Raw genomic sequence first — 144,179 nt, 5'->3', positions numbered from 1 at the left:
GTATAGTGTGCAGAGTCCAGAGGTTCCCCAGAAATATAGCAGATGTTAAATTAGATAATCACTAACAGCTCTATTTGTGGTAGAGCAATTTGGCCTATCAGGAGTGGGTGTTAAGCACTTATTGCGTTCACTCAATCAAGACTGATGTCACACACTCAGAGACAGAATTCTGACCAATTAAGTAAGTATAAAAAAATGTATGTATGGTTTATTTATGGAACAAAGCAGGACTTGGTACAGTTAGGTAATAAATACTTTCAAATGAATGACTTTTCAAGGAAATGCAGTTGTTCTTGTAATTGTAGCAGTTATAGGTTGATATCACTTTTCAGAATACTTGACATTGCACAGTAAATACTCTTTCATTACTTCCGTATTACGTTACAATAGTGCTCACTTTTTCACAATCATTAGCAGTTCTCTATAGAACATTTTCTAGACCCAAAATCTCATACTAGGAGTCCCCCTGGGGGGGGGAAATGGTGATGGAACTCAGTGGTATGTATTGGACTCATGAGGATGAGGTTTAGGGTTAGGACCAAGATTCCCCATGGTCCAAGTGGATACTCTAGGTACACCACCAGTGGCACTGGGGCGGCCGGGACCAGAGTGCAGGGGCCCAATGCTAGCCAAAGGGCTAAGGGGGCTTTTGGGTGGGGTCTGCTGGCAGGCAGGCCACTTGAGTGTTGGAACAAAGCTTTTTCACAAGGGCAAGTGCCCTTGTGAAAAAAAATATATGTTGGTCAGACTCAACAGAAGGTCAAACAGAGGATCTTACAGCATTGTAGCAGGATACGGTGTGCTGTACCAGGAGCCCCCCTAGTAGAGCATTGTCAAAGAATGGGGCACACTGTTCAGGATTTGACATGGCTAGTCATAGAGAAGATCACTTTGGGTAGAAGGGGTGGTAATCTGGCGACAGTGCTTAATACCCGTGAATTGAAATGGATAGCTACATTTGACTCAATTACAAACGGTCTCAACGAGACCGACAGTAGCTATGCCCAGATGGCAGCATTGGGACATTAATCATAGTGGCTAATGAAAATGTACACATGTAATTGTCCGTGCAAAATAACCTTTGAATTGATTCCAATGATGTCCATTTTTGTGGTTGTTCACATGTGAACTAATTGATAACGTCTACACCCTCATACTTGAGAGGTGCACGTTCTCGAATTGGTTTTCTTATTGATCATTTTAGAGTGTACCTTCTGCTATGTGAGACTGTATCCCACCACAATTATTGATTCTTTATATACTAATTGAACTGTTCCTTGGGTTTGACTTAACGAAATTTCTGATATGTAATAATGAGTAACGTCTACACCCTCGTGTGTGAGAGGTGCACGTGTTGCATATTGGTCACAATAATTTATTTACATTTTTGTATTGACCTTTTATGTAACAACGATCAAGCGATTCTAAACAACTGTTGCTTCTCCTACCCGTTTCGTATACTCACGTTGCGGCTATCCCACTGTTCGAGTAGTATCTTTTCACTTTTTAGTCACCCACGTGAACACGCTACCACTCTTTCAACTGAAACGCGGAAGTGAACTCACTTCGCGCACACAAAGAAGCGAGCACCTTTGAAACGAGAGATCGCTGCTGTGGCTACGTTTTTTTGTAAGTACTATACCCCGGCGGTCTCCTGCCGTTTTTCATGACTCTTGAGCTCGATACGGATTTATTAATACCCGTTCAATTAACTTAACTCTTTCAGAGATTTTGAGAACGGTGTCGAGCATTTATCGCCAAGGGCTACTATTTTGGATTATTGAACGCCACCGCGACCGCCTGATTAATGTAAGTTTTTGATCAGGGATCATAATGACACACACGGTTAGACCTTGTAGAATTATTAGGATGTAACCTCATTCCTCTTCCTCCTTTAGCGGAAGGCTAGGAGAAGAAATCCCGTTCTATTCCAGCAGTCCTCCTGCATTGATGGACTGACTCCAGCCCAAAGTGAAAGATACATGTAAGTGAGACCTCATTGTAATATAGTCAATCCTGGTTTAATTGCTCTGGAGTATTACGCCTGTAATTTACTGATTTATGGCTCTATTCTTGCTCCTCTCTAGTCGGCCCAATTCTTGATCCTTAAGCCCACCTGCAATCGACCACACGGAAGGTGGTCCATCAGATTCCTGACAATCGGAGCCGGCTGGCCCGAATAACCATGGTAAATTTCCTTCTCTCATTATTATATAGCTAATTTTTAAATTCACTTTATGTACAGAATTCACTTAGTCCTCTTTATCTTTTAGAATTGTCTTGCCCCACTACAATACTTCCTGTCCTGATGAAGACCCCGTTTAAGGGCTCAAGTAAACCTCCCATTTAGGGGTCGAAATGTCGACGGCTCTACCAGTCTCGTCATCCGCCACTATCCATGACTAAAATATCTATGATTGGGACCGTAGAATGACTTTTGTACTACTTCAATTGCAATGTTGGCTTGAATAAGTTATAGCCTTTTCTTAATTAATAATGAATGTTTTGTCTTGAATATGAAACTAAGTTCTCTCTTTTGAACCACCCTACCTTCTTTCATTTCACACCTTACACTTCCTCCCCTTTCTGTGCTTGGGGCTCTAATATATTTTTTATGTCAAAAGCTTGAATTGATTGATTAGCACATTGTGATTTAATGACAGTGGTTGTTTTATTAAACGTGATGAATTCTGTATTCGAAAATGTTTCGAATAATTAATTGCGTACTTTTATAATACGCTGTTTCTCTGGGACCCTTATATATGTATTACTTAGCACCCAGGTCGCAGCGACTTTTTGGGTTAAACCCCCCTTTGGTAACATTATCTGAGCAGGTGCTGACCTGCGAGGTTTTTTTCATTTAATTTGCTTATACTACTACCATGGTCGAATCTGAACTACTGTCTTACACAGAGGAGTACATAAATCAATTGATACAGGATCAGTCCAACTCCTTTCTTTCCACCACAGCACCCAGGGTAGACTTTTCACTTAATGATAAAGTCTCCCGTTTGGAAAGGTTAGAGAAAAAGCTGGTTAGAACACATCTACATGGTCATCTTCTAACACGTTACCTTCAAGAAAACATAATTCCTGTGGGTTTACAAATTAAAATAGGACCAGCGATTTTCGTTGATGTCCCAAAATTCAAGGAGGGCTTCAGCTACGTGGTGATGGTGCTGGGAGTAGAGACGGCCGCTGAGCAGGTCCAGTCTTTGACAAAGGAGATAGCAGCATTGAGATCCGAGATCCTTGGGGACAGCACATTAACTAATGCTAAGGGGGCATTGGAAAGTCTGGACGCTACTCTTAAGGACTTCGATATAACGGCTCAAACAAAGAAATTTGAAAAGCTTGCGAAAGATCTGCGCACATTTGATAAGAAAAGCGTTTATCCCTATTTACAAGCTGATTATTTTAAACAGGATAATCAAGGCCGGTTCACTAACCGTGGGCACGGCAATTATCGGGGAGACGTAATTATACTATGTTCTCCGACTCATCCTTCAGTTCGGGAAGTGAAGGAGAACCGGGCCCGAGTACATCCTATAACTACCAACAACAGGATTTTGGATATCAACAATATCCCCCCCAGTTTCCACCTCAATGTCCACCTCATTTTTTAGACCAAGGCCGGGGTCAATGGAGACCGCCCCGCGGCAACAACTGGGCCCGCGGACAGGCGCGGGGACAACAACAGAACCCGAAAAATTGGAGCGGAGGCAGTGGCAAGGTGCAGAAACAAGTAACCTTTCGTCCGGAGACACACGGAGAAATTTCAACTAGGAGGAATACCTACAGATGGTAAACAACCCTCCCACTGACCAAGCAGTTACCAATGACCAGAATGATGACAGTAATATACAATTAGTTACCAACCCTTTCATCAACATTTCCCAACATGAATTAAACGATTAGGAAATACAGGTCCTGAGTAGAGGCCTATTCTATGTCCCGACATCAACACCTAATAAATTCCAACTGAAGACGGAGTTGGCTAGGTTTTTTCGGAAGATCCGTTTGAGATACTACTTCAGAAACCAAACCACTCAGCAACGAACTTCTACCACCGGGCTAAGATCACCTTCAACCTTTTTTCCTCCAACCTATGCCATGAGTCACAAAATGTTGGTGTTTGAGGACATAGTGACTAAAGAAGTTGACAGACTTCTTGGACACCAGAAGTATACGAGATTCAATTTGAGTAAAGCTGAAAAGACTGCATTGGCCACTCTCAATAAGAACAAAAAGGTGGTAATAAAACCATCTGACAAAGGGGGAGCCATTGTGGTTCAAGATCTTACTAAATATAGGGATGAGATATATCGTCAGCTTTCTGATGGAGTAAGCCATCAAAAGTTACGCACGGACCCTTCTCGTGAACTAGCCATGGATATACTTCAAGTGACACAGAGAGGCCTGGATGAAGGTTTCTTGTCGGATCTAGAGTTCAGGCTCCTAAATCAACAACATTCTAGGTTGGCCACTATATACACTTTACCAAAAGTGCATAAGGATGTCAACAATCCGCCGGGCTGACCAATCATCTGGGGCTGCGGCTCAAAGCTGGATCCGCTTTGCAAGTACATAGACTTTTTTCTCAAACCAATAGCCATCAAGACCCAGGCATATCTCCGAGATACCACCCAAACCAATAACCTACTGGATTAGCGCCCATTTGACTGCACTCGACAATTATTATTCACCTGCGACATAGTGTCTTTATACACTAGCATACCACAGTTGGAAGCTCTCGAAGTAATTTGTAAAGTTTTGGCGAACGTCCTGCACCTGTACCAGTACCAAGTGATTTCATCGTGGATTTCCTTTAGTTAGCAATGATGACGTTTTTCTTCATATTCCAAGAAGACTTCTACCTCCAAACAAAGGGAGTCGCTATGGGGGCTACGTTTGCCCCAAATCTAGCGATAATATTTATGGACTCTTTCGAAAAACAATTCATCTTTTCAGAAACTAACCCATTCAATGCCAACTTGGCTTTATGGGTAAGATATATTGATGATGTCCTTTGTGTTTGGGATGGCAACTCGGAAGAATTAAACAACTTTCATGCTTGGTTAAATCTACGTAATGAACATATACAGTTCACCATGCAGTCCAGCAATAATCGGATCCCATTCCTAGACATTACCATCTATGTTGAAAATGATCATCTACAGACGACTTTATATAGAAAACCTATGGAAAGGAATTCATTACTGCAATACGGAAGTCATCACCCGAGGGAACTAAAAGACAATTTGCCTGTGGGACAGTTCCTACGTATCAGAAGGAATTGTTCCAAAAAAGATGACTATATGCGTGAGTCCCAGGATTTATCGGAACGCTTAGTAGCCCAAGGGTACCCGGGACGACTTGTGAAAAAAGCCCATAAACGGGCGTGGTACAATCCACGTGACATTCTTCTTAATGCCGAAAATCGGGACAAAACCGATCCTGAGCGCATCATTTGTGTAACCACTTTCTCAACGAGAAGTAACAAGATCAAAAAGATCATCAATAAGAACTGGCCCCTGGTGGCTGATGACATCAAGCAGGAGGATTTACCATTACATTCTTTCAAAAGAGCTAAAAATATCCATTCTTTCCTAGATTCGCCTGACCAACCCACTATTACTTCATTATGGAATCTATCTCCGATTATTGGACATTACAAGTGTGGAGCATGCATTGCTTGTACCACTACACTACAAACCAAAAAGTTTGTATATCAAAACCGGACCTTTTTTCTAAAATCCTATACTAATTGCAACACAGCCAACGTTATATATATCATCCAGTGCCCTTGTGAAAAAATATATGTTGGTCAGACTCAACAGAAGGTCAAACAGAGGATCTTACAGCATGGTAGCAGGATACGGTGTGCTGTACCAGGAGCCCCCCTAGTAGAGCATTGTCAAAGAATGGGGCACACTGTTCAGGATTTGACATGGCTAGTCATAGAGAAGATCACTTTGGGTAGAAGGGGTGGCAATCTGGCGACAGTGCTTAATACCCGTGAATTGAAATGGATGGCTACATTTGACTCAATTACAAACAGTCTCAACGAGACCGACAGTAGCTATGCCCAGATGGCAGCATTGGGTCATTAATCATAGTGGCTAATGAAAATGTACACATGTAATTGTCCGTGCAAAATAACCTTTGAATTGATTCCAATGATGTCCATTTTTGTGGTTGTTCACATGTGAACTAATTGATAACGTCTACACCCTCATACTTGAGAGGTGCACGTTCTCGAATTGGTTTTCATATTGATCCTTTTAGAGTGTACCTTCTGCTATATGAGACTGTATCCCACCACAATTATTGATTCTTTATATACTAATTGAACTGTTCCTTGGGTTTGTCTTAACGAAATTTCTGATATGTAATAATGAGTAACGTCTACACCCTCGTGTGTGAGAGGTGCACGTGTTGCATATTGGTCACAATAATTTATTTATATTTTTGTATTGACCTTTTATGTAGTAACGATCAAGCGATTCTAAACAACTGTTGCTTCTCCTACCCATTTCGTATACTCACGTTGCGGCTATCCCACAGTTCGAGTAGTATCTTTTCACTTTTTAGTCACCCACGTGACCACGCTACCACTCTTTCAACTGAAACGCGGAAGTGAACTCACTTCGCGCACACGAAGAAGTGAGCACCTTTGAAACGAGAGACCGCTGCTGCGGCTACGTTTTTTTGTAAGTACTATACCCCGGTGGTCTCCTGCCGTTTTTCATGACTCTTGAGCTCGATACGGATTTATTAATACCCGTTTAATTAACTTAACTCTTTCAGAGATTTTGAGAACGGTGACGAGCATTTATCGCCAAGGGCTACTATTTTGGACTGTTGAAAGCCACCGTGACGGCCTGATTAATGTAAGTTTTTGATCAGGGATCATAATGCCACACACGGTTAGACCTCGTAGAATTATTAGGCTGTAACCTCATTCCTCTTCTTCCTTTAGCGGAAGTCTAGGAGAAGAAATCCTGTTCTATTCCAGCAGTCCTCCAGCATTGATGGACTGACTCCAGCCCAAAGTGAAAGATACATGTAAGTGAGACCTCAATGTAATATAGTCCATCCTGGTTTAATTGCTCTGGATTATGACGCCTGTAATTTACTGATTTATGGCTCTATTCTTGCTCCTCTCTAGTCGGCCCAATTCTTGATCCTTAAGCCCACTAGCAATCGACCACACAGAAGGTGGTCCATCAGATTCCTGTCAATCGGAGCCGGCTGGCCCGAATAACCATGGTAAATTTCCTTCTCTCATTATTATATAGCTAATTTTTAAATTCACTTTTTGTTCGGAATTCACTTAGTCCTCTTTATCTTTTAGAATTGTCTTGTCCCACTACAACACTTCCTGTCCTGATGAAGACCCCGTTTAAGGGCTCAAGTAAACCTCCCATGTAGGGGTCGAAACGTCAACGGCTCTACCAGTCTCGTCATCCGGCACTATCCATGACTAAAATATCTATGATTGTGACCGTAGAATGACTTTTATACTAATTCAATTGCAATGTTGGCTTGAATAAGTTATAGCCTTTTCTTAATTAATAATGAATGTTTTGTCTTGAATATGAAACTAATTTCTCTCTTTTGAACCACCCTACCTTCTTTCATTTCACACCTTACACTTCCTCCCCTTTCTGTGATTGGGGCTCTAATATATTTTTTATGTCAAAAGCTTGAATTGATTGATTAGCACATTGTGATGTAATAACAGTGGTTGCTTTATTAAACGTGATGAATTCTGTATTCGAAAATGTTTTGAATAATTAATTGTGTACTTTTATGATACGCTGTTTCTCTGGGACCCTTATATATGTATTCCGAAGGTTGCGCTCAGCACTGCAGGGTCCAACAACCGACACAAGAACTGCACCACCAGCGTCACAGAGAAAGCCGGGTGCAGGAGGTAGAGCGAGTGGTGCAGTCCCTGGGCTTCTCAATTGAGCCCAGCAGATTCGGAAAGCTGCAGGCTTGGCTGGGAGGACTTTTCAGAGGCGACCAACGACTGGAAGGCAACTGAAGATCCGGGAGGATGCTTGGACACCATTGGTTGGGCCACCCACGGCCAGGAAGGCACAGAGAACTGAGTTGTCTTATGCGTTGATTTTCTCAGGCTGAGATTGGTCGTGGTCGGCATCAGCTGAACAGACCAGGTCAGAATTCCTAGACTGCTTTGGTCAAGGGAGCAGTTGTCTTACCTCTTTTGGTTGCGGTCGGGGGACCCTCCTAGTAAAGGCTGCAGGTTTAGTTTCGAAGCTTGTGGGAGGAGAGGGGTCACAAGATCCCAACTTAGGATCACTGCGCAGACCTATTTGGAATATGGGGCCACTCAACCTTGGGATGTGTAGGCCAGGTGCAGAGTGGAGCAAGAATCGTGGAGTCTGGACTTGCTAGTTAGTGTTTGGTTTGAGAAAATCCGGAGCTCACAGGAGAAAGAGTCTGTTTGTTGAGTGTAGGCCACGTCCTCTGGGCTATGGGGATCTGCTGCTTTGGGTTAGGCTGGTTTCTTCCCTGTAGGCAGGTCGTGGTTGGGATAAACCGGTACGGCTGGGGCCAAGTCAGTTGGTGGCCTCAGTTTCTTCCTGTGACAGCACGGCTCTTTGGACCTTCTCCTTTCTTTCACAAATCTGAGGAGGTAAGGTTCAGGGTTGCCCCTAAATACAAAATTTAGGGGCATTAAAGAAGTGTGTAGGTTGGGACCACTGAGTCCCTTCCTTGGGGTGAGTACACCCCCTATTATGCAATCCTCCAATGGGAGGGGGCATGAGCCTCTTCCTAATTGGCTAAGTCCTCGCATATTCAAGATGGAGGGGACTGAAATGTGTGCTTCTCCTCATTTTTCTCTTACCTGAGGGGTGGGGTTGGCAGCGGTGGGCACACCTCTCTTCCTAGCTAGGATTTCCTGCAGATTCTCCCTCCCAAATGGGGGTCAGAACTGGTGGGAGACAGTTGCTGGAGGAGGCAAAAGGCAGGGACGGTCTCCAAAGGTGGCAGGCCTTTGAAGCGCCCCCTTTCAAGGACGCAACCCAGCCTGGGGGGGAGGCATGACACATCTGCACAAGATTGATTTTTTTTCTGGACCCACAGAGCGGAGGCCCTCTACCCAGAGGTCTAGAAACATATCTGGTGGTGGCAATGGCATGTAGCCATTCAAGAACCACACCAGGGCTGGTTGGTTTTCAGGGGGCATCTCCAAGATACTACCAAACTTCCCAGTTTTTAGTAAAGCCACTATGGTGCTGTGGAGTTCATATGGATCAACTCCCAGACCATATACTCCTTATGGTTTCACTACACTTACAATGTCTATTAATAGACATTGTAGGGGTACAGGGATCATGCCTCTGTATCCTCACCTTAGGGCTAGTGCACCCTGCTATAGGGGTGACTTACCTCGGCCTTAGGCAGTGGATTGCAGGGATGGCATGAAGGGGTGTGTGCCATGTCATCCCTTCACTTTTCTCTGCCCCAAAACACGCAGCCTGCAATTTGCAGAGTGTATGTGTTAATGTACAGGACCTCTAAGGGTGGCACAATATGTGCTCCAGCCCTTCCCAGGTCACAGTGGCATCGGTAGCCACGGTACCTTTTACAAGGGATTTACATGTGGCCAGAGAGTTGCTAATTTTGGGTACAAATGTAGTTTTGGGCAAGTATACAGGAACCAGATTGGCAGGGACCCAGGGCACATCAAGTCAAAGTGCATCATAAATCAGGGAACAAGTGGGGGATTACTGCAACAGAAACCCACTTACCTACATAAGGAAAGTGGAATTCAACCACAGAATACCACTGTCTGCCTCGTTATCAAGGATTCAGGCACGTAAGATAGCTACCTCCGAAGTACATCAGCCTTCCTATTTTTTGTTTTTTCTATCCAAATGGGGAAGCATCCTTTGTTTCTTTACTCAAAACTCTCTCTCACACACCACTGTGTGGCATATTTCTTCCTCAAGTTCACGTCTGGTCGTCTAGTACTGCTGGACAGACTCAACCCTTATCCTTTCTCAGACAGGAATGGGAGCTCAGTGGTGTATGGGTGAGAGTTTTATTCTAAGTAATAAACAAGGGATGATTCCCCATTTGGACTGAAAAAACAAACAATGGGAGGGCTGAAGTACTTCAGAGGTACCGCTCAGATTTGTAGGAATCTGTGATTAGCCTCAGAAAGATGAGATGGCGATCAAAAAAAACTTTCCACTCCTTCTTTATTTGGTATGACTTGTTATTAAGTCTTAAATGTCCTAGTGTTATGATTCTACCACTTAACACCGTCCAAACTAAATTCAGTCACCTAATCTCCCTAGGGCCGAATGGGGCCAGAGGCCACAACCCCTACATCCCGGGCATCAGAAAGGAGGAGCTACAGCGCTAGAGAACTTAAAGCATTTAGGGACAAACCCCCCACCTTATGTAACCATACCTAGCATCCGCACGCCCCACAATTAGCCTGTTCCATGTGCGGCTTCCAAGTTAAGCCTATCTCCAACAGTAACACTGCTCTGAACAGGTATAATATGCTCCTTGTAAACTGTAGATCTCTCGTGAAGCACGCCCTGGACATCCACCTCCTCATTCAGGAGCTCGACCTTGATGCCATCTTCCTGACCGAAACGTGGCTCACCGATGAGTCTGAACCTGATTTGGTCCTGTCTTTAACACAGGGATACCAAATTGTACATGAAAATCGTAAGACAGGGAAGGGAGGGGGACTTGCCATCATCTTTAAAGACTCCTACCAGTGTCAGATCTCCCATCCCCCCATCTCGAACTGTGAAAGTATGCCATTTGAAATAGATTTATCCCCCATTAACACATTCTTGGGGATCCTAATATATCGCCCACCGGGAACGGCAACGACTTTTATAAACACTCTCCCCCCATCAGTTGCTGATCTAGCAACTATGCCTGCTAATTTCACCCTGCTGGGGTATCTCAATATCCACCTGGACGATGTCTCCAGCCCATCTGCCCTTCACCTCATCTCTAGCCTAGCGGCGTTACAAATCACCCAGAGAGTGGACAGCCCCACCCACATTAAAGGCTACCTTCTTGACCCAATATTTAGCAACTGCCCGGGCCTAGAAGTACGTAGGCCCACGCCCATCCCGTGGTCTGACCACCATTCAATTTTCTTCACTTGGACCATCCCCAACTCCCAACCACCGCACCCAACGATCTTACCCCTACGGAGGAATTGGTCCAAGCTTCCTGTACATGAATGGCAATCCATTCAGTTCAAAACCAGACCTTTCACTAACACCGACCCCACATCGGCAAATGAGGACTTTAACAGGTGGATTACTAGTTCCCTAGACTCAGTTCTCCTTCTGAGGAGGATGGAGGCAAAGCAGACCACTAAAACTGCCCCCTGGTACTCCCCCGAACTGCGGGAACTCAAGATTAAATGTAGACGTCTGGAAAGGAAGTGGAGACTTGACTTCTCCCCTGCTAGCAAAGTCATTTACAGAGACTCGATTAGTTCCTACAAAAAGGAGATCAAAGCCGCTCAAGCAATTTTCTTTGCGGAGGAAATTAATCTCGCCGCCTCTAAACCCAAAGAAATGTATAGGATTGCAAAGACTCTCCTGAAATGGCGAGAACCGCCCCCCAACCCTCAGAATGCACAATCCCGCTGCAATGACTTAGCTAATTATTTCTCTGAAAAAATTCAACTGAAATATTTCTCCTTCCAGACATACCCCGCTCCTTCTCAGAGAGAGTCCTCATCCATTCCTGAGACTCATCCCACCCATTCCCTGCAGTTCTTTCCTCAGATCAATATGGCCACACTCAATCTCATTGCCCCTCAGGTAAAATCAGGCTCCCCTAAGTACCCGGCTCCGCCGCGAACCATTGTTATAGTAAATGAAAATATTTTCCCAACACTAATGAAACTACTCAACACCTCCATCACTGCAGGCTCAGTTCCACCTCCCTGGAAACAGGCGATGGTCAAGGCTCTTTTAAAAAAACCTAGCCTCGACCATACTGACCCCAAAAATTATCGTCCAATCTCACTCCTCCTCTGGGCAAGCAAGGTGCTAGAAAAACATGTCAACTCTGCACTAATGGAGTATATTAAAGCTAGTCACCTGCTCGATGACTCACAAACAGGCTTTCGGCCCAAACACGGGACCAAAACCGCCTTGTTGGCAGTGACGGAGGAGGCACTGATGATCATGGACAGGGGGGGCTCGGCTGCCATAATCCTCCAGGACCTAAGTGCCGCCTTCGACACTGTGAACCACAGCACACTACTGTCACGACTGACAAACATCGGAGTGTCGGGTAAGGCCAGATCCTGGTTAGAATCTTTCCTTTCCGGCCGCTCATTTCAAGTGTTCGAGGGCGACTTCACCTCATTGAGCAAACCTCTCATTTGCGGTGTGCCTCAGGGTTCCTCATTAAGCCTGACGCTGTTTGATGTTTATATGGAGCCACTAGCGGGTGTCGTCCGACCGTTTGGAGTGCGAATCGTCACTTACGCGGACGACACCCAGCTGGTGGTGTCCCACAATCAGTTGGAATCCAACCCCGGCAATCTGATAACATGCCTGGAGGAGGTCTCCAACTGGATAACCATGTCACATCTCAAACTAAACAGCGACAAGACCGAGCTGATGCTCCTGGGCAACCCCTCCCCCCCGGCTCTCAAGCTGCTTTGGCCCTCCTCATTGGGCTCCCCCCCAGTGCCCAAAGACGAAATCAAGAGCCTGGGCATCTGGCTCGACAAAGCTCTCAATTTCAATGCCCAAGCCTCAAAACCTTCAGCGACCTGCTTTGGTTTGCTAAGGGTACTACAGAAGATTCTCCCTGTGTTACCATTTGGGGCCAGGAAGATCATAATCCAGGGACTTATCATGTCTAGACTGGACTTCGGAAACGCTTTGTATCTGGGTGCCCCCCTGTCGACCCTGAACACATTGCAGATTGTGCAGAACTGTGCGGTCTGCACACTGCTCCAAATTCCCCGCGGAATATCAGTTAGGGATGAACTAAGGAGCCTACACTGGCTGCCAATCAGACGAAGAATCAAATTCAAATCTCTATGCACCATCCACCGAGTAATATGGGAAACCGGCCCGCCCATCAATTGCTCCCTGGCAACTCCATATTCTCCTGCCAGGCAACTCAGATCATCGAACTCATTTCTACTGACGGTCCCTAGGATCAAGAAAGCCAGATGCGGAGGCTGTGCCTTCTCGTACAATGCATCCGGGCTGTGGAACTCCCTCCCCCTCCACCTGCATGCAGAATCTAACCTACTGGCTTTTCGTAAACTACTAAAGACACTTCTTTTCTTAAAACTCAATTAGGTTTCTTGCCCACCTCTTCTGCTCACAGTGTCTGTTAGCGCTAGGACGCCTCAAGGTAACTATTGCGCTCTATAAATCGTCTTTCATTCCATTCATGCTCAGTCACATATATGTAACACAAATTCCCAAGCTATACTTACAATGCCAATGTCTCTTCCAAGTTCAAAATCTGAAATCTTCTTTTCAATATGTACCTAGCCTTAGTCACTGTCCCCTCTAAACTCTGCCATAATCTTCCAATGCCCTGATTTAAAGCTTCCTAGGAAATAGGCCAGTATTCCCTATCCCAAATTTAGTGATACCATTGGTACCAATTTCTCTGGGTAAAAATAATCATAACCTTGGAGACCCTGAGGACCACTTAATTCCAATGCGACCGATAAATTGATATTAATTGGTCATTATTAACAAGGCCTTAAGGCGATCCATCTGTTCTCCCACCTGCACCAAAATGCCATTTTCCTATCCACAACCATCCCCCTTTCTGCTTTTTGGAATCATTTTCCCCATTCAGGTTTTACCAATACTGCACTGAGAACGTTGCCCGACATACAGCGAGTCCCACTCTCCCTGGGACCAAATCAAGCTCTCAATTTTCAAGTTCCCTAATAATGTAGGCAGTAGTGTTGAAACGCCAGGCATTGGAAGTTAGTGCCAACTCCCACTACAGGCTTGCCTGATTTGTTTTTTGTATGGGGGAGGGGGGAGGAGCCAGCCTCTTAGATTCCTCTGCCCTTTCCCCTCAGCAGCCTAACAGCATTTAAGACCATGCCTCCCACCTGCATGGTGGAAGCATAGGATGCACAGGTAGTCAGTTAATTATTTCTCCGTAATCTTAATGGATATTATGTGAACGAATTTGGTGCAGGCACACGTACAGTAGCACATTTTCTACTCCATTGGCTTAGGATAAACCAGGCACCTATTTCCGAGAGGATGCAAAGCTTAAGGGAATTTAGTTGTGACCAAAAACACCAATTAGCGAGCGCAATTTGAATGAAATGTATGAATACGCCATAATTACAAACCAGTTGCGTAAAGTTAAGCTAAGGTAACTAGAGATATGAAAATATGTATCTGCATATACTCACGATTGCTTTGTTAGAAATAGAAAGCACATATAAAGTGTGGGCTAATATAGAAATGTGTGGAAATGCTTAGAAATGTTAGGTGTGTTAATCAGGTTCCATGTTATGTAGCTGCTAAATGAAGAAGGATGTAAAATGCAAAATGAAGGAACGTGCAGACTACATGGCACTGTATAAAAACGAAATGTACCATTGCATCTTTGACGTTACATGGATTCAATATTATTCAATGATTTTGCTTATATGTTAAAGGCTATGTTTTATAGATGTGTTTTGTATAATAAGAGAGTGGTGTGTTAGCATATTATTTTAAGTTAAGAAATAAGGGTTCACAGGATGCAGGCAACTGCACGTAATTTAGTGGGCCTGGAGAGATAAAGTGTCTTCTTTGATCTGCACGTGTTAGTTAAAAGTCAAGCCTCGTTAAAATAAATTGCCAATGCTGGTCGAAGTTTTATGGCCTAGTCTGATAAGGGGAGCTTGGAATTTGGGGCCCTGTTTCGAAGTGTCTGTTTGCAGGTGCGGGGGGGGTACCAATCAAAGAGCTTGATGAATAGAGCTCTGTTTGAGGAGATAGGCTCGAGTCCGGAGGAGTCTACTGGAATGTCATGGGGGTACCAGCACGCTGGAGACGGAGCCTGGGAAGCAAGGTCAACTTAAACAGACGGTCCAAAGAAGCGAAACTATGGAAAAAACCAGAATAGAGACCACGTGAATTGTGTACGTGGTGGGCGTCTCAGATGGGCGTTCCACCCATACTGTGATTTTGTATTAGGGACAGCACCCTGGGGAGGAGGTAGAGCAGATGGCCTGAGGACCCTTAGAGAGCGGATGGGTAGGCAGAAAGGGTACTGCTACAATGCATAGGGTTTCCATCTGAGACTGAGAGAGAAAGATCGAACTTCTTTGGAAGTCAACACGGTTGACACCTTTTTAGGTAAAGAACTTGCTAAGTAGGGATGTCATCTAGTCTAGTGTAGGGTCAGTTTAACCTGATTTGTTTCTCTCCTGTAAATGACGCCTAAGATTCATCTTGTGTCGATGATATTTAACTTATTGATATTTTAATTAGTCTTGGTGGTTTTCTTCTGTCGACTAAGATCTCTCAGGGAGTTCATGTTCATTTTACTGCCTGTGTATCTTTTGAACCTTATATTGAGATGTTTGTACTTGCAACTAATTTTGGCTTTATAATAAATCTTTAAACTTTTCCCGTAGTAAGTGGTTCTTTAGAGTTGTGTCAGTTTTGGGTTGGTCTGACCTACGTAGGGTTTGCCTTTTACTCAATGACAGTCAACAATCGATCCAAAAGACTTAAGTGAGATAAGAGTCAGGGTGATCTGATAATCGATCAAAAATCTCACTTTCCCAGTTGGTAGCAGAGTAAAGATGGTTGGCTTCTTGAGGAAGGCGACCTAGATTAGGTCAAGATTACACCAAGGCCCCTAGTCATCGACGACCAGAAGAAGAGCCACCTGCCGAAGAAGGTGCTGATGGTGCGAGAGAGAAAAGCAGCAGAATCGGTCGAGAGTGAGTATAAGGGTCATGCGTTGTCAGATTGCGGTGTTGTGTTGTACCTGTGTTGTAATGTCAAGCGGAGTTGAATGCCTGTAGTGTGATTGTGAGACGGTTGTGAGCGCGCGCAACCTGGTGAAAATCTTAAGTTCAGAAGAGGAACTTAAGTGGTTCGGGTGTATCGGACATCCAGAGTAATTGTCTACCATTGTGAAGGGGGTCATGAGGTACCATTGATCGCCCGTAGGACCGTGATAGGGGGAACGTAAGAGTGAGTGTATGAGTAACAGACGCTGGTCGGACGTTTACTGTGTGTAAGTAACCTATCAGTTAAAGCGAGCGTCTGAACGTTTACGGAAGACGTTTCGTCAGTTGAGGTGACAATTACAGTTAGACTGTGGACGTACAGTCAAGAAAAGTGATCGCTTGGTCGGAAGTAGTCATTTTTCGGTGTATGAATGGGATGCATGCATGACCGGGAGACGAGCTGAGAAAAGAGGGGAACTGCTGCAAAGGGGACGAGTGACGTCAGAGCGAGCCGCGCTGGGATAGGCTGGTTGACGCAAGCCGCGCTGTGATAGGCCGGTTGGTGTAGAGCCGCGCTGGGATAGGTTGGTTAGCGAGAACCACGCAGGGATTGGTAGATTGTCATCAGGAAGTAAACAAGGAAGAGAATTAAGGGAAATCGTAGAATCTTGAACATGAAGTGTTTTAAATGTCTAAGGCGATCTTTAAGAGAGACAGAGGGAATTCTTATGACGGGGAAGAGGCACCGCCGGAGGGCACACCCGCTCATTATATGGCCGTGAATGTTGGGTTACATACTATACTGTGGATCTCTGAATGGAGCAAGATAACAGAGGGAAATGAGGAACTGACGTTCCCGAGATACGGAACGTTTAGGTTAGAAGCATTGAACCAGCTGAAAGCAGTAATGCTCGCGACGAGACCTCTACCCAGACCAACACAGTTTGAAGCCTTAATGCATGGTTTAGGGCGGCGTACGACCGGAGCTTGAACAGGCGCCAAGAAAGAGTGAAAAGATCGGTAAGAGCAGTGCAGGATGCCAAATGGGATGAAGAAGCTAAAAAGTGGAGAGTGCAGAGAATTGAAGCAGACAAACTGTACCCAGTGATGGAAGTCACAGGAGATAAGAAGCCTCCAGTGGAGGATGATGAGAGCGAGACAGATGACAGCCTGATAGATAGGTTATTGTTGGACAGACCACCTCCGTACAATAGAGAGGCTGAACGTCCCGAACTCCAAAAGGGGGACGGGACCGGAAAAGGGGAATATAGACCGCTCCCCATAACAGATTGGGAACCCAACAAAGGCGAGGAAATACCTCAACCTAGTCCAGTACAGAGAGTAGTCGGAAGGTTTGTGGTACAAAAGGTGCCGGAAACAGAGTGTGCAAGGTCGTACCAACTGCCGGACGCTCTTCAAGTACCTGTTACCATAGGTCCTGTAGTATCGATTTACGATCCAGAAAGAGCGCAAAAGGAGGAACAGGTACGATGGGACAGGGAAAGAACAGAGATGGAAAGCCGGAACAACACGATTAATTCACAAAGGCAGTTGCTAGGACCAAGAGGTCGGAGCACACCGTTGAATTCAGTAGTGGATCCCATAATAGATCAAGGTGGTCAGAGAGGGCAGATGGATCTGAGAGGACCACGGCCGAAATCCTTTAGGGAGTTAAGGGAGTACCTGAAAGAATGGGACGCGGCCGTAGAAACTCAAAACAACAGGTTAGGTGCGGAAACGGAATGGGGAAACTGAGAGAACGGAACCCTGTCTCACTGCGGAGCAGGCGAAAGCGGTCCAGAGTGGAATGGGAAGAGTCAGGATGGTAAAGGAGACACTCGCCATATTGGGAGAGGAAGTAGACAGGAGCATGAGGATAGGAACGCAGGATGTGGAGGGGTGCCTCGCCTCATTCTCAGTGAGGGAGATCGAAGAACGCAGGAGTACAGGGACAGTTACAGGTGCACTCACCACACACCGGGCGAAGATGTACAACATTAGAGTCGCGGGAACATGGAGAGCTGTGAGGGACCTTATCGAGTATTGAGTGACACTAGACAGCAAAGGAATGGCGAAGGCTTAGAGAATAGTGGGGGATCTTATCGTGTGCCTAGAGAGGCTGAACAGAAGAAACAGAATGGGATGGTGGGAAATAGAGCATTGTTTTACCACACACCGAGGGAAGATGGAAGAGCATGGGATTTAGAAAGATGGGAGCAAGGAAGGACTACCCATAACTCACCTGAACCTAGGCGTAGGACTCGGAGTTGGGACGGGAGGAATGTAAATGGCCCATCTAAGAATGAAGTACTAAGAGCTGAGGTAAAGGCAAAGAGACTCGATGTAACCAGTTTAAAATCAGACTTAGACGAAATAATAGATGGCACATTGCCAATGGAGAGGATCGACCTGTACGAACAAGATGAGGTACTGTTTATGGTGAAGGATGTTACTCGGAAGGCGAGGGCAGTACATGAAAGACTATCTGAATTGGCAGACAGATACATGGTAGACCTATCTAGGACTAAAGCATTACAGGGTAACCATAGACTGCATTGCACGGATCAGGATTTAGATGAAAGGAGAACGATCGGGTTGAAAACACACATAAAAGAACTGATCATGGGTATAAGAACGTGGAGAGATTTGGATAAATGGGAGGAAAGATGGTCCAAGAGAGGGACCGTCAGAAGGAGCACAATTGGGGTGTCCCCAGAGGGAGGGACACAGAGAATGGAAGCATACCCTTTGCGAGAAATTGCAAATGGAAGCTATGTGCACGTGCCCTGGAGTAGAGGGGATTTAGCGGCATTTACCAATTCTTTCCCTAAGCTGAGAGAGAACCCAGTGGAGTGGTATAAGCAGGTAAGCTGAGAGAGAACCCAGTGGAGTGGTATAAGCAGGTAGAGAGGTTTGTAAAGATATCTAAGTACTGTGGATTGACCTGAACACTTTGTTTGACATTGTAGTGCCAGGAGATTTGTGGACAGCATGTAAGGTTAGCGTTGAATGGCCAACATCCGAACCGGATAGGTATGCCCAGACAAACGGACCATCAGAAAAAGTCATGGAAAAGTACGAAAGGGTAATGACATGGCTGAAGGATAAGGTGCCGTTGCAGGACATAGACTGGGTTAAGATAGATCGGACCACCCAAGAACCTAAAGAGACAGTCCATGAGTATTATGAGAGATTGCTGAAAGCATTCAAACAGTACAGTGGGTTGGACGTAATGGATCCTAAAGACATAGGACAGTTTGTGTCAAAGTTCGTTCTGGGTTTGAGACCTGATATTAGTTTGATGATCCAGCAACACTTAATTTGTTGGCAAAACAAGCCTTTAGATGAAATTTTGAGATATGCCAGGTACTGCAGTGATGAGATAGACTCCAAAGCAAAGAAACTTAAAGAGAAACTGATGATGGTCCAGATGCAGTCGGCTGGAAAGGGTGGACAGCGGCAACAGGGAACAGGGACATTAGGAAGGAAGCAAAATAATCAGAATAAAGACGATGAGGAAAAACAGAGACCTAGGGTAGATATTGCGACATTGAAAAAGACGACCAGGTGTCACCAGTGCAACGAGGTGGGGCATTGGAAACGCGAGTGCCCCTATAATCTTGAGACTGGAGAACTGGAACCAGAGGAGGACGAGGTCCAGAGCAGTCTGGTCGAAGGGGTCAACGATACACAAGGGAAAGATTATCAAAGGGGGGATCCCGACTCCTCGAGCCCAGTTCCCTCAACCACCCAGAATTGCAACCGGGGGAAAGACCTATAAGCAGATGCCCCTTTTTGTAGGAGGAGAAGAGTGCTATTACGTTGATCCCCTTACGGGACAGCGAGTGAATAGAGAGGAAGATTGTACCCTCTGGGCCGTTTTAGAGGTGGATCAGAGGGGACCATACGTGGAAGCCGAAGTAGCTGGGTGTCCTACAACGTTTTTGGTGGACACGGGGGCCACTCGATCTACTCTGAAATCAGCAGTAGTCCCAGGTCTGCCAATGTCAGGAGAAACAATACAAGTGGTAGGAGTCGCAAATAGGAGAATGACTAATCCTCTGACAGAACCAGTATCAGTGAAAATAGGGAAATACAGTGATGAACATCAGTTTGTAGGATGTGACTCCAGCCCTGTGTGTTTGTTGGGAAGGGATTTGCTGTGCAAACTGAATTGTACGATATACTGCACACCTCAGGGAGTGGAGGTACTGACTAACGATGATGACGCTGATTTCAAAGTTGCAAATTCAAGGGTGTGCGTGGAGCTGTATCCTACCTTGACGGTGGAAGAGCTTCCATGGGACTTAAGAGTAGCCCTGGGCGGAGTTGGCGGAGTGGGGCTTCGCGGAGCTACGCGAAGTGGGCGAGAAACTACGCCCACCTCCGCACTCCGCGTAGCCCCACTCCGCAAAACCACTGGCCGCCAGCCCCGCCACCCTCCTCCCTCCCGCCCTCCCTAAATACTTTCAACTAAAGGAATGCAATAATTTAAAAAGCACTTACCTTGCCGCCGCTGCCCGCCGCGTCCCCGGGGCTCGCTATCTTCCGTCTTCTTTAGTAATGCGCATGCGCGGGCGGCCGCGCATGCGCATTTTCTCGTGAAAATGCGCATGCGCGGCCGCCCGCGCATGCGCATTACTGAAGAAGACGGAAGACGGAAGATAACGAGCCCCGGGGACGCGGCGGGCAGCGGCGGCAAGGTAAGTGCTTTTTAAATTATTGCATTCCTTTATTTGAAAATATTTAGGGAGGGCGGGAGGGAGGCGGGTGGCGGCCAGCTACGCTCCGTCTGCGGAGCGTGCGTAGTGCCGCCTGGCTCCGCCAGCTCCGCAAAATGCGGAGTAGGCGGCACTACGCACACTCCGTGCACGGAGCGTAGCTGGCCGCCCACCCCTACTTAAGAGGTGCGGTGTCATCCGAAGTGTGGGATTTCACTGGGGAAGAAATAGGACTGATCAAAGGGGTAGAGCCAGTGAAGATCATGGTAAAACCAAATGCTGAGTATCCAAGAACACCCCAATACAAGTTGACCCCGGAGACGATTGCCGGAATAAAGTCTGTGATTGAATCCATGATTAAGCAGGGAATACTGAAGGAAATCGTGGGAAGCCCATGTAACTCCCCGATTATGGGTTTGCAGAAGCCTAGTGGGAAATACAGAATAGTGCAGGACCTTCGAAAGATTATTAACATAGTTGTTTCGTGTTGTCCTGTGGTACCGAATCCATCAGTGATATTGTTTCAGATACCATTCCAAGCTGAGTGGTTCACAGTGATAGACCTTTGCCAGGCCTTCTTTTCAATCCCTTTAGATGAGGAGAGCCAGTATCTTTTCGCTTTTAAGCTGGAAAATTGCGTTTTAACATGGTGTCGTATCCCACAGGGTTATGCAGAGAGCCCATCGATTTTTAACCAGCTGTTGAAGAAAAATCTTGAAAGTCTGGTACTGCCACAGAACTCGGTTCTGGTCCAGTACATAGACGACCTACTTGTGGCGTCAGAAACTGAGGAAGCTTGCAAAATAGACACCATCACCTTACTGAATCACTTGGCTGAGAACGGACACAAGGTTTCTCCGAGTAAATTACAGTACTGTTTGACTGAAGTGCAGTATTTGGGTCACCCAGTACCGGAGCACGAGGAAACCATCCTTCGTTTGGAATTGTTGGAATATGCTATTAGAGCCGCTGGAACAAGAATTATCGTAGATACCTAAAGACTTTGTAAGTAAGCCAGAGAGAGAAGATAACCTAGCGCCTAGTGGAAGAAGAACAAATTTAGGAACATTTCATTTAGTGGATGGAGAAGGGCTAGGGTTGTCTGTTGTTGAAATCTAAGAGACTGAATTGCAAAAGGACTTTATCAGCTTCCAAGTGTGGTTAACAGACTGAGAAAGCGAAATGAAAGCAGAGTGAAGAAATCAAAAGAGACTTTTCAGAAAGAAACTACACTGTTTGATAACATGGAGGCCGGTGGTCCGAACCGCAAGGCAAAATGTATAGTAGGCACACTTATAGCAGTAGTGATTTCCCTTATAGTCATAGTAGTTACTGTATCATATATAGTGGGACATGCGAGTATAGCAAAGACAACAGATGTAAAGCCTGTAGCGACATCGAAACCTGCTGTTGCTGGTAAAAAGAAGGAGGATAGTGCAATTCAGGAGAAAGCATTACTAGCAGCAGAAGCCCGTAGGTTACATGTAGATGAGTCACAGGGCAATTTTAAAACCAACGCTTATGCTAAACTATTGTATGAGTACATTGACGTCATGGAGGCCAAGGATTGCTATGTCTGCATGCAATTACCGGCTTCTGTAGATGAAGGCATTCGATATCATCATCTACCATTGACTTATGGGATTACATGTAGTTTATTGCTTAGTATATTTTATGGACGAGATGGGTTCGAGTATTATTTCTCGAACTATGATTCAGTGTTACCAGAAGTCCCGAACTATAAGCAAATGAACAAGTGGGACTATTACAAGAAGGAAGATAGATTGGCCAAATTCTTCCTTCCTTGGGTTACACTGGATACTTCATATGCACGCAGAAACAATCTGACTTGCAAAGTATCAGAGATTGAGAAAAAGTTTATAGGGCAAGTTGATGACCGTTACAGAAGACAGAAGATTCTGAAAATGTCAGGACAGTGGAAAACAGATTGGACCGAGGAGGAGAAGGCCCACAAAAAGAAGGGTAGTAACGGTTCAATAGCTTTAGATAGAACACAGAAAGGGAAGTTATGCCTAACCAGAAGCAAAACCTACTATGAGAGTGTGTTCGTAGGTGAAGTTAGCTGTGAACATGCTTTCCGATTAGAATACTACACAAAGGATTTCTTAAAAGGGATGCAAGTAATTCCTAATGTATATTTTGTATGTGGAAGAAATGCTTATGTGAAACTGCCTGACAATTGGTACGGTTCATGTTATTTGGCAATTGTTTTCCCCAAAATATATCATGCAAAGGATTTAGAGATCATAGAGGGAAAGGCCTCAGTAAGGGGGAGAAGAGATGTAGGTGATACTGAGATAGTTGGAGATGTATTTGGCGCTATGTTCCCTCTTTTAGGATTAATACTTAATGATGTCAAGATCAGGAGATTGGCTACCGTTGTAGACAGATTGTCTGCAAGTACTGCAAGATCATTAATGCTGGTAGAAGGGGAGATGCAATCGATAAGAGCAATGGTTCTTCAGAACCGTCTTGCTTTAGACGTTCTGCTAGCAAAAGAGGGCGGAGTCTGTAAGGCTTTGAAGGTCCAGGAATGCTGCACTTACATTCCAGACAACTCAAAAAACTCTTGAGAAGGGCATACAGAATATTACAAAGATACATGAAGAAATCGAGGACCTAACAAGGGTAAATGTCTGGGAAAAAGTAGGTCATGGAATGGGTAAAGTTGGAGGTTGGTTTGCCAATCTCGGGAAGAGTTTTGTCTGGTATATTCTGAAGCCTATCATCATAATTGTGATTTGTATAATCATATTGTGGGGTTTAGTGAGACTGTACAAATGGTATAGGTCGAACAGATTGCAAAGGTCCATGAGGCAACAGGAGCAGAGGTTAGCTGCTATGCAAGATCATCAGTATAGGAGTCTGAGGGCTCTAGAGACGATAAAAAGAGGGAGCCTTGCAACAAGTTCTGTTTGACCCATTCAAATTGGTGTACTAGTGATGACCCCTAGAGGTCATCAAAGGGGGAACTGAGAGAGCGCAATTTGAATGAAATGTATGAATACGCCATAATTACAAACCAGTTGCGTAAAGTTAAGCTAAGGTAACTAGAGATATGAAAATATGTATCTGCATATACTCACGATTGCTTTGTTAGAAATAGAAAGCACATATAAAGTGTGGGCTAATATAGAAATGTGTGGAAATGCTTAGAAATGTTAGGTGTGTTAATCAGGTTCCATGTTATGTAGCTGCTAAATGAAGAAGGATGTAAAATGCAAAATGAAGGAACGTGCAGACTACATGGCACTGTATAAAAACGAAATGTACCATTGCATCTTTCACGTTACATGGATTCAATATTATTCAATGATTTTGCTTATATGTTAAAGGCTATGTTTTATAGATGTGTTTTGTATAATTAGAGAGTGGTGTGTTAGCATATTATTTTAAGTTAAGAAATAAGGGTTCACAGGATGAAGGCTACTGCACGTAATTTAGTGGGCCTGGAGAGATAAAGTGTCTTCTTTGATCTGCACGTGTTAGTTAAAAGTCAAGCCTCGTTAAAATAAATTGTCAATGCTGGTCGAAGTTTTATGGCCTAGTCTGATAAGGGGAGCTTGGAATTTGGGGCCCTGTTTCGAAGTGTCTGTTTGCAGGTGCGAGGGGGGTACCAATCAACGAGCTTGATGAATAGAGCTCTGTTTGTGGAGATAGGCTCGAGTCCGGAGGAGTCTACTGGAATGTCATGGGGGTACCAGCACGCTGGAGACGGAGCCTGGGAAGCAAGGTCAACTTAAACAGACGGTCCAAAGAAGCGAAACTATGGAAAAAACCAGAATCGATACCACGTGAATTGTGTACGTGGTGGGCGTCTCAGATGGGCGTTCCACCCATACTGTGATTTTGTATTAGGGACAGCACCCTGGGGAGGAGGTAGAGCAGATGGCCTGAGGACCCTTAGAGAGCGGATGGGTAGGCAGAAAGGGTACTGCTACAATGCATAGGGTTTCCATCTGAGACTGAGAGAGAAAGATCGAACTTCTTTGGAAGTCAACACGGCTGACACCTTTTTAGGTAAAGAACTTGCTAAGTAGGGATGTCATCTAGTCTAGTGTAGGGTCAGTTTAACCTGATTTGTTTCTCTCCTGTAAATGACGCCTAAGATTCATCTTGTGTCGATGATATTTAACTTACTGATATTTGAATTAGTCTTGGTGGTTTTCTTCTGTCGACTAAGATCTCTCAGGGAGTTCATGTTCATTTTACTGCCTGTGTATCTTTTGAACCTCATATTGAGATGTTTGTACTTGCAACTAATTTTGGCTTTATAATAAATCTTTAAACTTTTCCCGTAGTAAGTGGTTCTTTAGAGTTGTGTCAGTTTTGGGTTGGTTTGACCTACGTAGGGTTTGCCTTTTACTCAATGACAGTCAACAATCGATCCAAAAGACTTAAGTGAGATAAGAGTCAGGGTGATCTGATAATCGATCAAAAATCTCACTTTCCCACACGCATTTTGTAAAATATTCATTCGCTGAACAAAGATTAGGAAATACAAATTAGATCAAATAGTTTATTGCCATGAATCACAAATAACATTAAAGATGGCTTCCTTGTGTACAAATCAATGAAGTGAAGAAGAAGTCAGTCAGTCAAAATACACTTTAATCGATTTTTGTTAAAATCATAAAAGGCAAGAGAAATACATACATTAAAAACATTTTAAAAATACCCACAATTCATTTTGTTTTTACACAGTGTCCGTAAAAGAGTCACTTAATTAATCACCATGATATATAAAATAGAGTTACAATTAATATATTGGTTTTTAGTTTAAAACAGTACAGTTCTAGGGATTCTTTTGTTTCTTCCTCTGTATGCGGCTGTTAGAAAACTTGCTACACAAAAAGTGACGTGTGCATCCGGTAATCTTTGAAGATAAAGCAAGGCTGGTCTCACTTGTATGAAGCCAAGAATTTTCAGGAGGGGAATTAGATATTTTCTCCTCTCCGTATTATAAAATGCACAAAAAAACAGAAAATGGAGAGTGTCCTGATTAGAAAACTGGTCACACTCACAGGGTGGTGCATGCTCCGGTTTACCCCACGTAGGGAAGGTGCCTAGTGAATAGTGGATCAGATTCATTCTAAATCTGGTTAGCAAAAATCTGTGCAAGGGTTTAGAAACATATTGCAGGTATGGTTCCATCGAGGGGGAAGAGGACAAAACCAAGTGTGCTCTTACTAGTGGTTTGTTAACTTCAGACTCCTCTCTCTCTAAGCGTGTCCTCCCCTGGAATTCCTTCTTAATCCATGCAATGTCCGCTTTCCTAATTATTGACGGTGTTGTATATAGGTCAGGTCTCCCGAGGGCAGTGAATGATGACTTTATATATCTCAACCAGGCTATTTTCATTGCCCCCTCCCTTGCAATCACATCTTTAAGAATTGTGTGGTTTAAAGACAACTCAGTATTTAACCAGGTATTGGCCCAAAAAAGTAAAGGGGCCAATTTCAATCCATCTATAATATAGGGTAGGCCAACTTCTTCATGTATGGAGTAGGTAGGTGTGGAGTTTGGAACCGACAAGATTCTTCTAATAAGCTTGTTCTCTACTCTCTGCATACTGTCCAGGTTGGTATAACCCGACAATGCTGCACCATATGAGGCTATAGAAATGCATTTACTTTTGTAAACTTTTAACACAGCTTCCATTGGTTTAGCCCCTAGTCTTTTAGTGAAATCCATCAGGGCTGCTGTGGACCGGGCTAAAGAAATATGCTTGGCCTTAATTTGCGGAACCCAGGAGCCCTTCTCATCAAACAGGACCCCTAAGTAAGGAAAAACCGGGACCCTGGAGAGAACCTCGCCTTTACAGAAAAAGGTTTTTGTGTGTGATTTATTTTTCTGCGGACCCACGATCATTGTGTGCGATTTGGTCACATTGATTTTTAAGTCTAATTTAGCCATAAAGGAACCAAAAAGCTCCAAAAGGGTCTGTAGACCAATGCCCGTGCGGGCGATGAGAACAGCATCGTCCGCATATAGGAGAGCCGGAATCTGCTTCCCACCTACCCGCGGGACATCAGCGTTGCCTGCTAACAAGGACTTCCCTAGATCATTAATATAAATGGTGAATAAAAGTGGGGCCAAAATGCAGCCTTGGCGAACACCCTTATTTGACCTAAAGCTGTCAGAGCATCGCCCTTCCCTGGTTACCCGGACCTTCGCAGTAAGTCCTTGGTGCAAACTTGCTATAAGGGCCACCAAGGAATCCTCGATACCAAGCTCGCGGAGTATAGCCCAGAGCTTGGCCCTATTAACCAAGTCGAAGGCCGAGGAGAGGTCCATAAAGGCTAAATATAGTGAGCCCTCCCCGGCCACCGTGTACTTAGATATTAGGAGATGTAAATTTGAGCATTGCTCTAAGGTTCCCCGTTTTTCCCTAAAGCCATATTGAATCTCTGCGAGGCCCCCACAAAGCTCCAGGCTTGTTCTCAATTTAGTCAATAGTACTCTGCCCAGGATCTTGAAGGCAGAGTCTATTAAAGAAATTGGGCGGTAGCATCCCGGGTTCTCCCTATCTCCTTTTTTGAAAATGGGTACTATGACAGATGTATTCCAAGTTTCTGGAAAACATCCATCATTTGTTGCCCTAAAAACATTTGTGAGGACTTTAGACCAGGTGGTTGGGGCGTATATAAAAAAGTCTACCGGGACTCCGTCTGGGCCCGGAGCCTTATTCTTCGTGGAGTCCATTATAGCTTTATATACCTCCTCCTCGTTGAATTCTACTGCCGCTTGCCCCCTGGTCAGTCCTATATCGTTTCCGTTCACAGAGTCATTACCGCCGTATATGTTTTTAAAATGATCAACCCATTTCTCATCACTGATAATGCAGTCGGAGATTGTGTTAATCTCCCCAGAGAAGAATTGGTTATTTATAATGTCCCAGAATCTCTTACTATTACGTAGTATATCCACGTCAAGCAAGTCATTCCAGGCATTTTTTTTAATTGTGTTTTTCCTATTTTTGATAGCCAATTTATACTCCCGTCTTAATTTAGAGATTAAGGTTTTATCCCTCGGCTTTGTTTTGAGTGCATTTTTCAGGTCTTTATGGGCTTTAGAACAATTTCTATCAAACCATTTATGAGGCTTGGGTGGCAAATTGGATTTGGGAACTGTGAGTTCTTTAGCTGTTTGTGAGCAAATAAAGTTAAAAGCTAAAACAATCTCTTTGTTAGTGGCATTTTGGTCTAGACAAATACACATGGGTTCCTCTATCTTTGGGCACAGGGAAGCCATGAAGGTTTCCTGGACCACCTTACCCCACTTAAGCCGTCTGCCCTGGTCGCTGGGCACCGTCGATGTGCAAGCCCTAGGAAGACCCAGGTGTTTGCTCCATAAGTCACTCCAGTGAACCTGTGCAGAAACTGGGTTGTGGTCACTATGTGGGGAGGCAGTTACCTCATATATCCCCATCTTAGAGGTTAAACCCTGAGAAACAAAAATGAAATCTATCACAGACCCACTTTCAGACCCTTTTTAAGTGGGCAAAGATTCGTCACTACCAGTGCTGAGGGGTTCAAACATATTAAGGCTAGCAAGGAAAAATTCAAGCGCCTCCCCCGCTTTGGTGTGAGCGAAGTGCAGATTGCCATTATCAGTCTGACCCTCCAGGTTGCCTAAGTTACATTTTAAAACACATTTTTGAATGTTAAAGTCACCTAAAATTATGAAATCGAAATTAGTGCAAGATTTATGACTGTAATCGTTAAGAACATTTTCCAAGTGATCCACATGGGCTGTGTCTGTTTGTCTAACCCAAGAATTATAAAAATTTGAGACCACTAGGACCCGCCCTGGTGAGATAATCCACTCTACCATTAAAATATTTGGGGAGCCAGACTCTAGTTGTTTAAACGTCCCTGCCAGTTTAAGTGAAAAGAGGAGAACTAGTCCACCCTTAGCTCTTCCTGCACTACTTGGGGTTGCAGGTATAGTAAAACTTGTGAACCCATCCAACCAGAAAGTTGGTGAGGTGTCCCATGTTTCTTGGAGGGCAATTACGTGGTTACTGGCTATGAAGTCTATCCATGTGGGATCTAGTCTTTTAGCTCTAGTGCCCGCCACGTTCCAGCTAAGGAACCGACATGGAGTGAGTTCCACCTCCCCTAATGAAGCTAAAGGCGGTGTCTGAGTATATGTTAATTGTTTATTAACTGCAAGCATAGGATCCTCCGCCCTAACTATTTGGGTTTGCAGGGCCGAATGTCTTTGCCCCTCTGGTGTTTCTGCTTGGGCGCCCTTTTCTGTGATCTCCTTAGAGGCCTTATCTGTTTGTCAATCCACCCCCTCTAGGCCATTTAGACAATTAAACCGATTATAAATTGGGAGAAATGGTGCCGGTCTACCCAAAAGTGGCCAGGGATGAGAAGCCTGGTGACGCCCACTTCTTCCGACTCTCTCCCATCTATCATGATTTGGGGGTGGGTGGTGTGGGCCTGGGGTAATAGGGAAGAAGAAAGACACACGGAGGGTATGGATGGTAGATTCCCTTGATATATTTTCCCCTTGACATATATGCGACACCGTACCCTTGTCCCTGAAACTCACCAAAACACAGTCCCCAGTGATGGATTTCTGAGTTCTCCCCAACCATGGGACCCTTCTTACCATTATAATCTCATTGTTAAGGTGTCTCGGGAGGGGTCTATTTCTGTTTAACCACTTAATAACCCTAGTTTTTAGGGCACAAAAATCCTCTACTTCTCCTTCCTCAAGTGGCGGGACCCCTGCCATAACTACTGTAAGGTCATTAGTCTCGGGGGGTAGGTTAGGGCGACGGGGTCTTGCAGGGGGCTTTTTTTGGTGGTCCGGAATGTTATTTTCTATCGTATGTGCCTGAGGTACTGATACAAGGGGGGGGTTAGGCGTGTTAGCATGAGGTAAATTGGTAGCTACAGGATTTGGTTTTAGGGGTTTTTGGGGGACTACCCCATTTACAGCCTGAGGTGGAACTGGCGCTGGGTTAGCTACCCTGTGTTTTGACCCTTGCGAGGCTACAGGGGTGGTGATGGGTGCTAAATCGCTTTCCTGTCGACCACCGCGAGTTTTCAGACTTCCCAATGTGGCCTCCAATATGGTTAGTCTGATCTCGATCTTTTTTACGCTTTCGCTGATCGGGAGTAACAGTGACCTTAAGAGAAATTCCAAGTTTCCCAGCGGCACAACAGAGAGGGGGACATTAACACTACTAGTTCCTACATCTTTGCTCAAGGCGGGAACTATAACTTCCTGCACATTAGATTTAGGGTGTGACTCTGCCAGTGGTTTTACTGTGGATACAGAATGTTTTAGGGATTTGCCAAAGTCTAGGTGTAGAGTCTTGGGTTTACTACCACCCTGCGCTCCCTTTGCCCTTCTCCTGCGTTTTTTTGGGGGGGGTCCCGGGATTACTTGTGTGGTGACTACTTTCAATTTGGGATGCCTATCTTTATGGGCTGTGGGCGGTTGTGAGGTTAAAACTATAGTCCCCCTAACGGGACTGGAGCTAATAGGTAGAGCTGTGCTCATAATTTCAGCTGGGGAGGTGTTCCTACCCTCCCTTAACAGGAGTGGAACATCCTCAATTCGAGTTAACTCCTCCCTTAATGTAATAGATTGTTCTCCCATGGGGGTGTTTTTCAGGTTGTCCACTGATCGTCTCCGTTCCGCCCTTAACCTTGACAAATTTCCCTCTTTGTCCGCCTCCCCCACAGCCCGTGCAAAATAGTTTTCAAGAGTCCCGCTTTTCACTCCACCCGGCTTCTGAGGGGTACTCTCCCTTGTCGGTGAGGGCATGATTAAGCTCCGGGAGGGTCAGTCAGTTATGCCTCCCAAGGCGGGTGCAACAAAATAATAAATCCTGTAAATACCTGCACAATATGGGAAACCAAGAAAGTGGGCCCAGCCCGGCCTACTCCGGCCGATGACGGCCTTGGACGGTCCCGCCCTTGTCCCGGGCTTCTCCCGGCGCCCTCCCGCGCGCTCCCGCGCAGCGGGAGTTCTAGGAGCCTTGTATAGTGTTCTACTACGTAGGTTAAGTGGTGGGAGGGGTCGGGGAGAGCGGCCCAGGTGTGGCGAGTCAGGCAGGCGGGCGCTCCTGGGATATGCAGTCCCAGTAGAGCGCACACACACGCTCGCAGCCCCGATAGTTCAGCTTCCCTCGTTGTCCCCTTTGTTGAAGCTGCAGGCGACACTCCTAGCGCAGCGGGACCCGCGGAGCGGGTTCCGCAAGAAGTGGAATGAGGCAAGGAATTCCAGGTGGGTCCAAATCAAAGGTTCTGCAAGGCGTCCCCGAAGAAGAAGTCAATCAATAGATTCATGTGTTGGGAATCACAGCACATAGCTTGCAACCGACCTTCCTCATGTAGGCATTTCCTCTAAACCATGTCCAATCGTTCCAGCTAACAATAAGCACCTTAATTTTGGCGCTCTCTCTAAACTGTACCTCAATATTAGGGGTGTGCGAAATTTGTATAATTTGTTTTCCCCTAATTAAGCAAAATGTGGGGAAAATTACGCAAAATGAAACATAATTACACAAAATGCACACCCATCATTTAGTGCTGTATTTTAGTGTGAAATGCCTTGTTACGTCAAAAAAATAGATTTGAACACATAAAAGTAGTAAACAATGGCCCCTCTTTTTCAAGTTGTTTGTCTTGCTTCGGCATTCCTATGCTCTATTTTTACTGTGAATGTCGGCGTAATTATATAACTGAGGTAATGATGTAATTTCGGGCACTTTGCATGACAGGCATAATGCTAAATTCCCAAAATTACACAAATTAAGCCTGTGTAATTTACATTTCCCTCAGGCTTATTCAGTACTCTTCCACAAATGCAAACTTGCACCATACCCACTTTGACAATCCTTTAAATTGCTCCTCGATCCTTTTCCACAATGTTAAGTTCACCTACTGCAGTTTCACTCAATATATTCTTTCGACAATAACTATTAAGCAGTCCCAGATTCCAACCTCTGCACAACCCACAATTACACAGTCAGTCTAGTACAACTCTCTATCCCACACCAATCTCTACTCTCTGGAGGAACAGGAAAATCCCTCGTATGATGACAGACGTGCACCCCTTCTTTGAGTGCTCAAGCTGTAATGATTTCTGGATCCCTGGTGCTGATTTTAGGGCATAGATGAACATGGATCATGTGTACGTAAGATACCCTAGGACTGTCTCACAGATTGTAGTTTTGCTTAGAATGAAAGGGGTGCCCAAAATGATACCCTCATAAGTGGTAAATGGCTACCTCATTTACCAGGAGTTAAGTAGTACAAGCACTGTGGTGGTAGAATACAGAGCTTCAGTAATGATGATCAATAGAGTGAGCAGACCATTTGTACCTGTGTCACTAGAGAGTGGCCTACTGGCAGAATCATCTAAGGTTTTGCTGCTGTGTGCTTAACTTTCCATTGCTCTTCATGGTATTATCTTGCAGAGCAGTGCAGCATGCACAGGTGTGCATATGCATGCAATGATGTATGTGTATATGTTAGTGATAAAATCCATGGAGGTCTGTTGGCGCAGTCTGAATTCTATGACCTTGTATGCTAGAGGAAGCCACTGTTACAGAAGCTACTGCTGCAATGATTAAGCTGTTGCCTATATGCCGACAAATGTCAGAGACCCTCGTATGCAAGTGGATGCAGCTGTGAAGAAAGTCTCTGTTGCACCGAGCAGGCTGTTGCCCATATGCAGACTAATACTGATAACCACATAAGCCTGAGTAGGCTGCTATTAAGAAAGTTGCTGTTGCACCAATTGGGCAGTTGCCTTTGTGCAGATTAAAGGTTGTGAAACAACATAAGAATGAACCAAGGAAAAATCAGGTAGATACAGCAAGCCAGAACGACCTGTTAAAGACAAAGCTTGGAAGACAATCATGGGTAGCGAAGGCCAACAATGAAGATGGGTGGAGCGCTTTGACGAACTGCTGAACCAGCCTGTGCGATAGTCTCGAACAGACATATAGCCAGCTCACAAGGAGTTGCCAATCGGCTGCAGCAGACAAACCAAGGAAAAATATGGCAAGCAATCAAACATCTGAGAAATGGGAAGGCAGAAGGACCTGACATTATTCCCACAGAGGCACTGAAGGCAGACATGGAACCATTAGTAGACATGCTCTACCCATGTTTGGAAGGATCTGGGAGAAGTTGCCATCAGACTAGATGGAGGGATATCTCATCAATATCCCCAAGAAAGGTGACTAGAGTAACTGCGTAAACTACAGAGGTATAACTTTACTATCCACCCAAGGTAAAGTGTTCAACAGAGTCATCCTGAACATAATGAAGGAATAAGTCCACACTCATTTGCGACACCAGCAAGCTGGCTTCCACAAAGCTAAATCCTATACAGAACATATTGCAACAGTGCTCATCATAATTGAGCAGTCAATTAAATGGAACTCCCCCTCTATATCAACTTCATCGACAGCATGGACAGAGAGGCCCTTTGGAAACTCCTCTACCACTACGGTGTGGCAGATAAACTGATAAGAGTCATCAGGAACACTTACGAGAGAATGACCTGCAAGATAGTCTATGGGGAACAACTCATGAAAGCCTTCCAAGTGAGGACTGTTGTCTACCAGGGTTGTTGGCTCTTGTCTTTTCCTGTCATACAGTTCCTACAAATTAGGTAGGACTGTATTTCTGGGCAACATTAAAACTAAAATGGCAACTTTGTGCTCAGTCCCTGTTGAACCTTACAACACCATCTTCCTGCTGTCCATAGACTGGATCATGCAGACATCCATAGAAAGGAGAACACATTGGATATAATGGACACCTTGGACACAGCTTGATGGCCTGGAATTATCAGATGACATGGCCCTACAGTCCCATACCTATCTGCAGATGCAAGAGAAGACCAACAATGTGACAGCCACATCAGCACAACTTAGACTCAACATGCACAGGGGAAAAACCAATATCCTGAAACCTAACATGGCCAGCACAACTGCAATTACTCTTGCAGGTGATACACTGGAAGAGGTTGAAGCATTCACTTACCTGGGCAGTGTAACAGCCAAGCAAGATGGCATAGACACCAAAGTCAAGACAAGAATTGGTAACGCAAGGGCTGCCTTCATTCAGCTAAAGAAGATCTTGAGCTCCAAAGAGCTAACGCTGCAACCCAAGAACAATTTAACAAAAACATAAAATCCATCCTTCTGTATGGAGTATAAACTTGGAGGATAACAGTGACCACCACCAACAAAATCCAGACCATCAAAGGGGGTCGCCATGAAGAGCAAGGGCTTTCAGCCAGGTGTACCATATGTCAAGAGAGAGGGCCACCACTGTATACAATTGGTGACTGCAAAGACACAACAGTTTTAGATCCATGCACCCTGAACCCCGATTGAAGCATTGGAAGCTGAATGACTGCCTCCAACCTACCAGTGGGATCAGCAGATCTTACTACATCATCTGAAGAAGCCCCCTGGCCCACAGCAATGAGACTACTACTTATCACTAGCATCCTCTCTAGTCCTTAGTGATGTTACAGTGCTAAAATCTCCTAAGGTCATAGATTTCGCAACATCAGCAGGAGAGGGTAAGTCTGATCGCCGAACTGTAGATCCTAGGTCTGCCTGATAGTGCTACAGAACTGAAACACTTTGACTTCTTCGCAGTTTAAATGGGACTTCGAAGACTTGGACTCATACTGGAGACTAACCTGAATGTTACCTATCGTAAATAGGGAATAACCACTACCAGTAGAGAGTAAGGCATGACTCCAAGCTCTGCCTGGATGATGCCAGAGTGCCGGCCTTGCTATTGTATCTTGTATTTTGCTTTGTGTTTATTTATAAGTACTACTTTTAAGTTAAAAGTAAGTATCTGACAGGACATTCAATTTTGGGGGTTGCAGATGTGTTTAGAGTCTTGAGTCTGTGTTAATCCTAAACCTACCCCTTCTCCCGAAAAACCTTGGACTGTTCAACCCACGCTACCACTGAGAATCAAGTGCTGAAGGGGTACTTGGCCCAGTTGCCCCAGACCCATAGTAGGTGGGACACTGGTACATCAGGGATAAAATGCCTCAACCACCACAGTTGGGACCAGTGAACCCTGCTTGTCCAGTGGCCCTCTGAAAGGGGCACTCTCCATATTGACAATCTATGTCCATCACCTGCTATCAGTCAGAACCTATACAAAGTCCTTATTAACCACCTACTCATAGCCTTTATTTAAACACAATCCTAACCCCAGTCACACTCTTAAGTAGAAAACCAAGCTGGATCGCACATCGCTAGCCCCTCCTCCGGATCGCCCCTATGGACTCTGGTGTTCGTAGTGTGTGAAGTATGAAGAGTTGACACAAAGTTCGTATGTGGTACACCAAGGTTGGTGTTAGTAAGTACTTATTGTTCCCAAGATCTCTAGACCCGAGACATGGCCCGGGTCTCGGGATAGTTTCCCTCATCAGTAGAGAAAGTATTTGGGGTGGATGAGAAGGCCGCCAAGTAACATTCACAGGCCTCGTTGCCTTTTCCGGCGAGCAGGTGCATCTCCAAAAAGCTCGTCAGCTTGGAGGCCCCTAAGTAGAAAACCACGTTGGATCGCACACCGCTAGCCCCTCCTCCGGATCGCCCCTATGGACTCTGGTGTTGGTAGTGCGTGAAGTATAAAGAGTTGACACAAAGTTCGTATGTGGTACACCAAGGTTGGTGTAAGTAAGTACTTATTGTTCACAAGATCTCTAGACCCGAGACATGGCCCGGGTTTCGGGATAGTTTCCCTCATCAGTAGTGAAAGTATTTGGGGTGGATGAGAAGGCCGCCAAGTAACCGTCACAGGCCTCGTTGCCTTTTCCGGCGCGCAGGTGCGTCTCCAAAAAGCTTGTCAGCTTGGAGGCTCATAGGAGCCCTCAAGTAGAAAACCACGCTGGATCGCACACCGCTAGCCCCACCTCCGGATCGCCCCATGGACTCTGGTGTTCGGATTGCATGAAGTATGAAGAGTTGACACAAAGTTCGTATGTGGTACACCAAGGTTGCTGTAAAAACGTACTTTTTGTTCCCAAGATCTCTAGACCCGAGACATGGCCCGGGTTTCGGGATAGTTTCCCTCATCAGTATAGAACGTATTTGGGCTGGATGAGAAGGCCGCCAAGTAACTGTCACAGGACTCGTTGCCTTTTCCGGCGCGCGGGTGCGTCTCCAAAAAGCTTGTCAGCTTGGAGGATCATGGGAGCCCTTAAGTAGAAAACCACGCTGGATCGCACACCGCTAGCCGTTCCTCCGGATCGCCCCTATGGAATCTGGTGTTCGTAGTGCGTGAAGTATGAGGAGTTGACACAAAGTTTGTATGTGGCACACCAAGGTTGGTGTAAGTAAGCACTTATTGTTCCCAAGATCTCTAGACCCGAGACATGGCCCAGGTTTTGGGATAGTTTCCCTCATCAGTAGAGAAAGTATTTGGGGTGGATGAGAAGGCCGCCAAGTAACCGTCACAGGCCTCGTTGCCTTTTCCGGCGCGCAGGTGTGTCTCCAAAGAGCTCGTCAGCTTGGAGGCTCATGGGAGCCCTTAAGTAGAAAACCACGCTGGATCGCACACCGCTAGCTTCTCCTCTGGATCGCCCCTATGGACTCTTGTGTTCGTAGTGCGGGAAGTATGAAGAGTTGACACAAAGTTTGTATGTGGTACACCAAGGTTGGTGTAAGTACTTATTGTTCCCATGATCTCTAGACCCGAGACATGGCCTGGGTTTCGGGATAGTTTCCCTCATCAGTAGAGAAAGTATTTGGGGTGGATGAGAAGGCCGCCAAGTAACCATCACAGGCCTCGTTGCCTTTTCCGCCGCGCAGGTGCGTCTCCAAAAAGCTCGTCAGCTTGGAGGGTCATGGGAGCCCTTCAGTAGAAAACCAAGCTGGATCGCACACCGCTAACCGCTCCTCCGGATCGCCCCTATGGAATCTGGTGTTCGTAGTGCGTGAAGTATGAGGAGTTGACACAAAGTTCGTATGTGGCACACCAAGGTTGGTGTAAGTAAGTACTTATTGTTCCCAAGATCTCTAGACCCGAGACATGGCCCAGGGTTCGGGATAGTTTCCCTCATCAGTAGAGAAAGTATTTGGGGTGGATGAGAAGGCCGCCAAGTAACCGTCACAGGCCTCGTTGCCTTTTCCGGCGCGCAGGTGCGTCTCCAAAAAGCTCATCAGCTTGGAGGCTCATGGGAGCCCTTGAGTAGAAAACCACGCTGGATCGCACACCACTAGCCGCTCCTCCGGATCGCCCCTATGGAATCTGGTGTTCGTAGTGCGTGAAGTATGAGGATTTGACACAAAGTTCGTATGTGGCACACCAAGGTTGGTGTAAGTAAGTACTTATTGTTCCCAAGATCTCTAGACCCGAGACATGGCCCAGGTTTTGGGATAGTTTCCCTCATCAGTAGAGAAAGTATTTGGGGTGGATGAGAAGGCCGCCAAGTAACCGTCACAGGCCTCGTTGCCTTTTCCGGCGCGCAGGTGTGTCTCCAAAGAGCTCGTCAGCTTGGAGGCTCATGGGAGCCCTTAAGTAGAAAACCACGCTGGATCGCACACCGCTAGCCCCTCCTCCGGATCCCCCCTATGGACTCTGGTGTTCGAATTGCGTGAAGTATGAAGAGTTGACACAAAGTTCGTATGTGGTACACCAAGGTTAGTGTAAGTAAGTACTTATTGTTCCCAAGATCTCTAGACCCGAGACATGGCCCGGGTTTTGGGATAGTTTCCCTCATCAGTAGAGAAAGTATTTGGGGTGGATGAGAAGGCCGCCAAGTAACCGTCACAGGCCTTGTTGCCTTTTCCGGCGCACAGGTGCGTCTCTAAAAAGCTTGTCAGCTTGGAGGCTCATGGGAGCCCTTAAGTAGAATACCACTCTGGATCGCACACCGCTAGCCCCTCCTTCGGATCGCCCCTATGGACTCTGGTGTTCGTAGTGCGTGAAGTATGAAGAGTTGACACTAAGTTCGTATGTGGTACACCAAGGTTGGTGTAAGTAAGTACTTATTGTTCCCAAGATCTCTAGACCCGAGACATGGCCCGGGTTTCAGGATAGTTCCCCTCATCAGTAGAGAAAGTATTTGGGGTGGATGAGAAGGCCACCAAGTAACAGTCACAGGCCTCGTTGCCTTTTCTGGCGCTCAGGTGCGTCTCCAAAAAGCTCATCAGCTTGGAGGCTCTTGGGAGCCCTTAAGTAGAAAACCACGCTGGATCGCACACCGCTAGCTTTTCCTCTGGATCGCCCCTATGGACTCTTGTGTTCGTAGTGCGTGAAGTATGAAGAGTTGACACAAGTTTGTATGTGGTACACCAAGGTTGGTGTAAGTACTTATTGTTCCCATGATCTCTAGACCTGAGACATGGCCTGGGTTTCGGGATAGTTTCCCTCATCAGTAGAGAAAGTATTTGGGGTTGATGAGAAGGCCGCCAAGTAACCATCACAGGCCTCGTTGCCTTTTCCGCCGCGCAGGTGCGTCTCCAAAAAGCTCGTCAGCTTGGAGCGTCATGGGAGCCCTTAAGTAGAAAACCAAGCTGGATCGCACACCGCTAGCCGCTCCTCCGGATCGCCCATATGGAATCTGGTGTTTGTAGTGCGTGAAGTATGAGGAGTTGACACAAAGTTCGTATGTGGCACACCAAGGTTGGTGTAAGTAAGTACTTATTGTTCCCAAGATCTCTAGACCCGAGACATGGCCCAGGTTTCGGGATAGTTTCCCTCATCAGTAGAGAAAGTATTTGGGGTGGATGAGAAGGCCGCCAAGTAACCGTCACAGGCCTCGTTGCCTTTTCCGGCGCGCAGGTGCGTCTCTAAAAAGCTCATCAGCTTGGAGGCTCATGGGAGCCCTTAAGTAGAAAACCACGCTGGATCGCACACCCCTAGCCCCTCCTCCGGATCGCCCCTATGGAATCTGGTGTTTGTAGTGCGTGAAGTATGAAGAGTTGACACAAAGTTCGTATGTGGTACACCAAGGTTGGTGTAAGTAAGTACTTATTGTTCCCAAGATCTCTTGACCCGAGACATGGCCCGGGTTTCGCTATAGTTTCCCTCATCAGTAGAAAAATTATTTGGGGTGGATGAGAAGGCCGCCAAGTAACCGTCACAGGCCTCGTTGCCTCTTCCGGCCCGCAGGTGCGTCTTTAAAAAGCTTGTCAGCTTGGAGGCTCATGGGAGCCCTTAAGTAGAAAACCATGCTGGATCGCACACCACTAGCCCTCCTCCGGATCGCCCCTATGGACTCTGGTGTTCGTAGTGCGTGAAGAATAAAGAGTTATCACAAAGTTCGTATGTGGTACACCAAGGTTGGTGTAAGTAAGTACTTATTGTTCCCAAGATCTTTAGACCCAAGACACGGCCCGGGTTTCGGGGTAGTTTCCCTCACCCATAGAGAAAGTATTTAGGGTGGATGAGAAGGCCGCCAAGTAACCGTCACAGGCCTCGTTGCCTTTTCCGGCACGCAGGTGCGTCTCCAAAAAGCTCGTCAGCTTGGAGGCTCATGGGAGCCCTTAAGTAGAAAACCACGCTGAATTGCACACCGCTAGCCCCTCCTCCGGATCGCCCCTATGGACTCTGGTGTTCGTAGTGCGTGAAGTATGAAGAGTTGACACAAAGTTCGTATGTGGTACACCAAGGTAGGTGTAAGTAAGTACTTATTGTTCGGGCAACGAAGCCTTTGACGGTTGTTTGGCGGCCTTCTCTTCCACCCCTAACAATTTTCTCTACTGATGAGGGAAGTTATCCCGAAACCCGAGCCATGTCTCGGGTAATATCTAAAAACCTGGGTCATGTATTGGGTCTAGAGATCATCAGTTTAACAAGTACCTACTTGCACCCACTGGGGTGAACCACTCAAGAACTCCATGTACCAGAGTCCCTAGGGACGATCCGGAGGAGGGGCTAGCGGTGTGCGGTCCATTGCGATTGTTTCTACAAATTGGCTCCCTTGAGCTTTGAGCTGACGAGCTCCTGGACGACGCACCTGCATGCCGGTTCGGGCAACGAAGCCTTTGACGGTTGTTTGGCGGCCTTCTCTTTCACCCCTAACTATTTTCTCTACTGATGAGGGAAGTTATCCCAAAACCCGAGCCATGTCTCGGGCGATATCCAAAAACCCGGGCCATGTATCGGGACTAGAGATCATCAGTTCAACAAGTACCTACTTGCACCCACTGGGGTGAACCACTCAAGAACTCCATGTACCAGAGTCCCTAGGGGCGATCCGGAGGAGGTGCTAGCGGTGTGCGGTCCACTCCGATTGTTTCCAGTCACACTCTTGCTAGCTTTAAATAGTCCTGCTTTTCCACCGATTGGCAATATTATTCCATGCACACACAGCCCTATATTAATTTGCGATCCGTATACACTTTGACTCTATGTAACCTTGCTTGCCTACCTACTACCAAAAATCCCTTTTGACCACTATGCAGTCCAATGTCGAACACAGTCCCATATATACATATCCCTGCTTTACCACAATCTCCTTGCACAAACATGCTTCCAACCTATTCACAGTATAACTCTCAGAGCTTCATATTTTCACCCTCCTTGACTCATTCAATATCACCTTATTACTATGCTGTCTCTCAGTAGTATAGCAAGGATGCAGATATCCTAATGCAAGTAAAGAAAATGGGCCAGTACCCGTATGGCTGAGATACCCGCCACCCCCTCTCAACACAATCCCCAAAAGAAGGGAAACCGGAAACAGTTCTTGAAGTTTTTGGAAGTGGGATGGAGTGACCATCCCGGCCGTATTTATTAAAACAAAATTAAAACATTAAACGTTTCATGTTATGTACAATTTCATTATCACATTGCGAAGTTTGGCTAACCTTAACATATTCTCTAATACAGAGGTTCTCCTAGCCGAACTAGCATCCTACAAAACATTCTCTAGAAATACTGAAATTGTACATCCTAACGTTTAAGGGCCAACGGCAAGGTCATAACCGGTGTCAAGATCCCTAACCAGACTTACCCCTCCCACTTGGGAGGGGCGACAGCACAGAGGCTTACCTCAAGTGCAACTACTAACAATTTCCCTTGACTTGACGGGGGCACTTAAGACTCGACGCCATTTAAAGGTCGTTCGAAGACTCGTGTGAGGTATCTAGAAGGTATCGTGGACCTCCCCCCCACCCCACACAACTTACAGCATCTGCCGTCGCAGATGACACTGGCCCCGGGAAATTCACCAGGAGGGGGCTGTAACCCCTCCTACAAAGGAAGGGGCCTTGACCGCCTTTCCTTTACTTCCGGCGACCCATCCTTAGACGGGACCGCCTCCCCATTGAGGGGCCAATGGCCACCTCTCCCGAGCGCTCCCATCCGTGTTGGGTGACGCCCACTCATAGGGATCTTCTAATTAGTGCTCACCGATCATGACCTTACCGCCTACCAAAAATAAATACGACAATTCTACTCAAACCTATGAAAACATTGGTCGCTACGACCGAAAAAGCATGCTTAAAAATGCAACACTATATCAAATCATTTTAATCGTAAAACATACACCATTCTTTATTATGATCAACATCAACTGATACCATCACAACCTGTAAACGAAACGGAAAACAGACTTATAAAATCACTTTATTATAAAACAACTGGCTGTCCTCAGGGGCTGGTGGGTGGGTCAAAATTGGCTCTTCGTTCTGTCCCGAGCTCACGTGTAGCGAGGAGGTGCAGCTTCGGAGCACAAGAACAAAGAGGACGTCTTCTGGTCTTGCGTCCCTTTTTATCCGTCTTCAGGGCGGGCGTAAACCCGCCCCTGCCTGCCCCGAGGGCGTGGCTGGCTACGTCGGTGTCTAGGCCAGCCCACTCTAGGGCGGGAAAAAAGCGCGCCCCGGCTACGCCGCTTCGGGCATACCAGCCGAGACGCGCCTCCCGCCCAAAAATGGCTTCCCGGGGGGATCGAGGCACTCCGCCATACGTTCGGGGGGACCGAGTGGTCGCCCCTTTCCATATGGCTGAGATACCCGCCACCCCCTCTCAACACAATCCCCAAAAGAAGGGAAACCGGAAACAGTTCTTGAAGTTTTTGGAAGTGGGATGGAGTGACCATCCCGGCCGTATTTATTAAAACAAAATTAAAACATTAAACGTTTCATGTTATGTACAATTTCATTATCACATTGCGAAGTTTGGCTAACCTTAACATATTCTCTAATACAGAGGTTCTCCTAGCCGAACTAGCATCCTACAAAACATTCTCTAGAAATACTGAAATTGTACATCCTAACGTTTAAGGGCCAACGGCAAGGTCATAACCGGTGTCAAGATCCCTAACCAGACTTACCCCTCCCACTTGGGAGGGGCGACAGCACAGAGGCTTACCTCAAGTGCAACTACTAACAATTTCCCTTGACTTGACGGGGGCACTTAAGACTCGACGCCATTTAAAGGTCGTTCGAAGACTCGTGTGAGGTATCTAGAAGGTATCGTGGACCTCCCCCCCACCCCACACAACTTACAGCATCTGCCGTCGCAGATGACACTGGCCCCGGGAAATTCACCAGGAGGGGGCTGTAACCCCTCCTACAAAGGAAGGGGCCTTGACCCCCTTTCCTTTACTTCCGGCGACCCATCCTTAGACGGGACCGCCTCCCCATTGAGGGGCCAATGGCCACCTCTCCCGAGCGCTCCCATCCGTGTTGGGTGACGCCCACTCATAGGGATCTTCTAATTAGTGCTCACCGATCATGACCTTACCGCCACAGGTCCGGATAGTTGACCGGCTATCCGGACCCCCCACAAAACTCCTACCTAAAGGTCATGTTTTAACGTTTTTAACCAAGCCAAGAAGTCTCCTATGAGTAACTCATTTCCCACCCTCGACAAATGCACACCATCCCCCAAATACATACTATCATCGTTAATACAACTATGCGAGATCGAATGCAATGTCTTGGAACGGAACAACCTACTCACTTTGTTATTAAGTTTTCTAACAGAATGATTCAAAGCAGGGATCGAGATAGCCCCCCGCCACACTTTTCGTGGGATCATATGAGACCACGCAATTATGCACCCCGGAACTTTCCTCGCTAACCAACTTACCGTGGAAAGCATTGCCTCTAGGAGAAGTCGTCTACCGGTGGTGACCAAATCATTGCCCCCTAAATGTACTATGACTATAGACGGCGGTGACCTCGTCCGCCCTAACAAACCCTCAACGAATGCTTGAAACTGGTCAATACAGAGACCGCCCCTTCCGTAGAAGGACACTCTGTACCCGTATTCCCCAGGTACGTGAATCATGTCACCTGCTTTGAATACGTCTGCGGCACGTCTCACGTATGAGTGGCCCACGACCCACACCTCCTGTCTCACAGCCGGTGATGTCTGACCGCTGGCCTGGTGTTGGGTCGACTGCATAGTCCGCCCTGCCTCGTAGGCTTGCGTAACTGAAAACAAACAAAAGACAAGAAGCGTGAGTACATCATTACAGCCTCACAACATGTGCAATCGCACATATCTCTTATAACAATTGGAGGACCATCGCCCCACTCGTTTCACTTGTTCTACATTAAGACCCCTGGCTGTAGCTTCAGTGGCAGCCCCTATTCGAAAGGAATGGGTCCCGAATTCGCCCGGGTCCAAGCCCGCTGCGGCAATGGCCATTGCAAGCACCCGCTGAAACTGAAACCTCGTCAGTGGGGTGGCGTCTGCATGCCTCAACAATGTCCCCCCCCATGATGCCACCCTTCGTGCTAGGTAATCTTCTAAACACTGTACCGGGCACATGGAGGACCCGGGGATCCTGCGAATGATCGTGCAGTCCCCCCTCCCATCTTGGTCGGTCTTGGACCTGAGAAAGGAGATAATCATCGCATCACCCCTGATCTGAACGTGTTCCCGGCACAACCCCCCCACCACATCCTGTTTGTTCCTTGCAACCAGCTCACTTATCCTCATAGCCCCGTGAAATGCCAGCGTAAATGCAGTCCGGAACAAACACGTCTCGAAAGGAGACGAGCATGTGCTAGGGAGAGTGGCCAGCAACTGGGACAACCTATCCAGACCTATCGGTCGTCTTTCATCTACTCTGCGACCCTCCAGGCGTTGCCACCCACGCAGCGCCTTCTGTACTGCAAAAGACGCTGTCGGGTCCAGGATGTTATGGGCCCTGGCAACAAAGGAAATGGCGGCACGATGCCTTTGGGCCGTAGCCACCGATTTCCCAGCCCTACGTAAGGACATCAGAAAATGTACTACCCACTCTTCCTGACCCCCAAAGTCCCCCTCTCTCAGTCCCCAAATAGGCTAAATAGGCCCGAAACGCCCCTTCATATGCCTTCCTCGTCCTGGGTGCTAGACTCTCTCCCACGAGGTGACGAAGTTCGGGGCACCGAGAGACCAGAGAGCTTCGGGGAAGGGTGCCGGCTCTGGGTCCGCTGAGGGAAGGAAACCCGAGAAAGCCTGCATGTGAAAACGAGACAGTGCATCAGCCGCCTGATTCATCACCCCTGGGACATGTTTTGCTCTGAATATCACGTTCAGTTGCATACACAGTAAGACAATTTCTTTGAGCAGCCTCAAAATCAGTTTACAACGGGCTGCCTGACTATTGATGCATTCAACAACGGTCATATTGTCAGACCAGAACACGACAGAATGATCTTTGAACCCTTCGGGCCAGGTTCTCAGGGCCACCAGAATGGGAAACAGTTCGAGGAAAGCGATATTACTCGTCAGCCCCTCCTCATGCCACCATGGGGGCCACCTTTGTGCCGACCATTTTGTGCCGAAGATGGCGCCAAAGCCTATGCTTCCCGCTGAATCTGTCCATAGCCCAAGCTCTTCGGAGGACACGGCTGGCTTGTTCCAGACGACTCGACCATTGAAGTCCGCCAAAAATGCTAACCAAATACGCATGTCCTGGCGGACCTCAGCCGATAACCTCGTGCGATGATGACCCTCCTTTAGGCCAACCATCGCTTGGGCAATTGACCGGGAAAAAGGGCGGGCCATTGGGATCACCCTCAAGGCAAAGTTCAACTTCCCCACCAATTGTTGCAACTGATGCAGTGTAACCTTAGATGCATTTAAACATACTTGCAGGGCTGCCCTGAATTTCGACACTTTGCTAGCTGGTAGACGGAAACAACCCTCACTAGAGTCCAACTCGATCCCCAAAAAATCGAGGCAAGTCGTGGGACCCATAGTTTTACCTGGTGCCAATGGCACGCCAAAATGACCCATCAACACACAGAATTCAGCTAAGGCCTGGGCACATTCGGGATTTCCGGCGGGTCCAAGAAACAGAAAGTCATCAAGGTAGTGCATTACATTTCGGAAACCCATTTTCTTAGTGAACACCCATTGCAGGAAAGTACTGAATTTCTCAAAATAAGCACATGATATAGAGCATCCCATTGGCATACACCTATCCATGTAATATGATCCCTGAAACCTGAATCCCAGAAGACGCTGGTCGTCTGGGTGTACCGGGAGCAACCGAAACGCTGACTCGATATCTGATTTCGCCATCAACGTCCCGGGCCCCAGGCGATTCAAGATGGCTACAGCCTCATCAAATGATGCGTACCGCACCGAACAAACCTCTGGATCAATTGCATCGTTCACCGAAAGACCATGCGGAGCAGACAGATTATGGATCAAACGAAACTCACCCGGGTCCTTCTTCGGGACCACCCCTAACGGAGAACAGACAAAACACGGTACCGGGGGTACACTAAACGGGCCGGCGACCCGTCCCCGGCTAACCTCTTTCAGAATCTTCTCTTGCACTACAGATGTATGCTGTAAAACGGAAAGTTGGTTTTTGCACGTCCCTACACCCTGAAAGTCCCCTACCGGGATGCGGAAACCATGTGTAAAACCGTTCCGCAGCACCCCAGCAGAAGTACGATCCGGGTATTCGCTGAGCCAGGGAATCATTGCCAAGGTATCAATCGGGGTTGGTAAAGGCGCCCCTCGGACTATCTTAGACCAGTTTGGCGCCTCCCTTACCCCCATTCTCACTTGTTCTGGCTCTGCACGATGACTCAGGATGGGACGACCCACAAGTACTACATTCATGTTTGAATTTACACGATCCCGGAGGCCTGGTACATTTCCCTTTGTTGAAATTAAAGCAGAAACCCCTTTTCCCTGTACTGCCTGCAGGTCTCGAATAATCGTTGGTGCTCGTAGTTGGCCGAAAGGGCGTCCCCATATTTTGGCGGGAGTAATCAACAACATTGCTCCCAACCAATGGCATTTTTAACATTCCTGATTCTTTCATTTTATCCCATGTCACAGAATCGTAACAATCCCAAGTCAAACTCTTGTTATGCTCCTTTTCTTTCCTGAACAGATTGTCATAACAGAACCAATGGTTACCTTGATACGCTGTCGAGTAACCCATAATTCGTGACTGATAAATGGAAAACTCAGGAAGCAACTCGGGCCTACGTTCCCCCAAAATCGATGTAAAAATACCCCACGCATTGCCCCAGTTGCCAATATTCTCATTTACCTTAAAGGCGGCCATTTTTGCGCGCCAAACACTTGGATGCATTAGGTCCTTCTGACTCTTGACATGCTCTATCTCATAATGATCGACAAGCAAGGAGAATATATTCACGTATTCCCCCGCCCAAATCTTTTCTTTTATTGCTAAAGGAACATGCTGCCCCAATCTTTCTCTACGAGAGGGTGCTGACTCGTCCCTTGCGATCGGCAATGGCCGCTTACCTGAACCGGATGCTGCTTCTGCCACTTGTGGCTTTTCTATCACCGCCACCGGCGCGGTCACCTTGGCTGCTTCTTTCTCCTTACGCAGCTTTTTTATCAGCGCCTGTGCCTCGGCAGCCGTGGCGCCCTCAGTACTATCGCCCAACCACGCTGCTAGCTGTGCTGCCAGCTCGGGGGGTATATCCTCATTGGATGTCGGGGTGATGACAACGGGGATTGGATTCCCCTCCATCGGTAGCGGGGTCGGCACCTCGAGCGGGGCAGAGGGAGCCGGGATATCTCCCCCGGCTGGAACCCTTCTCGGCCTCTTAGGTCTCCCTCCAGCCGGTGGTTGGCCCGATCCCTCCTCCCCGTCTCGCTCCGCCAGCCGCTTCTTTATGTCGGACATATCCTTGAAAAGGGCCCGAACCATCTGCTCAGTCGTCATTCTCTTAGCGCCTTTCTTGGGCATCTCTCCGACGAAGTATCTAGAAGACAAAGAAAAAGATCAAAACGCTCAAAATTGGCTCTTCGTTCTGTCCCGAGCTCACGTGTAGCGAGGAGGTGCAGCTTCGGAGCACAAGAACAAAGAGGACGTCTTCTGGTCTTGCGTCCCTTTTTATCCGTCTTCAGGGCGGGCGTAAACCCGCCCCTGCCTGCCCCGAGGGCGTGGCTGGCTACGTCGGTGTCTAGGCCAGCCCACTCTAGGGCGGGAAAAAAGCGCGCCCCGGCTACGCCGCTTCGGGCATACCAGCCGAGACGCGCCTCCCGCCCAAAAATGGCTTCCCGGGGGGATCGAGGCACTCCGCCATACGTTCGGGGGGACCGAGTGGTCGCCCCTTTCCAATAATTTCTTAGTGAAAAACAATTACAATATGAAGTCAGTGTCCTTTGGTCCCTGGCACGACTGCTCCTGCCGCACCACTTATAGCTGTGACCCTACTCTCTCTCCCACATTTCCACATAACTATTCCACTCCCTTCATGCACCCAGGGAGCAACTGTCAACATCATGTCCCACTTCACTATCCCAGTTGAGAAGCATTCAGACAACCTCAAACCAAGGATTCCTCCCATAATCCACCTTTCACCATAAACTTCTTCTTCTTCCACCATAAGTCTCTTTGCCTCAGAAGGAATTACCACTAAAATATCAGCTTTAAATATATTTTTTAACACTTTCATCTCAGCCTGACAGTTCCTGAAAATACACACATAAATATGTGTTTTTGATAAATAAGTTCTATTATCGCAAACAAACGTTTGCCACAAATACAAAGGCATTTCTGTACTGGAATACAAATTGTAAAATATGTACAATGTTTCGTAAATACAAGTTCATTTCCTGACCTTAAGGAAAGCATGTAAAAGGTTAGAAAGAAAATGGTGAAAGTCATATGATGAGCAGTGTAAATAAAACTATTGCCTGCTATTAGAAATTATCATACAAAAATCAGATCTGCCCAAATCTCTTACTTTGAATCTAACATTACTAGGGCTTCTAAATCTCTTCAGGACATTTTTCGAAAATGGACAATCTACTACCAAAGCCTACCATACCACACAGTAATGAACTGGCAAAGTTCTTTCTCAAACAAAATACAGACATCTATTTTTCATAGCAGAATACCAAAAGTGGGCTTGATTCTACTCCATGTGCGTTTTCCTTATATTACTCCGGGTCTTTTTACAGGACTTTTTGGTAAGGTGAATTCAGGTTCCCCTCTTGATCCTGCCACCTCCCCATATCCTCTTACAGGTAGCAGAATTCATGCTTCCAGCACTGCTGAACCTTTTTAGTCTTTCGTTGTCTAGTGGTTCAGATCCTCCAGCTTGGAAACATGCGGTAGTAAAACATTTGTTATAAAAAGCCTAACCTGGACCCATTTGTCTAGAGGATCATAGGCCTATTTTGCTGCTTCTTGTAGCTGGGCAGATCTGGAGAAACATGTAAATCATCATCTGTCTATGTCTTTGGAGAATAATGCCAACCTGCATTCCGCCCAGACTTGGAAGGCAGTCATGGCCTCGGGCACGCCATCAGTATGGTGGTCACACCAGTACCCTGCATCCGGTGGGAGGCTTAGTGCGCCGCAACACTGCTGTGTCGCAGCGCCCCGACCTCCCCTCACCCTCTGGTGATTGGCCGGGGAAGGCGTGAACTCGAAGCACTCAGTAGCACTTCCGGTTCACGTGTCCAGCCAACGCGGGTAAGCCGGTCAGAACCGGCTTGCCCGACAAGGGGATTTAAAAGTCCGGGGAGTGGCGAGAACAGTCTCTCTTCCTGCTGCTCCCAAGATAACTGCACAACCGCGAGAAAGGGCCTCAATTGGAGGCCCCAACGATTCTTTTTCTTTATTTTGTCTCCCTGCAGGTCCCGCATCGGGGATTTTCACCATCAGGGTTTTTCACCAGTGGACATAAGCGTCGGAAATGGTGTGGTAACAGTGCTTTTCGTCCTTTTGTCTCCCTGTAGGTGCTGCATCTGGAAACAGCTGATCCAGGTGTCGCAAAAGGCAGGGAACAGTACGGGAGCAGTTTTTTCTTCAATTCTTGTCCCACTGCAGGTGCCGCATCTAGGATTTTGAGCAGCTGGTCCTGGAAATAGCGACAGGAGGTGGCAGACATGCTCCAGTCTACTTTCCATGCATTTAAAAGGGTATACAGTCAAAATATCGAGTTAAAAACATAGAATTGCAGTAATATCAAATTAAAAATATAGAATGGAAAAATATTGAATGGATAAAATATAGACAACAAAAATATTGAATAGAATAGCAGTAATATCGAATTCAAAATATAAAATGGAAAAATATCGAATGGATAGAATATAGATAACAAAAATATCGAATTAAGTTAATATCGATTTTTAATAATATCACATTTTTTAAGTGTTTTTTATGTTAGTATATGTTTGAAAAGTGCATATTTATTTTAAGTAATTCATTTGATGGTATTTAATTTTTGCGTAAAATAATTCTGTAGCGGGTTGTGGGTTTATAGGGGAATAGGTTGGGAAGTAATTTAATTATAATAATTAAATATTTTTATTTATTTATTAGTATTTATTTTGAATTAATTGTTAATTAATTTTTAATTGGTAATTGATTAAAATATAATTGGTAATTAATTTTTATTAATTGATTAATTGATAATTATGTTAATTTTATTAATTTATTTTCTGTAGCAGGTTGTGGGTTTATAGGGGGATAGGGTAGGAAGTAATTTAATTCTAATTAATTAAATGTTTTAATTTTATTTATTTGTATTTATCTTGAATTAATTGTTAATTCATTTTATATTTGGTAATTAATAAAAATATAATTGGTAATTAATTTTTGTTAATTAATTAATTGATAATTATGTTAATTTTATTAATTTATTTTCTGTTGCGGGTTGTTGGTTTATAGGGGAATAGGGTGGGAAGTAATATAATTGTAACTAATTAAATTTTTTAATTTATTTATTGGTATTTATTTTGCATTAATTTTGAATTATTTTTTAATTGTTAATTAATTAATTGTTAATTTGTAAATAATTTGTATTAATAGGTAATTACTTTTAATAATTAATTTGTATTTGTATTTTGAATTGATTAATTATTATATTATATTAAATTGTTAATTACTTTTAATTAATTTGTAATTGGTATTAATATTCAATTTATTTACTTTCCGTACTGTTGCACTCACTGGAGTGGGAATAGAAATTTTTACCCCTACGCTATCCAACGCTTTCCCTACTTTTGCACTCTCTGGAGTGGGAATAGTAATTTTTACCCTACCGCTATCCAACGCTTTCCCTACTGTTTCACTAACTAGAGTGGGAATAGTAATTTTTACTCCTACGCTATCCAACACTTTCCCTACTGTTGCACTCTCTGGAGTGGGAATGGTAATTTTTACTCCTATGCTATCCAACGCTTTCCCTACTGTTTCCTATCTTTGGAGTGGGAATAGTAATTTTTACCCTCCCGCTATCCAACGCTTTCCCTACTGTTGCACTCACTGGAGTGGGAATAGTAATTCTAACCCCTATGCTATCCAACGCTTTCCCTACTGTAGCACCCCCTTGGGCGTGAATAGTAATTTATATCCTCCCGCTATCCAATGCTTTCCCTACTGTTGCACTCTCTGGAGTGGGAATAGTAATTTTGACCCCTACAATATCCAACGCTTTCCGTACTGTTGCACTCACTGGAGTGGGAATAGTAATTTTTACCCCTACCCTATCCAACGCTTTCCCTACTTTTGCACTCTCTGGAGTGGGAATAGTAATTTTTACCCTACCGCTATGCAACGCTTTCCCTACTGTTGCACTCACTAGAGTGGGAATAGTAATTTTTACTCCTACGCTATCCAACACTTTTCCTACTGTTGCACTCTCTGGAGTGGTAATAGTAATTTTTACTCCTGTGCTATCCAACGCTTTCCCTACTGTTGCACTCTTTGGAGTGGGAATAGTAATTTTTACCCTCCCGCTATCCAACGCTTTCCCTACTGTTGCACTCACTGGAGTGGGATTAGTAATTCTAACTCCCAGGCTATCCAACGCTTCCCCTACTGTTGCACTCACTGGAGTGGGAATAGAAATGTTTACCCCTACGCTATTCAACGCTTTCCCTACTGTTGCACTCACTGGAGTGGGAATCGTAATTTTTACCCCTACGCTATCCAACGCTTTCCCTACTGTTGCACTCACTGGAGTGGGAATAGTAATTTTTACCCTTACGCTATCCAACGCCTTCCCTACTGTTGCACGCACTGGAGTGGGAATAGTAATTTTTACCCTGGATAGCATAGGAGTAAAAATTACTATACCTACTCCACTGAGTGCCACAGTAGAGAAAGCGTTGGATAGCGTAGGGGTAAAAATTACTATTCCCACTCCAGTGAGTGCAACATTAGGGAAAGTAAATACTTCATATATGAATAAAAATAAATTAAATCTTAACACCAATTACAAATTAATTAACAGAAATTACCATTTTAATATAATATAATAATTAATCAATTAAAAATAAAAATAAAAATAATTATTATAAATAATTACCTATTATTACAAATTAAATACCAATTAACAATTAATTATTTAACAGTTAAAAAATAATTAACAATGAATTTAGAACAAATACCAATAAATAAATTAAACAATTTAATTAATTACATTTGATGAATGGCTTCATTTCAATATATAAAATATCATAAAAGCAGAAATGCAACAATATTTAAGAACAATAAGAACAATCACATTCTATTTACACAGATAAAATCTTATAAAAACAGATAATACAAGCATTAAATAGCCAAAGAAAGCCTTTTCATACGAATTAGCCATGACCATTTAAAAAACTTAGACACACCCCGAACAACCAAGGCGCGTGTGTCGGATTTCAAAATACAAAGCGCCTCTTTATACTGCCGGGTACCTAATTGTCTACATAAGGGTTTGAGCCAAATCTGCCTCAGCAATGCATATGCTGGACATTCGAAAAAGATGTGGGCGACTGACTCTACGCGTGATGGGCAGGTCGCACAGGAGGAAGAGGACCGGTGGGAAAGCTTCCAACGGGCAGTAAATTCACCTACGGGTAGTGTCCCCACTCTAAATTTGAAATACAAAGCCCTATCTATTGGGTTGGAAATAATGTCGAGATAGGGTTCATAGGCCACCACATCCTTCATCTTCACAAAGTCAGTGGATTTTCAATGTTTCACATCAGTGCAGTTGTTACAAAGGATCCAGCTCCAGTAGAGTTTCTTAAGAGCAGCTAGGGGTGGGGGGGGGCAGTTCTGGCTTCCCAAGCATCCCCAGGGCCTAAAGCTCCTAACAGCCATTTCACATCCCTCCGCCACTTGATCTTGGACCAGCCCTCCAATAACATGACCTCTGCCAAGGCCTCTGCATATGAGGCCAACTCGGGCACACGCCACAGTCACGCTAGGTGTGGGCGGAAAATCCGTTCCGCTCGCGGATTTTGCGGATTTTCGGGAAATCCGCAATCCGCGAGATTTGCGAATTTCCCGCAAAATCCGCAAATCCGCGAGCAGCGGATTTTGCTCGCACTGCTCGCACTGTTCGCGTGAGTTCGCGCCCCGCGAATAAGTGCAAAATTGCAGAAATACGATTTTAGCAAAACTGAAAGTAACTACTTACCAGGTTCAAAAGTTCAGGCACATCATTAGTAGCCATTTCCTGTAGTGCTTCCTGAGGGGCCCCTCCAGAGTTCAGTTGCCAGTTGAAACTATTATGTGACCCTGCTCTGAACGTCAGAATAGTTACACATATGCCACAAAGGTCCTGAATTACAGCTAAGGGAGACAAGCAGGAGCCAGGCTGGAAGTTAAAATCCATTAATCAGCCCCTAATTCATTATTGTCAGTTGGGGCAGGGCAGGTGTTGTAACTAATTTTGCAACAATGAAAGCACTTAGCAAGTGCAAAAGATCACTAATCAGGGCGCACTAAGGAAGCAGGTGCCAGCTAAAAAAATATTCTGTGACACATTAATCAGCCCCAAATTAATTCAGGTCACTTGAGGCAGGGAAGGTGTGCTTTGCTTTGCCGAAAATAATGTACACTGGACAACCAGAGGGTGTGATGATGAAACAGAGGGTGGCATGGGTGGGCCAGAGGGTGGCATGAGTAGTCAGAGAGTGGCAGTGGTGACAGAGAGTGGCAGTGATGAAGAAGAGTGTCCCAAACAGGCTGGACACGTAGAAACAACAAGTTCGCAAAACTTGCGACCCGACAGGTAAGTTCGCAACTTGCGAAATTGTAAAAACCCTCGCGAACTGGCAGAAACACGGGCGAACACAAAAAAAAAAAAATTCGCGGGAATTCGCGGATTTTGCGGATTGCGAATCCGCAAATCCGCAAAATTCGCGAACGCGAGATCCGCAAAATTCGCTCATGCTTAAGTCACGCCCAGAGCAGCAAGGGGCAAATTTGGGCTTGATACCTGATCGATCTACAACCCAAATCCATTAACACAGGTACTGTTGGGGTGCTCAGCGGAAGAGCCATCAGGTCTTTCAGAAATTTACTCTCTGATCTGGCTAGCACTTCAAGGTTACACGTGCCCCACAGTTCCACCCCATACAAAGCAGCACTAACCCCTCTAGCATTGTAGATCTCCAAGACCGGGGCAATAGGCTTAGTTGTAGAGGAGCATTGCTCCTTGAGAAGTGCGCCGCTCACCCTATTGTGGCTCAGTAACATCTTTTGAATGTGTGAGTTCCAATGCATTGAATCCGAGAGACGGATGCCTAAACAATCAAATTCCGACACCCTCTCCAGGGGCACAGAATTCAGCACCGGGGGGTGGCCCATTTTTTGGGCGGGTTTAAGACCAGGAACTTTGTTTTGTTAGTGTTGATTATCAAGCCCCTTTGTGAGCAAAACTCCTGATAGCTGTTTAGGAGACTCTGCAAGCCCACGGGGGTCTTTGAAATGAGGAGGGTGTCGTCGGCAAAAAGCAAAGTGGGGATGTGCTTGCCCGCCAGGGTAGGTGCATCTGCAGGATGTTTTAGCACATGCTCCACCACTCCGTTCACGTAAAGAGAGAACAGAATGGGGGCAAGCACACATCCCTGGCGGACACCCCTTTCTACTGGGATCCTACCAGTTTTTTCGCCATGCTTGCCCCACCGCACCTGTGCAAAGTTATCAGCGTGTAGCCTGACCAAAAGGGACAGGATACACGGGGGCAACCCCATCTCAGACAGGACTCTCCAAAACCCCTCCCGCGGTACTAGGTCAAAGGCAGTCTTTAGGTCTATAAAGGCCAAGTAAAGACTGCCCTTGCCCAGCACCACCACCTTCCATTGGAGAAGAATCAGCCTGAAGGCCTGTTCTATGGTCCCTGTTCCAGAACGGAATCCGGCCTGAAGGTCCGATAGGATGTCGTTCTCTTCAATCCACTGGAGGACCCTCCCCAGAATTACTTTCCCCGCAATTTTTGGGTTGAGTCAATTAGGCTTATGGGCCTATAATTGGCGAGGTCGTCCCGACACCCCTTTTTGAATATCGGTACGACCTCCGCCCCTTTCCAAGATTCTGGGACAGGTGCACCATTATTAATAGAATTTAGCAAGGATGAGATCAGCTTCCCCCACTCCTTCATGTTAGAGCGCAACAGATCGCCGGTTATTCCGTCGAGCCCAGCTGCTTTAAGGGGAACCAGCGATTTTATTACAGTTTCAACCTCTCTTGGGGTGAAGGAATCGCCCAATGTGTCCCCCGATGAGTCAACTGGCGAAAGACTACTGTGTGTGGTCGTCTGGGTATGCCCCTCCATAGAAGTATAAAGGGACAGGAAGTAATTGTACCAGCTGTGGACTGGAATATTAAATTTAAATTACTTCCCACCCTATTCCCCTATAAACCCACAATCCGCAACAAAAAATAAATTAATAAAATTAACATAATGATCAATTAATCAATTAATAAAAATTTATTACCAATAATAATTAAATTAATTACCAATTAAAAATTACTTAACAATTAATTCAAGATAAATACCAATAAATAAATTAAAACATTTAATTAATTAGAAATAAATTACTTCCCACCCTATTCCGCTATAAACCCACAACCCGCTACAGAATATAACTTGATAAAATTAACATATTTATCAATGAATCAATTAATAAAAATCAATTACCAATTATATTTTAATTAATTACCAATTAAAAATTAATTACCAATTAATTAAAAAATACCAATAAGTAAATTAAAATATTGAATTAATTGTAATTAAATTACTTCTCACCCTTTTCCCCTATAAAACGACAACCCGCTACAAAATTATATTACACAAAAATTAAATACCATAAAATTAATAAATTATAAAATAAATATACACTTTTCACACATATACTAACATAAAAAACACTTTAAAAAATTCGATATTATTCAAAAATCGATATTAAAATACTTACCTCAAATTCGATATTTTTGTCGTCTATATTCTGTCCATTCGATATTTTGTCCATTCTATATTTTGAATTCGATATTACTGCTATTCTATTCGATAATTTTCTTGTCTATATTCTGTCCATTCGATATTCTGTCTATTCTATATTTTTAATTCGATATTACTGCAATTCTATATTTTTAACCCAATATTTTGATTGTATACCTATTTCAGTGATCCATTTAAAAGGACGCAGGGATTTTGTTTGGGCAGTACTGCCAAGCCTGCATTTTCCACTGCATCCAGGAGCCATGCGAGTTAGATATTACTCACCGACCCACTGGAATAGACAGTGGGCGTGACTCTGGTTGTGTGGGTGCTGGTGGCTGGCAGGGGCTGCTACTTCTGAAGGTAACAGTCTGGGCAGTGGGCTATAGTGTGTGCCAGCTGTTGGAAAAAATTGTGTGGTGGGTCCTTTGCCCTCATTAGCCTGTTTATTTTGTGATACTACATTGTTGTACAGTGCATTGTGGGGCTTCAGTACCAGGTATTACGTTTGTACCCAGTGTACCCGCACAGTTTTTGTAGCAGTGCATTGGAGTGTATAGTGAAATGGCCCCTAAGGTTAAGCAGAACGAGCAGCGTTCAGGCATGGATACTTTAATGGAAGCTACTGTGGAGGACATGGGTCAAGCTTTGTCTGAGTTAAGGGATAAGGTGTATGGGCAAGAGGAAGCAGAGGATAGGCCTAGGCGAGCTGGGATGGCCCCTAAGGCAGTTTTTTCCCCAGTGTTCAAAAGGAGTAGATCTAAGAAAGGTGGGCACCTACACCTAATGGGGGGGATGGGACAGATGGGGTGACAGTACCAGCCCCTGGGGGGGTGGTGCCTCAGGCGGTGGATCCTGTATTGTTCCCACATTCTAATGAAGGGGGTAGTCAACCTAATACAGCTGGGGGGGAATCAGCCAGGAGCAAGTGAGGGGGTACCCAGCCAGGGGCAGGGGGTCCAGCTGGGAGTCAGCTAGGTTCACCGGGTGCCACCCTTCCCACTGGTGGGTGACCTAGAGCAGCAGGAGTCACACCACAGGCCCCATCTGTCCCTACGATGGGGGGCCCATCAGGAATCACACCGGGTTTACTTGACCTGGTATCCAGTCTGGCGGCAGTGCTCCCCTGGCTTGAAAACGTGAGTAACTGGTCCCCAGCAGCAGGAGTGTCGGATAGCGGGGAGGACACACTGGAGAAAGCCAGACAGAAAGTGGCAAATTAGAATGGGGCTAAGCTGGGAGAAGGGTAGGCTGTACCTGCGGGGGGGTGCAATGGCTAGGAGTACAGTATCAATGGGGAGTGGAAAAGAAGAGTCCCGCCCGCAGTAACCACGCCTTCACAAGCAGGAACAAAAAAAACGACGGAGACAATAGCAACAGGTACGCCACACATCTAGCCACCTGTAGGGCAGCATGTGTCTCAAGAAACAAAAGACAAAATTTGGAAGGGCAGATACGTGAATATGTTTTCCCTGCCACTATGATGAGGCAGAAAGGGAGGAGGCCAAAAAGCACAAGGAACGGACACACCCAAGAGAGTGGGCTGATATATTGTTGAAGTATAGGGTCGATGAGACTTTGGTGAACTGGATCAAAGGTTTTACTACTTTTATGTCAATTATGTGTGAGCATTTCCCAGTTCTTGGCTCAGGCATGGCTTGTTATCAGAATAGAATTACTTGTGCGCATGATACATATGGTGGTAATGGATGGAAGGAATATGACAAGGATTTTAGAAGAGCTAAGGCATTGTATCCGGCCCACGGCTGGAACCGGATCCACATGATCATGCACCTAACACATTTCAAAGGCGGGTCCCTGGACACCTCCCAGGGTCAGTCCCAAGATATCTCTCTGGGTCAGTCCTTTCGTTCAGGCCCCTCAAGTAATTTGGGGGCGGAGGAAAAAAGGGTGCTTATTGGGATTTCCAAAGGCGCACGTGTACCTGATCAGCTGGCACATGTAAATTCAAGCATGCATGTTCATTCTGCAGCAACACCTCACACCCAGAGTCCAAATGCTTTAAGAAAATAAAGAACAGGGGGGGCAAGAAACAAGTTTTAGAGTGTTTCCCTTGGTAAGACCAGGTCTCCCATCATAACAAGTGCTCTGATTCCATGGTTAAACAGTTACAATTGCCCCAATTCTGTAAGAATTTTGCTGGAAGGTTTCAGGGACAGTTTCAGGTTCCCGTTCCTGGCTACATTTGGGTGTCACATTGCCAGAATCAGTAATCGGTCAGGTCCAATGAGGGTGTTGCAGCGGAAAAAAACGAGAAAGAAGTTCAGCTGGGCAGAGTAGCAGGTCCATTCGATGATTTCCCAATGCATGATTTTGTCTGCTCACCATTTGGGGTGGTTCTCAAAAAAGAGCAAGGGGAATTCTAATTGATTCATAATCTTTCGGCCCCCAGAGGCCAGTCACTGAAATATGCCATTGACGGGGGCCTATGCAGTGTCAAGTACGCATCTTTTGATTAAGCGGTGGAGATGCTCAAGGCGTTGGGGTCGGACACATTGTTGTCAAAATCGGATATTGAGTCAGCCTTCCGCTTGCTGCTGGTACACCCGCAGAATTTTCATCTGTTGGGTTTCCAATTCAGGGGTTTGAGCATCATTGACCAGTTTGGTGGGAGGACACGGCGCTTACAAGCAACATAAGCTTTCTAGAACTGTTTCTCATATTGGTGGCACTGTCCATCTGGCCAGAACAACTGAGCAACCAATTTGTGGGATTCTGGTCTGACAACATGGCTGTTGTGGAGTGTAAGATGATCCTGCGTCTGTTAAAAGAGATGATACTGCTGTGCATGAAGATGAATCTGCTGTTTAGGGCCAAACATGTGGTGCAGGAGTATTAAATCATGCCGCTGATGTGCTCTCTAGCTTTAAGATGCAGGTATTCAGGTCCCATCACCCAGAAGCGGCAGAGAACCCAATGCCTTTCCCAGAACAACTTTGGTAGCTTGGTGCCCCCAATTATCGTACCTCATGCCAGCTAGCCTAGCACCCAGCACCAGGAGGACATACTTAGGGGCAATTGGGGCTTACTGCTATTTCTTGGGGGAGAGTTGGGTGGAGATGTGGCATGACAGTGGATCATTTGTTTCCTACTTGAGAACAACGCCTTTCTCAGTACAACTTTGCAGCTTGGTGCCCCCAATTATCGGACCTCAAGGCAGCTAGCCTAGCACCCAGGACCAGGAGGGCATATGAAGAGGAGTTTGGGGCTCACTGCTATTTCTTGGGGGAGAGTTGGGAAGAGATGTGGCATGACACATGATCAGTTGTTTCCTGTTTGAGAACATTGAGAGATGAGGGGCGCTCAGTGGCACCAGCGAGGCAACACATTGCAGCCATTTCCTTTTTTGCAAAAGCAAAGGGTAAGGTGGATCCTACTGGCACTTTTATAGTGTGGTGTTAGATCTGGGGGTCTCTAGTTGGCAATGGTATTCACCTTTTTCCAAATAGGGATCCTTACTTTTAAGTCAGAATAAGAGGATTACACTCCTTAATAACCCCTGCACACCCCCTTGGTAGCTTGGCATGAGCAGACAGACGTATCTGAGAGGCAGCGTGTTAAGCATTTGTGAATATACAGAGTAATACAGCGAAAACACTACAGATGGACACAACACAGGTTTTATAAAAATAAGTATTATTTATATAGACTTCCCACAAGACCAAAAACGACAAAAATCCACAATATTACACTTAAGATTGCTTAAAGATGATAAAATGTTGCTTAGTTCAAGTTGATGCTACAAACAAAGTTCTCAACAAAGTACCTGGATGCATAACGCAAAGTAAACAAAAGGCTCGCAAAAGGGGAGATGCGTCGGTTCCGTGATCGGGAGTAGATGTTTTCGTAGTGCCTCAATGCTTGTGCAGAGTAGGGGATGCATCGAGATTCTTACCGGTGCGGAGTGAAGCGTAGATTCTCGGCCTGCGAGCCCGTTGCGGTGCGCAAGATGGCGCCTTGATGCGATGCGATTATCTGGTTGCGATGCGAGAAGTTGGCGCCCTTGACGCTGTAATGCGATGACGATGCATGGACGCCCTGACAGCCTTGCGACAACTCTGTGCTTTGGAGCCGCGACAGGCCCTGTGACACGCTTCTCTGGTGATGCAATGGCAACTCTCTCGATGGCGTCAGGTTTCTCCGGTGATGCGCCAGCAGGCAGCTTTGATGAACACACGCTTCCAGGGAGATGCTGCGAAGGCTCGCTACTCCGGCGATGCGACGATTTCAGCGGCGACACGCTTCCTCTCGATGCGTCGCCTTTCCAGCTCCTAGCGACACACAAGGTTAGCCAATTGACATCCTGTACCTATCAATGTAATGGACTTTCTACATATTGTGTACATAACGTAAATAATATTAATTTTAATGTTTTGTTGATTATTTTATGTAATAAAATAAGGCGAGGTTTACTACCCCTATCCAAACAACTGTGGTGTTTGAATTGTTGCCTTGGGGGAAAGAGGGGAGGCGACCTACATGGGAGCAGAGAGGGTCCCCAGCCCAAGGTTTTTTTCTTGCAAAGAGGAGGGAGATTAGACAGTACTAGACCATATGGGTTGCTTCCTCAACACACAAATGAAACTACATTTCTAGTGGAAGTTGAGGAGCTCAAGAAGCTGCTGGAGAGGGGAGGTTCAGCCACATTCATACTCCTTCACCTCAGTGCTGCGTTCGACACAGTAGTTCACAGAATCCTTGCTTGGAGAATTATTAATGCAGGAATAAAAGGCAATGCTTTAAAATGGCCTACATCATTTTTACAGGACAGGACTTTTCAGGTATGTGACAAAGCCTGTTATTTTGATTTTTTTCTCCTGAAATGCAGAATACCTAAGGGCTCTGCACTTAATCCTATGCTCTTTAATCTTGGTGAAGATTACTCTTGAATTCAGATTGTCAATCATTTCCTACGCATATGCTCCTCAATTATTGTTCTCTATTTCATTCTAGCATTGTCCTCAATCCCAGCAACTTGGCCTTTATCTGGCGAAGGTAGCAAGTTGGATGGCCAGCTGCTACCTTAAGCTCAATGGAGACGAGACTGAGATCATGATTCTTTGCAACAATACAAATATCCAGTCTCCATGAGGATGGGCTGAATGTCTAGGTACTGTACCCTCCCCTAAAACCCCTCTAATAAGTTTGGGGGGATGGCTAGATAACTCCTTTTCACTGAAAGTCAAAGTGAGGAAACTTTCAGCAAGTTGCTATGGCCTTCTTAGGATGTTTCAATTTTTTTTAGATCTGCTTCCCCTCCTTTCTAGAAGCTTATTGTACAGGCCTTGATTCTCTCTCTCCTGGACCATAGGAGCTTAAGCTACCTGAGGGCTCCCTGATATGCGACAAAAAATTTGCAAGTCATACAAAATGAGGTGGCTCACCTTCTGCTCAATGTTCCCAGACATCTATCAGCTCAGAGTATCCTGGATATTCTTCACTGGCTTCCTATTGATCAATGGGTGAAGTTCAAGGTTTCTCTGGGCAAATAAAGCACTTCATGTGAAAGGCCATCTTCTATTAGGGGCTCTTATGTTGCTATACTCTCGAAATAGGATCCTGAAGTCAACCAATGACCGTTTAAATACTCGATTATTGAACTCATTGCCTTATTCAGATGTGGTTAAAGTTGCAGATACAAACATACTTAATAAGTGGCTAACTAATGCTACAGATACGATCATCCCACCAACCAGGAATAAACTAAGGTATTGCCGTCCTCCAGCTCCTTCGTTTTCTGACTCACTTAAAACCGAAAAAAGTAGAAGCAAGGTGCTGGAGAAATGGAGGAAACATTATGATCCGGTTGAAAAAGTGGCAAATAAACAAGCTATTAAGGCCTACCAACTAGCATTCAAGAAGGCGAAAGCAGAATTTACGAAAAATAGCATCTTGGCAGCGCAAAATAACCCTAAACTCCTCTTTAAGGTGGTACAGGATCTGGCGGGTGCAGCACTTCAACCAGAACCCCCCAAATTATCGGTAACTCAATGCAACCATTTGGCGAAATATTTTAATGATAACATTGAAAAAATGTACACTGACTTTAGGACGATTGAAGAAAAGAGCCCTGTCCCCACACTTACAACTTCCAATGACGTCAATGAGCCGGCAGAATCTTCCAGGAATCTACTCACCAGCTGGCAACGGCTTGACCCGACATCCTTTTTGGAGATCTTAAAGAGCATTAAGTAGGGATCCCCGATGGATCCTTTTATGGTACGCATCCTAAAACAACTGGATTCACGCATATTAGACAAAATAAGGGAATTACTTAATGCCTCACTGGAGGAAGCAGTGATACCGGACACATGGAAACATGCCATGGTCATACCATTACTGAAGAAAGCTAATGGGGACCCAGAAGTTTTCTCTAACTTTCGCCCTGTCTCACTATTACCGGCTTTTTCCAAAATCTGCAAAACCGGTCCTTGGATGCTTGATTCCGGTCTAGGAAAGACATGGCTTGGTAGTTCGGGCTGGACTGTTCCCATGAGGCACAGGGTCAAGGCTTATTTGCATATAGCCATTGTCTGACCTAGGGTGGTGTGGAGTGCAAAAAAACGATGAATTTAGGCCCAGATCTTTGTACTGGGGTGAATGTAAGACATTGTTTTGCATTCTGACCATCAACAGTGTTTTTTGCAATTTTCACCCAGAGTGGGCTGGGTATGCTCAGATGTGAGTCCCAGGCTCTCCACATCACTGGAGTCAAGCTATCCAGGCTGAAGAAGACTGATAGCAAGAAACCGGCCCTTGAATGCTTGATTCCGGTCGGGGAATGACATGGCTTGGTAGTTCGGGCTGGACTGTTCCCGTGAGGCACAGGGTCAAGGCTGATTTGCATATAGCCAATGTCTGACCTAGGGTGGCGTGGAGTGCAAGAAAACAATGGATTTAGGCCCAGATCTTTGTACTGGGGTGAATGTAAGACATTGTTCTGCATTCTGTCCATCAACTGTGTTTTTTTGCAATTTTCACCCCGAGTGGGCTGGGTATGCTCAGACGAAAGTCCCATGCTCTCCACATCACTGGAGTCAAGCTATCCAGGCTGAAGAAGACTGATAGCCAGAAACCGGTCCTTGGATGCTTGATTCCGGTCTAAGAAAGACATGGCTTGGTAGTTCGGGCTGGACTGTTCCCATGAGGCACAGGGTCAAGGCTGATTTGCATATAGCCATTGTCTGACCTAGGGGAGTGTGGAGTGCAAAAAAAAATGGATTTAGGCCCAGATCTTTGTACTGGGGTGAATGTAAGACATTGTTCTGCATTCTGTCCATTAACTGTGTTTTTTGCAATTTTCATCCCGAGTGGGCTGGGTATGCTCAGACGTGAGTCCCAGGCTCTCCACATCACTGGAGTCAAGCTATCCAGGCTGAAGAAGGCTGATAGCCAGAAACCGGTCCTTGGAAGCTTGCTTCCGGTCTGGGAAAGACATGGCTTGGTAGTTCGGGCTGGACTGTTCCCATGAGGCACAGGGTCAAGGCTGATTTGCATATAGCCATTGTCTGACCTAGGGTGGTGTGGAGTGCAAAAAAACGATGGATTTAGGCCCAAATCTTTGTACTGGGGTGAATGTAAGACATTGTTATGCATTCTGTCCATCAACTGTGTTTTTTGCAATTTTCCCCCGAGTGGGCTGGATGTGCTCAGACGTGAGTCCCAGGCTCTCCACATCACTGGAGTCAAGCTATCCAGGCTGAAGAAGGCTGATAGCCAGTAACCGGTCCTTGGATGCTTGATTCCGGTCTGGGAAAGACATGGCTTGGTAGTTCGGGCTGGACTGTTCCAATGAGGCACAGGGTCAAGGCTGATTTGCATATAGCCATTGTCTGACCTAGGGTGGTGTGGGGTGCAGAAAAACGATGGATTTAGGTCAAGATCTTTGTACTGGGGTGAACGTAAGACATTGTTCTGCATTCTGTCCATCAACTGTTTTTTGCAATTTTCACCCGAGTGGGCTGGGTATGCTCAGATGTGAGTCCCAGGCTCTCCACATCACTGGAGTCAAGCTATCCAGGCTGAAGAAGGCTGATAGCCAGAAACCGGCCCTTGGATGCTTGATTCCGGTCTGGGAAAGACATGGCTTGGTAGTTCGGGCTGGACTGTTCCCGTGAGGCACAGGGTCAAGGCCGATTTGCATATAGCCATTGTCTGACCTAGGGTGTCGTGGAGTGCAAAAAAACGATGGATTTAGGCCCAGATCTTTGTAATGGGGTGAATGTAAGACATTGTTCTGTATTCTGTCCATCAACTGTGTTTTTTTGCAATTTTCACCCCGAGTGGGCTGGGTATGCTCAGATGTGAGTCCCAGGCTCTCCACATCACTGGAGTCAAGCTATCCAGGCTGAAGAAGGCTGATAGCCAGAAACCGGTCCTTTGATGCTTGATTCCGGTCTGGGAAAGACATGGCTTGCTAGTTTGGGCTGGACTGTTCCCGTGAGGCACAGGGTCAAGGCTGATTTTCATATAGCCATTGTCTGAACTAGGGTGGTGTGGAGTGCAAAAAACACGATGGATTTGGGCCCATATCTTTGTACTGGGGTGAATGTAAGACATTGTTCTGCATTCTGTCCATCAACTGTGTTTTTTGCAATTTTTTCTCCGAGTGGGCTGGGTATGCTCAGAAGTGAGTCCCAGGCTCTTCACATCACTGGAGTCAAGCTATCCAGGCTGAAGAAGACTGATAGCCAGAAACCGGTCTTCGGATGCTTGATTCCGGTCTGGGAAAGACATGGCTTGGTAGTTCGGGCTGGACTGTTCCCGTGAGGCACAGGGTCAAGGCTGATTTGCATATAGCCATTGTCTGACCTAGGGTGGTGTGGAGTGCAATAAAAATTATGGATTTAGGCCCAGATCTTTGTACTGGGGTGAATGTAAGACATTGTTATGCATTCTGTCCATCAACTGTGTTTTTTGCAATTTTCACCCCGAGTGGGCTGGGTATGCTCAGAAGTGAGTCCCAGGCTCTCCACATCACTGGAGTCAAGCTATCCAGGCCAAAGAAGGCTGATAGCCAGAAACCGGTCCTTGGATGCTTCATTCCGGTCTGGGAAAGACATGGCTTGGTAGTTCGGGCCGGACTGTTCCCATGAGGCACAGGGTCAAGGCTGATTTACATATAGCCATTGTCTGACCTAGGGTGGTGTGGAGTGCAAAAAAAACGATGGATTTAGGCCCAGATCTTTGTACTGGGGTGAATGTAAGACTTGTTCTGCATTCTGTCCATCAACTGTGTTTTTTGCAATTTTCACCCCGAGTGGGCTGGGTATGCTCAGACGTGAGTCCCAGGCTCTCCACATCACTGGAGTCAAGCTATCCAGGCTGGAGAAGGCTGATAGCAGAAACCGGTCCTTGGATGCTTGATTCCGGTCTGGGAAAGACATGGCTTGATAGTTTGGGCTGGACTGTTAGAATGAGGCACAGGGTCAAGGCTGATTTGCATATAGCCGTTGTCTGACCTAGGGTGGTGTGGAGTGCAGAAAAACGATGGATTTAGGCCCAGATCTTTGTACTGGGGTGAATGTAAGACATTGTTCTGCATTCTGTCCATCAACTGTGTTTTTTGCAATTTTCACCCCGAGTGGGCTGGGTATGCTCAGAAGTGAGTCCCAGGCTCTCCACGTCACTGGAGTCAAGCTATCCAGGCTGAAGAAGGCTGATAGCCAGAAACCGGTCCTTGGATGCTTGATTCCGGTCTAGGATAGACATGGCTTGGTAGTTTGGGCTGGACTGTTCCCGTGAGGCACAGGGTCAAGGCTGATTTGCATATAGCCATTGACTGACCTAGGGTGGTGTGGAGTGCATAAAAATGATGGATTTAGGGCCGAATCTTTGTACTGGGGTGAATGTAAGACATTGTTCTGCATTCTGTCCATCAACTGTGTTTTTTGCAATTTTCACCCCGAATGGGCTGGGTATGCTCAGGTGTGAGTCCCAGGCTCTCCACATCACTGGAGTCAAGCTATCCAGGCTGATGAAGGCTGATAGCCAGAAACCGGTCATTGGATGCTTGATTCCGGTCTGGGAAAGTCATGGCTTGGTAGTTCGGGCTGGACTGTTCCCATGAGGCAAAGGGTCAAGATGATTTGCATGTAGCCATAGTCTGACCTAGGGTGGTGTGGAGCGCACAAAAATGATGGATTTAGGCCCATATCTTTGTACTGGGGTGAATGTAAGACATTGTTCTGCATTCTGTCCATTAACTGTGTTTTTTGCAATTTTTACCCTGAGTGGGCTGGGTATGCTCAGACGTGAGTCCCAGGCTCTCCACATCACTGGAGTCAAGCTATCCAGGCTGAAGAAGGCTGATAGCCAGAAACCGGTCCTTGAATGCTTGATTCCGGTCTGGGAAAGACATGGCTTGGTAGTTCAGGCTGGACTGTTCCCATGAGGCACAGGGTCAAGGCTGATTTGCATATAGCCATTGTCTGACCTAGGGTGTGTGGAGTGCAAAAAAACGATGGATTTAGGTCCAGATCTTTGTACTGGGGTGAATGTAAGACATTGCTCTGCATTCTGTAAATCAACTGTGTTTTTTGCACCCTCCAAATGTATGAGCAGTTGATTACAGACTTTGTAGCCATCCCTATTCATGCTCACATCCCCACATCTACTAAAGAGACATTTGGTTGGGGTGGTATGTGAGTGCATTACAGCTGTTAAGCTGAGGGACGGTGCTGAAACTCAAGCATGTCCTAGGCAATGTGTCCCTAAATTGCAAACAAACACAAATTAAATAAATGTTATTTCAAGGAAATATCCCTTCTGGAGTTGGTAGAAAATAATTAACCATGAAGGTTTATTAAAATAATTAAAGATAAAATACTGAAGGCAAACATATCAGTCACAATGCATAATAATAAATTATAGCCAATTAGCAATAAATACAGAAATCAGTTACCATAAAGACCAGCCGCATTTAGGAAAATTAATGTAGCATGAGCAAAATCTGCAAAATAGTGCAGGTTCAAAACTTTGCAGCACATCAATATGCTGAGAAATGGAGCAGCATCCCTAGAGGCACTAGACCAAAGTCTGGCTTACCCACCATTATAGATGCTTTTACAGGGAAATTCGCAATAGAAGTCAATGAAAATTACATAGTCAGCATGAGGTGAGCAAAGCTAGACGCATAACAATACAGAATTATACAATGTCATCTGCTGCCACTATCCTAGCATTATCCCCAATATGAATATTCAGGTCAAGTCAAAATAGTCTTTATTTTGATATTACATCATAAAAGACATGCTACACAAATCAGCTATAAAACAGTCCCAATCCATACAAAGGGAACATTAAAAAGGGATTCAATATCCTTGTTGTGCAAATTCGCAATTTTAAGTGACAAAGTGTACCATGATAAAACAATAAATTAATAAATAGTAAAAACTTGATAAAATAGTATTAAATCACATATACAAGACTAGACGTATAATAAAAACCAGTGAAATTATAATATTAATTTGTCCTACTTTGACCTAATGTCATAGATTTGGCAGTACAAATCTAGTTACACAAAACAGAGTATCATAAATTAATCGGCCACAGTAATGCAAGCAGGAGGACCATTGAAAGTAGCAAAAGGCTTCCTCATTAATTCTTTGAGAACAGCATGTCAATACGGAGCATTTCACAGTGAATATTTTGGTTACGTGTGGTGAACAGAGAAGTGAAAACACACATCACGGCTGCACTGAAATCCAGCATGGAACTTAGGCCTAATTCGGGCCTTGTTGTTGCCAAGCACAGTAATTCTACAAAGCAGAGTTTTTATTTTCTTACAGAAATGTTCATTACGTAATGTACACTTGTTTTATTAAATCAATATTAGTTTTTACACCTATGCTTTGAAAATGTCTACTGATGTCATGTTTCTAAGAATATTTTCTCGTAAACAGCTCTGGGAGTTACTGTTCAGGTGTGGAGGTGTTAGGAGCTTGGGCACCATTTGAAAGCTGATCACTTTGTAGCCATAATGGTGCAGCAAATGGTTATCTGTTACGCAGATAAGTCACTATCTAATCATTCTTTGTTGAAGGTGCTTTAGTCTAGTTCCAAGCTGGCACCGTATCAGAAAAGACATCGGGGCATATTACCAACAACTAGCAATAATTTTTGTCTCTAACTTGTTTAGAGACAAAAATTATCGCCGCACATCGGCGATTTTTATCGCAGATAAACCTTGCTATTAACAAGGTTTATCGCAAATGCGATAAAAAACGGCCGAAATGCATGAATATCGCTGAAAAGTCAGCGATATTCATGCATTATCGAGCAAATGCTTTTTAGCCATGTTATCCACCTCCCATTGGATAACATGGCTAAGAACTGCTCAGGGCAGGTGTTAGCTTTTGGAGATATTCCCGCTTAGCGCGAATATCTCCAAAAGTTGGTAATAGGAGGTAGCGATGTTAGCGACTGTTTTCAGTCTCTAACATCTTGGCACGCCCACTTTGCATCTCATTAGTGATAAATATCACTGACATGCAAAGTGGGGCCCAAGATGGTCGCTATCTCCTACTAGCTGTCGCTAACTGGTGTTAGCGACAGCTTGGTAATAGGGAGATAATTTTATCTCCGCTTTCTTGGCTTTTAAAGCCAAAAAAGCGGAGATAAACCCCCTTGATAATATGCCCCATCATTTTTAGTGGTCCGCCTTAAGTTCCAGTTTGGTTTTGACACCTCTTTGGCCGCATAAAACAGTCATGCGCACTTACCTGTTCTCCATGCCCTCAGCCTGCATGGAGAACATGCCCACCCCTCCAGCCCCAGGCTGAGCGCTGTGTCACGGCACTCAGACCAATCACAATTCTGCCTTGGAGCATTGTGATTGGCTGAGAGGAACCCTGGTGCTCCTGCTTCGTTAGGTCAGTAATTCTTTTTTACCCGATTCCACCTCGACCCTTCACCTCCACCCGCCCCACTGCTGCTTCTATGCAGCATTCGCAACTGTTCTTATGTGTGTTCTTCCAGTGAAGGTATCTGATCCCTTGAAGCCCTTCCTGGCTATGGCATTCAGCCTTGCACCTAGTGCAGGATTTCAAGATCATAAACAGTTTAAGCCCGAAGGCAAAGCCTGGGCCAGGGATAGTGTTCAAAGTAATCCTCTAAGGGGAATTGGCACCAGTAGCTACGTAATCAGTATTGTCCTGCACAGAGATTTTGATGCCAAAAATTAAGGCTTTGAAAGGAGCTATATGATGAGACACATGGCTTTGAAGAATCCTTGCTTGCAGCATTGTACTTTGCCTCACAGGAGGACTTTGCACACCCGAGTACCATATATGTCCATGTTGGACCTAACCCTTTTCTCAGGTACAACCCAGAATGTTGCCTTTACTAAACCTGTTTTAGTTGGCTTTTGGGAATCTGCACACTTTACTGTTGCTAATCAGCAGTAAAGTGCTTGTGTTCTATCTTTTGAGCATGGTAAAAATGGGATACACCTAACTGGCAAATTTAATTTACTGTTAACTCCCAAGTAAATTGTACTACATTTACCCATGGCCTGTAAAGTAAATTCTATTGGTGCTTTTTTATTTATCGTAACTTTTGCCTTATATCTCCAATTCTCCTTAACCCATTTTTTTCATTTTTATGCCTTTTTACCAAATTCATGTTTTTTTAATTTTTCTAAATTGGTTTGAAACGTTATCGTGCTGTTTTCCTACCTTTTATGAGGCCTGGCATCTCAGCATAGATTCGCTTTCAACAATATTGTGACCTACCCATAACGTGTATATTAAGTTGGTAGATACATCCCCTCTCACATTCATAACCAAATATATCACATATCCACTCTTTTGGGAGTACCACACATTAAAACAAGCATTGGCATAGCCAATAGTTCTCGCTTTTGGGACATTATAAGTGTTTAGCCATGCAACAGTTGATGTTGTTGCACCAAGGATATTGTGCTGCCTAACTAAATACTTATAAGGTCCCAAAAGCGAGACCTATTGGCTATGCCAATGCTTGTTAAATCTTTACGTCTCAGTCGTCCAGTGAGCTGTATCCAATTCACAGTCCGTCCATGCAAGTTAAAAGGTATATCAGTAATGATAGGACAATTCACAGATGATTCAACACTTTTGCCCCAAACCGGAATAGGTTAAAACACGTACTAAAGGATCTACGCTATTACTGCCTTCACAACCAAAAAGAAAAAAATGACAAAAACACCAAAGTACTACTATCCTTTGGTTCAATCAAGGATAAAGGCCCAACTTGGAACATACTGGGGCAAAATATCAACTCAGTAAACAACTACATATACCTTGATGTCACCTACCAAAAAAAACAGCAAGGAGTGAGTCCCAGTGGATAGTCTCAGAGTTCACCTGCGGTGGCGAGTGACAGCTCCATCGACCAGTCGGTAAGTACCCTTGAACGAGGGAGCACCCCCACTGGAGCATGAAACAGGTCCAGTGATAAACCAGTGAGCTTGTTTGAGTATAACTGAGGGTGCCCCTCCAGTGGCGGGTGAGTAGCAAGTCCAGAGAAGACTGAGTTTAGTTAGCTATAACTGAGGGAGCTCCCCCAGTGGTGGGTGATGAAGAAGTCCAAAGATGAGTGCGTGACCTTAGTTTTAACTGAGGGAGCTCCCAGGGTGGGGAGCAACAGGTCCAGCGAGCAACTACTGAGCACCTCTAGCTATGACTGAGGTAGCTCCTCCTGTGGTCAGTAAATGGCAGATCTTTGTACTGGGGTGAATGGCGTCGAGTGGGTACCTCTAGATATGACTAAGGGAACTTCTTATGTGGCGAGTGAGAAACAGATCCAGCCATGAGTGTGTGGCGACGCCTGCAATGAGTGAGTTCCTCTAGCTATGAGTGAGTGAGCTTCTAGGGCCTCAGAGAGGGACTCGTTTCTTACAGGCTCTTTGTGGCATATTAAAGGTGGGCATCTTTTATTCCCACATATATACAACAGTTCAAGCATTAAACGAGTGCTGGGAAGATACACGCTGGACTCTATCAAGACCAGAGGATATTTGAAGCCAAGAAAAGGGTGCTCTTTAAGGGGTTAAATACTTCCATTTTAAAGCAGTTTTAAGGCGAATCTCATGGGGACAGAAATCGAACGTGTTTTAGCTGGTAAAGGTAGATGGGACGGGATCTAATTTGTATAGATATTATTCCTTAAACAATGCAACCATATGTTTGAAAGACAATAAAGAAAATAAATCATACTTTCAAGTTTCAACCTACAAGTATTCAGTGACCTCGGAACGGTTTGTGGTATAAGCAGAAGGGTAGATCAGAGGGCTAGTGCAGTTGCGGCGGAGACGTGCGCAGACCCCAGAAAGGGTACCTCTGGCAGCCGTTTCTATCACACCTGTGATGCGGAGTTTTCCTGCCCATCCGTGGTCTCGGCTTGAAACTTGAACTCAGCGTGTACTGGAAATGACGAGGAACACAATGAACCTGCCTGCGGCCTTAAACATGGAGTAATATAGTGAGGTGTGAACAGCGACCCTCCCTAAAGTGCGGCTCAGAGTGAAGTCAGACGCACCTGCGCTGCAGGGTGTTGTAATCGTTATGTCTTATTCCGGGGGGTTAGTTAGATGTATCCTCAGTACGTCTTCTATTTCTATTAGGTAGCGTCACTTGGAATGTTCTCATGTTATTTATATGACGTCACTGTCATCTGCATGACAGATGACAGCTGACTCCCGATGAGATTGATGTTATTCCTGCTCCCTGCGGGCCCTTGTGTTTATTGAATAAATCTTCTTATGACAACACATCTGCTTCTGTCGTGTTGTCGCACTACAATTGGCGACGAGGACTGGTGTACAAGGGCCTGCGGCGTAAATTAATGGAAGCAAGTTCGATTGAAGGAATTTGAGAAAATAAAAAGGAGCACTTCAAAAAATGTGAGTACTCAGCGGGACACGGCGAGTGCAGCATGAATTGAAACGTGAGCATTTTGAAGCCTGTAAGCGCGATCGGAATGAGAGAATCCGAAGATATTAATATAAGCTGAGAAAAAGGCGTTGAAATGCGACTGTGCAGTTCGCTTGAAAAATTGAAAGTTGATATACGGTAAAACTGCTTCGCCTGGAAAGAACGATTACGTGAGGCTTCGGCGCTTCGCTAACAGGGCAACAGCTGAGGCGTCAAAAAATTACCTCAGCTGTGCCGCGTGAAGCATGCCGGGTGTATAACCGTATTGGCCAGTAGCAGCACACGTCACTGAACGTGCGTGGCGTGCGGCCATTTTGAAAAAAAAAAATATACTGAAACTGACTGAAATAATAAGAGCGCAGAGGAGTCACTGCTCGAGAATAAAACATCGCGCATGAGGAGAAATAAATGAGCATAATTCACGCAGTAAAACGCATGTAAGCACTGAGCAATAAAGAAAAAGGAAGATAAGAAATATAAGCTTAGAAAAGAGAATAGTATTACGGAAAGAAAATAAAGGTCAAAGATATAGTAAAGCAAAATATGGCCGAGTGTAACAACATATGTGCCCCTCCTCGTTTTTTAGACGAACCTGGTAAGCCCACAATGAAATGGAAAAAGTGGGTGAGGGCTTTTGAGAATTACATTGTATCAATAGATGGCAAGGGATTTGATGCAGAAAGAAAATGTTCTTTGTTGTTTGGGCTATTGGGAAAAGCAGGTCAAGATATTTTTGATAGCCTGCCTGAGTATGAGAGTCCACCAGGAACATTTGTGCCTTTAAATGAATATCAGGAAGCGCTGAAGAGGTTAGAAAGGCAGTTCGATGAGGAGAATAATATCATGGTGGCCAGACATAAATTTGCTCAAAGGAAACAACAAGAAGGAGAAAGTGTGGAGGATTATGTGGCATGTCTAAGAGTTTTGGCAGTGGAATGTGAATATGAGGAGATGACAGACGTGTACATAAGGGACCAAATAGTTTTCTACTGCTATACCAAAAAGGTGCAAGAAAGGCTGTTGGCATGCAAAAGACCAACACTGCAAGAAGTCATAGACATTGCTAGGGGTATCGAAAGATCTCTAATTTCCACTAAAGAATTGTCATCAACAACAAGTAACACTAATGTATTTTATTTGCAGGACAAGCGGAAAAATGAAGGAAAAGCTAGTGAAAGGAATGTAAGTGAAAGAAAGGTGGGAGGTAAGCAGTTATGCTGTTTTAGGTGCGGATCAAATGAGCACTTAGCTGATTCTAAAAACTGTCCTGCTATAGGGAAAAAATGCCTAAAATGTAAAAGATATGGTCATTATACCACCTTATGTAAAACAAAAAGAATGAATAATAACATGAGTATAAGCGCAGTAGGAACTTTTGATGAAGAAATGTGTCAGAATATTGTTCTATATGTGGAAATGGAAGAAGGTAAGATAAAAGGTCCAATAAGTGATGTAAAGATTGGTGAGGTTGAACTAAAGTTCACAGCAGATTCAGGTGCGCCCATAACAACAATTTCTGATACTCTCTTTGAAGAAAAGTGGAATGATGTACAATTAATAGAATCAGATGTAAACCGAAAAGCGTTCGGGGAGAAAGAAATAAATATGCTTGGGTATTTCTTTGACACGGTGAGTTTCAGGGGAAGAGTAATTGAAACAAAGATTTATGTAGCAGAAAAAGGGAAGATATTGGTAGGATGGAGAGATTTAGCGCAACTAGGGGTGGTATTGGTGCCAGGGGCAAAAGACCCGGTGATGTTAAGAGAAGAATGGGTGAATAGCATATGTATAGAAAATTGTGAGGATGACTTAGAATCTGTTTTTGATAAACATAAAGAAGTGTTTAAAAATGAAATAGGTTGTGTAATAGGGTTCAGCCATGACATCAAATTAAAGGAGAATGCCATACCGAGTAAGCACAAAGTGAGGTCAATACCCTTGTCAATAAGAAATGAATTGAGGGAAGTACTTGAGAAGTTGAAGGGGGAAGGTGTAATAGAAGAAGCAGAAGAATCAGAGTGGATTTCTGCTATTGTTGTATCGAAAAAGAAAAAGACAGGAGACATCAGGTTATGTGTAGACCTGAGGTCGCTCAATAAAAACATTATTGTGAATTGCCATCCCCTACCAAAAATACAGGACATCCTTCAGTCAACGTCAGGTTCAAAATATTTTTCACTGATTGATTTAAGGGCCGCGTATCATCAAGTGTGCCTGTCAGAAAGATCAAAGAAACTAACGACTTTCATCACACCTTTCGGTGCATTCAGATATGTTAGGCTTCCATTTGGACTAGCGTCATCATCAGGAGTTTTCCAGAGACTCATGGATGTTCTATTTGGTAAGATGGAAGGGGTGGAAGCCTTCCAAGATGACATTCTTTTGCATTCCAAAACAGAACAAAAGCACATAAAATTGATTGAGACGGTTCTAGATGTACTGGAGAAGAAAGGGATGACGGTCTCGAAAGACAAATGCAAATTTATGGCTAAGGAGATTGAGTATTTAGGGCATGTCCTGACGGCAGAAGGTATATTGCCTAAAGAGCATTTAATACAAGCAATAAAGGAGGCCCCGGAACCAAGAAACAAGGAAACACTAAAATCGTTCCTTGGCCTCAGTGAGTATTATGCTAAATTCATTGAAAAATATGCAGAGTAAGTGGAACCACTCAGGAAACTTTTGAAGAAGAATGTGGCATATAACTGGAACGATGAACAAGTCGAAGCATTCAAAAATGTAAAAGAGGAAATAGCAAAGGCACCTGCACTGAAGCCTTATGATCCACAACTGGACAATGTAGTGACTGTGGATGCGAGTAATGAGGGTATAGGTGCTGTTTTTTGCCAAAAGAAGGGAAGTGTGGAGAACACAATAGCATTCATTTCTAGGAAGCTAAATGAAACAGAGGTCCATTACAGCACCATCGAGCGTGAAACGTTAGCTTGTGTGTGGGCTGTGCATAAACTCAAAGACTATCTATGGGGAAAAAGCTTCACCCTAGTGACAGACCACAAACCATTAGTTTACTTGATGGGGGGCGAAGGTCGAGGAAACGGAAGCGCAAGCTCAAGATTGATTAGATTAATGTCAAAACTCCAGGAGTTTAATTTCAAGATTGAGCACATTAAAGGAGGAAAGAACAGTCGAGCTGACTGTTTATATAGATTACCAATAAAGGGGCAAGAAGCCGAGGAACAAGACGACAATGAGTGTGTGGTTGCACATATTGATGCCACGTATATGTGTGAAGGATCCATAACTGAAAAGGAATGGGAGGAAACTATGGAAAATGATAACGTCATGTCCAAAGTAAAAATGTATGTGCAATCTAAATGGCCACATATCAGGAACCTTCCTAGTGAACTGAGATCTTACCAACAGGTAAATGATGAACTTACCATAGAGAACGGATACTTAAAAAGGGGTGAGGTTTTTGTTCCACCGTTTGAACTTAGACAAAGAATCATCAAGATGGCTCACAGGTGGCATCCTGGCACCACGGCAACAAAAAAGATACTGAGGATGCATTACTGGTGGCCAGGTGTGGACAGCGAAATCAGGAGCTATGTTGACAAGTGTGAAAAGTGCTTAAAATCTGATAAGCATTGGAGAGTTGAAAAGAATGAATTGCAAAAAGTGGAAATTCCTGATGGGCCTTGGGCCAAAATAGCAATAGACTTTGCTGGACCGTTCAATATCTTACCTGAAGAATGCAAGTACTTGATAGTTTTGACAGAATACTATACCAAGTGGGTGTGCTATAAGTTTGTAAAGATGGTGACAACAGAAATAGTCATTAAATTCCTTGAAAAAGTGTTTGAGAGTGAAGGACAACCCAAGGTCATGGTGTCAGATAATGGATCTCAACTGATATCAAGAGTAATGGTTGAGGTTTTGGAAAAAAAAGGAATTGTTCAGGAAAAGACACCCTTATACAGTCCAAAGAGCAATGGCCAGGTAGAAAGAATAAATAGATTCTTCAAAGAGGGAATCCAAATGGCCATTGCAAACAACATGAATGTAAAAGAATTCATTAAGGTAAAAATCAATGCATATAATAACACACCGAAGGAAGCCACAGGGTATACACCATTTTTCTTGATGAGAGGAAGGGTATGTAATACCATCTTGACACCAAAATTGAGTGGATGGAAAGGAACAGGAGTGGAAATGAAAAAGGTGTGTGATACGGAACTTAAAGTGAAAGAGAAAATAGAGGAAAAACAAGAAAAGAATATTGTTTATTCTGATATGGTGAATAAGGCAAAAGACAAGAACATAGTGCCTGGAGACTGGGTGCTAGTAAAGAAGCCTGGGATGGTCAGTAAAGGGGACTCTAGGCTCAGCAGACCTAGGAAAGTAGACAGAGTGTCAGGAGGTGCTGTTTACATTGAAGGAGAAGGGTGGCGTAGTAAAGATGATGTAGTAAGGCTTAAACATGGCCAAGAAAAAATCATAATGAAGAATAGAGAAGAAGGAGATACAAGTCAGAATGAAAGTGTGTTGGAATGGGACAATATGTCTAGAGGCACAGGACTGTTGGAGTCCAGCATTAGTCCTGGAAGTTCAGTGGCATTGAGAGACAGTCGAAGAAGTTGTTCTGTGGGCAGTGAAGATATTATTCTGGCCCAAGAGGACTCTGTCCTAGAAAGTACTGCGGAGCCAGTTGGCCCCACTGTAACAGGAGCAAGAGATACAGAAATCAAACACACTGGGGAAAAGTCTTCCAGGGTGGGCAGAGTTACCAAACTGCTGACAAGGTTTAAAGACTATGTTATGGAGTAGTCTTCTGTTAATGTTTTCCATGAAGGAAGGGAGATGTTGTAATCGTTATGTCTTATTCTGGGGGGTTGGTTAGATGTATCCTCAGTACGTCTTCTATTTCTATTAGGTAGCGTCACTTGGAATGTTCTCATGTTATTTATATGACGTCACTGTCATCTGCATGACAGATGACAGCTGACTCCCGATGAGATTGATGTTATTCCTGCTCCCTGCGGGCCCTTGTGTTTATTGAATAAATCTTCTTATGACAACACATCTGCTTCTGTCGTGTTGTCGCACTACACAGGGTCTGTTCCGGATTTGTGGTGTTGTTTTTGGAAGTTTGTGGTTCTAGACTGGACTGACGGACTGGACACAGGGAATGGACAGAGGTCTAGACAGAGGGGCTGAATAAAAAGACTTCAGAGAGGGGCTGACAGGACAGAGGGAGAGACAGAGAAACATGGGTAGCTGACTGGAGAGGCGGACAGACAGGGACAGGAGAGAGGGACTTGCAACACGGCAGACGAACCGAAGAGACGAATTGATAGGGACAGGACTGAGGGACTGACAGGGAAACATGGCAGGCGGACTGGAGAGACAGACTGACAGGAGCAGGACAGAGGGACTGACAGAAAATCATGACAGAAGGACCGGAGAGACAGACTGACAGGGACAGGACAGTGGGACTGATAGAGAAATAAGACAGGTGGACTGAAGGCATGCACTGACAGGGACTAGCCAGAGGGACAGACAGATAAACAGGATAGGTGGACTGGAGTGAATGACAGGGGCACGACAGAGGACAGGAGAAACGGACAGACGGGCACAGGACAGAGGCAAAGTAAAGCGGGACTGACAGAGAAACCTTGCAGGCGGACTGGAGAGAGGGACTGGCAGGGGCAAGAGAGAGGGACCGATAGAGCAACATGACAGGCGGACTGGAGAGATGGACTGATGGACAAGAAAGAGGGACTGACAGGGAAACACGAAAGGCGGACGGAGAGACTGACTGACAGGGAATGGACAGAACAACCTACAGAGAAACATGGTAGGCGGACTGTAAAGATGGAATGAAAGGGCTTTTTTAAAACATCTGTTGCCTGACTTATCGGCCCTCCAGGGACTGGGTCCCTTGTACCTGCAAAGGGAATTTAAAATGTATACCCCGAACCGCTCTTTGAGATCCTGTTCACTGCAACTTCTCCAAGTGCCCCGCATTAGGCTGCAGAGAACTGGGGGCATGGCCTTCTCCTTTTTGGCCCCCAAGTATTGGAACAGCCTCCCTGCTCATTTACGAGGCATTCCGTCCTATCTAACCTTTAGGAAAATATTAAAAGCCTTCCTATACTAGGTCCCTCTTTCCCTGGGTTGGTCCTTTTATTGGAGTACTCTGAGTGAAGCGCCGAGATGCCTCCCGGTGAGTCGAGCGCTATATAAGAGTGCCTGACATGACATGACATGACAATGACAGGGACAAGACAGAAGGACTGAGACCTATTGCATAGCAAATGCTTGTGCTGTGCTGTTATGTGGAATTTCGGTCCCACATTACAGGAAATAAGTGGAAGTCTAATTATAAATGTGTCATAATTCTGATCGGGTTTGCCGGAAATGACCCTGAAGCCTGTGGTCAAAACTTCACAGAGGGCCATCTTGATGCCTCTGCCATTGTGGCAAGATGTGACGTGCAGTGCCGGTTTCTAACATTAGACAATATGTACTTTAGGGTAATATCTTTCGGTAATCATAATCACTGAATTCGCAGCATTCCCCACCTAAGGGCCTTCTTGAACATTTTCCTCCCTGTCCTCCAGTTTACATGTGTGCGTGTACATTCCACATGTCGTATTTAGGAAAGGCAGGCAACGCGCTCTACTGTAAATAAGATGAGGGTGCTTACACCCCCCCCCCCACCTGCAAGATAGTGATTTGCCCCGCCCCTCCTAAATTCAACACCTGCACGGCTGATAGATGATGTTCCTTCTCGTCGATGACAGGTGGTCGTGGTCTCTTGATGGTGGTACATTGCTCCTGCTACATTGTGAAGTTAGCGCAGATATTTTAGCCGTTAGCCCCCAAATGCTCTTTACAGTGGTCGAAGTGGGGGGAAAAAGTAGGAGAACTGTGGGTGGAGCATCAGGGGGCGGGAATAATATGAGGGTTGGGTCAGTGGGCGGAGTCAGAGGTGTGGCTAGAAAGAGCAAAACATCCCAATTTTACTATGTTTGGCATTTCACTGATGAGTTGCAGCTTATAACGCTATTCAATGCAACCAATAGATACATGTTCATCCAAGTGCACTGGTGCCATTTCGTCAGCCTAGTGCCAATGATGTGAGCGCAAAATCCGTTCCGCTCACGGATTTCGCGGATTTTTGGTAAATTTACCGAAAATCCGCGAATCCGCGAGTCGCGGATTTGGGGGCAAAAGTTCAAGCCTTCAAGCTTGAAGTTGTAACTATTTTAGGATGGCGCCGGCAAGCTGCCAGCGCCATCTTAAATTATTACTGAGTTAGCTTCAACAGGAAGCACTAATAGATAAAATAAAACAGGTGCTCGAGCACCTGCTTTATTTCATCTATTAGTGCTTCCTGATGAAGCTAATTTAGTAACTATTTTAAGATGGTGCTGGCAGCTTGCCGGCGCTATCCTAAAATAGTTACAGGATTATAGGTTGAGACAGTGACAGCTCACTCAAGGGACCCCTGCACCCTTTGGGGCGATTGCATAGTAACACACACATGGTCGCTGGAACTAGTTGAAGCTCAAATTCAGTGATTCATTCATCAGCCCAAAAACAATTGTGAGCATCGTCGAGGCTGGGCAGGTGTGCCTTTTTCCCAAATCTACAGTCGAAAATCAGCTGTGATGCTGGATAGAGGCCTTTGCATCCTTGACTTCCGCCATTTACCCACTATGATGGACAGCTCACTCAAGGGACCCCTGCGCCTTTCGGGGCGATTGCATAGTAACACACACATGGTCGCTGGGAACTAGTTGAAGCTCAAATTCAGTGACTCATTCATCAGCCCAAAAATAATCGTGAGCGTCTTTGCGGCCGCACAGAAGACCCCCCGATTAAGGAAATCCTCAAAATCTGTGAATCCGCAAATTCGCGGTTTTTGCGGATCCGCGAATCCACAAATCTGCAAATTCACGGATCATGGATCCGCGAAATCCGCCCATGCCTAGAAAGCACCCTTGCACCAAGGTGCGAGGGTACCTCCATTGCATGCAGGATTGTTTTTTTTGCAGGAAGGGGCACCTTCCTGCACAAAAACAACCCAGAGAAGTTTTTCCTCTTTCTATGTGTGCTGCACTTATAGATAAAGGAAAAAACAGGGAGAAATAAAGATATTTCTCCTTCTGGTGCCTCCCTTTGGGGAGGCGTAAGATTTTGATGCAGTCCCAGGTTTACCATTCATTGTGTAAAAAAAACGGAAGAGCTGAGTGGGAACACCCTCTGCAACGCCTCCCTTGTGCAGAGTAAGACAAAGCAGCAATTTGCACTCTGTTGCATTACTCCATATTTATGAAACCATTCCAAGCCATGCAAAGTGGCTTTGCGTGGCTTCATAAATATGACTTGCACATTTGTGTTGTGCATTTACCACTTTCCCTGGTGCAAGAATAACGTAAGGCCCTCATAAATATGCCCCTCAGTCTGGTGTGACAAATCCCGGATTGCCGATCCCTGGTGAATTGCCATACCACTGCTGGAACAAGGCCGATGAGGCACTAATGGGTGAGGCAGACTGGCCTCAAGGGACCTGTGACCTCAGTGACAAAGTTTCTGCTGCTCTAGGGTGTGCTGCTTTGTAGGCCTGCCCCCAAGACTGGATGTGAACTTCAGTATGGATTTTGGTGGACAGACATTCAAGGTTATCCCACACTTGCCCCTGCTAGGGTCCACATGCTGGTGCTAAGAGACTAGGGCTTCTGTGGTCTAGCGGGGGAATGTTCTCCCTCAGGAGAGTGGTCTGGTGATCTGTTCATGAAGCTTGATTCCCCAGTTCCAGATTTGGTAGCTCTGGCGATACTGCCACATCCTCTCCCCCCTGAGCACCTTTCTACCCCACTGAGAGACACTTGCACTGCCTTCAGCTACAACCCAATTGTGCCCCTTTATAAACACCTTACTGTGTCTCAATTCAAATTATGCAATGCTTGAAAAAAATTAACATCATTCTGGAAAAAGCGAACACTCATAGGCAATACAAGACACATTTTTGAAATGAAGAAGTAGGGGAATGGACTTAGTTAAATTTAAAAAGTAGGAGCACGCCGTGCCCTTCCTGTCCCGCCCACTTCGACCACTGATCATGCCGCCTCTTAAGTTTTGCATGAGGGTCTATTTTGCGCCCCAAAGGTAAATTTCATTATCACACATTAAATTCCTTGAGTCATGGATGTACTGAAAACAAAACCTTCTTATTGTTTTTTTTTCACTGCAGAAGGTTCTTAATTTACAATCCAAGTTCAGGGGCGGCTCTAGGCGCATGGCGGCCCTGGGCAGGAAGTGTAGGTAGGGGCCCCGGAAGAGGGGGTCCAGGCGGGGCGGAGAGCAGAGGCCAGTGAAAAGGGGGGTCAGGGTATTTGGAAGTGGAACAGAGCCGAAGGCCACCAAATCCCTGCCAGGGGCCGCCACGCAAATATGTATCCATCCTCTGAGGATTATTATATTAAGGCTATATATTGGCGTGGTGGCCCCTGGGGTTTGGTGGCCCTGTGCAGGTGCACAGCTTGCACATGCCTAAGGCCGCCCCTGCCAAGCTAGACCTGTTGGGTTTGCCAGTGCTTGTTTATGCAGATCAGTTGTTTATATAGCTTTTAATCATGGAGGGGTGGAGGGCAAGGATGCTGGCTGTTTCCAAGCACTCACAGTTTAGGCAGATTAAGGAAGCAAGGCATGGGAAGATGGTGCATAATATAACATTTGCCCAGAATTACAGAATGTGAACAAATGGGGAGACTGGGCTTTGGACTAGTTTACATATTTCGCAGTTGGCAGTGTATCTGTTTCCACCCGCCACCCCCCCACCCACACCCACACACACACACACACCCCTCACACTTGTGTGTAGATTCCTCCGGCTAGGGGAGGGCTATTGTTTGGGCAAGGGGCTCATTTTACCGTCAAGGCTTTTCAAAACCAAAGATCAGCTGTGCTGTACGCATTCATTTGGTTTATGGTCAGTGGTTAAAACCACCCATGTGGTAAAAATATTTCCGTTTTATTGCATCAAGTGAATGGTGAATAAGTCCATGGAGCAATAAAGACCCGATGGGAGTGGGCAGGCTGCAGCCCCCTCCTCCACCAGGATTTTTTTGGGGTTAAATGGAATATAACAAGTTTGCTCTAGCTGACAGTTTACATAATATCACCAAAACCGCATAATACCAGAGGTGAGAGGAGACTTGATGTAAACTCAGAGCTTTAAGTAGAAGGGTGGGTAGACCATCTCAGAATGTGGGCAAAAAGGACTCGGCATTTATATACTGTCACAGCTAGTTGTGCTTCAGTGCTTGTGTTATAAGGGCTGGTATAAAAATAAAGCTGCCCGGCGGAGAACCGGTATTTGTTTCCCCAGGGGGCATCTGTGGTTACTTGGGTAGAATGGCTCAGGTCCCGCATCTTTTAGGAAAACAACTGATAAGACATGAAACATTTTACACAGTTATTTTTTTTTAAAAAAGCGCCAAGGTTTGGGCACAGTCTACTCTGCCACGAATTACACATGAAGTCCTCTTCCTTTCCTTGTGGAAGCGTCCGTCTGGGTGAGCCCGAAAATAATGGGCAGATGGGGCAAGGGCGGGGCTGCCAATCTGTCCTGATGTGACCATTGTATTGGTCACAGTGGGGGCAGGTATGTGGCCTCCTCACTAAATGAGGCGTAAATCACTGCACAGCCGGGCCAGCAGAGGTAGCCGTTTTTTCATGCAGATTGACTGCTCCTACAGTGTTGCCGGGCAGGCAGGTCCCTGCCCACAGATACAGAGGGGAAGGGGGAAGAAGTCCTGGCAACTGCAGCAGCCTTGCTCATGTGCCCCGCACAGGGCTGGAAGATCTTGTAATATTTTTTATGTTCGGAGCATTCCTGCCGTCCTGGGACGCATTTTTGAAATGGAGAAGTAGGGGAACGGACTTAGTTAAATTCGAAAAGTAGGGGCACGTCGTGCCCTTCCGAACCCGCCCACTTCGACCACTGGCTCTTTAACTGAAATTGATGTCGATTTCTGGCCCAGAACGCTAGTCCACCTCAGATGCTTTGTCCATTGCGAGGGATAAATTTCAGCCAGTTCTAAACAGGCAAACGCGCATGAGCTCGCTAGGGGGTATGCCTTTTTGTGAGACACTAGCTCCTCGTGGGATATCATGACCCAATGCTCTGGTAGTTATTTTGCAGGTTCGCTCCTTCACAATTCTCATCCGGCTAGGCTTCAATACTGGGTGAAACGAGCAAAGAAAGAATTTCTCATAAAACACATCGAGGACATAGAAATGTCATGGTATTATCTAAGAAACCCCCTGGCCCTTCATTCCACACATACATTCAGAGTCTACCCTGGAAATGATTAATTTGGGCGATTGAGAATTTTTAGGGGCATGTTAAAGCTTTGTGATTTGACCCACTGTGGGCAAAGTGAAAAACACGAGTAGTGTACAATCGCAAAAAAATACATGCCTCCATACAAACTCTCTAAAGAACAAACGTATGTAAGCCGCGTTTCTGAGTGTTTCTTTATTAGAAGTTGGGGTTCTGGTGCTTTCTGAGTTGTCAAGAAGCATCTGAGCAAATTACAAGCGGAACGCTGGTTGGTGCTCCCCGGAAATCCATTTAGTAATACTGTCATAGGTATTCAGTCGTATCTGGATGCAACAGTTTGAAACAGCTAATCCAATCATTTTATCCATAGCCCACTGGTTCTGGCTTGATGACCTGTTCTAGGAAAATGTTAATGACTGAATGTTCATCCGGTATAAACATTGATCAAATCTATTAAAACATAAGTCCATCGTAGCACTGAAAAAGGTAAAGAAAAAAACATCGCGTCTGGCGCCATCTTTTGATCAGCCAGGGAAGCTGCTTTATAATGAAAATTACAGGCGGCTCACCTTTAAAAACAAGCGCGCGAGAGAGAGGAGGGGGCCTGCACCTGTTTCCCTTCCAGGAACGAGTAGGGGCACCATATGTTTGAAAGTTAAGTACAAACATATGGTGTCAAAGCTCGCTCCCGCAAGGGGATCGCCAGACATGCACGCATTGCCATTAAAAGCAATGCGATGCGTGCACATTTTTGGCTGAAAAGCCAAAGCGACGGCTAAAGGTCTTTTTGCCTATGTAGGCGACACCTAAAAATTGTTTTTGTTGCTAAATGGGAGATAGTCTTTTTTTCAATACAGTCCAGCAGTACAATCATTATTTGTGCCTGGATACAGGGACAGTACAATCCCCACAGAGTTAATTATACTGATGGCACAAGTAGCGACAGTGGTGGAGGCGTGAGAATATAGAAGCTGATTACATGTAGGATTCATTCTGTCCCATGGGAAATTTGTAATTACATAGGGAATCTGCAATTCTGGTCAAGTTTTCTCTGTTAATTCCTTTATTTCCTGGCAAATTCCAGGTGGTATTTCCAGGTGATTCACACAAGATCCATGAAGTCACAGCATATCTAATAATTCTGAGTGTATGGTAACTCCTGTTATCAGCCCCATCAGAAATTATGAAACCACTCATAATGAAGACTGATGCTGAGATGGCAAAAAAAATTTTTAGGAAAAAGAACCACAGGGAGAGTGAAACGAGAAAAGGAATGATGCCATGAGTTGATGTATTAGATATTGCTGCATTGAACCAGATTGTTCATAAGAGATTTTTAGAAAGGACAAATGTTCAACATTTCTAAAAATGACAATCCCATGCTTTTTCTTCATTTTCACAGACAGTAGCTCATATTTTTTTGTCTTTATCCCGCTCAGTTTCCTCTTAACTGTGTAGATTATTTTTTCAAATCCACTTTTGTGTTATTTTGCTGTGTCCATTCTCTACCTCTGTTATTTTCTCTCAGTTTGAAGTCGCAATTTCCCCGTCTTTCTTTCATATCCATTTTCATCTTTCTTTCATGTTCTCATCGCTACCCATATAGATTTCTCTTGCCCTTTCTTCTTTTCCAGTTTCACTTGCATCTCTAATTCTCTCATTGTTTTACCTCTAACTGTAGGGATTCTCTCCTACCTCTCCCACTTTACTTCTTATCACACAAATAGTTTCTCATTTTTATCCCACCTGAAAGTCATCCTGAAATATTTTAACATTTATCATTCCGAGTTTACATTTATTCTTTCATCTTTGCATGTTCATGATTGTCTCTCCTCTCTGCCTCTCTCATCATCTCATCTCAATCCTTAACAGGTGTAGCTGAAATTATAACTATATCTGGAAAAGTTTTACAAAGAGGCCAAGTTTTACATAGTGTCAAAGTTTGTTGACTTTGCAAAAGTTTGAGCGTGAGTGAAATGTGTTTCCCACAAAAAATGAGTTATTTTTTTCTAAACAATGCTTTTCGTAGGAGAATTCTTACGCAGTAACAGTTGGTGTTTCAAACATTATTTCCACCAGAACTCCCTTATTCAGATTTTTCCATTTTCTATTGTTTTTAAAAATCACGAGTGACATGTACTGGGCAACTTTTGGCACCAAGCACTGGTACATCCAGTGGACCTGCTTTTTGCAGGCCGGTGCAATAGGTATTTACAACAATTTATTGTAAGAATATGCCACAAAAATATAATGTTGGACTTGGCCCTTTTGGCAGGTTCACCCCGAAACATTTTGCTTTTTCCTAGCCTGTTTCTGTAACCTGGTGTTGGTGATTTTAGGCCTATGTGCACTTTTTTCACTGTGCTCCAGTGCAAAGTGTGTGCGCTCTCTGTGTATGTGTGGTGAGAGTGACCTGCCCTCCCATAGGAATGCATGGGGATGTGTGTGTCCATGGTAGTTCCTGATGTGTGGGGAGTTCAGGGTCGAGTTTGGTATGTGTGAACTCATGTAATTAAATGTTGTGCAATGATGTGCGCGGATTTATTGTGTCAAGTGTGGAAGTGCCACTTCTAGAAGTTGGCATGTCTGTGCAGTGAATGTGAATTGGCTGTCTGGCTTGTGATTGGTTGGAGCTGGCTGGTGTGCCTGGCTCCAGGAGTCAGGATGGGTCTGCCCCAGTGGTGAATGGAGAGATCTGCACGTTGATAGGAGGGAGGAGTGCACCTGGGACTTGAATAGGGCTGGGCCTTCCTTCCACAATGCTGGCTCCACCCCCTGTGGTGCGTCTGATGCCCCTAGCCTGGCCAGTAAAAGGGAGAGAGGGGCTGAGTAAAACAAAGTGCTCAGGAGCTCCCCTGAACCAGTTGTAGCTGGTTCTCCCATTGCCTGCACCCTGTTAAACAAAGGGATTGTGTGTATAAAAAGGGGCTGAGACCCCATGAAAGGTGTTCTTGTTCCTGACTTGAATCTACCAGGGGCGTGCTGCTGCTGGGGCCCAGGGGAAGGCTTGCCTCCCTGGGCCCTGCCCAGCCCCTGGATGCCTGGAGGAAACTCCTTTCTGGGAGCTGTGTTGCTCCAGCTTGGATGCCCAAGACTTGTGCAGACTTCTTACGCTCTGGGAGTGATTTATCCTTAGCTCTCCCCCAGGAGGCAGGAGCGCTTCTACTGGCCATGGCAGGGCTGGGCTGCAGCTTGTGTGAGGGAATCCTCCTCCCTACCGCTATAGAGAGCAGGTGCCCAACCTGCATTGTGGCCTGCTGTTGTATTTTGAACGCTGGTGCCACCCTTCTTATTGGAGCCTGTTTTGCAGGTGCCCACCCCGCCAAAGTATTCTATGTTCGAGGGTACCTACCCCTCGTTACTGCCACTTCATTATGGGTGCCACCGACTTACTTAATTGATTATGTGTGCGGGTGCCCACCCCGCGACTTTGCCCGGATTAGTAATTTAAATCACAGCGGGTACCCACACTGCGTCGCACCGCCGCAGCCCAAGCCGCCTTTCAAACATTACCGGGCCGCTGCAAATGATACCCAGAAGTCAGGCACCCTCGCTGGGACATGGGCGTGGCCTCGTGAGGCCTGAGGAAGTCCCGAGGGAGCTGGGCGAGGAGGCAGTCCGGTGATGTGAGGCAGGGCTCCCGGCTGGAAGTTGAGCCACGGGTACTGCAAAAAGACCCTGGGTCCCAGGCGGAGCCCGGGTGAAGAGAGGATGCCAGTGCCATGTGAGGATAACACGGGGCTCCCAGGCTGTAGGGGGAGCCCCGCGGTTGCTGCTGGTGAGAAGAGAGCCCCGGGTCCCAGGTGGGGGGCCCGGGTGAATTGGAGACGGCGGCCAAGGCAACCTATGGCAGCGCAGGGCTCCCAGGAGTCCCGGGAAGCCCCACAGGAGAAGTGCTGCCATCCGATGACGAGGAGGAATCTCCTGTGAGCAGCCCGGTGTGTCAAAGAAGGGCTGTCGGACTCCATGGGTGTTTCTGTGCGTGCCGACCACAGCACTGGAGGTCAGATGGTGCTTTTGGTGGTCCCAGTGCGAGGCACCCGAGTCTTGAGCAGCCCCATCTAGAAGCGGGCCGCTCCAACGTAATGGCATCGTTATTCAGAGCCTCTGGGCTCCAACGTTGGGGCACATTTTGTTTAAGGGCCCCAGTGGTGGTTCCCACGGCCAGTGGTTCCCTTGCCGCCATGTGAGGGGGGCAGTGACTCTTGCAGAGCGCCCCGTGAGGGGCCCGAGAGGCCAGTGTCTTCCCCGTGGATGCCTTAGTGCTTGGGGCAAGTTCTTCTATTTTGGGAACACCTAGTGGTTCTAGAGCCTAGAGGGCTCCCATGTTTGGTGCAGGTTTAGTTCAAGGGTCCAGTGGAGTCCTCAGGGGTCCGTGTCACACCAGTTCACGCGCCAATTCTTGTCTGCAATGGGGCAGAGTTGTTCTAGGGGCCAGTTGTGTGCTCCAGGGGGCATTTATTTCTTAAAGGGGCCAGAGAGGCCAAGGGGCAGGGATTGTTTTTCAGAGCCCCGTGGCTCCAACGTTTGGGCGCAGTTTTGTTCTAAAGGGCTACTGAAAGCCCATGCCATACTTATGACTTTCACAGCTGCCCAGCAAGTAGTGGGCAGTTGCACCGTTTAGGCGCCATTGGAGTGAGAGTCCCAAAGAGCCCCAGAGATGGCACAGAGGTGCCAGGCCTTCCACAGCTGCGCAGCACTTAGTGCCAGCTGCAGCGTTTAGCCCCCATGTGATGGTTCTCAGCTGCCCAGCAAGTAGTGGGCGGCTGCAACGTTTAGGTTTGCGCTGGTGGCGCACCCCTGACTGGCGCTGCATTGGCAGCGTGCCCTGACATTCTGGACGCAGGGCATTTGAGCCCCTTCTTGAGATGGCCAGTTGGCCAGGGGGCTGGTATGGGGATAGGTTGCAAGGCCCTAATGTGATTGATGTGTTCAAAATGTGGTGCTAGGATATGTATTGTTTATAGTATGTTTTGCGCACCCTGTGTTTTATACCTCTAAACTGTGGTTTATGATTATGATGTTATGTTGCATTTCATGTGGTTATACTAGTGAGATTATATTTCACTCTGTGATTTTATGATTATGAGGTTATGTTGCATTCCATGTGATTATGCTAGTGAGATTATGTTTCACTCTGTGATTTTATGATTATGAGTTTTTTTTACCTATGTAGGTTTGTGTTAGTGAGATTGTACTTCACTCTGTGCTTTACACCCCTAAATGTGAGTTATACTTAGGAGGCAGGGTCTAATGTGTTTAGACTAGTGAGAGATTGCATAGTGTGTTTATGCTGGTGAGGTTGGAGCAGAATGTAATTCGCGCCTGATGTGACTGTGCATAATGTAGTTTATGTTACAGGTTGATGTGGAGTACAGTGATTACCAGTAGTTACTGGTTGTAGGTTTATGATTTATTTTTACTTGTACCAATTTCTGCTTAGTGTTGATCCTGACAGTGGCCCGCGTGGCTCTGTCCTGTGTAAATAATCCCTTGTGAATATTGCCCGTGCCAGTTGGCACAATGTATATTGTGTGATTGCTATCTGATGTGTTTTGAGAATACAAAGGCTATTTTTATTTAACATTGTGTGGAGTTCCTTTTGTAGTGTGTTTTGGATGTTGTTGCTGTGTGTGTGCGCTAATGCTTTACACATTGCCTCCTAGATAAGCCTGACTGCTCGTGCCAAGCTACCAAGGGGGTGAGCAGGGGTTATCTTTGGCATGTAACTCCCTTGCCCTGACTAGAGTGGTGGTTTCTGCCTGGCTTTGGTGCAATCCTTAGCCAACCAGAAATCCAATTTCTAACATATAAGAAGATAAAGAAAAATAATGCATATACTTATTCATATGCACAACATTGCGTGCAAAATACAAATTCCTAGCTCTACAGTGTGTTTAAATGCCCAGTATGGAGATGAAAAAGAAGCATGCATTGGCCTGCATTGTACAAACGTTTGTTTCTGTCTAGTTTTATGAATCTATCTCATTTTTTTTCATGCTATTTGCGACTAGATTACCATTATTTAACGTCTTTTGCACCCACTTTTTCCTAATATGAAAGTTTGAGTGTATTCCTCTAATAGATACAACGCTCAGAAGAACGAAGAAACGGTAAGCGGAATAACTCTAATTGAATAATAAATATAAATAAGTAGTTATAGTTATCCTCGTATTCTAAGAAATACGTACTATAGAAGTCCCCACTATCATGTGCAACATTTTCAGCCAGCATGGATTTTTTGTTGACAGCACTTTACGTGTTGGGATTTCTGGGCCCACATCTAGAATGGGATAAAGACAAGCTTGTGTCCAAGCATGACTGTAAATCAGCTATAGTCAGGGTATCAACTGATACCCTGGCTTGCCCTTAGCAGCAGTGACAGGCTCAGGTAAGCGTGGTCTGGTGGGGCAGGGCAGGGCGCAGCAGGGGGGAAGCTGATGGATGACAGAATAGGTATTATTTATTTATTTAATTATACCTATTCCGTCATCCGTCGACTTACTCCCCTTCCGCGCCCTTCCCCACCGCGTTTACCTGAGCTGGCCGCAGCTGGCACTTAGCAACTCCTTGCACTGTCTTACACCTCACCTCATGAGTCACATAGAAGCAGCAGGAAAAGGAATTACAAAATCTCAAGCAGGAATGAAAACCGCAATTAGGTAGACATTAGATATGAGAATAAGAAGACGAAAATAAGGCAAACAGCCTACCGACTGTATAGTAATTGTCTCTTGACTTATACATTGCACAAGGCACATTTGCTCCCAAAATATAAAGTCAGGCCAGTTCTTACAAATATGCGTACCCCCGCAGGGGCACGCACGTTGTGCCAACAATAAATCGTAAATCATACGTTCTTATATAGCGCCTTTCACCGTAAGGTCTCAAGGCGCTTGCTTTGGGAACCCGTCCTGGCTTTTCCCTGCGAGATAACCCCTACTGGGCATCCCCGAGGTGGAAGCCAGGCATCCCATCGTGGTGGGGCCGTAGTGGAGATTAAGCAAGCCATTGCCCAGAGTTGCAGAGTGTGAACCCATGATTCGAGTAGGCACTGAGGCGATAACTATCGAGTCCGTGGACATTTTGAGCTCAAGACCCTGCCGCGTCGGGGATTGAACCCTGGTCCCGGGTCTGACCTCTGCGTCCGGGTCTGCCTCCTCTAAAGGGTGAGCCACACTTCTCCACTATATATATATATATACCTCCCCCTCAAGGGTACCTGAGAAAACTTGCGCGTATCAAGAGAGAGAGAAAGGACTAGATAGCTAGTCCAAGTCCCCGCTGGATTATATGTATTATCAAAGAAGACTAGCTCCATATGACCATTAGACTCTGATTAGTTTTGTCATGGGTACCTTGTAAATTGATACTTGTATAGCACACTACTCACCCGCAAGGGTCTCAAGGCGCTTGTACGAATACCGCTGTGGAACCCATCCTGGCTTTCCCTGTGAGGCGTCGACTCCTGGGCACCCCCAAGGTGGAGGCCAGGCATCCTTAGCGTTGTGGGGACCGTTGTGGAGATTAAGCAAGCTATTGCCCAGAGTTGCAGAGTGGGACTCCATGATTGGAATAGGCACCGAGGCGAGCATTATCAGGTCCGTGGAATTTTGAGCCCAAGACCCGCCGAGGCGGGGAATTGAACCCTGGTCCCGGGCTAGACCTCTGCATCAGGGTCTGCCGCTCTAATCATACAGCCACACTTCTCCGCTCACCAGAGTACGAGGACGGCGCAACAGGTACAAGGCAGGCTCTGACCAGAAAGGCTGGTCACTCCCTTACCGCTTCACTCCATGAAGCATTGGCTGCTAAATCTCAGCGTATACATGAGAAGGGAATACCCCTCTCACGCTTAGAGAAACACCTTAGTGAGTGTAACACATAGTCTGGATTACACTCCCCAATCCTTTTTAACTTGCACTAACACTATTTTTTAATAGGTCCTGAGAAAAGCCAGATTAATTCTAAGGCACTGGCTGAAACATGTCGACCAACTGATGGATGTAGGGGGTAGTAACTCGCCACCCTAAACATCCCCAAGCCTTATTTTAACCGCTGACGGCGGCCCAGTTATTAAAAATTAATTTATCCTCGGGTACTGGGACCCTCGCCAAGCCGTTTTAACTGACACTTCACTAAACACCCCACACTACACTCTCAGTAACATACCAGCTCCGCTGTAATCAGGCGTCGAAGCACACCCGGGACACATTAGGTGTTACTGGGTGGGCCCGATGATTATGCATGCCACCAACTAGGTTGGTGGGTGAGGGCTTCATGAACTCTCCAACAAGGTGCCCATGACAAAACTAATCAGAGTCTTGACACTAATGGTCATATTGAGCTAGTCTTCTTTGATAATACACCTGGGAAAACTTGCCATAAACATCCATTGAATGCAAGCTTCCCATCTGTCTCATAGAGTGAAATACACACAGTTTGATCCTAAATACACAGCACTAAAGTACCACATAATGTTCTGCCCCTGCAGGAGCATGTGTCAGCAGGCGAAGTTCCTTTCAATCATCAAATCCAGGCAACTAAGGGTGGAGCAGAAGGATCCAGGACCAGCAGCAGGTCAGCCCCCCTCCTGCCAGCCCAATGTCCCAAAAGATCAAACACACCAGCAAGGGGACAAAATCAGCAATTCAGTACAATTCTTGGGTAGCCCCGTTCAATCCTACTTAACAATTCTGCCAATTCAGCCATTCCACTTTGTCTTGGGAGAGGGTGGGTGTGCTTTTCGATGTGCAGCTCCTGCTGCTGGTTCACCAGTCTGCATGGAGTCGCTCCTTGTGTGGTCAAGGGATTAAGAGGCCGATCCACCCCAGTGCTTAATTTGTACAAAAAAGAAGTGCAGGTGCGAGCTAAAATTGCCAATTACTACTGCCTGCTGTCTGCCTGGTTGCCGCTTTGCTTGTTGTGCACTCTTATTATTTAATTCTGTTCTTTTCACTCGGTTTGCACGTTTGCCCCTAGCGCTCCGCTGTGCTCCCCCCTCCGCCTCCATTTTGTTTGTTGTTGTCGTCCTCGTGAGCCCGCCCCCCCTCCCAGCTGAGCCGCCCTCCCACTAAATAGAACAGCGCTCTCCTACCTGCAGGCGCCGTGACTCGCTCCTCTCCTTCGGGCTGAGTGGTCGCTCCCAGTGTCCCTTGAAGACATTTGGTATTGTTGTGCTGCTGCGAGCTAAAATTGCCAATTACTACTGCCTGCTGTCTGCCTGGTTGCCGCTTTGCTTGTTGTGCACTTTTATTATTTAATTCTGTTCTTTTCACTCGGTTTGCGCGTTTGCCCCTAGCTGGTATCGTTGTGCTGCTGCGAGCTAAAATTGCCAATTACTACTGCCTGCTGTCTGCCTGGTTGCCGCTTTGCTTGTTGTGCACTCTTATTATTTAATTCTGTTCTTTTCACTCGGTTTGCGCGTTTGCCCCTAGCGCTCCGCTGTGCTCCCCCCTCCGCCTCCATTTTGTTTGTTGTTGTCGTCCTCGTGAGCCCGCCCCGCCTCCCAGCTGAGCCGCCCTCGCCCCTCCCCCTCCAGTATCCATATATGACAGTTGCTCCCGCGCGCAGCGACCACGCGCAGCGACCGTGCCCCAGTCGCGCCGAAGGTGCGCCAAAGGTAAGCCCGTCTACGCCCGTCCGCGCCTGGACCGCGCCCAGCGCCAGACCCCCTGGCCCTCGCATTGCCCAGCCCTCCCGCATTACCTACGATGCCACCACCCTCCTAGCCCTTAACCCCGGCCGTCCCCCCAACTGCGTCCAAGCCGCTCCTGGACACACCCATGGACCTTTCTCATGCTACTCCTGCAAATTCACCGGCACCGTCAACAACTCCGCTACGATCACACCTCAGATTCCCGACCCCAACCATCTACAATGCATCTTGCTCAACACCCGCTCGGTCCACAGGCACGCCATTGACCTATGGAATCTACTAGACACCATCTCTCCGGACGTCGCCTTCCTTACTGAAACATGGATGAACGCCTCCTCCGCCCCTGACATTACCATTGCATTCCCAGAAGATTATAAGATCACACGCAAGGACCGCACCGTCCACACAGGAGGAGGAATCGCTATCGTCCATAAGAAATCCATCAACATCTCAACCAGCTCTGACGTCAACCTCGCCAACTCTGAACACCTTCACTTCCAGATCCACATCGACCCCAAGACCACACTCAGAGGCACCCTCCTCTACAGGCCTCCAGGACCCCGCACACAATTTAGTGAAGACATCACGGACTTCATCACTCCACACGCGCTCCCCTCCAAAGATTACATCCTTCTGGGAGACCTCAACTTTCACCTTGAAAAGAACAACGACCGCAACTCCACCACCCTGCTGGACAACCTCGCCAACCTCGGACTTAAACAACTGGTCACCTCCCCCACCCACATCGCCGGTCACACTCTCGACCCTATCTTCACCTCCAGCAACCATGTCTCCTTCAGCCACACCACGAATCTCCTTTGGACTGACCACAGCTGCGTTCACTTTACCTACAACAAGCCCAAACCCAACAACCACCCCCAACCAACTCTGCAAAGAAACTGGAACAGAATCACCATCGACCAGATCTCCTCATCGCTTCTTCTAAACCCCCCAGCCCACTCCTCAAACCCCGACCAAGCCGCCACCAACCTCACCCAATGGCTATCCAACAGCGCCGACATCCTAGCACCACTGAAAAAACGACAAAACAAACTTGGCAGCAAGAAGGCCTCATGGTTCAACGATGATCTTAAGAAATCCAAGAAACTCTGCCGCTCCCTTGAGAAGGCCTGGAAAAAAGACCCAACCACCAGCACCAAGGACGCCTTCAAAAATGCCACCCGCATACACCACCAACTGATCCGAAAAGCCAAGAAAACCGCCTTCAAGGAACGACTAGATAACAACGCCCACAACAGCAAAGAACTTTTCAACATCGTCAAGGAATTCACCAATCCCTCGGCCAACTCTAACGACATCACCCCCTCTCAAGCCCTCTGCGACTCCCTAGCCTCATTCTTCCACAACAAAATTGCAGACATCCACAACAGCTTCGACAACCAACCCGGAGATCAACCCACCCAACCATCTGCTGAACCTTCACCCCCCTCAAACATCCTTAATAACTGGAACACAATCTCCTCTGAGGACACCATCCGCCTGATGAACTCCATCCACTCAGGATCCCCCACAGACCCATTCCCTCACCACATCTTCAACAAAGCAGACTCCATCATAGCACCGCACCTCCGAGACGTCATCAACTGCTCCTTCAAATCCGCCACCTTCCCGGAAAGCTGGAAACACGCCGAACTCAGCGCCCTTCTGAAAAAACCCACAGCGGATCCCACCGAACTCAAAAATTACCGCCCCATCTCGCTCCTTCCATTCCCGGCCAAAGTCATCGAGAAAGCTGTCAACAACCAGCTCGCCGCCTTCCTCGAAGCCAACAAATCCCTCGACTCCTCACAATCCGGCTTCCGAGCAAAACACAGCACTGAGACCGCCCTCATCGCAGCAACAGACGACATTCGAACTCTACTGGACAATGGAGACACAGTCGCCCTCATCCTCCTCGACCTCTCCGCAGCCTTCGACACAGTCTGTCACAGCACCCTTCTACAACGCCTCAGAAACATCGGAATACAAAGAAAAGCACTGGAATGGATCACCTCGTTCCTCACCGGAAGAACACAGAAAGTCCGCCTCCGACCATTCAAGTCGGAGGCCACTGAAGTCATCTGTGGCGTACCACAAGGATCTTCACTCAGCCCCACCCTCTTCAACGTATACATGAGCCCCCTCGCGGCCATCGCCCGCCAACACAACCTCAACATCATCTCCTACGCGGATGACACTCAACTGATCCTATCACTCACCAATGACCCTAGCACCGCCAAAACTAACTTACACGAAGGAATGAAAGAAGTAGCCGAATGGATGAAACATAGCCGTCTGAAACTGAACTCAGATAAAACAGAAGTCCTCATCTTAGGTACCTCCCCCTCTGCATGGGACGACTCTTGGTGGCCTGAAGCCCTTGGAAAAGCACCCATCCCGACAGACCACGCACGGAACCTGGGCGTCATCCTGGATTCCTCACTTTCAATGAACAGACAAGTCAACGCCGTCTCCTCATCCTGCTTCAACATTCTTCGCATGCTCAAAAAAACATTTCATTGGATCCCCACCGAAACTAGGAAAACGGTCACCCACGCTCTGATCACAAGCCGACTGGACTATGGAAACACCCTCTACGCCGGGACTACCGCTAAACTCCAGAAAAAACTCCAACGAATCCAAAACGCCTCAGCCAGACTCATATTAGACATCTCGCGTAAAGAACATATCTCTGGTCACCTGAAAAACCTCCACTGGCTCCCCGTCAACAAGAGGATCACTTTCCGGCTCCTAACCCACGCACACAAAGCACTTTACGAAATCGGACCAGAATGCCTCAACACACGACTGTCCTTCTACACCCCCTCCCGCCAGCTTCGATCTTCCAACCAAGCTCTTGCCACTGTACCTCGCATCAACAAGACCACCATGGGAGGTAGATCCTTCTCCTACCTGGCAGCTAAAACCTGGAACTCACTTCCCACTTACCTTTGCCTTACCCAGAACCACCTAGCATTCAGAAAGCAACTTAAAACGTGGTTATTTGACAAGTTATTCCCCACCCCTCCTTAAGCGCCTTGAGACCCTCTGGGTATGTAGTGCGCTATATAAATCCTCTGACTTGACTTGACTTGACTTGCCAAGGAGGGCACAGCTCACTCCTTCCTCCGGTGAGCCCCACTTTCAACACTCTCACTACCTCAGTCTCGATCTTCTAACCTTGATCTGTTGTCTGTTCCCTATGTCTTTGCTCTAAGAGTCTATCCTCTCACCCCTCTAATAGTTTTCTATCATCTTTGTCAGACCTGGTGTGTTACCTTATTCCCTGCATTTCTGATTTGCCCTCTATTCATCTGTCCTTTTCCCTCTTCACTTTTATCCAAGCTCTGCTCTGTCTCCCCTCGATCTTGGTTCTTTACTATTACTCTTCAAGCAGTGATTAGCTGTGTCTCCGTTTTATCATTTGTCTTCTTTTTTCCTCTGTCCTGTCCTCTACATCCTTTCATTCTATCTTCTCTCTTCTTAATGCTCTCTTCTTCACATCATGGCTGCTATCTCTTTGTATCTGATTTGCTCTCCTTTTCTTCTATTTAGCTCCGTCTTATCTCTCTGCTCTCCTGTTGTTTCTTTCTCCTCTTTATTCCTGCTCTCTCTCTCATCTATAAGACTGCTGTTGCCCGTGACCCCTGTCGTCAGCCTGTACATGTCCCTGCTATTTTGAGCTCTGCTTTTCCTGTTGTTTTTCCTAAAGAAGAGGAAGATGACATCTGTTTTACTTTCTTTCCTACACCTAGTGCAAAAACAAAATGTACAACAAATGAAAATGCTTGTTTTGCATATATTAATCAGTGCATTATATCTGGGTTATTTGCTGAACAGGTAGCTGCTCGAGCACAGCAGGTGATGTCACTACTAGTTCTGCCTGTAATTAGTAGGTCCAGGGATGGCGACGGCATCAGCATCCACTGCTCAGCTTGCTGTGACCCTGCCTGCTACAGCACAGGCATTGTCCCCAGCCTTAATGCTGCCAATGGCGATAAGTATGGCTGTGGTGCCTACTGGACTCACGCATGCTCAAAAATTACCATGCTGGGGGGCAACGCAAAGATTCTACAGTTGACGCCATGGTGCACAAAAGTTGTTTTGGGCCACAGCCGCATCGAGCACATTGTGGATAGCAGCAATGCAGGGCTGCAGGATATGATACTCTGGCTACGCAGCAAGTGGAAAGTCCGCCCTTACTTTTGTTTATTCTTCCTCAAGAGCCCTCACTCCCAAGTTCCAAATGCGCTCTTGCAGCTTCCTTGCCTCAGCTCCGTCATGAGCCAGCCCCCAGCTACAATTATCCAATGGGAGACTTGGGCTCAGGCAGTGGCTGCAGCAGACTCGGGGAATAGAATGCAACGACTTCTTGGATTTGTGATCGGCATGATGACATCATCACTAACGTGGTGAGACACGATCATGCCTGCCTGTACAGGCGTATGCTGGCCTGTCTATGAAAATTTACCAGCCAGTCACCATGCAATGTATGTTATTATTTTTAATTTGAACAATTAATATTGAGACCACCACCTGCAGGGTCAGAAATTGTAGCCCTGTGAAAGAAGTGCCGATGCTGAACACCTGAAAGCACCTGCTCAAATTAAGCACTGGTCCACCCTATACCACCATTTAAAAGTCCCTCATCCATTGCACCCTCCAATTACGTCACTCCATTCTCCCAAGAGGCTCCAACTCTGGCCGCCTCCAGCTTTCTCCTGCCCGTGATGCGACTCATGGCGCACCTCTGCTACATGCAGGGTGTGCCCGTCCATAGGGCACTCACAATGAGAGCACATTTGGAATTTGGGAGTGAGGGCTCTTGAGGAAGAATAAACAAAAGTAAGTGTGGACTTTAAACTTGCTGTGTAGCCCTAGGTCCAATTTATGTATAGCCCCCGTTCTCTTCTGGTTAACAATTCCACCAGAGGTCGTTGAATACTGTGTCTTTCAAAATGTGACCCAAAGTTATCGGAACGCTTTGTACCAGTTGCAATCCCCAAATTCACATTTATTTGCTAGGCACACAGAGATTAACTGTATTGCCCAGAATGACGGGATGTTGAGGCAACGCCGATAATAAAACCTGGCTCCCAAGTTCCAAAGTTGTCAGCTGTGGCCAAAACGCCACATCTCCTACTCTCTAATTCACGTGCATGATGCAAAGTTTATTTAGGTAGCCTAGAGACCTCAGACATGGGTCTTTTGGCAACATAAAATAGTGTCATCGGATCTAGGCACCGCTCCCAGCGTGCCTTTCTTTAGTGTGCGACAGTCTGTTGTCTGGCACGCGCACCGTATATCCTCTGCCTGCTTTGCTGTCTGTGCAGAATATAAAGAATCCCCCGGGACTGCTATAATCTCCTTATTGTTAGTAATCAAGGTGATGGTTTAACGAAAACCTGAATGCTTCCGTTCCAAGACGGTATTTCTCCCCTGGGAACGCCGTCAAGGCACATCGTATAAACACCAACTATTCGAGAACTTTAACTTTCAGAATCCCATAAATTCTTAAATAAAAATTCTGAAAATAATGTTATTTTATCTTGTTCCTGTCGGCTGTGCGCTGGGAGACTGAGCGGCGGCAGCGGAACATCGGACGTGACAGGCAACATGAAAAAGTATTTCGAATCTGCCACCAACGCAAACCGATCCATAACGGCTGACAGAGAACGGAAAACAGCAGTATATAAATATGTTTTGAGAAGAGAATTAAAATTTCTCTTGAGATAGAGATCGGAGATGAGGCCAAGGGAGGCTGTGATGAACTCACTGCGGAGAGGGGTCGCATTAAGATGAAAAGGACAGCTAAGTTTCCAGATGGATACAATCTGTGATGTGGCTTTCTGTGAACTAAAGTCTCAAAATATAGATGCGTCTTCAATGAAGTAACCTGTTGGTAGATAGAGCTGAGTACAGGTGTGACACTGGATGAAGGGAGCACATACATAGGAAGGCCCACCGTAACGGAAGGCTTCCCCCTCATTTTATTCGAACTAATGGTAAACTAACCTTGTTTGCACATCTGCTCTCAACTTCATAGGGGCTGTCTGTAGGAGTCACCCGTCATCAAAGACAGCCATCTTGTGGTCGCCTATTCAAATAATTCAATTGGGAAAATATTCTATGGAAAGAAGGTTATAGGTCTGGGTGCTTTCAAACCGTTGGTCGTGACTACCATATTTCTTTTATTTGTTGTTATTTCACACTGGTCTCTGTAACGTAGCTCTAGTCTACATAGTAAGTTAATTAGAATGAATGAAAACTAGACCCCCTGTTTAACATTAATAGCTGGAACCTTAAAATGAGTTGGACGTAGTAAGATTTCAAACCGAAAAGATGAAGTACATACAGACATAGTGAATGCACCTGAGTGGGTCCGATTGAGTAGCCATAGCCTTCCTACAGTGCCTGAGTTTATGTGTCTTAAAAAGGGGCCGGAGACACCACCTCCCTGCCTGCAGTGATGAAGCCCATAGAATCAGAGAGAGTAGGGTGGGCTCCTCACAACCTGTCACACTGTACAAAGACTTGAACACGTTTTGGTATTGGCCCTTGTTTTTTGTATACCCCGACAACAGCAGTACTCCCGCTTCAACCTTACTATACATTGTCCGTTTCACTTCCGGCACTATGTGGTGTGGTTCATGTAGATTTCCTTGGAGTTTGGGCCTTAGTTCTCAGGAGCTGTGTCGATGGTCCACCTGATTTTAAGTTGCCATTATATAGGATCTGCCTCCAGCATCCCCTATCGATGGCCACCGGGCTTGATAAGTTTGTTACCTCATGGTTCACCCATTATTCAGTGCAGCCTGTTTTATTTACTATTTGCGCAGTATGCTTAAGCCAACCCAGGTTTGGGGTATCGTTACTGGTCCATACATCATGGAGTGCTTTTAAATAAGCTCTGAGCCTTGGGCTGTTACACTTGGACCCAGTACAGGATGGGTTTTAAAGCAATCAAAGCTTCACCGCTAGTAGGCTCCATTGGGGTTCTTGAACCGAGGTGTAGTTGATTTTACAGAAATAACTTCTAGATTTTTTGCAGGCCTGGGATTGCTGGTTGGAATAGGTTCTTTTCATGAAGACTTACAAAAGTATGAGAGGGACCCCTAGTAAAACCAAGGGAATAGAGGTACTATACCAGACACAATGAAAAGGTTCCCTTGATTGAAATGTTTCTTATATTACTTTTACTCATCTTTAACACACTGTGATACACTAAATATACAATATAGGCACACCAATAAGTAAAATTGCTGAGTAAAAAAACATATGTCTTTATTTCTGTGCCAATTTTGCCAAAATTGATAAGAATTGCACCGGTATTCTACCTATTTCACATTAAATTATACGTCCATCTTTCTGCCCTAGCTGTGGCTTGTCATACACAGCATGGGACCACGAGTATGTGAATGAGTATGTGAATGAGTCTGAGAGTGCTTTGGAGGCGAATAAGTGCCAGGGAAAGAGGCTGGAACTGGAGTAGTGTAAATCACCAAGACCCACTCTGCACACTCAAAACAATGGGACCTTTTGTCCTCTCTTAACCCAGACATCTGTTTCACTATCCCCTTTCCCTACCCAGTATTACTATTGCCTTTCCTGAGAAATACAAGGTGATCAGGGTGAACAGAGAGGAGAAAATAGGAGGGTGAGTGGAGATCGCCTTTTCTGCTATCTTGAAGATTTCTCTCATTGACACACTTCTCGCTGATTGGGTAGAGATGTGTGTATTGAAGCCAGAGACTCCCACAGGAAATTTTTGGAGTGGGGACTTGGTTTATTGTCCATTGCGCCCCAAGAGAGATTTTAGTGTAAAGCTAGTGAACTCCTTGTGCTGAATTTATTGCAACGGATAATTTTATGTTACTGGTTAATTTTATTGGTCATTGGGAATACTTATCAGACTCTGATGTATGTCAACTCCTCTCTGAACTGGAAATGTTAGGGCTACAACAGAGGGTTGTTAGACTCACTCATAGTGTAGGCCATACCCTAAATCTCTTTTTCACTAATTCTCAGCAGCTGAAAATAGACAGCTTGATGCCCTAGTTTGGACTGATCACCGTTTTGAACGACCTAGGCCTGCCATTGTTAGCAGGCACGTAATGGCTGGTAGAAGTGTGATTAGACCATGGAGACAAATGAATTCTCAGAATTTCCCAGCTGCATTCTGTCCCCTGAACATACAGAAAGTTGAGGATGTTAACAATGTGGTATCTAGCTATTCCAGCTCCCTTATCAACGCTATTGATGTGGTGGCTCCTCTTGAATGTGCTAATAACAGACCTTTCAAACCTCAAGCACCCTGGTACCCAGCTGAGATCACTGCTGGACATAGGCACCCCAGCCATGCTGGTTTTACTTGATCTGTCAATGGGGTTCGATACAGTCTAACCCTCCATCCTTTCTCTGAGACTTTAGGAGATAGGCCTTGATGGGACGGCCATAGATTGGCTTAAAGGTTTTATGTTTAATAGAACCCAAGTGGTCTCTTTACATCCTTTTGATTCTAGATCTATGACCCTAGACAAACAGGTTCCTCAGGGATCTTCCATGAGCCCCACCCTCTTTAATATTGATGTGGCCCGCTTGCTAAGATTGTTTGTGCTTGCAGGTTTAAAATCATATCATATGTTGACAACACCCAATTGAAAATTTCCTTTGGGCAAGATCCTGAGGCTACTAAAGTCAGATTTATTGACTGCATGTGAAACGTGGCCTCTTGGATGACCCTTAACTCATCTGAATGGAGGAAATACTGAAATGTTCCTGTTTGGCAAAGCACAGACATTTTGCTCAGATGACTGGTGGCCCACAGAGCTAGGGCCAGTTCCTTCCCCAAGGAGGGTAGTAAAACATCTGGGCATCCTGGTGGATAATAATGTATCCATTAAAGAACAGGTTACCTCTATTTGTGGTACCCGTTTCAATACACTATGGCTCTGAAAGAAAGTATTCCTTTAGCTCCCTATGAGCTCCACAAGATCATTGGTCCAGGCTTTTATCACTAGCCTTCGGGATTATGAGAATGCTCTTGAAGCAGCCAATGAGAATATTCTCTCCAAACTTCAGGTGGTTCAAAACACCGCAGCTCACCTAGTCTGTAGACCTCCTGCTGGTACCACATCAATGCCTATACTAAAAGCTTTGCAATGGTGATTAATCTGGAAACATACTGTGTCGAAATTCCTATGTCTCACTAGCAAATCCCTAATGGAGAATGGTCCTTCCTACCTGCAAGCCAGGCTTTCTTGGTATCATCCCATTAGAAATCTGAGGTTCATGGATAAAGCCAATTTATGGACACACGGTATTCGTACTTCTGGGTACAGTGGCTACTCTTTCTCTTACCCAGCCCTGCACCATGGGAACAACCTTACGCACCACGTTCGCTCCGGTTCAGATTTTGGAAGATTAAAAAAAATACTGAATATAAGGCTCTTTTGGAGAGCTGTCTTTCCATCTATTTTTTCACTTAGTGCTGCAGATACTCCTTATGGAGTCAGTTATTCTGTGAACAAACAAAGAGCTTTAAAAAATTCCTGAATTGTTTGTATCTAGGTGTTGGCTGCTTCACAAGCTAATAGAGTTACGAATAAGTTTTGCGTACAACAATGTGTGATTGGTATTTGTAAAAACATAATTTTGGGCACCTACAAAATCATACCACCCAACCAGGGTCAATTGTGGGACTTCTTTGTTTGTTCACCTATTCTCCCCTGTCCCAGAACTGACAGATAAGGGGGCCTCCTTCATTTGTATTTGTCAGTTATTCTGTGCCATATAAATGCTGATAGCATAACATAACTTCCATGCCAATTACTTCATGCACCAGAGAAAGATGCCCATCTAGTGACTGAATTGCACAATGTGAAACTAGAACACGTGGAATCAATCTTTGCTTTTCTGTTTGATCACATTGTGTGATTCTGCGCGAATATTTTATTGCAGCTAGCTCCCTTTTTTCCTTATGATCACATAAGAGAGTTCACGATGTGTGCTGTACAAAAATCCCTTATGCTTGATTCCGGAGACTATAATGTCTCTCCATGTATAATACAAATCTAGGTCACATATCGGATACACACAACAATAGAGTCAGACTCACCTTTTACTTCTTTAATGACGTTGTCAGGGCGGGGTGAGCGGGTTGGTGGTGTAAATAAATGCTTTCAACTTTATGTGTTAATATTATCACTTTTATTAATGCCTCTTAATGCAGTGGCATCAACTGCTGTATAAGGTAAAAGGCTTCCGTAATGTAAAGAATAAAAAAAAATGAACTGGCTATCATAGTTTATGGAGTCCCACTCTGCAACTCTGGGCAATAGCTTGCTTAATCTCCACAACGGCCCCCACAATGCTAAGGATGCCTGGCCTCCACCTTGGGGGCGCCCAGGAGTGGACGCCTCACAGGGAAAGCCAGGATGGGTTCCACAGTGGTATTCGTACAAGCGCCTTGAGACCCTTGCGGGTGAGTAGTGCGCTATACAAGTATCAATTTACATTTACATGTGGTGTTTTGTGTACGATTTACATGAGGACCATTTTCAGCGGGCCTACTGCCAAGCAAGACCTTTGGCTCGGCCCTGGCTCGCAGTGCCCTGTTCATTTGTTGTCTCGTCCACCTCTACACACCACCGTAAGCCTCGTCCAGGCCAATCTTTCTCCTGTTCTTTCTCTCTGTGTTTCAAGCCCACACATGTCCAACTAGTTGCCAAGACACTACACCATATGTCCCAGCAGATTATTTCAACGTTACCTAAGTGTCCATGTCCTCTAAAAACCATCCTCTGAGACTCTCCGACAGCCGTCACCTCTCTGTTGTGGCAGCTCACTCGCAGCGATCTGCACCCCTCACGTGTCAGTCCCTGCTGGGTCCTGTGTGATGACCGATGCACCCTCTGATATGGCCCTTCCCTACTCATCACCCCTTTGGTAAGTGACAGCACTGGGTCACACATTCGATTTGCGAGTCCTATGCTCACTATTTTCACAATCTAAAAGCTGGAGGCAGAAGTAATAACATTATTCGTCTAAACTTTTTTCGAGCTCAAGTTTAAATCAATACTAAAAAAAATGTGCAAAAACATATAGCCCAGTTTAAAATGGGCGGTGGGATCCATTGAACGTCACGCGCGCTTTATGGCAGTTCACCCGACTTTTCGGAGTCTTTTTAGCCTAAACACACCTCTTCTGCAAGGATGCGCGGTGGATGTGTTAGGCCCCTCCACATAGTATAACAATACATTTGAAGACATATAAACAGAGTATCAGATTACGGTTGGCAATAATTATGTGAATTATTAAATGAATGTTCACGATTCACATGCGTAGTTGTATTTAAAGCCAAATGCTTACTTTGATATTCACAGTCTAAAAATATATAATTTTATTTGTTTAGTTGTGTATATTTCGCAGGTTTTATTAATCTAAAACACAGATAGATGATCAGACTTGAGATCGTATTGGACAACGCCAATTGATGTTGCCACATGTGCGCCTAGTCCTACGAGACTGTTATTTAGTAGCCTAAGTGACAGAACGTGGCCAGCAAATGGCAATCAAGTTTTAACATTTAACACTTCATACCTGTTCTTAATCTCTTTTAAAGGGCATCATCGAACAAGTGTGCACTCTGCAGCCTATTACCGTTTTTGTAGTACCTGGAAGAGTTGTCCACTCACCTGCATTATTAAATTAAATTAAATGGTTTAGGCAAGATGGTGGTCCTTCCTTTCATAGTTTTTTATTTAAAGAACTGTTTGCAAACTTCACATCCTATATTGCAGAGTTAAGTCTTTGTGAACATTAGTACAAGTGAAGTAACAATAACAGGCTTTGAGGAATTACTGGCACTCCTGTTTTTGGAGTAACCCATAACCGATCTCAAACATTTATTTTCTAATATGAATGCCATTTTCAAGATAGGCTTTTTTATGTTGCTATAAAAAGGAAAGTATACCCCCCTCTGCCCTCCTCCTTCTCCTTCCATGCACATATTTGTAGCTTATTTTCAGGGGAGATATTTGGTTCCCCTAGAAAGGAACCCAAAGTGGGACAATCAGAGTCATTCCAGTTAGGCAAGAGTTCTGCTATCACTAGCACCTCTGCCAGGAGAGAAAACTAGATCCATTTGATTGGCGGGGCCTCTGAAATTTTGAAGCTGCAATGTCGTTGCCCAGCAGCCAAGATTTGGGAATGGAAGTTAGGTTTGCCCAACAGTTCACAGAACATTATTTGGACTTGAGGACCTGCATGGACCCCTTTGCTGAAGGTGACTTCCAGATTGTGGTGCCAGCAATCTGCCCACACTCCTAAGGTTAAGCGTGTGGCCCTTTTGAAGCTTTGCATGCTTGCCCTGCTGCTAAAGACCTCCCGTTCCACAGAAGCCACCTAGCCAGCCCAAGAGTCCTACTTCATTGAAGAGAGCCTGTGCCAGCTCAACTCCTCGTCACAATAAGACGGACGGCTTGACCTCACTGACATCAGGTATTTGTGAATACGCCGAACAGCAGCGACTGAGACGGACTGTCTGAAAGATCAACTGCTGCGGTGGCAGGTAGCGGGACTCCACCTGGCGATAACCCGCTCCTCAACATCGTTCTCATTTTCATTCATCTCCTTTGCTGGCTTCCTTGACCTTGCAAGCGTGGTACTGCAGCATCTAGCTGGCTAGCCTGCTAGTCAGATACAGTCACACTTGAGATCTGTAGAGTCCCAGGTGCTTTGAGCTGTTGACTCTTGTGCTCAAGACATCCAGGTTGACAAATACATTCCTTGTCACTGTCCCTTTCTTTGCAGGTACCTGTGAATATCTGCCAGACAGCAAGGGAAGTTACTTATGCATACTCTCCCCATGTGACACCCCACGTCACCCTCCAATATACTTCACAGTAACAAGTGACTTTCTAAGTTATCAGTAGCTGCTACAAAGAAGGCAGACGGGCAAATCTTCTTCTACTTCGGTTGGAATGAACATTCCAACTTTAATATCAATTTGGCATGCAGTGGTTCCTTGCACAAACGCAATTTAAGTGCTTCCCAGATTCCTGCCATGATGAGGCTGTAGTAAGCAGAATTAGAGTTACTGCACGGATACAAAGAATGCACGACTTAGACAACACAATTGTCTCATCCTAGGTTGGAGATATCTTGCAATTATAATCCACTGCTCTGCTAGTTGATACTTTCACCACTTGAGATTTCTGCTCCCACCATCTTGTAAAAGAGGAGACTGACCGTCGGCAAGCCTGACAACATGATCCAGTCACCAGGTTTCTAATGGTCTTAACATACATCCTTGCCTCCTTCCATCAACCATAGGCACCACAGCTGTTTCCTTGTACCCACTCTCTGAAATAAGAAAAGAGATGGTTACAGTGGACTGGCTAGTCTGCAACGCAGGCGTTTGTCTTGCCTAAGGAGTCTTTTCAAAGTTGGAAGTTCTTTCATGAAGCAATAAGGAGAGAGCTCATAGTTTCATTCTAGCTGCTGCCTCTTGTAGTGCGTGGTTAGTTTGAACTTTTTTGTGGGAGCTTATGTTGATTTGAAGACAACCCCTGAACATAGGAATGATGGAACGCTTACATACAACAATACAGTATACACTTTAAAGGTTAGAAAACATTGGTGTATGCAGCACTAACATAAGGAATTCTGCTTGATGGAAGTGATTCTAATACTACCACACCGAAGTGACATCCAGGATTGTGTCAACTCAAAGGGACATGGACTCAAAACCAAAACTGAAGCTTTACCCAATAAATAGTGTTTACCTTCATTGATTTCATTAATGGCTGCTAATAGCACTCAATTGTGGATTAATGCCAAAGATAGGGAGGGCAATATGGAGAAAGGGGAGTTAACAAGTGTTAATGCCTTGCAGCATGTGGCTATTTACCCCAGTCTCCTCACTAAAACAGATACCCTTTTTATGCATTAGGTCTCGGCTGGCATTGGAGCGCATGCCCTCCTCGCCTCAAGACTTATAGTAATCAAGTTACTTTTGAGAAGGGTACTCAAGCCCCACCCCTCTTTTCCATTGGCTAGCATCATCGTTTATGCTAAATGGTGGCCAGCCATTGGAAAAGAGATTTTAATGACGTATACTTTTCTCTTTTTCTGCCATCCCACTTGGACGGGCTCGCCTGCTTTCCTTCTGAAGTGAAAGGTTTCTTATCTTTATGGGGCCAGGTGTTTAAACACATGGCCCCATAAAGACAAGAAATCATCACAACAGAAGGAAAGCAGGCGGCATGTTTATTTTTGCATCGCGCTTTCACTTTAAAGTGAAGCGAGATTCAAAAATAAACAGTGGCTGACTGGTGAGCGTTTTTTTGGGGCGTGCGTTCTTTCCTTGTTTAGTGTGTTCTGGCCCTTCTATAGGATTATGTGATGGAACTTGCTTGGCGGGAATTTGCTGATTGGGTTCATATGTAAAGAATTATAAGCAGTCCCTTGGGATTGTTTGGATGTGGTAAAAAATGTATTAAGCTACTGATGTACAACATGTCAGGAAAATGACTGGAGGTTTTTACTGCTAGCTTGCATATCTACCGGGTCAGTAACATGCTTGATGCACAGTATTTTAAAATAGTCTGAGCACAGTCTTACTTTGTATCTGACCGCCCTTTCGAGGCATGCTATGCTTTTTCTAATGGGCCCGTGTTGTGAAGTAGGTGTCTCCCTTAAAGGTTAGTGCTATTATCATTAATGGATGCATGCGTAATGTCCTGCCTTGTGTTTGATCGCATCTATAAGTTGCTACTGCTGTAAGTAGCACCTAGATAAATGTATTGTTTTGGCTGTAACTGATGTGAAGTTTTCTCTCTAATGTGTTCTGTAGCATTAAGTTATTGCAATGGCTCATGTATTCAGTTTTGCTTCTCTTTGCCTTTTGGCTAGTGATGGGGCTGACGTCGTACCTGCTAGCAAGGTATACTAGTGCTGTGCACAGGTGGGATGTCTGTGCAGCATTCTGTCTAATGTGTTTAGCTTTATGTTTGTGTGTATATGTTTGTATGTTGGCTCTTCAATGTTGCAAGTACTGTTGGGGCACCAAAAAGGCCTATTATGTTGCATTTCTGTCCTCTGTCTTACGTATGGGAAGTGTTCTGCTTAATGTCTCCTGATGCATGTTAATGTATGGTGTCTTGATGTTGAGCTTCGCTGGAAGCTGCACCATAGCCTGCTTTACAGAATATTGGTGCTTTTGTATGTAGTCGAGATGTTCTGCTTAATTTCTTCTGTTGCATGTTTTATATGACCAAATTTGTTTGTTGCTACTTGTTGGAAGCTACATGTGTGCCGCAGTAAATCAATGGGAAGGTTTCTATCTAATGCTTTGTGTTGCACGTTTGTGTGTAGTGTGTGTTTATGGCACGTAATGCAGGGAGCGATGTGATAGCCTGCTATAAGGCATATCTGTGCTTTTTCGTCTAAACCAGATTCGATTAATTGGTATTTCCTTGATGAAACAGTCTGGGGTTAGCGATGGGACGTATGAAAGCCAGGACACGGACACCTATGACTAGATTCCGCACTTACTCCTCGCCCTCTCTCACACCCTTACTCTCTACTACTCACTCTCTACTACTGTGTCTCTACTACTGTCTACTACTCTCTACTACTCACTCTCAACTACTCACTCTCTACTACTCTCTACTACTCACTCTCTACTAATCACTTTCTACTAATCACTCTCTGCTATTCACTCTCTACTACTCACTCTCTACTATTCTCTACTACTCATGCTCTACTACTTACTCTCTACTCTCTACCTCTCAAACTACCTCTCTATACCTCTCTCTTGCCTCTCTCTCTGCCTCTTGTTGCTACTCTTTGCCTCTGTACCTCTCTTTACCTCTACCTCTCTACGCGCACACATATGCACACATATGCACATATATATGTATATATATATATATATATATGAATTGGAACCCCATCGTTGTTTCCGTGAACACGGCCCAGGAGGATGTGGTGCTCCCGGGTACTGTATCCGGTATTGGACCCAAACGTGCCAGGAAAAGGGGCCGAATTGGGGAAACCTGTTGCCTGACAAAGTTAACCAAAAGATAATAACGGCATTGGTACAACACCGTACCCACTGGAGGGCAGAAAGACTTTTAATAATAAATATTGGGAGCCACTTGCACTACATGTACCACCATGCCCAGCAACAGGAAGTGACCTGAAAAAGAATGGACCACTGGAGGCTTGAAAATCTTTAAATTATTGTGTACCTGTGGCAACAAACCGGCTTTCCCAAAAGAATGGTGTTTTACAACTGAAGAAGTTCAAAGGTGAACGAAACGCGTCTGGTGCAATGCCGTGCTGAAAATGCAAGTAAAGAAATAAAAAGAAAATTGGCAAATAATTGGTTGTCGTGTGCAGCTCCACCTTCCTCTGTGGGGAAAACTGTTTGAATACATGATCGGCTTGGTTCTGCCGAAGGAGACTGCGCTGCCACTAAGAGCGCCAACCACCCTCTGAATTGAACCCCATCGTTGTTTCCGTGAATACGGCCCAGGAGGATGTGGTGCTCCCGGGTACTGTACCCGGTATTGGACCCAAACGTGCCAGGAAAAGGGGCAAAATTGGGGAAACCTGCTGCCTGACAAAGTTAACCAAAAGATAATAACGGCATTGTTACAACACCAAACCCACTGGAGGGCAGAAAGACTTTTAATAATGAATATTGGGAGCCGCTTGCACTACACGTACCACCATGCCCAGCAACAGGAAGTGACCTGAAAAAGAATGGACCACTGGAGGCTTGAAAATCTTTAAATTATCGTGTACCTGTGGCAACAAACCGGCTTTCCCAAAAGAACGGTGTTTTACAACTGAAGAAGTTCAAAGGTGAACGAAACACGTCTTGTGCAATGCAGTGCTGAAAATGCAAGTAAAGAAATAAAAAGAAAATTGGCGAATAATTGGTTGTCGTGTGCGGCTCCACCTTCCTCTGTGGGGAAAACTGTTTGAATATATATATATATATATATATATATATATATATATATATATATATATATATATATATATATATATATATATATATATATATATATATATATATATATATATATATATATATATATATATATATATATATATATATATATATATATATTATATATATATATATATATTTTGAAAAGCAAAGAGGCCCTTGAGCTTCGGAAAGGCAACTCCACGTTGTTCAGCTATCCTGCATGTTAAAGCCCCGATGCAGCTCTCATACTCGCTCTCCCTTTCTGATTCTTCCAGGTCCGACACGTTTCGAGGCAACGCCTCTTCTTCTTGGGAACTCACATAAAGGATGCCGGGTCACTTTCACTCTGCAAATGCTTTTATTCATTTGAAGTTCCCGCCCTGACTGGGCGTGGCTACGAGTCCCGTCCACCAGCATGCTGGTAAACAGAGTCCGTGAAAGTGGCTGCTGATTGAATCCTTGAGTAGGTGGCATGTCTCTATGCACTGTTGAGAGTGTTAAATTAAAACCCTGAGTAGGCGGGAGGGGTGGAGCACAGAACCGATGATCTTCATGAACAACATCCCGCATGGCTGAAAAAAGTTTTCTGCCGCAGCCTCCCCTCATGCTCTGATTTTCTTTTCGCATGACGGTAGTGGTGCGCATCCCCACGGCCAAGGCCAGCCGTGTAGAAATTTTGAAAAGCAAAGAGGCCCTTGAGCTTCGGAAAGGCAACTCCACTTGGTTCAGCTATCCTGTATGTTAAAGCCCCGATGCAGCTCTCATACTGGCTCTCCCTTTCTGATTCTTCCAGGTCCGACGCGTTTCGAGGCAACGCCTCTTCTTCTTGGGAACTCACATAAAGGCTGCCGGGTCACTTTCACTCTGCAAATGCTTTTATTCATTTGAAGTACCCGCCCTGACTGGGCGTGGCTACGAGCCCCGTCCACCAGCATGCTGGTAAACAGAGTCCGTGAAAGTGGCTGCTGATTGAATCCTTGAGTAGGTGGCATGTCTCTATGCACTGTTGAGAGTGTTAAATTAAAACCCTGAGTAGGCGGGAGGGGTGGAGCACAGAACCGATGATCTATGAACAACGTCCCGCATGGCTGAAAAAAGTTTTCTGCCGCAGCCTCCCCTCATGCTCTGATTTTCTTTTCGCATGACGGTAGTGGTGCGCATCCCCACGGCCAAGGCCAGCCGTGTAGAAATTTTGAAAAGCAAAGAGGCCCTTGAGCTTCGGAAAGGCAACTCCACGTTGTTCAGCTATCCTGCATGTTAAAGCCCCGATGCAGCTCTCATACTCGCTCTCCCTTTCTGATTCTTCCAGGTCCGACGCGTTTCGAGGCAACGCCTCTTCTTATTGGGAACTCACATAAAGGCTGCCAGGTCACTTTCACTCTGCAAATGCTTTTATTCATTTGAAGTTCCCTCCCTGACTGGGCGTGGCTACGAGTCCCGTCCACCAGCATGCTGGTAAACAGAGTCCGTGAAAGTGGCTGCTGATTGAATCCTTGAGTAGGTGGCATGTCTCTATGCACTGTTGAGAGTGTTAAATTAAAACCCTGAGTAGGCGGGAGGGGTGGAGCACAGAACCGATGATCTTCATGAACAACGTCCCGCATGGTTGAAAAAAGTTTTCTGCCGCAGCCTCCCCTCATGCTCTGATTTTCTTTTCGCATGACGGTAGTGGTGCGCATCCCCACGGCCAAGGCCAGCCGTGTAGAAATTTTGAAAAGCAAAGAGGCCCTTGAGCTTCGGAAAGGCAACTCCACGTTGTTCAGCTATCCTGCATGTTAAAGCCCTGATGCAGCTCTCATACTCGCTCTCCCTTTCTGATTCTTCCAGGTCCGACGCGTTTCGAGGCAACGCCTCTTCTTCTTGGGATCTCACATAAAGGCTGCCAGGTCACTTTCACTCTGCAAATGCTTTTATTCATTTGAAGTTCCCTCCCTGACTGGGCGTGGCTACGAGTCCCGTCCACCAGCATGCTGGTAAACAGAGTCCGTGAAAGTGGCTGCTGATTGAATCCTTGAGTAGGTGGCATGTCTCTATGCACTGTTGAGAGTGTTAAATTAAAACCCTGAGTAGGCGGGAGGGGTGGAGCACAGAACCGATGATCATGAACAACGTCCCGCATGGTTGAAAAAAGTTTTCTGCCGCAGCCTCCCCTCATGCTCTGATTTTCTTTTCGCATGACGGTAGTGGTGCGCATCCCCACGGCCAAGGCCAGCCGTGTAGAAATTTTGAAAAGCAAAGAGGCCCTTGAGCTTCGGAAAGGCAACTCCACGTTGTTCAGCTATCCTGCATGTTAAAGCCCTGATGCAGCTCTCATACTCGCTCTCCCTTTCTGATTCTTCCAGGTCCGACGCGTTTCGAGGCAACGCCTCTTCTTCTTGGGATCTCACATAAAGGCTGCCGGGTCCCTTTCACTCTGCAAATGCTTTTATTCATTTGAAGTTCCCGCCCTGACTGGGCGTGGCTACGAGTCCTGTCCACCAGCATGCTGGTAAACAGAGTCCGTGAAAGTGGCTGCTGATTGAATCCTTGAGTAGGTGGCATGTCTCTATGCACTGTTGAGAGTGTTAAATTAAAACCCTGAGTAGGCGGGAGGGGTGGAGCACAGAACCGATAATCTTCATGAACAACGTCCCGCATGGCTGAAAAAAGTTTTCTGCCGCAGCCTCCCCTCATGCTCTGATTTTCTTTTCGCATGACGGTAGTGGTGCGCATCCCCACGGCCAAGGCCAGCCGTGTAGAAATTTTGAAAAGCAAAGAGGCCCTTGAGCTTCGGAAAGGCAACTCCACGTTGTTCAGCTATCCTGCATGTTAAAGCCCCGATGCAGCTCTCATACTCGCTCTCCCTTTCTGATTCTTCCAGGTCCGACGCGTTTCGAGGCAACGCCTCTTCTTATTGGGAACTCACATAAAGGCTGCCAGGTCACTTTCACTCTGCAAATGCTTTTATTCATTTGAAGTTCCCTCCCTGACTGGGCGTGGCTACGAGTCCCGTCCACCAGCATGCTGGTAAACAGAGTCCGTGAAAGTGGCTGCTGATTGAATCCTTGAGTAGGTGGCATGTCTCTATGCACTGTTGAGAGTGTTAAATTAAAACCCTGAGTAGGCGGGAGGGGTGGAGCACAGAACCGATGATCTTCATGAACAACGTCCCGCATGGTTGAAAAAAGTTTTCTGCCGCAGCCTCCCCTCATGCTCTGATTTTCTTTTCGCATGACGGTAGTGGTGCGCATCCCCACGGCCAAGGCCAGCCGTGTAGAAATTTTGAAAAGCAAAGAGGCCCTTGAGCTTCGGAAAGGCAACTCCACGTTGTTCAGCTATCCTGCATGTTAAAGCCCTGATGCAGCTCTCATACTCGCTCTCCCTTTCTGATTCTTCCAGGTCCGACGCGTTTCGAGGCAACGCCTCTTCTTCTTGGGATCTCACATAAAGGCTGCCAGGTCACTTTCACTCTGCAAATGCTTTTATTCATTTGAAGTTCCCTCCCTGACTGGGCGTGGCTACGAGTCCCGTCCACCAGCATGCTGGTAAACAGAGTCCGTGAAAGTGGCTGCTGATTGAATCCTTGAGTAGGTGGCATGTCTCTATGCACTGTTGAGAGTGTTAAATTAAAACCCTGAGTAGGCGGGAGGGGTGGAGCACAGAACCGATGATCATGAACAACGTCCCGCATGGTTGAAAAAAGTTTTCTGCCGCAGCCTCCCCTCATGCTCTGATTTTCTTTTCGCATGACGGTAGTGGTGCGCATCCCCACGGCCAAGGCCAGCCGTGTAGAAATTTTGAAAAGCAAAGAGGCCCTTGAGCTTCGGAAAGGCAACTCCACGTTGTTCAGCTATCCTGCATGTTAAAGCCCTGATGCAGCTCTCATACTCGCTCTCCCTTTCTGATTCTTCCAGGTCCGACGCGTTTCGAGGCAACGCCTCTTCTTCTTGGGATCTCACATAAAGGCTGCCGGGTCCCTTTCACTCTGCAAATGCTTTTATTCATTTGAAGTTCCCGCCCTGACTGGGCGTGGCTACGAGTCCTGTCCACCAGCATGCTGGTAAACAGAGTCCGTGAAAGTGGCTGCTGATTGAATCCTTGAGTAGGTGGCATGTCTCTATGCACTGTTGAGAGTGTTAAATTAAAACCCTGAGTAGGCGGGAGGGGTGGAGCACAGAACCGATAATCTTCATGAACAACGTCCCGCATGGCTGAAAAAAGTTTTCTGCCGCAGCCTCCCCTCATGCTCTGATTTTCTTTTCGCATGACGGTAGTGGTGCGCATCCCCACGGCCAAGGCCAGCCGTGTAGAAATTTTGAAAAGCAAAGAGGCCCTTGAGCTTCGGAAAGGCAACTCCACGTTGTTCAGCTATCCTGCATGTTAAAGCCCCGATGCAGCTCTCATACTCGCTCTCCCTTTCTGATTCTTCCAGGTCCGACGCGTTTCGAGGCAACGCCTCTTCTTCTTGGGAACTCACATAAAGGCTGCCGGGTCACTTTCACTCTGCAAATGCTTTTATTCATTTGAAGTTCCCGCCCTGACTGGGCGTGGCTACGAGTCCCGTCCACCAGCATGCTGGTAAACAGAGTCCGTGAAAGTGGCTGCTGATTGAATATTTGAGTAGGTGGCATGTCTCTATGCACTGTTGAGAGTGTTAAATTAAAACCCTGAGTAGGCGGGAGGGGTGGAGCACAGAACCGATGATCTTCATGAACAACGTCCCGCATGGCTGAAAAAAGTTTTCTGCCGCAGCCTCCCCTCATGCTCTGATTTTCTTTTTGCATGACGGTAGTGGTGCGCATCCCCACGGCCAAGGCCAGCTGTGTAGAAATTTTGAAAAGCAAAGAGGCCCTTAAGCTTCGGAAAGGCAACTCCACGTTGTTCAGCTATCCTGCATGTTAAAGCCCCGATGCAGCTCTCATACTCGCTCTCCCTTTCTGATTCTTCCAGGTCCGACGCGTTTCGAGGCAACGCCTCTTCTTCTTGGGAACTCACATAAAGGCTGCCGGGTCACCTTCACTCTGCAAATGCTTTTATTCATTTGAAGTTCCCGCCCTGACTGGGCGTGGCTACGAGTCCCGTCCACCAGCATGCTGGTAAACAGAGTCCGTGAAAGTGGCTGCTGATTGAATCCTTGAGTAGGTGGCATGTCTCTATGCACTGTTGAGAGTGTTAAATTGAAACCCGGAGTAGGCGGGAGGGGTGGAGCACAGAACCGATGATCTTCATGAACAACGTCCCGCATGGCTGAAAAAAGTTTTCTGCCGCAGCCTCCCCTCATGCTCTGATTTTCTTTTCGCATGACGGTAGTGGTGCGCATCCCCACGGCCAAGGCCAGCCGTGTAGAAATTTTGAAAAGCAAAGAGGCCCTTGAGCTTCGGAAAGGCAACTCCACGTTGTTCAGCTATCCTGCATGTTAAAGCCCCGATGCAGCTCTCATACTCGCTCTCCCTTTCTGATTCTTCCAGGTCCGACGCATTTCGAGGCAACGCCTCTTCTTCTTGGGAACTCACATAAAGGCTGCCGGGTCACTTTCACTCTGCAAATGCTTTTATTCAATTGAAGTTCCCGCCCTGACTGGGCGTGGCTACGAGTCCCGTCCACCAGCATGCTGGTAAACAGAGTCCGTGAAAGTGGCTGCTGATTGAATATTTGAGTAGGTGGCATGTCTCTATGCACTGTTGAGAGTGTTAAATTAAAACCCTGAGTAGGCGGGAGGGGTGGAGCACAGAACCGATGATCTTCATGAACAACGTCCCGCATGGCTGAAAAAAGTTTTCTGCCGCAGCCTCCCCTCATGCTCTGATTTTCTTTTTGCATGACGGTAGTGGTGCGCATCCCCACGGCCAAGGCCAGCTGTGTAGAAATTTTGAAAAGCAAAGAGGCCCTTAAGCTTCGGAAAGGCAACTCCACGTTGTTCAGCTATCCTGCATGTTAAAGCCCCGATGCAGCTCTCATACTCGCTCTCCCTTTCTGATTCTTCCAGGTCCGACGCGTTTCGAGGCAACGCCTCTTCTTCTTGGGAACTCACATAAAGGCTGCCGGGTCACCTTCACTTTGCAAATGCTTTTATTCATTTGAAGTTCCCGCCCTGACTGGGCGTGGCTACGAGTCCCGTCCACCAGCATGCTGGTAAACAGAGTCCGTGAAAGTGGCTGCTGATTGAATCCTTGAGTAGGTGGCATGTCTCTATGCACTGTTGAGAGTGTTAAATTAAAACCCGGAGTAGGCGGGAGGGGTGGAGCACAGAACCGATGATCTTCATGAACAACGTCCCGCATGGCTGAAAAAAGTTTTCTGCCGCAGCCTCCCCTCATGCTCTGATTTTCTTTTCGCATGACGGTAGTGGTGCGCATCCCCACGGCCAAGGCCAGCCGTGTAGAAATTTTGAAAAGCAAAGAGGCCCTTGAGCTTCGGAAAGGCAACTCCACGTTGTTCAGCTATCCTGCATGTTAAAGCCCCGATGCAGCTCTCATACTCGCTCTCCCTTTCTGATTCTTCCAGGTCCGACGCGTTTCGAGGCAACGCCTCTTCTTCTTGGGAACTCACATAAAGGCTGCCGGGTCACTTTCACTCTGCAAATGCTTTTATTCAATTGAAGTTCCCGCCCTGACTGGGCGTGGCTACGAGTCCTGTCCACCAGCATGCTGGTAAACAGAGTCCGTGAAAGTGGCTGCTGATTGAATCCTTGAGTAGGTGGCATGTCTCTATGCACTGTTGAGAGTGTTAAATTAAAACCCTGAGTAGGCGGGAGGGGCGGAGCACAGAACCGATGATCTTCATGAGCAACGTCCCGCTTGGCTGAAAAAAGTTTTCTGCCGCAGCCTCCCCTCATGCTCTGATTTTCTTTTCGCATGACGGTAGTGGTGCGCATCCCCACGGCCAAGGCCAGCTGTGTAGAAATTTTGAAAAGCAAAGAGGCCCTTGAGCTTCGGAAAGGCAACTCCACGTTGTTCAGCTATCCTGCATGTTAAAGCCCCAATGCAGCTCTCATACTCGCTCTCCCTTTCTGATTCTTCCAGGTCCGATGCGTTTCGAGGCAACGACTCTTCTTCTTGGGAACTCACATAAAGGCTGCCGGGTCACTTTCACTCTGCAAATGCTTTTATTCATTTGAAGTTCCCGCCCTGACTGGGCGTGGCTACGAGTCCCGTCCACCAGCATGCTGGTAAACAGAGTCCGTGAAAGTGGCTGCTGATTGAATCCTTGAGTAGGTGGCATGTCTCTATGCACTGTTGAGAGTGTTAAATTAAAACCCTGAGTAGGCGGGAGGGGTGGAGCACAGAACCGATGATCTTCATGAACAACGTCCCGCATGGCTGAAAAAAGTTTTCTGCCGCAGCCTCCCCTCATGCCCTGATTTTCTTTTCGCATGACGGTAGTGGTGCGCATCCCCACGGCCAAGGCCAGCCGTGTAGAAATTTTGAAAAGCAAAGAGGCCCTTGAGCTTCAGAAAGGCAACTCCACGTTGTTCAGCTATCCTGCATGTTAAAGCCCCGATGCAGCTCTCACACTCGCTCTCCCTTTCTGATTCTTCCAGGTCCGACGCGTTTCGAGGCAACGCCTCTTCTTCTTGGGAACTCACATAAAGGCTGCCGGGTCACTTTCACTCTGCAAATGCTTTTATTCATTTGAAGTTCCTGCCCTGACTGGGCGTGGCTACGAGTCCCGTCCACCAGCATGCTGGTAAACTGAGTCCGTGAAAGTGGCTGCTGATTGAATCCTTGAGTAGGTGGCATGTCTCTATGCACTGTTGAGAGTGTTAAATTAAAACCCTGAGTAGGCGGGAGGGGTGGAGCACAGAACCGATGATCTTCATGAACAACGTCCGGCATGGCTGAAAAAAGTTTTCTGCCGCAGCCTCCCCTCATGCTCTGATTTTCTTTTCGCATGACGGTAGTGGTGCGCATCCCCACGGCCAAGGCCAGCCGTGTCGATATTTTGAAAAGCAAAGAGGCCCTTGAGCTTCGGAAAGGCAACTCCACGTTGTTCAGCTATCCTGCATGTTAAAGCCCCGATGCAGCTCTCATACTCGCTCTCCCTTTCTGATTCTTCCAGGTCCGACGCGTTTTGAGGCAACGCCTCTTCTTCTTGGGAACTCACATAAAGGCTGCCGGGTCACTTTCACTCTGCAAATGCTTTTATTCATTTGAAGTTCCTGCCCTGACTGGGCGTGGCTACGAGTCCCGTCCACCAGCATGCTGGTAAACTGAGTCCGTGAAAGTGGCTGCTGATTGAATCCTTGAGTAGGTGGCATGTCTCTATGCACTGTTGAGAGTGTTAAATTAAAACCCTGAGTAGGCGGGAGGGGTGGAGCACAGAACCGATGATCTTCATGAACAACGTCCGGCATGGCTGAAAAAGGTTTTCTGCCGCAGCCTCCCCTCATGCTCTGATTTTCTTTTCGCATGACGGTAGTGGTGCGCATCCCCACGGCCAAGGCCAGCCGTGTAGATATTTTGAAAAGCAAAGAGGCCCTTGAGCTTCGGTAAGGCAACTCCACGTTGTTCAGCTATCCTGCATGTTAAAGCCCCGATGTAGCTCTCATACTCGCTCTCCCTTTCTGATTCTTCCAGGTCCGACGCGTTTCGAGGCAACGCCTCTTCTTCTTGGGAACTCACATAAAGGCTGCCGGGTCACTTTCACTCTGCAAATGCTTTTATTCATTTGAAGTTCCCGCCCATGAAGGTAGTGGTGCGCATCCCCACGGCCAAGGCCAGCCGTGTAGAAATGTTGAAAAGCAAAGAGGCCCTTAAGCTTCGGAAAGGCAACTCCACGTTGTGCCTCGAAACGGACCTGGAAGAATCAGACAGGGAGAGCGAGTATGAGAGCTGCATCAGGGATTTAACATGCAGGATAGCTGAACAACGTGGAGTTGCCTTTCCGAAGCTCAAGGGCCTCTTTGCTTTTCAAAATTTCTACACGGCTGGCCTTGGCCGTGGGGATGCGCACCACTACCTTCATGCAAAAAGAAAATCAGAGCATGAGGGGAGGCTGCGCCAGAAAACGTTTTTCAGCCATGCGGGACGTTGTTCATGAAGATCATCGGTTCTGTGCTCCACCCCTCCCGCCTACTCAGGGTTTTAATTTAACACTCTCAACAGTGCATAGAGACATGCCACCTACTCAAGGATTCAATCAGCAGCCTCTGTCACGGACTCTGTTTACCAGCATGCTGGTGGACGGGACTCGTAGCCACGCCCAGTCAGGGCGGGAACTTCAAATGAATAAAAGCATTTGCAGAGTGAAAGTGACCCGGCAGCCTTTATGTGAGTTCCCAGGAAGAAGAGGCGTTGCCTCGAAACGCGTCGGACCTGGAAGAATCAGAAAGGGAGAGCGAGTATGAGAGCTGCATCGGGGCTTTAACATGCAGGATAGCTGAACAACGTGGAGTAGCCTTTCCGAAGCTCAAGGGCCTCTTTGCTTTTCAAAATTTCTACACGGCTGGCCTTGGCCGTGGGGATGCGCACCACTACCTTCATGCAAAAAGAAAATCAGAGCATGAGGGGAGGCTGCGCCAGAAAACGTTTTTCAGCCATGCGGGACGTTGTTCATGAAGATCATCGGTTCTGTGCTCCACCCCTCCCGCCTACTCAGGGTTTTAATTTAACACTCTCAACAGTGCATAGAGACATGCCACCTACTCAAGGATTCAATCAGCATCCACTTTCACGGACTTTGTTTACCAGCATGCTGGTGGACGGGACTCGTAGCCACGCCCAGTCAGGGCGGGAACTTCAAATGAATAAAAGCATTTGCAGAGTGAAAGTGACCCGGCAGCCTTTATGTGAGTTCCCAAGAAGAAGAGGCGTTGCCTCGAAACGCGTCTGACCTGGAAGAATCAGAAAGGGAGAGCGAGTATGAGAGCTGCATCGGGGCTTTAACATGCAGGATAGCTGAACAACGTGGAGTTGCCTTTCCGAAGCTCAAGGGCCTCTTTGCTTTTCAATATATATATATATATATATATATATATATATATATATATATATATATATATATATATATATCATGCTCCAAGTACCCACAGGCAAGATCGCACACAGCAGCATGTGGCCAAAGGCATTTATTCGGGTAATTCATTGCGTGCACTCTAGAAGCCAATTGGATGGTGTTAATCAATCGACTGCTGGGGCGTGTCTTAAGCAGCACAAACTCCTTGTCGTGCCTCTGATGAGAGCGAAAGCTCAGAAACGCGTCAGGCTACTATTCCCGACATGTGAACTGTAAAGAAGCTGGACTATGGCGCTATCTTTTACCCAAATAAATGCCTTTGGCCACATGCTGCTGTGTGCGACCTTGCCTGTGGGTAATTGGAGCATGATATATATATATATTCACTGAAAAAACCATAGGTTATAGACCATATATAGTTAGGGATTAGCATTTAAAAAACCTCATTTTATTTGCACAAAACCATTGAAATTCCATATATAGTTAGTTGCACTAACTATATATCGCGGACCCGCAATCCACTGCTAATGATGTCACATATTACATCATTCATGACATGGTCAGTGACATCACTGATGACATCACTGATGACATCTCAAATGACATCACTGATGACATCACTGATGACAACACACAGTGACTGTATGTTTCTGTAAAGTTAAAATATGTCTTACATATTGAAGAATGAGTGGATGTATAAGTGTCTGGATGAAGGATTTAGTAGGTGCATGACTGACTGTATGAGAGAATGATTAAATGTGTCTCTCTGAGTGTATGGGTTAGTGATTAAAGTGTCTTAATTTGGCAATCATTATTTATATTGTTCTGTAAACTGCTGCATGTTTAAATCAGTAGCTATATCAGTAACTATATGGGTTATTGAATGGTTGCCCAAGTATTTGTATGGGAGACTGAGTATGTGTGTGGGTGTCTGGGAGGTGTATAACTCTGTGCATAGATGTGTGAGCAGTTGATTCCCTAGGTGTATGGGTTCAAAAGTGCATGTAGAAACAGCTGTATGGACAGTTGACTGTGTGCATGAGTATATTGGTGAGTGAATGGATATCGCAGTGCTACATGTCAAAGTAAGTACATATGTAAAACACACTCCATGTGAGAGTTGACATATATAATTAACTGAACATAAGAGCCAGTGAATGCGTGAGTGGCTGTATGAATCATTGTGAACTTGTATCAAGGATTGTATAAGAGAGTAAATATGTGTTACTATATGTTTGAATAAGTAAGGTGTGTATAACTGTATAGTTGAGGAAATGGAGATGTGATTGATTCTTTGCATGACTGACTAGGTGTGTGAGTAACTCCATGGATGTGTGACAGTCTGTGAGTGCCTGTTTACACTGAGTGTATCTAAGGTTATATTAGAGTCTGAAGATGTATTATCACATAAATGATATCATCAGTGATGTAATCAGTAATGTCAAATGAGATGTCAGTGATGTCATCAGTGATGTCATTTGAGATGTCATCAGTGATGTCATCAGTGATGTCATTTGAGATGTCATCAGTGATGTCATCAGTGATGTCACTGACCATGTCATGAATGATGTAATATGTGACATCATTAGCAGTGGAATGCGGGTTCGCGATATATAGTTAGTGCAACTAACTATATATGGAATTTCAATGGTTTTGTGCAAATAAAATAAGGTTTTTTAAATGCTAATCCCTAACTATATATGGTCTATAACCTATGGTTTTTTCAGTGAATTTTCAAGGTTTTGTAAATGCAAATTCCTAACTATATATGGTCTATAACCTATGGTTTTTTCTGTGAATTTCATTGGTTTTTTAAAAGCTAATATCTATAGCTGTAAAATATATTCTTTATTAAGTGACGTATCACATAGCCCGTGAGACGCCTCATGATGCATCGCATAACCGTGACGTATCGTCTCTGCAGCGCAAACCAAGCCCAAAACGTAAGCGCGCCAGAACACGCTTAAAGATATATATATATTTTTTTTAACCTTAATTAGACAAAATCCACACGTGCACATATCACAAACGTTCAAAAAACACAATATGTCGGACTCCCGTTACGCTGCCGGTTAGCTGCCCGGTTAACGTACCAGGAAGCACCTTTACCGCGAAAAATCGCAATTTTTTTTTCTTTTGCCCCGCAGGGAACTTTAATAGCCGCCTCATCAATCCTAGGGGTTCAGGAGGGGTCTGCCTTACCCCTTTCATTCATTTACACCTTTTTTTTTTCCACCTCTTGTCTCTCGAACCTACCGAGAGACAAGATGGCGGCCGCTCTGGACTGTTTACAATGTTGACAGCCAATCAGCTACTCCTCAGACTCCCGTTGCACTGCCGGTTACCTTCCCGGTTAGCTGCCCGGTTAGCTGCCCGGTTCGCTTACCAAGACGCGTCTCTACGGCGAAAAAATCAGATTTTTTTTTTTTTTGGGGCCCCGCGTGGCTCTATAATATCCCCCTCATCAATCCTAGGGGGTCAGAAGGGGTCTACCTTGCCCCCTTTCCTTCATTTCCCCCTTTGTTTTGGCCTCCTCTTGTCTCTCGATCCTACCGAGAGACAAGATGGCGGCCGCTCCGGACTGTTTAGAATGTTGACAGACACCGGAGGGCCAATCAGCTTCGCATCGCAAAGTTCCGATACGCGAAAAGTTCGCTAACCGGATCGCTGCCCGGAGCGCTGTTACAGATATATATCTTGATTTAAACGTTAATTTCTCAAAATCCACTGAAGCACATATATTGAGACCTAGCAAAGGCACATCGGGCTAACAGTCCCTACAATTTTGCCAAGTTTCGTGGAAATCCATTCAGCCGTTCGGGCTAAAAGTGAGTCCAACCGCCCTATGGAAATTAACATGGGAAAAACGCGTTTTGGGACCCCCCTTTTTTCTCGGCCCCCCCTTAACAAACCCCCCCCAAATTTCCAGGAGCTGCTCAGAAACAAAATGTGCCATTTTCCTGAAAATTTCAGCCGATTCCGTCCACAAACGCCAAAGTTATTAGACATAGAATTTTCAGAAATCCCATAGGGAAAAAATCCTAACTATATATACCTACTGGCGACCGCCAGTAGGTAATATATATATATATATATATATATATATATATATATATATATATATATATATATATATATATATATATATATATATATATATATATATATATATATATATATGCATCTATGCACATGCATTTATATATCTGTATGTATATATATATATATATACATACATACATATATAAACATATATATAAATACACATATAAATGCAAGCATACATATACATATATGCAAAAAAAGCCACCTAATTACAAACAGAATTGCTTTAACTTAAATGAGGGTGAGACCTATTGCATTTTCAATGCTTGTCTTCTTCTGTGCTACACTCTGATTAAGTCAGGAAGACAAATAATACTTGTAATTGCCTGAAATCCTCAGCTTCTCATTGGCTGAATTAAAATATACTGGGTGCGAATGAGTTGTGGGCTTCCCAGAAACGTGTTCTTGCTTAATGTCTAAATATGTTAGAAGTTAGAAGTTATCGACTCTTGCGTATTTATTTATTTAAACAGTTTTTATATAGCGCAGGCTAGACCCAGAGCGCCTTACATAAGGTCAACAATGTTACAGCACAGAATACAATTGCCCGATACATCAAATATATGTGACACCATAAAAGGAGAGAAGGAGAGACAAGAGGGGGATAAAGGGTGTGCGGGGGAGTGAAAGGGGACAGGAAGGGGGAGAAGGAATGAGAGTTGGGGGGGAAAGTCAGCCCAGAAACTGAGTGGGTAGGTGATGGCACAAGGAGGTAATCGACAGCCAGTCTCCCCTATAGCACGCAAAGTAGCTCCAATGGTCATCGGGCAGAGGGATAGACAGAGAGGATATAGAGAAAAAGCAAAATTGCAGAAAGTTGAAGAGGATGGGGTGAGTATGAGACAGGGAGACGGAGAGACGGAGACGGAGAGACGGAGACGGAGAGAAACTGTCCCAAAGTCCGGCTCGGTAGGTGACTGTCAGGGGATGAACCAAGTCCAATGTCCTCTTTAGCTGAACAGAGCAGCTCCACCGGGCGTCGGACATGGTGCTCGGACTCCGCAGTCGAGATAGAGCTAATGTGCACTCAGGGACAGTCAGCTTAGTGCGGGGAGGGGAGAGCCATGGTCTCAGAGAATTACAGACGTCGTTATGAGGTCAGGGATTGTCCTTGAGGGGGTTTCTGCAAGGAAGAAGATCAGGAGGGTGGAATAAAAAGTCACCGCTGGCTGCTATTTTTGGGTCAGGCATCCTGGCACTCTTTTCCAAACCATGAGAGTGTTATAGAACTGTGCAGGGAAGGAAGTGCTAGTCTCTCTTAGGTGTTAAAAAAGATACAAGAGTTCCCACGCGCTTAGGAGTAGCACCGTCTTTGTAAGCGCACTGGGAAGCATCTCCAAGACAGAAAGCAGTGTGGTAGGAGCCACCATATAGCCTTGCACTGGGGAAGTGGGCGGGGGGACCGCTAACCTCAATCCTAGGCAACAAGTATCTCCAGGGTCCAGGAAAACTCTCCGGCATGTCCGCTGCGGCTGCCGGATGCCTTCCACGTGCAGCTATCGGACCACACAAGTGGAAGGAGGCTCACAACATGCCAGGATCAAACTGAGTGCAGGTCCAATCTACAGGACTGTGCATACGGTGCTGTAGAACAAATTCCATTACGGGCGCCCATCAGAGAAGCGGGTAGGAAGGATCCCAAGATTCAGCTCACCGATATCACAGCCCCAGCTCGAAAACATTAAAACACCAGTTTGTTCTATCCCAGGCGCCATCTTTAGGCGAGTTCGTATGGTAAGACTTTAGACAAAATCCCGGCGAAGCTGGGTCGGATGGCGGCCCCAACGATAGACGCTCCCCAACTTTTGATGATAGGGGATGGTTCCATCAGCTGGTTTGGTGGAGTTTATTAAGCACTGTGCTAGGTTGTAGAGCGTAGGTCTTCTACAGAGCAAAAGTTCTGAGCAGCCATGTTGGATTTGGCTCCTCCTCAACACGCTGGATACTTTTCTGCTTAATCATTCACCAATCCTTGATTGAATTTTAAATAAAACGCTGATTGACATAGCAAAATACACAGAAAGAACAGAATTAGAAAGCATCACTCCGAATGGTTGACCTCAATTCTTGCACTGGGCCGTTTAAAGAGAGAAGACGATACTTATCCTCCACTCTGTGTTGCTCTCCCTTACCAGTGGCGAGGGACAGTTGAGGAGGGGGCAAAAACGAGGTGAGGCGGCCCTTTCACCAGTGGTCTCAGTGAGGAAGAGCATTCACAAGCAGGGCAGGCATTTCCAGAGTTTGAGGACGTCAGAGAAAACTGTCCTTTTGAAACAAATTTTTCTCCCTCACCACGGACCTGAATAAAAATCCCAGACGACATCATATTTTTGTCATAAAGAGTCGACTGTTGTCTCCAAAAGTTGTTTTTAATTTTAGTCTAGAATCCATGTATATGGCTTTATCACTTGTAACGTCAACGATATCCTCTAGAGAGGATAGCATAAAATATAGCACATCAGCTTCATTAGACACACAGAATCCCTCTCACCAACGGCCAATGGCGGCCTATACTCTGAAATTGAGCCCTTTGAGAAATACTACATTTTCTGACATAGAAGCTTTTTTTCTGATTAATTCTGAACTCCTTGTCTGAACCTGGCGAAGATGCCCGAGAAGGTTGGAATAGTCCAAACCGAGCAGGTAGTGACGAGTGGTCTGCACCGCCCACCAATGATTGACACCACCTTTCTGCAAGAGCCCACTGTAGCTGTACCTGCAAGTGGTCAGCCGTTACACAGCTACATTTTGGAGTCACAAGGACATAGCACTGACTACAGTTACCAGCACAGTGTTACTGGGGCCTGGGGGTGAAAGGGGGCCCGAGAGTGCTCTGTAACACTTGAAGTGAATTTAACATGTAGGCACTGAAATCTTTTTCTAAATAGCTCCATAGTTCCTGGCACTGTCTTGACTCCTCCTAGGGTACAGGATGGAGAAGAGAGCCATTGCACAATGAGTAAAATATGCAACAGGCACTTGCAAAACCAGGTTTCGTCATGAGGAAAACTATACTGGATAGTGGAGGAGAATGAAACGAATAGGAAAAAGGGAGGGGATAAAAGAGGAGAGGATGTGTAGAAAAGGAAAACGGCATGGAGGTGACTGAGGCAAAAGCAAAGTCGACCTTTGATGAGAAAAAAGGACAGTTAGGGAGGCGATGGAGAAAGAGGCCAGATATGAATGAGGGGGAACATGTTTAGTGGTAGCAGAGGCCTAGAAAATGGACGAAGGATATACCACGAAGAGGACATAAAGGAGGACAAGAGGCATGGAGAGAAAAAGGACATAGAAGATAGGAAAGACAGATTGGAAGGAAAGTGATTTGAGGGGAGAGAAATGAAGATTTACGAGAAGGGGAGAGAATGGAAAAAAGGGACAGGAGAGGAAAGGTGAAAAGGAAGGAAAGAATCAGAGGGGAAGGGAGTGTGAAAACTGAGAGATGTAGAAGAGAGCGAAGGAGAAGGGGTGTTTGACCAAAGAGAGAAAGGGGCTGCAAATGAGAGGGCAGGGAGAGAAGGAGAAAATAAGATGAGTTATACAAGTAAGATAAAGAGGGAAGAAGAAAATGTTATGAGAGAAGAAAAGACAAATGGGAAATAGAGTGAAAAGATGTTAGAAATTGGGTTACTGGTTGAGGAAGGTGAAACCCTACTCAAGTAGAAACCACAGGACTATGCTGTGAGTTAGGAGAAAGGGCTTCCTCTGTTGCTTCGTTGGATGCTGGCAGTGTGAGCGAGGTGTAGTGTGGCGGATTGCAGGTATCTGGAAGGTTGCTGGTAATTCAGGACCTGGTTCATGAATGCTGGTCCTTGATTGTGCAGGTCTTTATAGCGTGGGTCGCCATCTTGAATTGACATCTCTTGTCCCAGCCATATGCAAACTAGTCTTGACTATGCTCCTGAGACAAGGATCCCAGGCTCACTGTGCCACTGGAACCAAGCTAAACCTAGTTGAAGAGCCCTAACTAGGGTGAAATAGATCCTAGGTTTCTTGTGTTCCTGTTCAGGGAGGGCATGGCCTGGCATTTCAGGTTGGACTAGTCCCATGAGGAGCAGGATCAAGATTGATCTTCACATGGCTGGGTCCAAAGGTGACATTGGGTTAATAAAAAAAGGATGGATGCGGCACGAGCTTTTGCCAGAGGCTGAGATTAATTCCAGCATTCCATCCATCACCTTAGAGTTTTTATAGCTCATACTTAAGAGATCAATTAAAAAAAAGCAGGCCGCCTACCCTCTTCTATAAAGAAGCTTTAAAAAAAGGGGTGTTCCAAGAAACACATGCTGGCTGTGTATGTGGATTCAAATGGATTAAAGGATTATTCAAATAAAATACGTTTTTGGGGAAAATGTGTCTACATATAATAAGAGTGATAAGAATATTTGAGGAAATTCGATTGTTCACTAAACTGATACAAATATGAAACTCCTGTGAAGGTTAAATACAAATATCCCCCAACTCTCTGGGAGAAAACTCCCTGAGTCTCAGGATAATTAGTTAATTTTGTTTTCGAAAAATAAACTCCTAGTTTGGAAGTCCGTATTTGTAAAACATAAAGGTTAGCTGAGTGATCACATAACACATGATAGGTGCGCAGCATACTTTGAGTGCATTCAGAGTTGCTGACACTCTGGTGGATCCTAGGAAAGTTGAAAAATCTTTACTAGGAAGGTGGAGATCCCTAATTATGGTGGGCAGTGTTCCGCTTGGATGGTAAAAGTAATGAGGCGCTAGTCTAAAACTGACACCAAAGAAAAATGCTTAATATAGAAGGAAAGAAATGGGCCAGGATGCTTCTAATAGTTTTCTTTGTTATCCATTTGCAGACCGAAGCCAGCACAGCGTTCTCAGCTTTTGAATTATACAATTTCCATGGAACCATAAAAAGTGGCCAGACAGAGACCATATAGAAAACCTGAAGCCCTAAGGACTTCCACGAAAGAGGAATGAAGGGGCATATTACCAACGAGTAGCGATATTTATCGCTAACTAGGCTTTGCAACGATTTTCTTATCGCTAAGCATCGCCGGAAATTATCGCTGAGATAACTTGCTATTAGCAACGTTTATCTCCAAAGCGATAATTTTTCCGGCGATAGCGTGAATATCGCTGAGAATACAGCGAAGTTCATGCATTAGCGACAAAATGCTTTTAGCCATGTTATTCACCTCCCATTGGATAACATGGCTAAAAACTGGTCTGAGCAGGCGTTAGTTTTTGGCGATAGCGGGAATATTTCCATCGCTACGCCCGCCTTGCTAATAGGCGATAGCGACATTAGCGACTGCTTTCAGTCGCTAACAGGTTGGGTACGCCCACTTTGCATGTCATTAGCGATAAATATCAGCAAAAACAGAGGTGACTCTACTCTAGCAGTAGCGCCTAAAACTAATAATTCAGGTAGGTTCTGCGTCTGCTTATAAAGGTCAATCACATCGCTAAATATGATACTTATTTTTTCCCATTGTTGATCAAACAGAGGTTTATTGCAGTTTCTTTGAAATCCTTCTAGCAAGAAAAGAACAGCATTTTCCACCCCTTATGTTCTGTAATAATTCTCAGTGTTACCTTTTGGACTACATGTGGTTTCAGTAACCTCCCAAATGCTTATAAAATGGTTTATTAAAGTCTAAACAAAATTACAGTTTGGCTCAGTTAGTTGGCATCATAATATATATAATACAGACTGCAAAGAAAAGCCTTGAGGATTTGATAATTTAAAGGATTCCAAAGAAAGCCAAAGAAAAGTAAGTGAGCTGCAAATCCAGTTAAATATTTAGAATACTTTTTGGGGCAAGAACTCATAAAACACAGGAAGAGAAGATAGCAGCTATTAAGAACAAGCATTGGCAAAGCTTTAAGTTTCCCCTATGCAAGATTTATCAGCTTTATCAATTTTTTTTTAAGTTGCACAGAGGTGCGAGATGCTGTGCTTTATAGTTTAAGTTAAAAAAAAAAGATACAATGTGGCCGCACTGCGTCACAACTCTTGGATGTACTTTAAGCTATGCACGTACAAACAAGTTAACATTTATTTTTCCTACTTCTCTATTCACGTTTGGTCCTATTAACGGTGTCCCCCTGACCCTGTAAAAGGCTTAATGTACACATTTACAAAGCAAAAATATACTTAACAGAAGTAAGACCAGTTGTAAGTGAGTACTTTAGACATGGATGACGTACCGAGTGCATCAATGTGTATTTCCTGGTGTCCATGCAGACCTTTCAAGGAATCTCCTGTCTAAAACTGACAGCTCACCCGTATATTTGTTGATGGCACTTCGATTACTTGTCATTTTGTTCTTCCTCTTTTAATGCAGCGCTGGCAGGAAAAGTGCTACTGCATGACATGAGTCAATTTAGAAGTCTAGCAAAGTGTGGTATCTGGTTGAGAGCATTAGTAGAGGGGGCAGCTCACAATGTAAACCGAAATTTGCCTAGCATAGTAATGGTAAGTTTCAAATCTATTAACCCCTTCCCTGTTGGTGACGGAACCACTCCGTCATCAGCTGCGGTCGGGCTGTGCTGATGACGGAGCGGTTCCGTCACGGCCCGCTCGGCACGCCTGCGCGGCGCGGTGAGGTTCCGTGACAATTGTAAGTGGTGTTTTCGACTCGCACGAATATGGTCGAGTCTGGTATCTATGAACCGCAAATGACGAGTTTAGTAAGTGTGCGCAGTTTCGCTGTGCTAACTTAAACCGTTCGTTTGTTATGTGGGTTTTTCATCTGTACCCACGGGTTCCATCTTAGATACGGCATCCATTTTGTCTCTTGCCCTCAAGTAGTCAGCGAACGGACGCTGTCCGCTTCGCGACCCTGGGACTCCCAAGATATTTTGCGGAAGACACATGTTCTTTGTAAGTGTCTTTATGACAAGGGGGTTGCTGCTGTAAGGCAGATGGCGCCGCTCGAGGCTCATCTTGCCGCACGGACTTATTGTCTCAGCCGTGCATCTCATTAGGCACGTCCCTTTGATGCCTGTATCTCGTGTTTCCCGATACCTCCCCTTTTACACCCTTTCCGATCTCCCCACTGTCTCCGTCTTCCTCTGCACCTGTCTTCGTTCCTATTTCGATCTACTTTACTGCTGATTGGAATTTGCTAATGGTGGGAAGATGGGTTTTTACAGTTGGGAACCGCCAAATGTTTCCGCACTTATGTTCCGGACCTTGTGTGTTTCAAAGTGACCAAAGCGACCCCTCTGGGAGCTAAATGTGGGAACCGGGTTGTAAACTTTTGTGTTCAATGTTATCCTATGGGTAAAAACTGTATAAAAGGAGCGATCCACAGAACCAATTTGAAGCAGTCTCCCCGAACTACACTCGATGTACTTCCTGTGACTTCTGTGTTCCCTGCAGCAAATAAACCTTGAATCTTTGACGCCGAAGGAAGTGTCCCGTGTCTCTGTGATTTGTACGCCGGAGCAGGTTACCCACGAAGGTTTCAGGTGTTGTGCCCTGGCACCGCTGGGTCCAAAAGAACCCAGTCCTTCAGTTGGCGCCCAATGTGGGGCTGCATCAGTGGTACCGGTCCAAGCCCGACGATCGTGAGGAACTTCGTGTGAAATCTCCGAGGGAAGGTGCACCCCGCTTCATTGATCCTGTTGTCGAAATAAGTGGCCCGAAGACTTTTCCCGCGAAGATTCCCGCCTCCTGACGGCTGCGACGGACTGCTGCCCTGACTGTAGACCTGTTTTGGCGCCTGGCGTAGACCTTGGTATAGCGAGACGATTGACGGGCCTTCCTGAGGACGCCATCGATCTTTGAGTTAAGTATTTGTGGGTCGCTCCCAGAGTTCTTGGTTGTTGACACTTTAGCGAGTGTCTTTGTTGTAAACGCTGTGTGAGTGTTTTTGTCGGTGACACTTTGCTAGCGTACTTTGTTGTTGTATTGTTTGACGACTGCAGCCGCCAAAAACCGAGGGTTTTGTTCCTTGCTGGGACTTGGTAAATCCCGTAACCCTTGAAGTTTGTGAAACTCGGCTAGTGTGCAAGATGCCTGGTCGCAGTACTTTGTTTAGTTGTTTTAGACCTTGTGGTGCGGATTCCCTGCTGGAGGACTCATGTCCGATACCTCCGGTTGGAACTCCTACTTATGACTTATATAGCAAACATGGGCTAGGCCCGATTGCTTTTAACGATTATTGGGTTAAATATACGAAGAAAGACGGCGATCTTCGTTGGCCACCTCACGGTAGCTTCGAAGCGTCGATCTTAGATAATCTGGAAATAAAGTTGTTCGAACGTAAATCAAGGCCGGCCATGTTTGATGCCTTTCGGTTGTGGCGCAAAGAAGCCCGACAGAAAGAAATCAGACAGAATAAATGTAGTCAGCGAGATACTGTTGCTGCTATAGTAAAGAAAGCTGAGCAGTTCCAGCGTGATAAGGAGGATAAGGATAAGGAAGTGTTTGAGAGACTACAGCGTATGACCATAGATAAATGCTATCCCGCTTTGCCTACGGAGTCGGATAAGAAGGAAGAGGCAGTTGAGGATCCTTTAATGTCCTATCTTATGAAGTCGCCACCTCCGTACGTACAGGGTACCGCAGCTCCTGTGGTCCCTGCCGTACCTGTTCTTCCACCTATTGTTCCTCCGCCTGTTCCTCAACCTGCACCCGCTCTTCCAACTGTTCCTGCTCCTTTGTCTGTTTCTATTCCTACTGCTCCTCCGCTTCCAAATACTCCTGCTCCCGCTACTGCTCCTGTGTTGTTAACCCCTGTTGTTGCTACTGTCTCTACTCCTTCTCTTGTTAGTCCTGTGTCTTACTCTTCTCCCTCTACTCGTAATCGTAATTCTCCCCTTGCGACAAACTTCTTTCAGTCGCTCGGACCTGTTTTTGGGTCTGTTGGTTCTGATGGTCCTCAGAGACGTAGTCAGCTTCCTGGTAACAGAGAACGTGTTGCGCTATATAATATGGCGATGGGTTGGATGGTGAACCCTCTTAGAAATCCACCCCGTGTTGTCCTCGAAACGTTTAATCAATTCAACATACCGACTCAGAGATATGTGTTTGACGAAATGTGCAAGTTCCTTCATGATCAGATAGCGGCTAACGCGCCTGACGAGGTGCTGACCGCCCTGTCTGAACTTCGGCTTCAGTTCGCAACTGGGCTGATAGTAGACACTAATGTCCGACGTGCTATTGAGCGGTTGCTATCTCTTCGTCCCGCTCCTATTCCTCATGCACTATTTCTGGAGGATATTGAAAACCAACCAGACGAATCTGGCCAATACCCTATGCGTGAAGTCCCGCCGGTTTGGATACCAGCTGATACTAATGCTAATCCGCAGGTAGTGGCGCACTTTGAGAGAGTGTGGATACACCTCCCATGGAAACGATCGGAAGTGCTTCAGGTGAAGCAATCTTTGCCCGATCCTCGCAAAAATCCTACTGGGTATTATAAGGAATTATCGCAGCTCGTAGATGCTACGGTAATGAATCTTGCCGATATCGATATGTTGTTTGGCAACGTCGTACCGCAACCGGTATGGGCTAAGATCCGTCACCAAGATCACGCAAATGAATTAGGTGGTGATTGGGCTACCATTACAGCGGCAGATGCTGGACAAGTGGCTGCTACTAAACCCGATCAATTGATTACTGCTCTTCCCCAGCGAATAATAACATTAATGAAAACGCTTATGCCAGCCATGAGAGTAAATTGGGACAAGTTGTCAGCTTGTAAGCAAAAGAAAGATGAGAGTGTATCAGACTTCTTTACGAGGTTTGAGGAAGCATTCATTGATCATAGTGGACAGGATATGGGTACTGAGGGTGGACAGAGGTTGTTTGTGGATAAATTCGTGTCGAACTTGTTGCCCGATTTGAGCAATAAATTGAAGAATTCAGAAAGTGCATGGGCCGTTTCTACCTCAGCTCAGATATTGGCTACGGCACAATATTACGAGAATAGAGAGAAAGAAGAAAATGACCGTGCTGATAAAAAGACGAAAGAACTAAAAACTAAAGTGTTGTTACAACAAGCGTTTCCGCCGCGTTCTAATCAGAATGCGCCTCAGCAGAATAGATCACAGTCGCAATCGAATCGATCGCAGCCGCGTAATGATTCCTCTTTCCAAAGATCTTCGTTAGGGTACAATCAATGTGCTTATTGTAGACAGGAGGGTCACATTAAATTCAATTGTCCTGCTTTAAACGAACGTAATAGTGGTAATTCATCCAAAGGAGGCCGTGGTGGTTCACAGCACGCATCACGTGGTAGAGGTCGTGGTGCTCAGAATGATCGCTCTGACAATTCATCAAATTCTAATAACTGTTTCGATCAACGTGGATCATCGCAAGGACGATCTGCGCAGTACAATGTAGACGATTATTACGTCGATCAGGGGACTGACGACAGTAATTACTAGGACAGCCAAAGACAAGGAGAGGGAGTGGTATCAGTTCCGGTTGATCAGAGAGGGCCTTACGTCGCAGTTGCTACATCGGGCGTCGTTGAGCCTTTTCTGTTGGACACTGGTGCAGCGAAAAGTTCTATCATGCATTCGAAACTCCCTGGCGCACCTTTGTCTGGCTTAACAAATGTTTCCGTTGGATTCTCTGGCGCCCCCGTTAGCAATCCAGTTTCGCGCCCTTTGCCCCTTAAAATTGGGCCTCGTGAGCTCCAAGCTCCGTTGATTTTAACTACTGGTTGTGGTGAAAATCTTTTGGGTCTGGATTTGCTTAAACGTTTGTATGCAACTTTGTATTGTTCCCCTACGGGTGTAAAGCTTACGTTAGGAGAGAGGGTAGTCTCTCCCATGTATTTGTCCCTCGATAAGCTTCCACCGGAATTGAATTCTCTTCCTGCGTCTTTGTGGGCGACGGGTCCAAATGACGTGGGCCTACTTGATATCTCCCCTTATGTTGTTCAGTTGAAATCAAATGTGCGATTGCCGCGTATTCCCCAATATCGTATCTCCCTTGATGGTGAACGAGCTTTGTTAGCGATCATCTATGATTTGATCGAGAAAGATGTTATTGAAGAGACTCGGGGAAACGTGTGCAACAGCCCTGTACTGCCCATTCTTAAACGTACTGATCCTACAAAACCGCCTGTTTATCGTTTTGTTATCGATTTACGGGAGGTAAATAAAATTGTGGTTCCTCAATTCCCTGTTGTGCCTGACATCACGGCGCTACTGACTCTGATTCCAGCTACTGCTTCATGGTTCTCGGTGATTGATTTGAAAAATGCGTTTTTCAGCATCCCGATTGCCGAAGAGAGCAGGGACCTTTTCGGTTTCTCTCTTGGTGGGCGTAGCTTCCGGTTTAAACGCGCTCCTCAGGGCTACTGTGAAAGTCCATCGATTTACAGTCAAGCTTTGAAGGGTCAACTGGATGCGTTTAGGTTGCCGGTTGGTGCGGCTTTAATCCAATACGTCGATGACTTATTGGTGGCTGCTGATACTCAGGACATTTGCAAAATTGCTACAGTGTCGTTGCTGCAACATCTCTGTGAATTGAATCACAAGGTGTCACCTTCTAAACTCCAATATTGTTGTCAAGAAGTAACCTATCTAGGTCACTTATTGTCAAAGGAGGGAAGGAGATTGACCCCAGAGAGAATTGCAGCGATTGCGCGAATGGCTGTGCCACAAACCCAAAGAGATGTGCGTGCCTTTCTAGGTATCACATCGTACTGCAGGCAGTGGATTCCTAATTTTTCATTGCTAGCGAAACCATTAGTGGCTCTTACGTGCAAGGATGTTTCAACTCCTTTACCATGGACGGATGAATGTCAGAAAAGTTTTTCTGAATTACGTGATTCATTGTGTTCGGCTCCTGTGTTAGGTACTCCTGATTACAGCAAGCCGTTCACGTTATATGTTCACGAGAGGGAAGGTTGTGCTTTGAGTGTCTTAACGCAACCTTTTGGTGGTAAGCAACGTCCATGTGCATATTTTTCCTCGACCTTAGACCCAGTAGCTAGAGCATTGCCGAGTTGTTTGAGAGCAACTGCGGCAGCTGCGGTCTCCATCCGACAATCAGCAGGATTGGTCATGGATAATATGCTTACGGTGATGGTTCCGCATGCAGTCGATACTCTTTTGAATCGAACGAAAACTCAGCACTTGACGAGTGCGAGGTTGTCTGGGTACGAATTGACGCTCTTGGCAAGCCATATTCAGATAAAACGTTGTAATGTCCTAAATCCGGCAACTTTGTTACCAATTAGTGCAGAGTCAGATGAAGTAGCGGAACATGACTGTTACTTGCGGACAGAAGAGGAAACAAAAGGTCGAGTGGACCTTAAAAACACCCCATTGGAAGACCCGGATGGCACTCTGTATGTGGATGGGTCATGTTTTAAGTTGCCGAATGGCGATGTAACTACTGCTTATGCTGTTGTAACATTGAATACTGTTGTTGAGACTGCAAGATTGAATCAGAATTCTGCCCAAGCTGCAGAGCTGATTGCTCTCACTAGAGCATGTGTGTTAGCAAAAGGGAAACGTGTGAATGTGTACACCGATAGCCAGTACGCTTTCGGTGTAGCGCATAGTTTTGGACGATTGTGGCGAGAGCGTGGTTTCTTGACGTCGCATGGCACGAAAATACAGCATGGCCAGCTTGTGAACGATCTTTTGGATGCATTGACTTTGCCTGCACAAGTTGCGATTGTTAAGTGTAGTGCGCATCGTAAAGTGACGGATGATGTTGGTCGTGGTAATGCGTTTGCAGATGAGATTGCTAAGGAGACTGCCCGGAACCTTAGCACTCGAATGTATGTGACGAGTTCGGTTAGGTGGCCTGCAGAATCGAGTATGTGTGAAGATACCATAGAGAGCGTGAAAGAAATTCAGAATGAGGCCACTGAGACTGAAAAGACGAAGTGGAAAGAAAGTACGGGAAAGTTGGATGTGAATGGTTGCTGGATTGATCTGTCAGATCAGAAAAGATGGATGTTACCGGATGCGTATGTGCTGGCCGTTGTGACAATGGCACATGGGTTGGCACATATTAGCGCGAAAGGCATTTGCAAGTTGCTGGCTGATGTGTGGAAGAATGATGGCATTACAAAGTGTGCTGAACGTTTGGTGAAGAATTGTATGGTGTGTATAATGTACAATCCTGGCAAAGGAACCCCAACTCCCCCTGGCAGTTTTGCTCCTCCTTCGTATCCCTTTGAGGTGATTCAATTGGACTTCATCCATATGGAGCGATGCAATAACCTGAAATACGTTCTGGTTGTGGTTTGCGCATTCTCCCGATGGATCGAGGCCTATCCCCTCAAAGACAATACTGCTTTGTCTACTGCGAAAATCCTACTGAAGGAATACTTTCCTCGGTATGGAATGCCTAGAGTCGTGTGGTCAGATAACGGAAGTGAGTTTGTTGGAAGTGTGATGAAGAGTGTGTGTAAGGGCCTTGGAATTAATCAAAAATTCCATAGCGCCAATCATCCCCAGTCAGCTGGATTGGTTGAGGGGTACAATGGCACCCTTAAACTAAAACTAGCGAAGATTCAGGCTACGACTGGACTTTCGTGGCCTGATGCTTTGCCTCTAGCACTACTGTCAACTAGGGCGACTGTACACTCCCGAATAGGGCTTAGTCCCTATGAAATAGTGTTCGGCCGTCCTGCGAATGTGTGGGGGGTTCCTAGGCCAGGAATATTCTCTGATCTTGAGTATCCGATGTTGATTGACTACTTACATGACTTGACTGCTAAACTGAGGTTAATTCACCAACAGGTTTACGACGCCTTGCCGACGCAGACGGAGGGTCCAGGCCACCAGCTCCAGCCCGGGGACTGGGTGGTTACTCGCAACTTCTCACGCAAGAACAATCTGGACCCCCGATTTTCCGGACCTTACCAGGTACTCCTGGCCACGAGGACTGCCGTTCGTCTTGAGGGGCGGAAAAATTGGGTACATGCTACCCATTGTAAGCGAGTCCCTATTCCTTTGCCGGCAGACCCGTGGGTAAGGAAAGGCATTGCGTCAACAGAAACAGAAACATTGCCGGTGTTTGTACCTTTTAGCGACGCACAGCTTGTTGGAGAACCCTCAGCGCAGCAGAGAGCCACTGTTGAACACTTGTCAGCAAAAGACTCAAGACCAGATCAACCAACTGATCAGCAGGACGCTGTCTCTTCAACGGATCCTTTGTTCGACGAGCAGACACGTCCCGGGAAACATCGATATTCTTTGCGATCTCACACTAAGGACAAATAAAATTTTTTCCTGCTTTGCTGAAATTGATAACTGCATTATCCCCGTTTCCCATGATCAATTTTGAACATTCATATCATTGAAATTTTTTGTACATATATCAAGCTTCTTCCTTGTATCTTTTTACTTCCACAGCTGAGAGACATTGTGCTTATATATATACATATTGTGTATTAAGGGCCGTAGGGCCGCGCGCGTACTTCCTTCTGGACAGTAGGTCTTGACGCTAGGTTAAAGGCCGTCGGTTCCTAGGAACTCCTAGGGATTGACTATTGCTGCACAGAACGAAGTGCGTCAAGAAACGTTGCGGACGGTCGTAGGGAATGGCATTTTCGAAGCTGAATGATTTGGAAGGAGCTCAGGTGTACAGATTCAAGCTGCAGCAACTCAGTCGTACCAAATGTTTTATATTTCAATTGTTTGTGTTGTTTCTGACTGCTTCTGCATTTTTGACGGGTGGGGTGTATTACACTATGTCTTACTTCTTACCTGCTACCCCTACTCCTACTCCTTACCCTAATCTTACCACTACTGCTTCTCCTCATTCCTTTCACATGTTACCGGAACACGAGCAGGCTAGACGTGTAGAATTCCGCAACAATTCCTTTATTCAGCTCCTCCATCAGCATCAGTTAGTGGTTAACACTACTAATTGTTGGGTGTGTGGGTTGATGCCACATACTGCGGGTAAGGGAATTCCATATCTGGTGTTACCGTATAGTTCCCAAGGGTCAGCTCGAGCATTCCAAACAATGTTTCGAAGCACACTGGGTTTCCACCCCATTCAAGAACAACGTTCCCCCAACTCTGGTCCTACCTCGTATCAGAGGCTGCTATCGATGGCAATAGAGGATATGGAAGATGAGATCCATGATCCTTTTCTTATCCCTAAAGAAGAGGTACAAGCCTATAGGGTCCTAAGTAGAGGGGAATATAGTATGTTCACTAGTGAAAAGCAGCTTAAAAGCTCGCCTCCAATATGGGTCGTACCCCACACTGGTAATCTTTGTCTCGTGGGTCGTGGTTCGCAAGCCCCACTTGGAGCAAGTGCTTGCACTGAAAGTTACATTCTGCCAATGTTCTCGTCCCCTGTGTTTCTGGCTGCCAAGGGTACATACTTTATCTGTTATGATCGTGCATACACATGGTTGCCCGCAGACTTCATGGGCTCATGTTTTATTGCAAATCTGTTGCCTCCGACGTTCACTGTAGATGCCGATTATCATAAGACTAGAGTTGCACGAGGCGTAATTAGCGAAGAGGATACTGCCGGTCAAGAGGCAGGAGACTTTTTCAAGGGTTTCCTCCCGTTTTGGGGACCTATGGTTAATAGTAGGAACCTGAGACAGCTGACTCGAGTGGTAGAATCGACAGCTAATATTACTGCCAGTGCCCTTGGTAATATCACCACAGAACTTCAGGCGGAGAGACTTATGACGTTACAAAACCGTATGGTTTTAGATGTCGTCTTAGCAGATCGCGGTGGGGTATGTAAGGTGATCCATTCGAGCTGCTGCATTTTCATTCCAGATAATGCTCCTACTGTCTATCAAGCCATCTCGAAGTTGCATAAGATCTCCGAATCCATACACGTGGATGTAGGGGATTGGACGCTACTTGGATGGTTTTGGGGCCTGATGTCGACTTGGGGTTGGAAGATTCTGATGATCATCGGAGTTGTGGTAGTGTTCCTGTTCACGTGTTGCCTTTGCGTGCAGTGTGGTCCTGCCTTATGTGGCCTCTGTGCTACAACGTGTATGAGACAACCATCTGTTACCAAGGGGACTCGGTTGGACAGAGCTATGCTACAACGACATCTTGATGGTCTGATGAATATCGAATATGATTCCGACTAGTGCTTGCCTACATGAGGGCAAAAGGAGCGTCTGAGGTTCCGTGACAATTGTAAGTGGTGTTTTCGACTCGCACGAATATGGTCGAGTCTGGTATCTATGAACCGCAAATGACGAGTTTAGTAAGTGTGCGCAGTTTCGCTGTGCTAACTTAAACCGTTCGTTTGTTATGTGGGTTTTTCATCTGTACCCACGGGTTCCATCTTAGATACGGCATCCATTTTGTCTCTTGCCCTCAAGTAGTCAGCGAACGGACGCTGTCCGCTTCGCGACCCTGGGACTCCCAAGATATTTTGCGGAAGACACATGTTCTTTGTAAGTGTCTTTATGACAAGGGGGTTGCTGCTGTAAGGCAGATGGCGCCGCTCGAGGCTCATCTTGCCGCACGGACTTATTGTCTCAGCCGTGCATCTCATTAGGCACGTCCCTTTGATGCCTGTATCTCGTGTTTCCCGATACCTCCCCTTTTACACCCTTTCCGATCTCCCCACTGTCTCCGTCTTCCTCTGCACCTGTCTTCGTTCCTATTTCGATCTACTTTACTGCTGATTGGAATTTGCTAATGGTGGGAAGATGGGTTTTTACAGTTGGGAACCGCCAAATGTTTCCGCACTTATGTTCCGGACCTTGTGTGTTTCAAAGTGACCAAAGCGACCCCTCTGGGAGCTAAATGTGGGAACCGGGTTGTAAACTTTTGTGTTCAATGTTATCCTATGGGTAAAAACTGTATAAAAGGAGCGATCCACAGAACCAATTTGAAGCAGTCTCCCCGAACTACACTCGATGTACTTCCTGTGACTTCTGTGTTCCCTGCAGCAAATAAACCTTGAATCTTTGACGCCGAAGGAAGTGTCCCGTGTCTCTGTGATTTGTACGCCGGAGCAGGTTACCCACGAAGGTTTCAGGTGTTGTGCCCTGGCACCGCTGGGTCCAAAAGAACCCAGTCCTTCAGCGGATTCCTCGTCTGCGCTGAGCGTTCTATTGAGCGGGCGGGGCCGTGACAGAAACGCTCCGTCATGAGCACAGCGCAACCGCGGCTGGTGATGGAGCCGTTTTGTCACCAGCATGGGCGCGCCGCCCTGCCCCCTTAGGACTGCGGCGGAATAGCCGCCTTAGTGAAGGGCTTAAGGACACAGAGGTGAGGATTATGCTTTTCTTCCTCGCTTTATTCTTTCATAAATTTCACAGCATCCAGAAAAGCAACAACATGTTTTTTATCCAAGCAACATATGGAAAAAAGAGCATTTGAAAACGAACATTTTGAAGTAAGTCTTAAAATAGACTACAAATCCCAGGAGTCCAGTGGGAATGTCCCAGCCGAAGTCCTTCCATAGTGTCCGTTCAGGGTAGATAGTTCCTCCATCTTGTGTCATCCCCCTCTTTCTTCGCACAAGTCACGCCATCTTGCTACTTGTCCTGTTTTGAACCGTCATTCCCTAAAAGAAAGCAATAACGTAAGAGTTCTCCAGGTGAACATCGAAAGTTCCAGTATTACAATTTCAATGGAAAAATAAGAACTGAATTCATCGAACACCACATACACCTAACATAACTTGAAACTTGACTACTTACTCACATATGGGTGGGTTCGCACCAAAAACTGCTCTCGGGGGGATAATCCTTGACTCGGAGTCCTTAATAGAATTGAAACTTACTGTTACTAGGCTAGGTAAATTACAATTCTATGTCAGGACCGGAGGCTCCAATTATGCTAGTTCAAAGCCTACTTACCATCAACGGAGCCACGTACACCACTGGTTTGAATTAGAACCGTTTGAAGGTGAAATCCAAAGACCAATCCACAGCGCGCATTAAGTCCTCCAAACGAGCTCCCAGAGGAAAGCCTTAAAAGCAATTACTCCCCTGGCAGAGTGAGCTCTGAACAATTTAGTGTCAATACCTGCCTCTTGCATGACCCACCTCACCAACTTGGCTATGGTAGAGGAACAGACTGCCTTATGCAATTTCTTTAAAGCAATAAGGTTTTGTCGCTCGCACGGAGGGCGAAGTTCTAGAGTCATGTCTTCATTTGTTTTGAGGCAATTCACAAAGCAAAGCTTTGGGACATCTGAAAAGGCTGGGTGAGAAATTATTCTGGATGAAGATTTAGTACGGCGACCACCCGTAAACGTCAACTCATCCGGGGCAAAAGTTCTTGTTGAGATGTCCAGTGCCCGGACGTTGGATAGTCTATGACAGGAAACCAGGCATAAAAGCATGGTCAACTTGGCTGAAAGTTCTTTTAACAAAAGATATTCATTGGGCTGCCAAGAAAGGATTAGGATTAAAACCAGATTGACAGCCCACAGGACTGAATAATGCAGTTCTGGGGACAATGAAAGACGAATACCCATAAAAGTCTACAGACAAAAGGATGTTCCCCAACTGGGACTCCCTCGAGCGGATAATGAGCCACTGAAATCACGGAATGCACTGTGTTAATAGAATGTACCGTTCTATTAACATAGTGCGTTCCACGATTTCAGCGTACCGCCAGGACATCTGTTGCCAATTCCGCCAAGAAATTTAAAATGGGAACAACACCTGCGACCATGGGATCCAAGTCGAAGACACCAACGCATCCACTTAGTCCACGCGGATATACCACGAAAAGGACATAAAGGAGGACAAGAGGCATGGAGAGAAAAAGGACATAGAAGATAGGAAAGACAGATTGGAAGGAAAGTGATTTGAGGGGAGAGAAATGAAGATTTAAGAGAAGGGCAGAGAATGGAAAAAAGGGACAGGAGAAGAAAGGTGAAAAGGAAGGAAAGAATCAGAGGGGAAGGGAGCGTGAAAACTGAGAGATGTAGAAGAAAGCGAAGGAGAAGGGGTGTTTGACCAAAGAGAGAAAGGGGCTGCAAATGAGAGGGCAGGGAGAGAAGGAGAAAATAAGATGAGTTATACAAGTAAGATAAAGAGGGAAGAAGAAAATGTTATGAGAGAAGAAAAGACAAATGGGAAATAGAGTGAAAAGATGTTAGAAATTGGGTTACTGGCTGAGGAAGGTGAAACCCTACTCAAGTAGAAACCACAATTCCTATCAGGGTGAAGTCACAAGTAACCCCAAATTAACCTGTGCGTAACCCTCTGGTCATCAACCATCATTAAACCAGATGTATATAGTGCAGCTATTGACCTGTGAGGGTATCCAGGGGCTGAGAGACATGCTGATCGGGTGGAATCAGTTGTACAGCCAAGTCTTGAGGTCCTACCTGAAAGGAGGGTGAAGTCTGGAGTTGAAGGGGGAGCCTGTTCCAGGACTATGCTGCGAGTTAGGAGAAAGGGCTTACTCTGTTGCTTCGTTGGATGCTGGCAGTGTGAGCGAAGTGTAGGGTGGCGGATTGCAGGTATCTGGAAGGTTGCTGGTAATTCAGGACCTGGTTCATAAATGCTGGTCCTTGATTGTGCAGGTCGCTCATACTTAAGAGATCAATTAAAAAAAAGCAGGCCGCCTACCCTATTCTATAAAGAAGCTTTAAAAAAAGGGGTGTTCCAAGAAACACATGCTGGCTGTGTATGTGGATTCATATGGATTAAAGGATTATTGAAATAAAATACGTTTTTGGGGAAAATGTGTCTACATATAATAAGAGTGATAAGAAGATTTGAGGAATTTCGATTGTTCACTAAACTGATACAACTATGAAACTCCTGTGAAGGTTAAATACAAATATCCCCCAACTTTATGGGAGAAAACTCCCGGAGTCTCAGGATAATTAGTTAATTTTGTTTTCGAAAAACAAACTCCCAGTTTGGAAGTCCGTATTTGTAAAACATAAAGGTTAGCGGAGTGATCACATGATAGGTGCGCAGCATACTTTGAGTGCATTCAGAGTTGCTGACACTCTGGTGGATCCTAGGAAAGTTGAAAAATCTTTACTAGGAAGGTGGAGATCCCTAATTATGGTGGGCAGTGTTCCGCTTGGATGGTAAAAGTAATGAGGCGCTAGTCTAAAACTGACACCAAAGAAAAATGCTTAATATAGAAGGAGAGAAATGGGCCAGGATGCTTCTAATAGTTTTCTTTGTTATCCATTAGCAGACCGAAGCCAGCACAGCGTTCTCAGCTTTTGAATTATACAATTTCCATGGAACCATAAAAAGTGGCCAGACAGAGACCATATAGAAAACCTGAAGCCCTAAGGACTTCCACGAAAGAGGAATGAAGGGGCATATTACCAACGAGTAGCGATATTTATCGCTAACTAGGCTTTGCAACGATTTTCTTATCGCTAAGCATCGCCGGAAATTATCGCTGAGATAACTTGCTATTAGCAACGTTTATCTCCAAAGCGATAATTTTTCCAGCGATAGCGTGAATATCGCTGAGAATACAGCGAAGTTCATGCATTAGCGACAAAATGCTTTTAGCCATGTTATTCACCTCCCATTGGATAACATGGCTAAAAACTGGTCTGAGCAGGCGTTAGTTTTTGGCGATAGCGGGAATATTCCCATCGCTACGCCCGCCTTGCTAATAGGCGATAGCGACGTTAGCGACTGCTTTCAGTCGCTAACAGGTTGGGTACGCCCACTTTGCATGTCATTAGCGATAAATATCAGCAAAAACAGAGGTGACTCTACTCTAGCAGTAGCGCCTAAAACTAATAATTCAGGTAGGTTCTGCGTCTGCTTATAAAGGTCAATCACATCGCTAAATATGATACTTATTTTTTCCCATTGTTGATCAAACAGAGGTTTATTGCAGTTTCTTTGAAATCCTTCTAGCAAGAAAAGAACAGCATTTTCCACCCCTTATGTTCTGTAATAATTCTCAGTGTTACCTTTTGGACTACATGTGGTTTCAGTAACCTCCCAAATGCTTATAAAATGGTTTATTAAAGTCTCAACAAAATTACAGTTTGGCTCAGTTAGTTGGCATCATAATATATATAATACAGACTGCAAAGAAAAGCCTTGAGGATTTGATAATTTAAAGGATTCCAAAGAAAGCCAAAGAAAAGTAAGTGAGCTGCAAATCCAGTTAAATATTTAGAATACTTTTTGGGGCAAGAACTCATAAAACACAGGAAGAGAAGATAGCAGCTATTAAGAACAAGCATTGGCAAAGCTTTAAGTTTCCCCTATGCAAGATTTATCAGCTTTATCAATTTTTTTTAAGTTGCACAGTGGTGCAAGATGCTGTGCTTTATATTTTAAGTAAAAAAAAAAAAAAAAATTAAATGTGGCCGCACTGTGTCACAACTCTTGGATGTACTTTAAGCTATGCACGTACAAACAAGTTAACATTTATTTTTCCTACTTCTCTATTCACGTTTGGTCCTATTAACGGTGTCCCCCTGACCCTGCAAAAGGCTTAATGTACACATTTACAAATCAAAAATATACTTAACAGAAATAAGACCAGTTGTAAGTGAGTACTTTAGACATGGATGACGTACCGAGTGCATCAATGTGTATTTCCTGGTGTCCATGCAGACCTTTCAAGAAATCTCCTGTCTAAAACTGACAGCTCACCCGTATATTTGTTGATGGCACTTCGATTACTTGTCATTTTGTTCTTCCTCATTTGATGCAGCGCTGGCAGGAAAAGTGCTACTGCATGACATGAGTCAATTTAGAAGTCTAGCAAAGTGTGGTATCTGGTTGAGAGCATTAGTAGAGGGGGGCAGCTCACAATGTAAATCGACATTTGCCTAGCATAGTAATGGTAAGTTTCAAATCTATTAACCCCTTCCCTGCTGGTGACGGAACCATTCCGTCATCAGCTGCGGTCGGGCTGTGCTGATGACGGAGCGGTTCCGTCACGGCCCGCTCGGCATGCCTGCGCGGCGCGGATTCCTCGTCTGC

This window comes from Lissotriton vulgaris, chromosome 5 (genome assembly GCF_964263255.1).
Source record: "Lissotriton vulgaris chromosome 5, aLisVul1.2, whole genome shotgun sequence".
In the NCBI taxonomy this organism is placed as follows: domain Eukaryota; kingdom Metazoa; phylum Chordata; class Amphibia; order Caudata; family Salamandridae; genus Lissotriton; species Lissotriton vulgaris.
This window is presented reverse-complemented; position numbering follows the sequence as displayed.